The sequence below is a fragment of the Colius striatus genome, chromosome 5 (genome assembly GCF_028858725.1).
Source record: "Colius striatus isolate bColStr4 chromosome 5, bColStr4.1.hap1, whole genome shotgun sequence".
In the NCBI taxonomy this organism is placed as follows: Eukaryota; Metazoa; Chordata; class Aves; order Coliiformes; family Coliidae; genus Colius; species Colius striatus.
This window is the reverse complement of record NC_084763.1, coordinates 4,884,406-5,022,410: the sequence shown is the minus strand read 5'-3', so window position 1 is coordinate 5,022,410 and position 138,005 is coordinate 4,884,406. Positions and strand designations below refer to the sequence as shown.

The following is a 138,005-nucleotide window of genomic DNA, read 5'->3' as shown; positions in this document are numbered from 1 at the left end:
GCAGACTTGGTGCTGTGAGTCAAACTGCCTTGACAGGCCTGGGACACCTATGAGATGCGGTGCATCTGCAAAAATCCTTCACTTCCAAGTCAAAAGCCTCTCCTGACAGCCTGCACTTTTGTCCTCTTTGCCATACTCTGCAATGGAAGACTCCCAAGGATTTTCAGCACACCATCATCAATTTTTTATGCCAAGTTGGTATTTAGAATCTGTTATTGATGTGCAAGGTCTGATTGCTCAATGTCATACGAGCTTAAAAGCTTCAGGGGGATTTCTAGGCACTGGGCTGTGCAACAAACAGCTACTTCATGCAGACGGCTCCTCAGAGCAGAAGTGGTAAACCATTGAAAACCAGAATCCACATTTTCATTGTCTGCATTAGCAGCAAGGGTTTGGTTGCAATTTTCCCTTAAAACACTTCAGCCTCCATGAAGCATTTCAATGCTCTGAAGGCAACCAGTACCAAACTCGGTGAGGTCTGGGTTCAGCTGCAGCTGAGACAGGCCTTGCTGCTCTTTGCTGTGCTGCACCATGGCCCCTGCCCACACCTTGCCTCTCTCACAATTTGTGGCAGCTCATACTCTGCAGTTTCCTGGGTTTCTGCTAATTTTATCCATTACACTCCTTGAGGGATTCTTTGCACCAGTCAAGACTGAATGAGAGTCAACTGATGTCCCTTTAAGTTCCTCCACTGGACTTTCAGTCGATTGTAGCCTTCATTTAAAGTTACTACTTCTCTTTCAAAACCTCTGCAGCAGGAAACTGAGGACCAGCAACACTCAGTCCCTACTATTACAGGAGTAAACCAGCCTCTCATCATGGGATAAAACCTTTTCACCTGCCATAAATCAAGGATAGGCTCTTACAAGCCACAATTTAGACATCAAAATGCTCACACACACACACACTTGTTATATCTATCCAGTGAAGAGTATCTGGTTGTGCAAAAAGGTCAGGAAGCCTCTGGGTTTGGTAGAGGGGTTGGGTTTGGTAGTGGGATTGGGTTTCGTAGAGGGGTTTGGGGTTTTGAGGGGTGATGAGCTATCTTTGTGTCCTATTTTTGCATCGCAATCAACTTTTTTCCTGTTTGAGACTCACACTGACACAACATAAATCTTTTTCCCAGATGGGTTACAGCTTGAGGAACTAATGAAACCTGGAACCTCAAAGTTTTCTCAGCAGTTCACAGCTACATTTCATGGTCTACTTATAAACAGAATGGACAAGACACACATTTAGCCAAACTGCTTGCAGTGAGATACGTGGACATCAGTATCCCTTTTGGGTGCCACTGGGAAGCATTCATTCAAACATCACATCACAGTCACAAAATCATGGGATCTCTGTTAATTTTTAAGCCAATCATGGACATTTTGCACTCTTTTCCTTGACCTTTTGGGGTTTTTAACTTGTACAAACACCTTAGAAGTGCAGACAGTCCGAGCATCACACTGACCTAGGAAATGGCTCAGCGGTGAAAGCTCTTGCCTTCAACACTGGCCTCAGAAGGAATTGCTACCCACATGTTTCCTTTGGGTTTAGAACTTGCTGGGAGTGGATCAAAAGTCCTGGTCCAGGGTAGTCTGAAGTTTTCAGGCTGTATTTCACAGAGAAACTATAAACACGTTGGTTATGGGTAAAGTTCTGTCATTTCCATTTTGTCTCTGTCACCTTTGCGAGGTCCCTCCCCGAGATCTCGTAGGTAACAGAAAACCACTGTCCTAGCAGGGCACTCCATTGACAAAGAGGAGACATGTCCCATTCATCCAAGTCCCAAGTCTTTTAGACATCACTAAAAAAAACAAGGGGGAGTTTGCCACAGAACATGTCAGTTACCAGGTTTAGTCTGAATTCTAGAGGTTGCACTATCTCTACCCACTGCTGCTGTTACAGCTCCTAGCTGGTATCATTTTTCCTCTGGAGTACTGCCCAAACATGGTGTGGTGCTTTGCCAAAGGCTCCAAGGTGTGTAAACATACCATAACTGAAGCTAAAATTGAGAACAATTTATAACTATTAAAGGATGGCTTCTAACACTCATCATACATACAGCTTCTGTTGAAGCTGGTAATAACTCTGCTGCCATTGTTAATAAGAACTTCCTAATTTACTTGGTGGCTAATGTAAGAGTTCGGTTTTCAACACACACACACACACCCCTAAACCTCAAGACCTGGGTTTTGCGGTGTCAGTGCAAAAAAATATCCACCAACTGCTGCTGTATGTTTTTGTTTGTTAGGCTAATATTCAATACACAGATGTGAATAGTCAATATATTGCATTTGTCTTTCTTCTCCCTAAAAAAGCACTGAAAGTGAGTTCCCATTGGATGTGGGTTTGCTTGTGAAGAACAGTTTGCATTTACCAAATTTCCAGCTGTGATCCTTCAGTCAGTGGGAAGCAGCACATTAACTTTACCTTACTCGAGGCAGAGGTTAGTGAATAGCATAGAGAATGCAAGCCAGGACTATGGCACAGCTTTTTCACTACACAGGGGATATTATCCCCTTGCCAACTGCAGCTGGAACAGCCTCTTTTTTCCACCCCACTGAAATTCTGAGTCTCTGACAAGCTATATGCATTTGTCACTGCTCGCCATTCAGCCCAACAGTCCAGCTACATACAGGTCCACATGCCAGCATACTGCAGGCAACTGCAAGAAGCTCCATTTCTCCCACAAGAAGTTTGTAATTAACCCATAAATGTGACATTTGCTGAAATGAAACCCAGCAACACCATGACACAAAGAAAGAGCAGCACAGTTTGCAATGGCCATGATTTGCAGGGTGCATTCGAGGACGCTAGGAAGCTGAGGAAGCAGAAGAGCAGATGTCTACGTGTGTCTGCTGACAAGACAGTTCCCTCTAGTGCCAGACACACGTTCTCATTTCTGTGTGCAACTCCCTGTGTGCTTTACCAGCACAGTTCCTGACGTGCAAAAACTGCCTGAAACCCTGAGCTGCAGCCTCAGTTGTTCTGGGCCTCAACCAGGTAGAAAAAAAATAGAAGGAAACATTATGTTTGAGGCACCTGGAGCAAGTTTCATAAACTCCATCATCATAGAATGGTCAGGGTTGGAAGGGACCTTTAGAGATCATCTAGTCCAACCCCTCTACTAAAGCACATTGTCCACAGCCTTTTGAACTTGGCAACTGTCTAGCTACATAGACCCCCAACTTGGCCACAGCAGGAGCACATGGCAATGGGGAGCATTTCCCACTGGAAGGGCCTCAAACAATGATGCTAATGGTCTAAAAACACTCAGGAGTGGGGATTTGGGTAAGTGCTCAGAGGAATTGCTTTCTCAGCACTCACTGGGACCTCGAGGTACATAAGAAGGACCTTCACCAGCACATTTTCTTTGCCCTGGAAAGAAGATGTCTGGGGAGGCTCAAAGCTGGGTTTGTCTGTTTTGTGAGTGTGGCAGTATTAGGGCAGACTAAAATTTGACAAGGTCATAATTTGACCACCCTGAGTGGCTTGAGAGTCCCTTTCCAGAGAGTCTTTGCTTTATTGTAGCTTCTCTCCCCCTTGGAATTCTATCTTAGGAAATAGGTATCCTGGTACTGCTGCCAGCTGATTTTTTTCTAAGGGAAGCCTCATTTGAACTATTAAGACTCACCATCACTTGGTCTCATCTTCAGGTCCTTCTTCTTGATCCCATCGCTGGTCCTTGCTCTCCAAATCCTGCTCGTGGCTCAGGTTTCAAGAGGCTACAGCACAAGGAAAGGTCAAAATACAACACTGAATGCAAAGGCCAGAGTTTACAGATCAAGCCAGACTCTGAAAAGTCAACTGTAGGCAATGGCACACATCATTTTGCACAGAGATAACAGCACCTGAAGCCAAGTATTTCACCATAAGCTCTCACTATCCCTTTTGTCACCCTTGCTCATGCAGGACCCTCTGTCCTAAACACCGTCCATCATTTCTTCTGCCCATCCTCAGTGTCAATGCTTTCTTTGCATTTCCACCAGAAGGGGGCACGATGAAACTCCTATCAGAATAAAAAGTCACTGGCAGTACAGGAGGGCACCTCAGACTGGCAACTACAGTCACTGATGAACGAGCACAGAGCGTGAAAAATGCATTGATGGAAAGCGTGAAAGAAATCAGGCACTACCCTCTGCTGCTGGGGGAAACTGGTCTTTTCAGTATCTTTATTTATTTGCTTGTAATTAAGGACATGAGAGCCTCTAGATGTTAAAATAACTACAAGGGGTTTGTTTCACCACTGACTCCCAAAACACGCTGGAATATCTTGTGAGGCACAAAGGTGAGAGAGCTGTTCCAATGAAAACTTGGCTATCACACTTTTATTTCGGTGCTGAGTGGTTTCCCCTGCTACGAAATGTGAACTGAGTATTACATAAGTTGACTCTACTGCTTGTCTTGAAGAGGATCTGCAGTGAAACAGCTTTTACTGCGTGATGGCAGAGCACCTGTGTCTTAGCAAGCACAGAAAGAAAAGCAGTCATTTATGAGAACAAATATTGGTTCTTTCTCAGTCTTGATCCTCTGCAAACACTTTGGGTTTTCTAACTAGCTTCCTTTATGATTCAACTGCCATGTGAGAGACTTGGAAGATGTTTGTTTAGGATAAGGCCAGTCATTTAATAAGCTTTTTAAGACTACAGTGTTTGAGACTTGAGGGCACTATCACAAAGAAACAGAAACCAAAACCTTTACACCAAGATGCCACCATTGCAACAAACACCAAAACAACTGGCCTGAGGAATCATAGAATCACAGAATGGTAGGGGTTGGAAGGGACCTTTAGAGATCATCTAGTCCAACCCACCTGCAGAAGCAGGGTCACCTAGATCAGGTCACACAGGAACGTGTCCAGGTGGGTCTTGAAGCCCTCCAAGGAAGGAGCCTCCACACCCTCCCTGGGCAGCCTGTGCCAGGGCTCCCTCACCTCAACAGGGAAAGAGTTGTTCACCTCTCAACTGCTCCTCAGAGAAGAAACAGCTTGGAAACATTGATAGATCACTGAAGGAGACAGAGCAAGCTCCCCATTGTGTCGTTTCACGTGTAAGATGAATGCAACTCCCAGGATCATCAGTGATTTTCAGTAAAATCCAGCACACAAAATTACTGTTTAAGGTTTGAAGTTTCAGTTCTTGGGTTTTTTTCCTTAATGAGGACTTCTGAATCTAGCAGCTTGGCAAGCACTGCATATGGAAAGGAGGCAAATGGGGATCTTATTAATGTTACAAGTATCTAAATGGTGGGTGTCAGGAGGTTGGGATATCCCTTTTTTCTATTGTATCTAGTGACAGACCAAGGGGAAATGGGACGAAGCTGGAACACAAAAAAATTCATTTAAACATAAGGAAAACCTCTTTCCCTGTTTGAGTGAGGGAGCCCTGGCACAGGCTGCCCAGGGAGGGTGTGGAGGCTCCTACCTTGGAGGTCTTCAAGACCAACCTGGACATGTTCCTGTGTGACCTGATCTAGGTGACCCTGCTTCTGCAGGGGGGTTGGACTGGATGATCTCTAAAGGTCCCTTCCAAGCCCTACCATTCAGAGGATCACCAGTGGATACAAACAGCAGAACGCACAGGAGCTCGGCCGCTGAAAGAAGAAATCATGTGGGGAATTGCAACTCCACAGTGTTGAGCAAGGAAAACACACCTTGGCTTGTCAGTGCAGACAGCTATCTTAGCCAAAGGGAATCCATACACTCAAAAAGACTGAGTTAAACTCTGAGTGAATTACCAGGGACAACAGGTGTCTGAAGCTGGGAAATTCATTAACTTTTCCTTTGTAGCTCTCTGACGGGTTTCTACAGCTTTATTCATGCACAGGAAACATAGAATAAGTTGTAAATTACAAGGAAAGGAACTGCATAAGGAACAGGAGGCACAAAGACTTTGCTAATGAGCAAGGATGGGAACTACAGATGTGCAAAGTGTGACTCAGATTCGCTTGAATTGCCAGAGAAGAACTGCACAAGGCTTGATCACACAAGAAGGTGGCTGCGTGATGGAGAGGATGGTTTGTTGGGGAAGGTGATGGTTTGGCTGGCTGTGACTTTGGCAGCCTGGATCCTGCACTGATCCACATGGTCAGTCAAAATACTGGCTAGCTTTAAGTTCCATCACCTGCCTCTCTCCTGAGGTAGTCTCTTCTGGGTGAGGACTTCTCTAATAAACACTTCTGAATGGCCTGTTGATGGCCAGCACTGGTGTCAGAGGGAATGGCCAGTGCACTAGTGTATCAGCAGGGAGCATGTGACAGCCTAGCTACCTGGGTTAGATAAACCTCCATCTCCAGTCCTTCCTTGGGCAAGATGCTTATGCACCCTGTGAAGTGGCAAGTGTAAGGATAAGACTTTCTGTAAAAGGTGGGAGTGGCTGAAATCACTTTTTGGTGAGAAGCAACCTCATTGTTTGGGTTGTTCTTCTTTTTGCTTTTGTTAAGTTCCCTTCTGTTGGTTTTAATGAGCCCCACCAGCCCTGTTTCCCAGGGTTTATCTCCTCCTAGTCAAGCTAATCAGGTCTGGTCCATTTCTCTGCACTCTGGTGATTTATTTGGGTCAGTGCCACATATCTGATACCATCTGATACAGAGGTAAGACTTCTTTCTTCTCCCCTTTCCCTGACAACCTGCAAGTTTTACAACCACATCCTCTGTATCTCACTGAGATACCTTCTGCCTTTCCCTTTAACCTCGCTGTCTCCTGCCATCACCCCTTTTGTTAGCCTCTGCCAGGTTCTTCTTCTCCAAGGTGGAGCTGAAAAGACATGCTGACAAGTTAGAAGGAGACCTCAGAGCTCCCCTACTACAGATTACAGTTGTACTTAGTCCATTTCACTCTTTTTTCTCTCCGAGCCATTGCAGGACCTTCACTCACAACACCATTTCATCCATTTTCTGCATCATCTCACTTGCTCAGAGATATCTTTTTTCTTTCTTTGTCTTCTCTGCAGTTCTCCTTTCAGGCTCTGCCAGAGACTCTTTTCATTGTCAGGCCATCAGAAAGCACTTTAGGGTTCATTGTCATCTCGGTTTTCATGAACTGGCAGATTTCTTTCTTCTTCTGCTTCACTTTTTGGAGTTGATACATCCAAAGTTGTCCTTGTCTGTAGCCACAACTATCGTTCTCTTTTTGTGGCTGAGCATTCCTCTTTCTGCAGCCATGCTCTTGCTCAGCCTCCTTACAAATCTGCTGAAGCAGCTTGAAATGCATCGGGAACGCAGAGGAAATGCTCCACTCCTCCTGTGGCAGCAGCCCAGCTTTCCACACGACGCAGTGAGCAGGTACAAAAAGCTCCTTAGGAAGCATCTCCTGCTTGAAAGCCTTCCAAAGAAGGACTGGGCAAAAGGCAATATACCAGAGAGGTCCTCTCTTTGGGCCAGTGCCATATGAATCGTGCTCAACTGGCACTCATAAGGTTGCAGACTTGGACTCTGCTAATGGTATCACTGAAAGATCAGCATGTCTGAAGTGTGGCATGTGAGCTAAAGACAGCTCAACAGACCTCCAAAGGTAGCTAATGATAGGAAATTATCTCTTAACCAAGAAAGGTTCTTTCAGGGTGGAAGAAATATTGTATCTGGATTCAATTCTCTTCACTACTTCATCTGGAAATCAAGACAAATCACCACTGGGGACACAGAAAAGAAATCGTTTGAATGAATGGGACAAGACAAACATGCAGAAACGTGTAGTTTGTGGCAAAAACATTACAGCCAGAAGTAGAAAAAGAACAATTCCTACCATTTTTTTCCTGAAATGCAGGTGCTGAAGAAAGATTTTCATGTCACTGTTATTGTGGGTGAGGAGCTGAACTAGTGCAACATGTTGAAGAAGAGATTAACGAGGCCCTTGCACAGACAGAAGGGCAGCGGGAGGAACAGCTTCTAGTTTCTGTGAGCTGAGCTGATGAAACTGCTACCATAGTGTTGCCTGTTCATCTGCTGTTCACAAATTTAAAGGACCACTAGTGAACTGAAAAGAAGATGTACATCATCTGCACAATAACCTGCACTGGAGGAACGTCTCCCCGTGACAGATCTAATCATCTCCATGGATGCAGCTTGCAAAAGATGACCAAGAAGCTACTTCTCCTTCATCTTTTTTTATCCTGGTGAAATGTGAAACCAATAGATGCCACATCTCATGCTGTCTTCACATCAAGCCTTTCTGGAAGAAACACTTGAGCCAAATATAAGTCATGGGGCAGGGTAACAATGTCCGAGGCACGTGGGAGAGCAGCAAATAGCACAGCTGGACAAAGCTGTACCTATGTGCACATTAACACCAGACGTTGAACTAGAACATATCATCTCTCTTGGACTTAAATATAAGGTTCTTCCTACCCTCCTTACCACCTCCTGGAGCTTTCTTGTTTCTGTTTTTCATTGTTTCTCTTCAGTCTCTCCTGCTATCAAGCAAGCAGCCTCCCCTGTTGAGAGATGGCTTTTACTTCTGCTTGGCTGCCCTTTGCTGGGACATGGAGAAAACAGCACTTGCCAGCTGCTAGCACAGTTGTTCTGCTGATGGGACTCAAAACCATCCCACATTTGACTCACATATATCTTCTGTGCTCTCTTCTCCCTTCCCAGGATCCCCCAAAGGACAGACAGGGTCCACTGCATCCTTTGAGAAACGCGCAGCAGCTGCTGAGCTTTCTGCTGTGACAAGAACCACGGTAAACCTCAGCACCCTCTGCCCTTACACCACACTCATGTGCACATCCTACCTGTTCGCTGATGTTTTGGCCACTCTTACTACTTGTGTCAGTGGTAGGAGGTAGATTTGCTGCAGATAAAACTTAGAAGACATCGAGCAAAAAGGTGGCAGGAATTAACGTGCCTTCATTTCTTTTCTTAGCAAGATAAATAGGAGTGAGAAAGGACAAACAACAATGAATAAAAAGGAGCCTTCCCTACACTAAATCTATCCATCTCTCTTCTACAATTACATAGTATATCTTGCAGAATTAGTTACCTGGCAGATAGGGACTAGAAACACACCTCCCACGCACCTACCAAGTGCTTTCCTCCTGTCTGTGTCTTACAGATGAACCTTTGATTATTTTTTCCTGAGATTAAGATGCATTTTACAAGCCAGAAGAAAGAATGAGGTTTCTGTTAAATAACAGCAGCTTATTGATACCTGTTTTAATGATTTCAGGGGAAGATGAAGCTGTTTTAACTCAGCAATGACACCGTGAGTGGAAACTTGTGTTTCCTTACACGCTATAAGAAGCGTTAATTTGATGTCTGAGTTTATTTCTGATGAGCACTGAGAAGCACTTGTGATACAATCTGCAAGGAAGTACCAAGCTTCCGTTAAGAGACACAGCTACCTAGTGACATCTGCTTTTTGCAGCTGCTGGATATCGCTGTGTAGGCAGCACCTCCCTGGCACAGCTACCTGGTGAGAAGCAAGCGGTTCTGCATCCTTAGAGCAAAGAAGCTTCTTCACATCATCTCAGAAAACATTAAAAAAGAGGAGAGAAAAAGGTAAAATTCACAAAATGCAGCTGCTGAAAAGTTGTGTCTCGTGTGTGACTGGAGTGCTTCTTCATTTACCTCTTGTGCTGCTCAGGTAGTTTTAAAGGCAGTTTGAACAACTCCTTCTGCATCAGCAGACGTGGGTTTATGTGTGTTCTGTAAGCATGTGTGTTCAGTTGGAAATATATCAGTATATTATGCTAAACCTAGATTAGATTCAGGTGTTCCTCTGTGACCTGATCTAGGTGACCCTACTTCTGCAGGGGGGTTGGACTGGATGATCTCTAAAGGTCCCTTCCAACCCCTGCCATTCTATGATTCTATGTCTAAGGTGCAGTTGCAAAGCTGTCATCTCTAGCCCATTGTTCTCAGTTTTGCCCCAGTGACTTGTAATTCGGATTAAGTTCCTCTCTGTGTGTAATGGATCAGAACTGTAGGCTGGAGAGGTGGCATGAGTGGGGCTACACATAGCAGGAGTCAGGATAATGACAGTCAATGCTCATTGTGATGGAGCAACAAGAGAAATTAAGCAATGACATTCACTTTTCTTCTGCTTTCTGTTCATAAAAATAAAGGCAAAGGGGAAGGATATAACTCAGGCTTAGAAAAATTCTGGTGTGTTTCAAACAATAACACTTGCTGTGAACGATGTGAATCACAGAATGGTAGGGGTTGGAAGGGACCTTTAGAGATGATCTAGCCCAATGCCCCTGCAGAAGCAGGTCAACCTAGATCAGGTCATACAGGAACGTGTCCAGGTGGGCACACAATAATACAGCAGCCATGTGATTTGCACTGTGTCCAACTTATTTACCTGGAAGCATCATCACTTAAAACTCAGTTTCTATCAGAAAAGAAGGTGCACAGGAGAATGACAAATTCCTGTTACTCATTTAGCCACCAAAGGCAGCACTTGCTGAAAGCTCAGGTCAGCTTTCAGTAAGCGTAGCTTCATTAGAAAGAGTCGTCAGATGCATTTTTCTTACTGTCTGGATGTTTGCATGGTTGGAAAGGTGGGTGAAATCCTGCAGTGCTACCAACAGTGGCTGTGCTCTTTGCGTTGCTGCAGACGGGATCGATCCCTCTCTGCTTTGACATTGGCGGTCCGCATCTTTCCTTCCTCTTTGCTTTCCCCTCTGCCATTTGAACAGCGTGCTGGACATCCAAGTTGCACAAAGGCTGAGCCCACACAGGTTGAGGACAGCACATTTTGCACGTGTGCACATGCATCCCATCAATGCTTAAACAAGGGTTTGAGAATCTGGACGGAGAAGTGCAGTGAGCTGCCAGTCACTCATGGCCGGCCACCCATGGTCTGTGGGGTAACCACACAGTCTTCACAAGCTGAAAGTCACTGACATTTTTATCTTCTCTCTTTCTCAGGAACTGGGAGAAAAAAACCAACATGAGTTCTTCAAATACAGAGTCCTTTGAAGCTGAGAATGTAACAGCATACGACTACTACGACAGTTATGACTATGGCCCGAGACCGTGCAGTAAGGAAAGCGTCAGGAGGTTTGCAGCCTCCTTCCTACCTGTTCTGTATACCCTCGTGTTCCTGGTGGGGCTCATGGGAAACATTCTGGTCATTGTGGTCCTCTTCAAATACAAGAGGCTGAAGAGCATGACTGATGTGTACCTGCTAAACCTTGCCATCTCAGATTTGCTCTTTGTTTTATCCTTGCCGTTCTGGTCTTATTTCACAATAGACCAATGGGTTTTTGGAACTCTCTGGTGTAAAATCATCTCGTGGATCTACCTGGTGGGGTTTTACAGCGGGATATTCTTCATTATGCTCATGAGCATAGACAGATACCTGGCAATTGTTCGTGCAGTGTTTTCCTTGAAAGCAAGGACCACCTTCCGTGGCTTGATTACCAGCCTCGTTGTATGGCTGGTGGCTCTTTCGGCCTCAGTCCCAGAGCTGGTATTCAGAGAATCTGTTGATGAACGCAACTATACCACCTGCAAGCTCAGATATACAGGCAACTTCACCACCTGGAAACTTTTTGCCACTTTGGAAATCAACGTTTTAGGGCTCCTAATCCCTTTTATAATTATGGCGTTTTGCTACTCCATGATCATTAAAACGTTAGTTCAGTGTAGAAACGAGAAGAAGAACAAGGCTGTGAAGATGATCTTTGTTGTCATGATCCTGTTTTTCTTCTTTTGGACTCCTTACAACATTGTTATTTTCTTACAACTGCTGGAAGTTATGGGCATCATTGGCAACTGCCAGCTGAGCAGGAACCTGGATTACGCTTTCCAGGTAACAGAAATCCTCGGCCTTTTCCACTGTTGCCTCAATCCAGTCATCTACTTCTTCATGGGGGAAAAATTCAAGAAGTATCTGAAGATGCTGTTTAAGAACTGGCCGTTACCTGGAGATATTTGCAAGTGGTGTGGAGTTCACATGGCTTACCACAGCGAATCTACCAGCTCCTTCCACACACAGTCGACGGGGGATCAAGATGCTCTGTGAGACGTTTCAGACCAGGCATCGAACTCTCCAGCGAGCAAACTGACAGCAGCAGGAGCTTGGAAAAGCTAAGCAGATGCACATGCATTTAAGAATAAGCTACTGCCAGATAATTACTTACTTCAGCTTTGATTTCTGCCCCTAGATTTCATGAACGTTATACAGAAGGTGTCGTAGATGTGAGAACGTGGTGGATGGACAGGCAAGTTCCACCCGGTGCGGTCACGAACCACTGCCCAGGTGTAACAGCAGCCTCAGCTCTCTGCAAAGCACTGTGCCACGCTGCCTCCTCTTCACCAGCACCAAGACAGAGGTCAGCCTGTATGGAGGGGCAGAGGAGACACAGCTGCTTCTCATCAGCACCTGCACTTGGAAAATACATTCATTTATTCAAGAAGGATAGTTACTACCATCTTTTTTTGTTCTACGGTTGACTTCATTCTGACTCTCAGCAAGCTATTAATAGTACCTACCATTGTTAAATGTTTCACCCTGGGGAGAGGATAAAGCCTGTGCCATTAACAAAAAGGACACAAAAATGTATTCTTTAGGTGCACAAAGACTCAAAGCAAACGCATTACGTTGGGTTATAGGCATGTTCTCTCCAAGTTGCCGTGTATGACTATGTGTAGGTGTATCTATAGGTACTTTGAATCACTTTGATCACTGTAATTCAGCAATTCTGTATTCTAATTAACTTAGAAAATGTTTATAATATTTTTGAATAAAAGTGTTTAAAATAAGCCCTGATTTTCCAAGCACATGTTGGATAAATTTGAAGCACCTTGGTTAAAAGTCTGTCTTTTGAAGTGAGTGTTCTTTGTTCCAAAAGTACCAAAACTCAGGGTTGGACTGCATGATCTCTAAAGGTTCCATCCAACCCTACCATTCTATGATAAAACAGAGACTGTATAGACACAGCCTGTCATAACTTAGAAGCCACCCAAGGAATCCTAGCACTTGATAACAGAAGAATGCCAAGAGTGGGATGCCCCAGTAGCCACTTGTACATCTACATGATATTAATCAGAGACCTGGAACAGGAAGGGAAAGCTCTTCCTGCCATGCTTAGCTTTTAACAGGGGTGTTGGACTAGATCATCTCTTGAGGCCCCTTCCAACATTTAAGATTCTGTGACTCTGTGATTCAGTAATCTTTAAAAGAGGCAAAAAGTCAGTAATGTAGCAGCAAAGTAAGAGTGGAAAATCCATACTGGAAGGTACCTCTGGTATGTCTTTCTGTTGGACAACAACCATCCAGCAGGAAGATCTTAGTTTTCCTTAGGCTGTCAATACCAAAGCACGTGGCTCAGCATTCAGGTGTGGCTGCAAAGAGCAGAAAGGGCTGGATAAGAAATGGAGAAATACTGTAGTGCCTTTGTTCTCACCACCCTAAATGGGGGTTGGATTAGATGATCTCTAAAGGTCCCTTCCAAGCCTTACCATTCTATAATAAACAAGAACGTGAGTGGAAGCTCAACCTCCTTGTCACCTCTCTTGTGTTACAAGACTGAAACTAAAAAGCAGCCCACTGAAATGCTCGTGCACACATGCATCCATCACAGTTCATTTTGGGAATGCATTGGCAGTTTGCTGAAGCTGACAAGCAAGTTTCTGCTTTAATGCAGAGAATTTACTGTACTCCTTCCCTGTAAGAGTGAGGGAGCCCTGGCCCAGGCTGCCCAGGGAGGGTGTGGAGGCTTCTTCTCTGGAGGTTTCCAAACCCACCTGGACACATTTCTGTGCCCCCTGATGGATGGGAACCTGCATCAACAGGGGGCTGGGCTGGATGAGCTCTGCAGGGCCCTTCCAACCCTCACCACTCTGTGATTCTGTAATGAGAACAGCTGTGGAAGACATTACTTGTGGTAAGATAGCATCTTCCTGCCCAAGACAGACCATGAATTCATACTGCTCAGAACCGTACAAGCCACTGGGTAATTCACTTGGGAAGAACTGATTAAGCCATCCACTACCTGTTTTGAAGGGGAAGAGGAGACAAACTGCAAAGTGCCAGGTGCTTCAAAGTCTCATAGATGTCACAGAACCCAGTAACACATCCCTCTCAAGCCAGCAGTGCACACTGTCCCCACAGACGTGACGCTGATGGCACAGGCACCGTGAATTGCTGAGCTATTTATCAGTCAAGTGCAGAGAGCAACCTGCCAGACAGCCAGACAGCACGTGGCACTTATCTTCCTCTTGACCTGATAAATGGGACCTTTTGAGAAATCTTGCATTCCAGACCAGGGGAAGCATTTACTGTGCTGGCCTGGCAAAAACAGCAGCCAGCAAGCAAAGAGCAAGCCATAGGCTCTTGATGATAGTGAGGGAAGAGAAGTCTGGGGCTAAGAGGGGTGTTGAGGAATGGCTGCTCCAGCTCTGGGCAGACAGGCTGTGGGCAGGAGGAGAGGTCTGATGGGCAGCCATGCAGCATTGCTGCCAATGGAGTGAGTGGAAAGCCCCTCTTCCACATGAAACCCAGAGCTGCTTCACACCACACGTGTCTTTCCTGCAGAGGGTGCTTGGTGCAGCCAGAGTTCCCCCCAGGTGAACATTGTCCCTGTTTCTCTGCCCAAATAAATTCTCCACTCGTCCCAGCAACACTCATGGTGACTCAGTGTGTGTGCTGGATGTGCAACCGAGCTGAAAGCTGAAAGCTCTCAGTGGATTTGCTGAACTGGGTGCAAGGGAGAGCTCATCTTTAAGTGATGGGCTCAGGAATCCAGGTCCTGGGACTAGAGGTCATCAGACTTAGGTGGCTTGCTCCTCTGTCACCTGGAACAAGCACTCCCCCATGCACTGAGCAATAATGGATGACGCTGCTCCTCTTTTGCGTGAAAGGCTTTGAAATGTGCTGCTGAGAAAGGACATGATGATAGTATTAACACAGACAAAAGCAAAGCAGAGATTTTTCAAAATGTCAGTTGACCAAAGGTGTCATTTTAGCTGAACAAGAGTTTCCAAGCAACAGATGATGGTAGGTACAGACCTGTTGAAGCATGACAGACAGTGGATAGACATTTGAGTGGAGCAAAGCTGACTCATTCTTCTACTCATATTTTTACATCAGGGTTCCCCAGAAGGCCAGCCTGAATCCCTTCGTCATTTGTGCTAATGAGGAGAAAAAGGAGCTGAATTTTATTAATTATAAAGAATGATCAAAAGGTAAAAACAAGCTGGTTGGTTTGTTTTCATACAATAGGCCACCACAGTCACACCTAACTAAAGCAAATCACACCCTTACCTTTTAGTCTGAAAGATGGCTTCGTTGCTTTTAATTGTGCAGAAGCATCAGGGTCAGCAGCCTCCTCCCAAACTGCTCCTCTCAGTCTGAAAGCCAGCAAGGAATTGCTATTCTCCTTCCTTCTCCTGCCACTGTCCCAGCCCCAGCTCTGCACACTCGGTCTGAAGGAAAAGACATTTCAACAGGCACTACAGTGCTCCTCTCTTACCAGGATATTTCCAGTGTAAAGCTGCCAGCAGGGATCTACAGTCACACATTTTCCTCAAGGAGCTCTTAATGGTTTTCAGTTTTATCCAATATCTCTTTCAACACAGGCAGAGAGCAACCTCATCAACTCCCATGTCTGGCCTGGATGATCTCTAGAGGTCCCATCCAACTTCTACCACTCTGATTTAATAAGGTCAGTGAAAATGATCATTAAAAAGGTGCTTAAGGCAATGCCTACAGAGAGCTCAAGAGGACTTTGTAGCTCCAAGAAGGAAAGAAGCTTTTAAAGTGGAGACTGGAAACAGGCAATAATTTGCAGAGCTGGTAAAACCACACCAAAGTGATGTAGTGCTGGTTGTATCTGCAGTCACCTTACTGTGACACAGCAATAATGAATTCAGATGCCACTGGTAGTCATGGAGAAGTCATTCCTAAAGGAGCAGGCATTAGCAATGAGGAGATGCCAAGTCAGGTGCTTCCAGGATGATTTTGTTTTTCACAGTCGTGGAGCAGCAACATCCACCAGAAGAATCAACAAAGTCCCATCCTGTGGGATAGTCACTGAGTCAAAGACACTTCTCACAGAAATGAGGCTCAAAAGTGAAAAAGCCCTTTGTTCCAGACCACCAAAACAAAGTCCTGACACATCTTCTTGATGGAGCACGGACATGACTGGCCAATGCTGCTCTTCTCTTTCCCTTGGCAAGTTTGTTCTTCCACCTACCCCTCATGTGCTCACCTCAAAAGACAACTCAGACCACACTCAGGCTTTTGTCTTATTTCTAACCCTCCTTGGAACTCTGAAATGGTAGCATGCATATGATATCTCTACTGAAATGAGTAATTAAAGCCTTCTCTTCTGCATCCTTGCCCACTTGACCTTATTTTTAAAAGCTACTGTCTTACAGCAAAGAAACCTGATGCACAGAGCAAAAGCTCAGACATTACGAGCACAACGAATGTTTCTGACAGAATCTCAGGGCTCTCCTTGGAGAGGACTCACATTTCAGCTTGGTGAGGGGAACTCCAGGAAAGAGCCACCCACACACTGTACCTTTTCTGGTAACCAAATCTGAGATGGCCCTGCCAGGAAAGTCCCTGTCTGGATCCAGGTTCTGAGAGGAGGACCAAAGGTTAATATGAAGGGTTATCTGGAGGTAAGTGAATGAAGGTGATCAGCTCCCATGGTTTAAGCCCAGCTGGCAACAAAGCACTGTGAGCACTCCCTCTCTTTTTCTCCCCTGAGGTGGGATGGGGAAGAGAAAATATAACAAAAGGCCTGTGGGTTGAGACAGGACAGGAAGGGATCCCTCACCAGCTAACATCATCTCTAATAAAAGGCGTCCTGTGTTGGCACAAAGGGTGTAGTCTGCCTTGAAACACCAGAAAGCAACGATTCTTGTTTCATAGAATCATAGAACAGTAGGGGTTGGAAGGGACCTTTAGAGCTCATCCAGTCCAACCCCCCTGCAGAAGCAGGTCCCACCTAGATCAGGTCACACAGGAACGTGTCCAGGCAGGTCTTGAAGACCTCCAAGGAAGGAGCCTCCACACCCTCCCTGGGCAGCCTGTGCCAGGGCTCCCTCACTGAAACACTGAAAGAGTTTTTTCTTATGTTTAAGTGGAACTTTTTGTGTTCCAGCTTCATCCCATCACCCCTTGTCCTGTTACTCTCTACTACAGAAAAAAGTGCTGCCCCAACCTCCTGACACCCACCCTTTAGATATTTGTAAATGTTAATAAGATCCCCCCTCAGTCTCCTCCAGACTAAACAGCCCCAGGTCCCGCAGCCTTTCCTCATATGAAAGATGTTCCAGTCCCCTGATCATCTTGGTGGCCCTGCACTGGCCTCTCTCCAGCAGTTCCCTTTCTCTCTTGAGCTGAGGAGCCCTGAACCGGACACAGGACTCCAGATGAGGCCTCACCAGGGCAGAGTAGAGATGGAGAACAACCTCCCTTGACCTGCTGCCCACACTCTTCTTGATGCATCAAGGAGTGTCCAAAAGGTTAAATAAAACACATCATCCTCTGTGTAAATGCAGCCCCCATATACTGATCAATGCAGTGTTCTCTTTTAGTTTATGTGCCGGAGAAGTATTTATTTATGTCAAGTCATCTTGGATGGTTTAACGTTCCTCTGGGTTCTAGTTTCTTGTTTCAAAATGAGTTAACAACATGCACTCAGTACAGGTCACTCAGTAACCACACACTGCAAGTTTTTGTGCTCTCAGGCGTTGCCAAAGAAAAACTACTCAGGCACTAGGAATTCTTTTGCAATACAAAGATGTTTGTATCCTTGCTTTTCCTTTTAACAACTGCAACCATCAGGAATTTGACCTGCAAGAATGTGATGTGTTTCCACAGATAGGAAACCCTCATAAAAGGTACTTTTGATGCTGTTAGTGACCTGTGAGGCAACACTGAGTGAAGATGGACATTACCAGACCCTGTGCCTAAAAGAACAGCATTTTCTGAGAAGCCCCAAGCAGTCAAGTTTAGGAAGAGACTTTTGTACCTGGGACAGTGGTTGGAACATCCCTGCATATTTGTTTCTTTTGCACAGGGACTTTGCATTCCTACATGGAAATATTGTGGTTTGGGCAGGTAGATCTAAGAGTCCCTCCCTGACATTTAACCTGTCGCCATCCCACACAAATAGAAAGAGCAGTACGAGCTAGTAGTGACACAAAAGTATCTCAATCAAAGTGAAGCATGACCACAACACATCTCTGTACTTGCTCATAAATGGTAAACTGAAATTTGACCACAAGACCGTGACCGCAGACTGAGTGACTTGCCTTTTCCGCCACCAGAGCATGTGGGAAAGGTGTAAAAAGCACTTTAAGAAAGAGAAGGATGATTTTTCCTGTCGATTATGCCCTTTGTTGCTCATTCACAAACATCAGGGATGGAAAGAAAACAAGGCTGGTTGACTGCAAGAAACAACGTTGTCTGCGAGCCCTGCAGACAAACAGTGCTGAGAAGCTGCAGAGCACGGGTCTGCCCTCGCTGCCACAAGAGCTTGTTTATGCTTTCTACAGGAGTGAAAGCCATAGCACCAGGTGTCACACAGAAACCTGCAACGCTACACAGAAGGGGTGGGAGAGTTTGCAAAAGGAAAGAAAAAGGAAGTTTGGATTTAGGCTGTGTTCTCCTCAGTTCTGCTTCACCAACCCATCCTTGCATAACGCAGACCCGCACTTGCTTCCTTTCCTCAGAAATACTAGGGAACCCCCAAAATCCCCCATGGGGAGGCTGGCTCCCATCTGCTCCAGCTCTGGCTTTTCTCATGAATGTATATGCCACAACCTCCTCTCCCACAGTCACGTGGAGTAACACACATTCCTTCCCTCGCCAGTTTAAGCTGATGATCACCACGTGCAGCAGTCACACAAGGAGGATGCCTGGCTTCTGACTACAGCAGCAAAACATTCTGCTTTTGAAATCAACCCCATGCACCAGGACAGGCTGGGGATTGACCTGCTGGAGAGCAGCTCTGCAGAGAGAGACCTGGGAGTGCTGGTTGATAATAAACTGAACGTGAGTCAGCAATGTGCCCTCGTGGCCAAGAAGCCAATGGCAGCCTGGGATGCATCAAGAAGAGTGTGGGCAGCAGGTCAAGGGAGGTTCTGCTCCCTATCTCTACTCTGCCCTGGTGAGGCCTCATCTGGAGTCCTGTGTCCAGTTCTGGGCTCCTCAGCTCCAGAGGGACAGGGAAGTGCTGGAGAGAGGCCAGTGCAGGGCCACCAAGATGATCAGGGGACTGGAGCATCTTTCATACGAGGAAAGGCTGCGGGAACTGGGGCTGTTTAGTCTGGAGAAGAGGAGACTGAGGAGGATCTCATGAATATTTACAAATATCTCCATGGTGGGTGTCAGGAGGTTGGGGCAGCACTTTTTTTCTGTTGTATCCAGTGACAGGACAAGGGGTGATGGACACAAGCTGGAATACAAAAAGTTGCATTTAAACATAAGGAAAAACTATTTCAGTGTTTCAGTGAGGGAGCCCTGGCACAGGCTGCCCAGGGAGGGTGTGGAGGCTCCTTCTCTAGAGGTCTTCAAAACCCACCTGGACTTGTTCCTGTGCAACCTGATCCAGGTGGACCTGCTTCTGCAGGGAGGTTGGACTGGATGATCTCTAAAGGTCCCTTCCAACCCCTACCATTCTGTGATTCTGTTTCATTATTTCTGCCTTGAATTCTTTTAAAAATTGGATGCTGATGAGAGAATGGGGGGAAATCATTTCAAAAGTCCTCCAGTAATCAGAAATTGTAGGAAGAACTCATGGGTTTGTCTTATTTAACACAGTACTTTTTGGTGACAACTTTAGAGGAATAAACCCACCGCACTGTTCAATCAGTAGCAATGGTCACACACCCTTATGAATGGGCCAGAACTAAGAAAAAAAGTAGCATTTGAAGCCAAATTTCAGTAAGGTGATGAATATTACTGTAGAAACCACCCAGAAAAAAGGGTTTTTTTCCTGTTGGGTTGCCTTTTTTAAAAGAAACCTGCTGACTTTGTTCATGAGAATTTACCCAGAAAATGAACTGTTGTTGCTTCTACAAAGTAAAAGCGACGGCGTTTTATAGACTCTGTCACAGGCACAGGATCTCAAGGGCTGGAAGGGACCCTGAAAGCTCATCCAGTGCAACCCCCCTGCCAGAGCAGGGCCACCCAGAGTAGGTCACACAGGAACTCGTCCAGCTGGGTTGGAATGTCTCCAGAGAAGGAGACTCCACAGCCCATCTGGGCAGCCCCTGCCAGTGCTCCCTCACCTCAACAGGGAAGAAGTTTTTCCTTGTGTTGCTTTGGCAAATGGGACTATGTGAAGAAATTCTAAATGATCCAACATCAAATTAGCATTTATGAAAGCTCAGCTCTGAAGTGATGCCAATTAGTGTCAGAGACTGAGAAAGTGAGGTCAGCACCAGGTGTCCAAGGTTCTACAGAATGTTTCTTGGTCTTATTTGGGGATTTTTATTTTTCAGAAAAAGCCATCCAGGGAAGGGTTTGTACAGGTGCAGAGCAACTACTAACTGTGTCCTGATCAGAAAAGAAAGCTCATCCTTTCTGTAAGGTGATTCACAATGAAGACCTCAGTCATAATATATGACGTGTCTGAACGTGGCCTGGATTTTGGGGTGGGCACACCACCAATTCATGGACTGTCCTGCCAACACAAACCACAGGGTATGTGTAGGCTTCCAGGTTCCTGGAAAAATGTAAAAAGAGCTCTAAAAAAAATGTCAACTACTTGTACAGAAACAGGTGTGCAAAAGTTATGGATAAAACTAACAATGGAGCTATCAAAAGCTAAGAATGGAGCAAGTGGGTAGCCAGTATTAACGTTCATGTTAGTGACACCTTCTGCCAAGTCTGCCAAGCTTTCAAGATCTGAGACCACAAGAACACATGATGTTACTGTTTTGTCAAAAGTAAAACAAGACACAGTGAGTGGGGGAAAATAAATCAATGAGATCCTTCCCAGCAAAAGCCATGTCTACCTAGTCAGGGGCTGGCAGCACAAGCTAGATGAGCAGTACATGAGATTTATCCAGACCCATCAGAGAGGAGAAATGCCCTTTGCTTCAAAGGGCATTTCTCCTCTGTGAGAGCAACTGCAGAGAGACCCACACACACAAACCACAGCGCACAGGGGCAGAATACAACTGAATCTGGTCATGTGCCTGCAGACAGTGGCTGTGTTTAGGAAATAACCCCGTGCTTTATTACCTGCAGCTTACTAGACAGCTTCCACTGCCTCCATCTTGGGCTGCAGACTTAAACCAGGCAGAAGTAGCCCAACTGTGTCCATCACTACGTATTGATCAGAGCAGACATGCCCTAGACTGTAGCACTCTTATCCTTTACTTCTCCTTAAAGAGAAAAGCACTGTTAAGGTTCTGCTTTCCACCTTGTCAGGGATCTCAGTCAATTCAACTTTTGCATCTGCTATGCAGAAATCAAGACTCTGCCCTCCTTTGTAGAACAAGGCATTGTTATTACAATGAAACAAAGCATTTATTACAGGCACAAAAATCTGTGTATTCCATTGCTAGATTACTTGTCTTGTCTCAAGACACCAAGGACCATGCACACACTTTTACTCACGGCCCAAAAAGTTTCATCCCCACCCACAGAAGATGAAAACAACTTCAGCATGAGTTATTCTAAGGAAAAAAAAACCCTAACACCACCAACCCCAAACTCCTTTGGTTTGAGCAATTTCTCCCTAGCATTTCTCAGTCAACAGGTGATTGTTGTCCTGAATCATGAAGGTTTGCAGACAAAACCCCTACCCCTTTATAGATTTGCTTGCCTGCTTTCCTTCACACTGATGTCTTCCATCACCAGTGGGTTTCACCAATTTGCATAAACATGCTAAAACAGGTAGGAGGGAAAAAAAACCCCAAGTACTTTGTAAGAACAGGAATATTCTTTCCAAGCCAAACCAGCATCACATTTTAACACCAAAAGGCATATAGAGCCTGACAACAAGTTAACAATCCCCAAATCAAAACACACTATGAAGCACAGATCAAAGTTGATGAGAAAGAGGTGATGTTTTAAATAATCTCAAGTGGTGCACATCAGTGTTACGCTGCAGGCTGTGAGCTTTAGAGGTCAAGGGGTTTTCTATTTGCAAACTGAGTCACGATGAGGAAGCAGGTGAATCACCCAAGTGTCTTCTACTGAAAAGTTTAAAAGGTACTGAAATTCCAGCTCAACTCAGTAGGAGAATAAAGATTTCACCTCAAAGCTTCAGATGCTGAAGCTCAGAAAGAGATGATCAGGTATCAAAGGAGGATACAGTGTTAGAGGGACCTTAGTCACACTCAGCACCATTATTCTTATATGAGAAAAGCCACTTTTATTAAGTGAGAAAAAGAAAACACAATAATAAGAAGCCTGTGAGATAAAAGCATTCTCATGTGCTGCACCAAAGGGGCAGACCCTTAGCAAACTCATTACATACAGAAAAGAAACAGTAGGAAGCTCTGAATGTTCTTTCACCCACCTTGCAGAACAAGTGCAACAGCATGGTTTTATTTCTGAAGAAGGCACTCGCTCACCATAAACCACAGTGAAACCAAACCAGCCATCATCTAACCTTATTGTTTTGTGAACAACAGAAAATATGTGATGCATATCAAGAACTCTCAGAAAAAGGATTGCTTCTACCTTGAATAGCAAAGATCAAATAGCAAACAAGTCAGTGATATAAGCAGTTGGGGAGCAAGTACCAGCAGAGCCGTGAGTGTTCACCACCTTGCCAATGAGGTGGATTTTTGTTAGGGTTTGGATATATTTTCCCCACCCTGCACATCCAGCTGAGGAAGTTGAATCTTCACCCCAGTTCACCTCCTTTCTGTCAAGTAAAGCTTTCCACTTGTACCTATGAAGATCTGAAAATTACAGAGCTCGGCACCATTCACCTTTGGCAGTTGAGCCTGGAGCTGCTGGTGGTGAAGGATTGTCTTTCCCCTCTCCACTGCTGGCCTGCTTGGGTTTGAAAAAAGAAACTAAACAAAACCAACAAACAGCCCACTATTCACCTGACACATCATCATCCTCTTTCCTCTGTCTTAGGCTACTCATCCAGATCATGTTTTGTAACACTGAATATTCTCTTTTGGTTTTATTCCCATAGTGCCTGAACACCCTGTTTCAGCACCTTGCACTGTACCTACAGGAACAGGAGAAACAAGCCTCATGCAAGTCAAACATCCTACTGCTGTAATCTCGTTTCAGTATCTCTGAACAGATTGTGTTGTTCAGATTGGGGGTTTTTAAAAAGCAGCCTTTTGGGCTATTTCAGCATTGCCAGCTTTTCCTCTTGCATCTGAATTACTGATACCTTCAGGTCAAGTTCTCTGTTTCCAAGAATGAGTGAACAAGCTTGATTTTGGAGTGGTATTGAGGTGTGGTGTGTTCCTTCCTTCCCAATAAAAGACATGGAGCTCAAATTTTGGCTCATCACTCTAGAACACCAACTCTCTTGGTGTCACGAGAGTCAAAGTTTGAAAGGATCTGGAGAGGTTCTAGGGTTTTTTTAACACCTCTGAAGCCTGTAAGTCAAAGCAAACAGACCTGGGAGGTTGGACTTGAAAGAGTGAAAAAATAACCCAACCCCAAACTGTCTCAACAGACACCAACCAGCAGCTATTTTCTGCTGTTTTAGCACAAGCTGGGTGGACTCGCTGCTTTAAATAGTCACGTCTGCGAGCGTCTCTTTTTGGCTGCATTCAAAAGACTCAACATCGTTTTAACTTGGGCTTTTGAAGCAGAGACTGCTCTGGATCAAAGGGCCAAAAGAGCAACATTGGCAGGCACAGTAGCACAAGTCACTGCTTTTGACAGAACTTTGCAGGAAACCATGCTAACCCCTCTCATGTTCAGTACCAGCTTCTCAGGTTCTACCGGATCTACCTATTCAGTACTGCAAACCACATCCTAAAACCAACAAGAAAGAGTCAGAAAGCTTGAAAGATGATATGTAAAGTGTATATTGGCAGGATCCAGACCCATCTCTCAGAGGCTGAAGTCTACTGGGAAGCCTCGCTGGTAGTGCAGTGTTTCAACAAGCACTGAGAGGGATGTCATTAACGTTTATGAGTATAGAAATGGTGGGTGTCGGGAGGCTGGGGCCACACGTCTTTCTGTTGTATATGGTGACAGGACAAGGGGTGGACACAAGCTGGAACACAAAAAGTTGCATTTAAACATAAGGAAAAACGATTTCCCTGCTGAGGTGAGGGAGCCCTGGCACAGGCTGCCCAGGGAGGGTGTGGAGGCTCCTTCTTGAGAGGTTTCAAAACCCACCTGGACACGTTCCTGTGTGACCTGATCTAGGTGGGAGCTGCTTTGGCAGGGGGTTTGGACTGGATGATCTCTAAAGGTCCCTTTCAACTCCTACCATTCTGTGTTTCTATGAAATGATATGTAACATGGAGGAGGGTACGAAAAGAGAGCAAACTCCTGCACAGCTCTCCTTATCCCACAGGGGCCTGCTGTGGAAACAGCAACTGACATTCTCACTAAACAGGTGAAAGGTTCAGACAGTTCAAAGCAACAGACAGGGCAGGAGAAAAGTTAAGAGTAAGCTATGAGTTTATTTTCCTCTGTCTATACTTCAGAAGATCCCTTCACCTGTAGTGAAGGAACATATCCAGATCCTGCAACCATCACACACAATCATTCACCTTCTAAGGCAAGTGCTTAGGAGAGTGCTGTTGTTGAAATCCACAACCAGGGGAGACATCTGGCTAAATCTAGAGACCCACAGAATATTCACTCTCTGCACCTACCAAGATTTGTGAGGCTTGCAAAAAGGAACCTGTGAATGGGAGCAAGGAGAAAGCCATAAATAAGCAAGCTGGAAGCAAAGACAAGCTCAACCAGCTTGCAAATTAATCATGGATATGTGGAAGTACTGGAGATGAACTCCACTTCAGACCACCACAGACACACTGAAAGACCTTTTTGGTTTTGAATTTCTCTACATATAGGGCTTCCCTAGTGTGAGAGGAAAAACCAGCAAGACTTAGAGGAATGAAACAGGAAACAGAAGAATAGTTTCTTAGCTATAGCATTAGAGAGGTGACCCTCAGTTGTTCTGCTCACATCTGTGCTCTGGCCCACAACCCCAGAAAACACTGAAGATGCTCTGTTAATATTAGTATAGAAGCATGAGCCTTATAAAAGCACCAAGGGAAAAAAAAAGCATACACTTACAATGAATAAGGAAACAACAAATCCTTCCAAACCACGGATACTGGCTGCATTTACCTACTGGATTTACACCAGTATTCAACAGATCCTGTTAGAGTTTCAAACTCAATTCACAAATCCATTATGAAGGGGGTTTTTTTAGCTTTCCTTGCCTACCAAAAGAAGAGGCTAAACTACAGTCATGCAGCTGTAAGCACATTACTGAAGTGCAAGACAGAGATCTTATCATGATGCTTGCACAGAGTCTGCTCTGAACACATGCTGGGTGGATTCATGAGCAAGGCTGTGCTTCTCATCACTAGAGTTAAAAAGTGAGACCCTTCCTAAGATCCTGACCTTGGAGTCCAATATATACTTGGCTCCTGAGGGACAGCTATATGTGCTAAAGCCCAAACCAGGAATTCTTAAACACATCCCCATTTACCTTGGCCATAAAGAGCAGATATCCTGCTGAAAGAGGATTGCATTACTAAGGGCCTGAAACAAGCCCTGCTTTTGTGAAACCTCCTCTTGTAGGTAGCACACACATTGAAGACTCCCCACCCAAAGCTGGAGGCTCTGCTTCACTACTCCCATCTTTGGAAACACAACAACCGACAGAAAATGTCTTCTGAGAAGAGGTTCTTTAAACAGACACACTTTATTCAGCAAAAGCATGCCCAAAGATCCCTGTGACATCTTTTTCCAGTGCTTTTCCATTCAAACCTTTGCATCAAGTCCCAAGGTCTTTTTTTTTTTTGCCCAGTTTTGTCTTCTCATTGAAGAAGCATGAAAGGAGACATCATTCCTCTCCAGCTTCCAGTCCCTTTCCTCATGTGATCTTCCAGGCAGGACCTCAAGGATGTCTATGATGCCTTGAAGCTCTAGCCTGCAAGACAGCTTTCTTGCAACTCAGGAGCTGCTGAAGGATTTTGGACCAGGTCATTAAGGATCTGGTCATCCCTTCACATCCTTGCTGGGTCTTTCTTCTCTGTGTTGCTCTGCACCTCTGCAGGTTTCCATAACTTCCAGTCCATCAGGGAGGTAAGAAAATAACAGAGAGGGCACAAAATGGTCTCAGAGCACAAAGCCATGCTTTGTGGAAGCTGAAAGTGACAACTGGTTTACATACACTAATGAAGATTTCAGTCAGCTGCTGACAAGTTTCTTGACAATCAATACTAGAATAGCTTGCCTGGGGAAGACTGGGGCCCCCAGCACAAGAAATTTTGAAGAACAAGGTTGAACAAACACACTGGGAATACTTTAGATACAGATGGTGTTGGCTTAAGGTAGAGAGGCATAGAGGCTAGATTCCTCTTGGATTTTCTCTTAAAATGGTGCTTGCAGTCTGGAAAAAGATGTGTACAAGAACAGATTAAAAGGAAAATGTGGGGACTGTACATTAACCAACCATTAGTTCCTTTGGGAAAACATGTTAGAGTGTTCTGAAGCAAAAAAGGGAAGATGATGACTGACCGCAAAGCCACGTAACAAAAGCATTCTCAACTAGTTTCCTGCTGGTGCAGACAAGGGCCAGTATATTACCAAGCTGCTGTTGGAGGCTCAGGTTAGGATCTCTCAGCATTGTGAGCTCTTTGCTCAAATATGGATGGATTTCCAGGAAAAACATCTTAGGAAAAAGCATCAGAATATCCATTTTACTCATATGGAGATGCTGCTGTCCTGTGACTTCAATATATCTGAAATAAGAATACAAGAGGACTGCAGCAGTCCAGTTGGCCACCTGATTATATCAAAGGAATTAAGTCCATTTGAGGAGAGCAGATTCTTTCCCCTGTTAGCAGGTCTCCTCCTCAGCCTGGACAGTACAGCACACTGTTAAGACACAAGATTCTTCTTCTGTACTTGCCAGTTCTGAACACCTGACACATGTTTGTCAGGAGATAGTGTTTGCTGTCCAGGCAAGGTGATTATCCTTGGAGTCAGACTCCTGTAAACATTCAAACTGTGCAAACAAATGGATATTGCATCCAAAAACTGGAAAAGAAAATGTTAAGCACTGTGAAGCCCCCAAAGAGATGAGAGAGAGGGAGAGCTGTCTGTACAGGAGAATTACAAAGGGCATGGGGAGACTAAAGGGGCACCAACAAGGTCAAGTCTCAGCCTTGTGATTCAAGAGCTAGGAAATTCTGATCAACACTTAGGAAGACAGTTGTATTACAAACCTAAGGGAAAGAGCAGCCTTGCACACACAGGTTAAGAAAGAGAGTTCAGTGAAACAGTGCACACTATTCACAAGCTCCTGTTCACCTACTTGCTCATTCATCCCAAGTAATCACATTTAAAGGGCATCATTGATGCAATGGATTGCAGTATAAACTCACACACCTCACTGCAGTGCTGTGGAAAAAAATCAGTGCTAAGCTGAACCCCTACAGCTACACTTGAGATATTTCTAATGGCATCCCCCTACAGAACAGCAAAGATCACACCTACCTTCCAGATGGGACCAGGGTAAAACCTCCACTTCTTACAGCCCCATTGCAAATATCAGGTCTGCACTGCTCTGCTGAAACTAGAGAACACTGTGCCTGGTATTCAGCTGCTGTGCCAGCAAAACACTTGCAAATTCCCAAAGACAGGCAGTGAGGAGGATCTGAGGAGCCACAGTTTTAGCATTAGCAGCATTCCTTCTTGCTATACCTTCGGGAGGCAGCTGGTTCCACCAGACAGACCATCCCGTGGTGCTTCAGCATCTGGAATAGATCACACAGCTACACCACAGATACTACAAAGGGGTCTGACAAAGTTTTCACACCATGCCCTTCAAATAAACAGAAAACTAGGCCCACCAGTGACCTGAGCACTGGGTGTAGGTGAGATAGGTAACTCCTCACAGTCCCTCTCTCCCTGTGCATTGCTCAGTCTCAGAAGGTTTGATTCTGATTTCATTTTTACCCCTGGACATGGCTGGCAGAACTACATTTGAGGAGGGGTTAAAATATCTAACCTGTTGGAGACTGCAAAGGAGCAAATGACAAGCTGTGCCATGTTGCATCACATACTCAGTCCCAGGAGGACTGCACATCAAGGCTGGGATACCCAGGGTAAGTGCCAGCCATGTAGCAGTGTGGGTACAGTGCCTCAGTGCGTGGCACAGGGCAGAACACCCTGCTACAGCACCTACAGACACAGCCTTGGGTGAAGCAGCAGCAAGCGACAACAGGCTCTTCTTGGTAGTGCTGTACTCTGAAAGCCTTTTGTGTCAGAGACCTCCCTTCTGCATGTCACACCACACTGCTTGGCAACCTCTGGCAGTGTTTGCCTGTAGGTAGGCCAGGCTTAGGAATTAGGGCCCCAACTTTCAGCTCCTTTCTGTAGACAAGAGATCACTTCACTGAAAGCAGTACATGGGCAGGTGTGTTAATGAAGCTACCTAGAACCCTACTTGAAAAAGTTTAGGCCTGTTTTTGACATGTTGTTCCTGTTATTCTTACACCCAATCAGATGCACGTTTGTCATCCTTGATGCAAAGCCTTTCTGCTTGTAATATTACACAGGGTTATGGCCAAAAAAAGGTGAAGGCTCGTGGATTACACAAGTACCATGCAAAAACAGAAGTTGGAATTCAAGCCAGGAGTTCCACTCTCCTCCCAGCACTAACTGTCAGAAAATTAATACTCCTGGCTGTTCTAAAGCACGGGACTTTCCTAAGAATGACACCTGAACAGTACTGTCATTCTGCACACTTCAAGTCCCAAACCCCACAACTGCTATGAAACTAATTCTGTTCCATTCCTTACTTTCAAGGCATGGATCTGAAGCAATGAATACTTCATAATAAACATCTTGCAGAGCATGTTGCAGGGTCTGCACAGGGATGGTGCTAAGGGAAAAAAAAGAGATCTGAGGTGAGAGCAGACCATGTTATTTGAAGAATGAAGTGGATCTGATCATGAACACAGCCTCCAGTCATTAGACTTTGCATTTGAGGGGAGAATTTCAGAGTAGAAGTTCTCTGGCTCAGGTGAACCACATGTGTCTGGCTGGAAAGCCCAAACAGATGTCAAAGCATGTAAGAGATACAGATGCTCAATGTGTGTGGTGCTCCTTTTCACTCTTCTCCAATAACAGCATCAGTCCCCATCAGCTGAGGAGAAATGGTCAGGTTTTTCATCAGCCATCTCAGAAAAGGGTGGCAGCTCTGGGATCCACACAGCCCATTGGGGGTCGGACTGGATGATCTCTAAAGGTCCCTTCCAACCCCTACCATTCTATGATTCTATGATTGCATTACTGCTACTCTGCTTTGCTTTACTTTGCACATATCTTCATAACAGAAAAACAAATGAGACATCAACAAGAGTAACTCCTTGCCCACAGAGGCTTTACAGCCTCATTTCTCCCTTTACACTGTAACTGCTCATAACTCTTACTCCTCCTTTTTCCTTCTCAAACACACAGAGGAAAGATTTCATCTTTAAAGAACCACTTTAATAACACCAAACAAAAATCAAAGGAAAATAAACCCCACAGATAATGAAAGTTCTTGATTCCATCATCGTGTTTAAATCTCACCAAGGAGTTTGCATAACTGTCATCAAACCCATAAGAATCAAAAAGACTCTGCCTGCTGCGGAAAGCCAGCTTTACTGACAGAGATTGTGCATCTTTGCAGATATCAGGCACTTACAAAGACCATCAGTTTACTGGACCAAAACAGAAGGTATCAATTAATGACAGAGAATTAAGATTCTTTAAGTTAAAGCTTCAGAAAATAAGATAAAAGGATCAATTAAAGGAAAAATGGCTCATTTTAAGACTACATTATGCAAGCAGGTTAATCAGAGGGTCCAACCAAAATAGCCTCAATTTTTACACACATCCTTTTGCTTATGAATTTACTTGAAGTCCTCAGAGGTAGCAGAAGGGAAGCAGTAAATCAGCCTTTGAAGAGGGAACAGATGTAGACTACAAGGCTCCTCTCCATGCTACAGCTGCTTGGACCAGCTTACATTTGAGGGCTCTCTTATAGAGTTCTTCTCACTGCTCCCATAAGAAACTAAAGCAAATTTTTCCATGGTCACTTGCATAGAGGTGAAAAAAAAGAGGTGCACTCAACACTGATAGTAAACTCATTCAGACTAAAGTGATATTGATACTAACCAGGTGAAAAAAAAATCATCTTGAAGTGTCCAGGCTATCGGCAGCTCTGACCTACCAGTCCCTGTGAGCAAAACCAGTAAGGCAGCAGGACCACACACCTCTCCAGGCTCCTCTCCAGTTGCAAAGAAAGAAAAGTGTATGAGGGTTCCTGTAATGTAAGCAGTCTACAAGGGCTACATATGAATGTTGTCTTCCAGCTGAGTTTGATTTCGCAATCCAAGGCAAACTCTGAGGCTTCAGCTTTTATTTTTTAGAGGGAATTTATGTATTTTAAAGTCTTTGAAGAATTTAAGAAGTTACACCAGGCAAATGATTTACTGATTAACACTGAGTCTTTAAAAAAGAGAAGTCTGGCTCAAGAGAAAGGGAAGCAAAGAGTGTGTGGGGGGGAAGGTAAGGAAACACTGAAATCATTATAGATGGTTCAGCCATAAGTCTCTAACAAAGAGTTGGGGGTCATAACGTTCATGCTGTGTGGTTGCATTGATAATGGCTTCATCTACAAATTCTATCTGGCATGCCTGGGTGCTGCAAGGAGAATGCTCCAGCTCCAACACTGTTATGTTGTTTGGTATTGATGAAACAAGAATATTCCTTGGAACAAAAAGGGTCAACTGAGGACCACGGGCTGGCCAGTAGCGACCGAGATTAAAGCCATTGATCCAAATTTGCCCCTGTTAAAAGAAAGAGAGAGAACAACAATGACATTTTAATAACTTGACAGAGATCAAACAATGAAATAGCTTTAAGCACAACACTCTTCACACAGTAACTGAATTTCCTCCATCTTTCAGTGTGATGGAACACATGGATAGAAAATCTGTTCAAGTGAATGCAAGTTACAGGCAAAAGAAACTCAATTCCCTGATGAGTTAATAAAGCCATTGTTAATATCTAAAAAGAAAGTGGTCAGATGCTGCAGTAATTCCAAATATGACAACCCTTAGGAAGACAGACCTGCAGGTTCCTGGCACTGAATTTTGGACCAAGCTAAAGACCAAGGCAAACCTGAAAACTGTATTTGCTTGAAGCTAATTAAAAGGAGAAAGAAGTCACAAAAGAAACAAGAAGATCTCAAAAGAAAAAAAGTAGATCCCAATTCTGTTGTGGTTCTTTGAACAAGTGTAAGGCCACACTACACCTCAGTGGTCCCTTCCTCGTGCATAATTGCATGAAACTGTTACAGCTTGTCCAGGCACAGAGAATTCAGACGTGTATTGTGTCTGTAACAGCTTATTCAACAAAAGAGCTTGAGAAAATAGGCTGCAGCTGTTTTGTTGTAGTTACCTACAACCATTAAAATCTTTGGGAGGTCTGCTAGCATTGATGTAAGTTCAACTAAATTGTTTTTAACTTGGCCTACAATCTCTTTAAATCATTTTTAATGGAGGTGGCCAGAAGTCCTAATTCAAAACATTGTTCTAACGTTAAAAACACCTTAAGTTCAAGAGAAAAAACAAAACCAGGCAAGGGTTAAAAAGGGAAGAAAAAAGGCTATTTATACATCTCAAAATATACACAAAGACAGCTTTTTCCAGTAGGCTGTACATTGGTGACCTGCAGAATGTTTAGGAAAACTGTAAAAGCTCTCCTACTGAGTTGAGCTGAATCTCAGTTTATTAAGCAACACAGAAGGGAGGCTAATATAGCTGATGTTGCAACCTTATCTAGATGAACCTGCTTCTGCAGGGCTGTTGGACTACATGATCTCTGAAAGTCCCTTCCAACCCCTACCATTCTGTGATTCTATGATTTGGATAAAACATTTAACTCCTAACTCCTCCTGAGTGTACTTTCCCTACATGTCAGAAAAGAGTTCAGTGTACAAAAACAAAAGAGCTGGGAACGGATCATTGCATCTGGATTTTCCCCTCTTGCTTTGCCCTTTGGTAATCATAATATAGAAGGAAAACAAAGCAACTCATGGCACTGATAAAAATAATACAACAGTCTGAGCCAGTGGAAAATAAGGGCTTGTATTGCACTCAGTCAATTGTCTGGATGGCTGAAATCAGAAAAACTTTTCAAGACTTACAGAAGCACAACCCAGTGAGTATTGCTGGTCAGGCTCTTGTGGAGGTGCTTTTCTTGTGTTTTCAAGCCATATGAAAACAAATTTTGTGTAACTCAAGAGCCATATTCTAAGGAGCTGGTATGTTTGCAAGTACAGGTGACTCCTCTCAGCTCTGTTTCCACTTCCGTGGTGCAAGATCCTATTTGCACAGTTCTGCCAAGGTGTTAAAACTTCAACCTCAAACTTTTGGTTTTGGAAAAAAAAAAATCAAGTTTATCATGCTCTGTGGCTTGTTTGTGCTGTGTTACAAGGGAAGAGATATTTATTCAAGCTTTGAATCATTCTTTTAATTCAATATTTGGCTTCTGTAGCAGTTTTATAAGAAAACACGGCATTAATGCAACGTTCTCTGACACGAGATGGATTAGTGAATGCACCCACTAGACAAGAGGCTCCCTACTACAGAGAGTGACTGCAACCCTGTGGGAAGGAGTTATCCACTGCATCTGAGTTGTAATGCAGGAGGTATGATTAGAGAAGTCTCTGATTCTAACCTTAATTGGTCTTTGGTTGTAATTCACTTTTGCAGAAAGCTATTAATTTAGTCAACTCCAAACTGTCCTTACTAACACTGCAGTTTCTAAAGACTGCACACTCAGGGAATTTCTATGCCCTAAACCAGCAAATCACAACACTAAACACACTACTACTAACTACCCCCTAGACAAAATAGAGGGGATCTCTATCTTCAGTGACAAGATCTCCTCCAGCAGGGTCAGCAGCTGCAACCCATGATTCCACAGAAATTAAGAAAAGTACTGATTCCAAATCCTCTTTTCTCTTGTTGAGAGGAAAAAAAAGAGTCTGACAAACCTAAGCATGCATTCAGGAGTATGTGTGCTTAAAGGCATCACACTTCCCCAAGTGCAGGTGGAGAAAGTTTTATTAATAGTGATGGGTTTGAAAATGAGGAAGGCAAGGAAGCTTCAGCATAGGTCATGACTGTTAGTGCTGCACCCTACCCTTCCAGGCTGCCCAGCATGCCATATTCCTTGTCTTAATATGCAAAGGCAGGCCTATTACTAGAACTGTCTGTCTTCTTGGTGAGTGTCATTCTCACAGTTTTCCAGATACTCAGGTGAGTGTTAACTCTTCTCCACACCTTGGAATCAGCAATTTATACAGCGCCACTCAAGGAATTAAGGCCCAGATACAGTGGGACCTGAGTGGAATTTACACTCTTCAAGGCTGTTGCTCATTGGTAAAGTTACCTGGAAGTCTTAGTTTTCACACCCAGCATCACTCCAACCTTATGACTCCTGGACTTAGGTCCAATCCCTACTCAACAGCCTTACTTACAGATCATCTGGGATCTCTTCACCTTGACTGCTTTAAAGGCTACACAAGCTACGTAAAAGAGGCTTCTATAGATCAGAGGAAAATACTTCCATCAATGCTTAAGAACTCTTGGACTCATCTGCCATTTCAAAGATGAGTTTGCCAAGAGGCAGGTCATCATGCATCCTGAAGATTTACTATCCATGGGGTCATAACATTTACTGCAGAAGTCTCAGGTTCCAGTTCCTGTGCAAAGAGCTATTTCTGGACTGTATTTAGTGGGTGTAAGATAGACATGCACATATATAAGAACAGGGACGAAGTCACACTTCCTCATCCAAGCTCTGTGTCACCACACTAAGTGCCTGCAACACATCAGTCTTCTGCATATTGGGAAATGCTTTAACCACTACAATACTGCAGATAGAACTCCTTTTCCTGCTCTATTTTAATAGCAGTAAATTAACTGTTTCAGAACAGAACCCTTTTTCTAACACTACCACAGATACTTGTTGAACAAATATGGTGTTTGGGATTTCTTTTGATGCTCCCTTTTTACTCCAATGTCATATATCTTTTGAATATATGTTTCCCTTGACTTAATGGTGTATCTCCATATTTACTTAAACCAAGGAATTCATTTCCTAGTTGTTTAAATACATTTGAGACACTCCACCACTACAGTCACACTCTGCCAATCCAAGAGAGATGGACTTTGATTGTCCATACAAGCTTTAGTAGCTTCCTGAGTGGGCTTCAAGTTTTTATAGCAAAATGCTGTACCTTTGTCCAGCCAGGGAACTTGACATAGGTGTCTTGAGGCAAGTCTGGAATCCCTCCAGGAATTGATAGTGTACCAGTGTAAAAAGCAGGTGCTTCATAAGTCGGTGGATTGTCCGTGGATGCCTTTGGTCCATCAAGGTGGCCATTAATGTCCCGGTTCACTGCTCCATCAATGTCTAGAGGAAAGATTTCCCACTCGACAAGTATATCTTGATCTAGAGTTAAATTTGAAACTAGACCCTAGGAAGAGAAAAAAACAACCCATGACACAAAATATAACATAATTAGCTTATTGAAATAGTTATTAAAATTGTTTGGCTGCAACTATAAATCAGTCAGGAATAAAAACTGAATCAAAGTACTTGTAACAGCTGCCAATCTGTGCAAGAAAAAAAAAGGAAGCATGTGGTCTGCACTCAGTTGTAAGCTTTAAGAATGGTTTCATTTATTCTCTGTCAAAGATCTGTTCCTCTTCCAAGTTTTGAGCTTTCACCGATGCCCAAGTTTTTTCCCCCTAAAACTTTCTTTTCCTGTAACTGTGAAAATCTCTGTTTTGCTTTAAAATTAACATGATTCCAAAAACTGGGGCTTAATAAAGAGCAGAAAAAGCATTAAATATTCTAACTCTGAGATACCATCAAGAGATTTGGTAACACTGAGTCACTAACCAAAGACATTAACCTGCACAGTAGCAGAGAAAGCAGCATTTACTTCCTACAAATCTATAGATAACATACAGTATCACAAAACCAAGGCACATGCCTTGTGACCCTGATTCAGTGAAATGCTTCAAGCTTATGGTCACTTGCAAGGCCACAGGGTCTCTCTTCCCTTCTGTGGAACCATGTAGTTAGCACAATAGAGTACCGGCACAATGAATGCAAACACAGTGTGAGGTCATGACTTGGGAAGGGTGAAAGGAATGTTGTTACCCCTGCACACATCCTAATTGTGTCACAGCAATAGTTTCTAAGGTGGTGTTTCAGTGCAAGGGGCTGATATTAAACTAATGCTGCAGGATCCATATAATAGCTTGAGTAGACCCTGCACAGAAGCTGGTTTTCAGTGCAACTTAAGTTCTGTTGCAAACATCACATGTCAAACAAGCACAGCCACATTTTCTATGGCCTTTTCTATGTTGTGTGTCTGTTCTGATGTCTAATAAGCATTGCGCTCACTCCACAAGCCTCATCATCGGTACAAGCACTAACTGGTTTTCTCTACTCAGACACCCACTTTGAAAGGACAGGAACTTACCTTCCTTATATCAAAACAACATATCTGCATGAAGTGGCAAAAGCTTCTCTAGACAATCTAGACTATAACCTGCAATGAACTGAACAGCACGAGGGAGAGATTCCATGGGAAGAAGCAATGCACGTATTCCTAAGCTCCCTGGGAAAGGCTGCCTCTTCTTCACAAAAGGATCTTGCTTTTAGAGGATTATTTTCACAATGCACTTGTCTATTAAACTTGCTTTCACTCTTAAATCTTTAAAAGGTTGAAGCCTGGTGTAAGTGTGAATCTCAGCTGAACCACAGCAACACTGAGCACCTCTAATTCAACCTCTAAACCTCTGTTCTGATACCCTAATTTAGCACTAAGCACACAGGTTTCCCTATCACCTAGGTTGGTATGAAATAAATGCAACATTTCCAGCGCCTCAAAGGTAAAACACTGGGTAACTGGCTGCTCTCTCTTGCCTCTCAGTAAAGGCAAGGTACCTCGATGAGACAGTATGAACAGAGTTGGCACTGCTGCTACCCACTGAACTTATATGCCACAGGCATAGCTATGCCTCAGTTGATGACACTTTTAATTCAGAGGCTCTCAAACATCCTGCAAGTTCTGATTTTCAAAACTGCACGAGTTCCAAAGTGTAAGGTGAGAAAATCACTTTTGGATATGGTGAAAGCCTGCAGGCTTCCAGCTTAGCAAATGCTGAGTTACATTGTTTTGCCTTGAGATAGCATCTTAGCCTAACTGCAGATACACCTAGAAATCCTCACCACATTAGATAACAGGACAATTAGATTCCTTTAAACCAAGCCTCAGCTTCAATTCTTCTATGCTGCCCTATTTTAATCAATATCTCCTTCTTCAGCAGTACAAACAGGCCCATCCTACTCATGGCAACAATGCACAGGTGTGAGAATGGGAGTTTCTGCCTACTGCTGATCTTGCCAGCCTCTTCCTGGACTGTGCCTTATGACTGAGCTAGATTCTCTGACAGGCCCAAACTTGACCACAGTTTGCTGTTCCATCAAGTAGGCTAGCTCAAGATGAATCCACACTTGGGTTTACTTTTTTTCCCCCTACTTGCAGCCTCAGAAATCCTACTTTCTCACAGCATATGTGCCTCTGACAACTAAATGGAGCTGTTCAGGCACAAGTCTTCGCTGTGATGTTTGTATTTCTCCTGCTCTTACAGCCAAACTAACCAAGAAACACTTTGGACAAGCCTTAATTCTGCTTTGTGACACCTACTGCAGGCAGAATTTAGATGGAGGAAACAGGAGATTCTAATTTACCTGGCATCCCCCTGGCACCAAAAGGCACCACAATCACCAGACAGATGTTAATCCAGACAGTCATTGCAACATTCAACAATTAATCCAAAAGAACACTGCTAAATCAACTTAGGCCAAGTCAAATCTAGCAGTTTGGGGTTTGCAAATCTCCTTTTAATTTGTAATTAAAAGCTTTGTAATTGCTTCATGGGTATTTGTGGCTCAGTAATACAAAAAACCTAAGGTATGCTGTGGCACTGAACACAGCACCAACAAGAGAGGTCTCTACAAGCCTCCTCTCCTTAGCAAACATCACAGCACTGGGCATCCTATAAAGTCTAAACCCAGCAGTTTCCTTTCTGCCCCCACCCTTCCCACTGTTAGATTAGTGGCACTTCCACTGCATTGGGTTTACACAGCAAGGTTTTGGTAGCTGAAGGACTGCAGGGGTGGCTTTTGTGAGAAGACAGTAGGAGCTGACACTGTGACCCTGGTACCACCCCAATGATAACATATTTGTGAAAGAGTTAAAAAAACCCAAATCAAACAGAGAGGAGTGAGAAAGATGGGAGAGAAACAGCCCTGCAGACACACAGGTCAGTGAAGGAGGGAGAGGAGGTGCTCCAGGCACAGGGGCAGAGATTCCCCTGCAGCCTGTGGTCACACCTGGGTAGATCAGATGTCCACCCTGCAGTTAGTGGAGAACTTCATGCCAGAGCACGTGGATCCACTCTGAAAGAAGCTGTAGTCTGTAGAAAGCCCACACCAGAGCAGGTTTGCTGTCAGGACTTGTGACCCAGTGAAGGATCCACACTGGAGCAGTCTGTTTCTGAAGGACTGCACCCTGGGAAGGGACCCACGCTGAAGTGGTTTGTGAAGAACTGCAGCCCACAGAAAGGGCCAACATTGGAGTAATTTGTGAAGGACTTCAGGCCATGGGTGAGGCCTCACACTGGAGCATGGAAGTAGTGCAAGGAAGAAGGAGCAGGTAAGATGAAGTGTTACCAACCGATCATATCTCCCCTGTTCCTTTGTGCTGCTTGTGAGGAGGAGGCAGAAAAATTCAAAGTAAGGCTGAGCCTGGGAAAAAGGGAGGAGGGGGAGGAAGGTGTTTTGAAGATTTTATTTCTCATTATCCTATTCTTTAATTGGCAATAAATTTATTTTCCCAAGTCAAGTCTGTTTTACCCATGATGGTAATTCCTGAGTGATCTCCCTGCCTTTATTTCCACCCATAAACCCTTTGTCATATTTGTTCCCCCTTCCTATTGATAGAGAAGCGATAGAGCGGATGGGTGGGCAGCCAAGGGCAACCCACCACAGCCAGTCATAAGGGGAAGTAACAGTCCCAGAAGCATTCTAAATCTTTCTGATAAATATCTCTAACACCTGATCAGTCCAAACCTGAGCTGCAATTTTGCACAGTGAAGTGCTTGTGAGACAGCCTTTACTACCCACGCTGAAAATGCTGCAAGGAGTACGTGGCTCTGAAGTTCAATGGGACATGGAGAGATGTACAAAAGCATACACATACACACAAACACAAGCCCAGGATTCACAAGCCTTAAACAACCAAGATCTGGAGCAATTTTCAGTCCATTTTTGGAGTTTGCCCAAACAGCTTTGCACATTTTGAAGTGTTAGCTCCCGGCACAACTCAACCCGAAAGTCTTGTGGGCGACACTTTGGTTGACAATGTAAGTGAACCAGCAAAAGAGACCTCTAAAAGATAGCTGTCGGTTTTAAATTCCACCTTGGTTTTGGTGACTGAAAAAGCTCAGATGAAAACTTGAGAGCAGTTGCATTTTTGAGGTAAAGTTACAGCTGTGGAATCCTCATCTTTTTTTCTCTTTCTAACCCACTACTTTCTAACTTGTGGAAAAGAGGAAAAGCCACCACAATCCAGTAAGTCAATTGATCTTACTTACCTTAAAATCATTATTGTATCTACCAAAGTTGACTCTGCCCATATTCTCTACCAAGATGTCCAGGTTTGCTCCAGCCTTCCCAGTTATATTTATAGTCAGTGATTTGTCCCTTTCGAGGACTCCTTGAGGAACCTATATGAATTACATCATGAGGAAGAAAGCAAGAACCATTGAAAACCAGAACTCTGGTTCTCATTCTCTCTTCAACTTGCATGAAAGAAAGAGCATGAAGGAAACCTCCTCTTGCATGCACAAGACACATAAACACAGAAGCTGCTGTGTAAGTATTCACACTACAGGACATGAACTGGATGTGCAGCATTTGTCTAACTGACACCATCTCTCTTCAATTAACTCAATCAGCTGTTAGTATCCTAGTTGGGTTTAACGCACCCAATTCACAGAAAGCAAGTTCTTAAATTTAGTCTAGAGACTAAAAAGCTTTTGGCAATATGAAGTGATTAAAAGAGGCTTCATCTTACAGCCACGCTCACATCAATATTTACTGTTCTTTGTTCCCACTACTTGAGGAAAGAAGAGCTTGAGCTGGACACAGAGGTGAGGACAGACAGCACAGGTTAAAGATTAATTAAAAAACAAGCTATCAAAGTCTGTGACCAGATATTCATTCTCATTAGGCAAGAATAAAACCCTGCTTAAGGGAAGAAAGTTCACATCCTGTACAATAAACTCATATTTTTTTAAAACCTGTGGTCAGAAGCAAGTTTCATAAACTAAGACACAGGCTGAGGCTTCGATTTCCCTCCCCACCCACAAAGGAAAAAGAAGAATTTAACAAGCTAAGCTTTTTTAGTTCATCTATGGAAACACTGTAACAAGGCATCAAGTATAGACACATCCATATATACATAGATATAGGTAAAATGTAGTTTCATAAAATATATGTAAGCCCTTCTAGGTATTTGGTTGTTTGGGGTTACTTTTCACTTAAGTCATGAATCTGTATCTACATTCAAATATGTCAAAATAAAAGGAATCAATTCCATTTCCTTTAGAAATAAGTCACATTTTCTGAATTACAAATATGAACGTTTAACATGAACACTTCCTTATTTCCCTCATGTGATTAAATAAGATGATCTAGTAAATATGGTTTAGTAAACTAAGAGAAAGGAGGAAAAAAAAAGGAAAAAAGCAGACTGTATCCATGGCTTCTGTGAAGGCCACTCCTGGCAGAAATGAACATCAGCAAGCAATGTTTACCCCATCCACAGAGACGTAGGCACGATCATGGACTCCATTCAAAGGTGAAGACAGTTGTGCTGGCTTTGTACAGTTCTTTGGAAGCGTAGTTCTGTACAGCACAAACCCAAAATACTAAGAAAAGAAAAGAAAGGGAAAAAAAAACCCAAATTGACAAATGAACCAAGTCATTCCATAGCTTCAATTCAGGTCATGCATTAGATCTATCCCACATTCCTGCCTACATGCTCTGATTGAAATGTTAACTTCCATCCTCTTCAGATAGCATTTACCACAGATCCCACTTTCAGATCAGAGTTCATTTTGACCATTAAGCAGTGCTTGTTAATTCCTCAGAGTTTCCATTATTACATGTTTCATCAGAACTTTTATGTAACTTTTAAAGCTTGGGTCTTGGCTATGAACGTATTTCCTCAATAAAAAACAAAGCAGTTAGTGACTGACAGTATTCCTTCTTCATTAAAACCAATTAAGAGATGGCTGGAAAATCCCTTGATAACTGAGTTTATAAGATAACTGGACACATTCCTGTGTGACCTGATCTAGGTGGACCTGTTTTAGCAGAGGGGTTGGACTAGATGATCTCTTAAAGGTCCCTTCCAACCCCTACCACTCTGTGATAACTTGTCACTCAGTGCCTATAGATAATATCAACTTGATGGCTATCCATTTATTTTTTAACTACCTGATTTACATCAGGAACGTTTCAGAATCTTTTTTCATTCATTTCTCCATCAGAAAAGAAAGATTAACACCCCTCCCCAATCACTAGATTTGTTCTCATCACAAGGTGAAACAAATTAAAGACAAGAAAAAAAATCACCATCTCTTTCACTCAGTAGCCACAAACCCATTTATCTTCTAGGCCTGGATTAGAACATAGCCCTGGCAGGAAGAAGTGAAAGTAAACCATTTTCATTCTGCTAGAAGTATTATATTTGCATTACATTTGCAACAAGGTGGCCAGAATAGGCCATATTAAAGATATGCCAGGAAGCTCTGCTGACTGCTCCCTTCTCTCAGGAGTTTTCCTAAGCAGGGTGCTAAGGTCAGAGGATGAGAGGGAAAAGCCTACTAGGAATTACATCCAGCCATAACATACTACCTGTAGCTTCTCTCATACCTGTGTATTAATGGCTTGGAAAGGAAAAATCTAAGCTTTGAATCCCTACTTGACTAATGCTATATCCCAGGCATCTGCTGAACCAGTTACTTTCTCCCCCAGCATCACATTCTCTCCAAGTAGTTTATTTTAGCTGTAGGTAATTAGCACCCATGCTCCAGTCTCTGCTATATTTGCACAGAAGTGATCCAGGAGCCATGTAACCTTAATAGAAAGATTGAGTCTCTCAGCAGCAAGGGAAAGATCTTTTATAGGGAAGGAAACATCACAGGGCAACTGATGCAGACTCTGACAGAGAGGGAACACAGGAGAGAATGGGGATCAGTAGAAACCACAGGAAAATGAAGAAAAAGGAATTTTTCCTGTCTCAATCAGGAGGGTTAATGACCTTGACAGTGGGCTGCAACAACTCCAAGAGATTCCCAAAGGCTTCTCTCACTGCATTCTCTTGCCTCACTTTTACATGTAGTAAAAAGAACTACAGATAAGTGGGAAGCCCATATAAATACCAAACAGATTGCATTCCCCAGTCTCCAGGACCCCTAAGATGTATGGGAAAACAGTGTCTCAGCCACTGTGTTCATTCTAATAGCACGTGGGGAGAGGCAAAGGAAAAACAGAATAAGGAAAAATAACAGCAAAGACAGATAGGAAAAAAAGTCTCTTAAGAACCTGAAAAACAATGCAAAAATCCTGGGCACCCTTAGAATCCTACTGCTTCTGTGCTGAGATAAGGGATAAGACACTGGACATATGAAGAGTAACATCACAGAGGGTTGTTCAAATAAACTTTACATGATTACAGCAAAGTGCCTACTGAAGGAATCCTCACCTGCTTTAGCTGAACAAAGGTGAGTGGGTAAGTGCTTTTCACTGGGCCAGCAGACGACAGCCTGTCAAGAATCTCCACCACAGTACCCACCTGCAGCAGAGAAAAAGCAGATCAGGGTATGAAGGTCAATAAATTTCAATCCAAACTGAACAGCTTGCATATCCAGCCACCTACTTAATGTCTCACAGAAGTTCTATAAACAATATATTACCTAAATTTTGCTCAATTATACTTACAAATGTCACTAGTTTCCAGTGAGTTACTCTGGAATCCTTGTGAGCTAAGTAGGGATAAAATTTGGTTCCATCAAGTTATCTGAGATTAATTTATCCTATTTAGTCTTAATTGACTTTAGAAAACTCAAGGCTGTAATTCAGTCACCTGGGACTGATTTCAGTGAGATTGAGAGCAAGGTTGAGGCTAGTCACATGTGTAAGTACTTTGCTGAAGGAGGACTTACATGTGTACAATTCAATCGCTTTTTGTTGCCATCTGCAATTTCCTTTTGCAATTACAGAGTTTTCTTCTCATCTGCAATTCTATCTCAAAGTCCAATATCAATTTGATGTTAGTCAAGATGCACAGTATATGCCTCATGTCTTACAAGCTCAAAAAAAGTTCATTGCACTCATTTTTCGTGCATGACATGAATCTGTTTTGCCAGGACTTTCAGTCTTCAGTAGTAACTGCACATCAGTCACTTAAAATGTTTCTCAAATGCAGATTTGCTTGAGAAAAAAAAAGGGGTTTAAAAAATATTAGGCATTTAAAATGGTGTCAAACTGTGTTCCATAAGAGCATTCACAGCAGTACAAACTTCTGAGGCTTCAATAACAGAATATGAGCGAGTCTTCGAGCCTGCAATGTGTCTGTGTGGCTGTGCAGGCTTGAGAGAGGGTGGTAGGTTTTGGTCACCTCATGGAGAGCCCCAAGGAATTCTTGGTCACAAGAAAATGCCTGCCCCAGCACTGCAACCTGCAGACTGGTAGCTTCTGGAAATGTTATCACTTCTTGGGATGTGGAGAGCTCAAGCAATAGCAAGTAGCAGGCAACCCCGACTTGAGTTGGAGATGGAAGGGAGTTAAGCAAAGAGGATGCTGACTGTAGGTGATACCATTCCTACTGGAGTTCTTTTGTTTCTTTATTTTCATGCTTGATCTTACACTTTGGTTTTGAAGACCTTACTCTGGAGGATAAAAAAGTGTTGCTCTTTTGTGTTTCTACTCATCTGTTGGTTCACAGGTGGAGTTTGTAAAAGTTCTTGGCAATATTTATGACTTCTAAACTTAGCGTTAAGTTTCTGTTGTAACACTGACTGTCCACAAAGCAGCAGTCAACAGGAACTCACAGTAAGAGCAGATCTTGTCTGGGGTTATTTTTGTATGTACCACTGAAGAGTGAAAAGCTGAACAAAAATAATCCCTACAGGTTTCAAAGAAACAAGCTTCTGCCAGCCCAGTCTGTAAGTGAATCACATGCGGTTGATCCGTGTTCAGAACTGAAGCCCCCTTGGTAGCAGGAACTTTAAAAGGTCAAACAGGCACATGTACAAGCTGCTAATACCCAGTTCAGCAAGGCACAGAGCAGCACCTCAAACCTGGCACTTCAGACCTGCCATCTAGATTCCTTAAACTGCTTGGTGGAGGGTCAAACGGCTCCTCTCAAAAAAAGCAAGAAGTGTAGAAGGTGAGAAAGTTCAGGAACAGGCCCCCGCAGTGTGATGGACAGGTCAAAGCTGTGAGGTCTGATCAAGTTTAGTCACTTGACTCCTTTGTAAGACAGCTGTCTGGGCCAGACACTCTGCAGCATTTCTTTCTTGAAGGCATGAAAGTTCATTTTTCTAGGGAAACTGGACATTCCTATCCATGAGAAGAGTCAAACTATGCTCCCAAATGCTGGCAACCTATGACAGCAGCCAGAGTGGTAGGTGTACTGATAATGGTAAGTAATTAGTCACTACCAAACATAAACCAGTTCAGTGTAACCTCATATGGCAACCCTTGTCCTAAAAGGTCTGAAGATACCCACAGGTTGCTGAAAATGATATAGATCTGTTTCAGTATCATTGGTGAATCACTTCTATTAAAAAGGTATTTCTGCCCACCACTTGAGTGAGATGACTTGGAAAAATCCTTATTGCTACCCAATCTTGCCACACTTCAGCTGCCTAACAGATCAGACACGTCACTGACTGGAAAGGTGTCTGACAAGTGACAATTACAGAGTATCAAATCAAACCATTATGAATGCAGTATTCAGTACACCAACTGCAGCAATCAAAACAACTTGTCTGTGCCCAGAAGAACGGATATAGCCAAGTGCATACCTCTTGTCTCTTTCATCCTCTGCTTAATCCATCCTCTACACTCACTGCAGGAACCTAGTTCTCAACTGTAGTTTACAGAAAAGTAGCACTGGCCCTAAGATAGATGATGGTGCTATGGACAAATCACAGCTACTCATGTCCTGACCAAGTTACCCACTGTTGTCAGGATATAACAAGGCCAGGTTCTGCATGTTTTGCCCCTCAGCAGGAAACTTAATTTCTCTCATCAGCTACAGATGTTCACAAATCTTCTAAGAAACTTTATCAATAAGACTTCAAAATTTATGGAAAGTGTTCAGTATTGAAAAAATTAAAACCTGGAAGTATTAAAAAGATACATATATCCTACCTGCTGCTCCTGCTTCAGAAGCATCACCAGCTACAAAGCTGCTCTTTGCTCCTACATCTCATGCTGACCCTCCCACAGCTACACTACTCAGAAATAGGTTAACTTAGACAACTGTGGTTCTCTTGTGTTAATAATATACTCCTTTCAGTTTAGTAAAACTTCAGGCACATACTGCACATTGTAAAAATTCATTTTTTCTATCCAGAGAGCACACCTTTTCCTCATTTTTCCACTATGCTTCCCAACTTCTAAGCTCTGCTCCCTCCTTCCTCAAAGTTTCCTGTCAAGGTTTTCCCCTTTGTTTTGTATGTTCTCTAGAGACTGTCATGACAGCCTCACAAAGAGTTTTTGCACAGAAGCAAACAAGCAGCATCGCAGACAGATGCACAGTGTATTACAAGTGGTTAATTTACCTGCTGCAAGCGAACCTTCCCGTATGCAAATTTGGGGGTTGATGGAGGGATGAGGCCTTCAGGCAATTGCTTGTACTAGAAAAGGAAGGAAGAAACACATGAAATAAAAACAAACATGCTTTAACTGAGTTCTCACTTTCTACTTCACAACTTAGAAAAGTAAGGACTCTGGCTGTAAGTAGATAATCTTACTGTGCTGAAGGCTTACAGCTGTATCTAGTGTAAGATGCAGGGGGTTTTAAGAAAAGAGAAAAAGACTTGACCATGGAGAGAAACAATTTTTAATAACTAATCAACTGGAGTTAGCATTAAAAAGCACGTTGAACAACCAACCTGCCATAGAATCAGTGCCCGTGGAGCCCTCCTGTGGCTAGAGCTTGCATTTCTGCCTTCTACAGCCCTCTTTCCTGCAGGCAGCTGGAGTTAAATCTATCCAGGTCTGTAAGGCAGGATTTCCACCTGATCTTTCCATAGCAGCACTTCCATATGGGAAGTATTAGGCTCTTGTCTTTCATTTCAGTGTTACTATACTCCACCACCACTTGCTAACCCATTACTGCCTGGGCTGGTTTCTTTGAGAAGCAGCCCTTGAGACTGCAGCCTCCTCCACAGCTCCATGAACCCATCAGGTTCCATCATTAGCTTCCCTCTGGTCCTGGTCTAAGCAACTGCCCAATCAATCACAGGGAAACATGACAAGGAAACACTTTAACTGCTGGGCTGTTTCTGTTTACTTCCTGCCCTACATCTCTAGGAAGAACCAATACACAGAGAAGCAGTGAAGTGTCCACCACTTTCCTGGACACCTTTTAGGAACAAGTCTAGATATACCCTAACCATCTCCTTTCTGAGCCTACAATTCTCTTTTCTTCTTGCCATCATCCCCTTTCCTCCATTCCTGTCTCTTGTAATGCCAAACCTTCCCATCTGTTCTTTCACTTTTTTCCTCTCTGCATTTGAAAACAATCAAATCAAGATACTATAGCTTAAAGAAAAACTCTATTCCCCCAAGAAAAGGACATTTCAGCCCAAACAGTGAAGAACAGAAAATGCTGTCAGCAATTAAAAGAAGCTGTAGACTGAAACCCTTCTTCTTCATTACATATATTAGCTGAAGGAAGTGAAGGAAGACTGTAACATGTTAGCTGTGCTGCTACAAGGCAAACAGATTGAACACTATCATTAGTTATAGGCAACTTCATTTTCCTTCATAAGATCCAGCTCAAACTGCAACTGAGTATATAGGCTGTTATGGGTTTAGAACCCACAGCACAGACAGGAAAACTTCACTGAGATCCAGTGGATATGAAAGGTAAGAGATAAACCACAATAACAAAAAAAAAGCTGTCCCATGACCCAACACACCTTAGGTTATACCCAATGCCAGATCTTATCAGGGCTCTCAACTGCACTACAACACTACCTACATTTCAGATAGGGATCTGGCCTTGAAGAAAACAACTGAAAAACAGGAAGTTTGGGAATTTCTCTGGTGATAAAGGCTGTATCAAGACAGGAGGGTTTCCCTTGAAAGGTTATCAAAATTCTCCCATCAATAGAAAGCTTAGAGACAATGGAGAAAATTAACAAAATGATCCTTAGCAGGCCTTCCACAAAGGTACAAAGGCATGCTCAACCCTGGGGAAAGTGTCATACCCTTTTGGGAGATCTACTTCTCTTCCTGTCAAAAAAAGTATCAGTTCTAGCAAATAATGATGTTGCTGGCACTCAACAGGACAGCAAGTACAAGTCTGAGCCTTGTACATGCCTAAGGCTGGTTTTAAGCCTCATCTGAATAGCCTCCAATGCAAGGCTATTAAAGTAAGATACAGGTTCCATGTTTTATTTCCATCTCCAGTTTGCAGAGGTACTGTGCACTTTTACAGCAAGGCAAAGCTGGTCTCACACAAACTTGTTCTCACAAACACCCAGACCCACAACCTGAAGCTTCTTCTACAGACAGCCAAAGCCATAAGCTGCTGGGCATGTCAGGCTGACATTGAGTGATGAGCCTCAGCTGACTGCGTGACTGATTGATGCTGCAAGGGAAAAGCTCTGTTCAGTACTCCAGACAAACCCTTCTTTGCTCCCTTTGTGCCAGCACTGGCTGTCATCTGACTGAGTGAGCCGATTCAGCTTTTAACTGTCTTTGAGTTGGAAGAAAACAAACACAGCAAAAAGCAGAGCTGAATCATTTCTATGTCAGACTGGCATCTGCATCCCCTCCTCTGAAAGGAAGGGGGGAACAACTGGGACAAAAAGGATAGCCAGGGAGGCAGATCCCTTTTGTAACAACAAGCAGTACAGTTGGGCCTTATCACCTTGTTCCTACTTCCTTTACCTGCAGTATATTCAAAAGTAACTTACACCAACACGAGAGCAAGACAGTATGCAGTAGAAGAACCATTCTAAATACATTCTGGGGACACTCACCATACCAATGACTTCCCTCAAGGCAAAATATTTTTCTGTCAGATCTCCCGCTTCGCTCAGTGGAGCATCATAGTCATAACTAGTGGGCTGTGGCATATAGGGCATATTAGCACCTAAGGGAGGAAAAGAAAAGGCAAAAAAACAATAGAAACAGTGGGAGAGTTGGGTTTTTCCCCCACTAAAGGTATCAACTTTCACAGTTCTTTCCAATGGCAGCCAGACTCTGCTACATTTTGATATTCAGTGTAGGCCTTGGTATTTGGGATCTGGTGTAGGGAAACTGTTGCTAATGGAAGACAAGACCCTTCTGAGCTCCCACTGCTCTGTTATGGAGTACCCAGAAATATTCTGAACAAGTTTATCCACGTTTCAACTGTTCCACAGGACTGAGTGAAGCAGAAGTAGCCTTTGAAAAGATAGATACCATAGAGGTATGGTGCAGCCTGCTGGCAACAGAGAGAGAACACGTCATGTGAAAGCAGGCATGGTTTATCCTTTCACAGGCTACATCCCTATCCAATTCATAAACAGCTTCTCTACATCATTACACCCTTAGTATCATCTATATAATTTCTTACCATTCCAATAGGCAAAGTTAGTCCCACCTATAAACATGTACCTAAAAAGGGAAAAGGAAAAGTCATCCACTTAAATCAGGTTTTGCTGAATTGGGAAAAAGATATTCTCCCCCTAAGTGAACCTCTACTGAGCACAGACTTACAGGTTAACGTTAGCACCACGGGCCAGGATTTCATTCAGTGTTTTAGCTATGGTTTGTGCAGGCACAACAGAATGACGGTGCCCCCAGTGATCCAACCATCCAGTGTAAAACTCAGAATTAACCTGAAAGGAGGAAGGGCGAAAGAGGAAGGGAAAACAAGAAGAGGGAACAAGAACAGAATGCAATGTGATTTAAGGTTACTAACTGTAAGAGGGAAGGGGAAAAAAAAAAGACGCCTTGACTCATTTGAGCCATTCTGAAACTACTATAAATACAGCACAGTATACACCAAGACACAAAGTACATACCAACTCAGTCCTTTACACAGCAGACTGTTGGTCAAAGAAATTAAAGGGTTGGTTCACTAACTTGATAGGGACACTTTAAAAACAATTACTTAAGTGCCAAAGGGGGCAGATTTCCATAGAACCTGTCCACATGAACACCTTTCAGATGTTTGGTATTCAAATGAATGATAGGACCAATACACTCTCTGCAGAATACCATTTATATAGACAAGATGGAATGAAAAAGAAAGCTTTCAAATACTCAAACTGTGTTCTAAATTTCACAGCACAGAGATAACCCTGTACCCTCAACGGGCCTTCTGTCTATCAAAACGGTTTCCAGTGATCTCACACTCCATTATAGCTGTGTAAAACCTCTAGGGTTGCTGAAAACAGGAAGCAACTTCTAACCTGCCCTTTTAATTTTGCTTTTAACTTCTACCCACACACACATCTCATTAGCTCATCTAATCATAGTGATGTTTCCACTGCTTTGTAAACATTTGTCTGAGCAAGGAAACGAGATAAAAGTGTATTTGCAGAAGAGGAGTTAATGTGCATTTGACAAACACTGAAGCTCCTCTATTCAGTTTTTATGACTTTGGAAATTATGTCTTTGGAAAGATGTCCCTAAAACCATCCAACACGCTGGTCTCAACTCCCCTCTCACTGCACAACTAGGAGTGAGGCAAGACAAGACGTACCAAAGGGCCTGTGGGTTCACTGCCCCTCTGAGCCAAGAATGCTGCTGTGACATTGCCACCTATAAGCAGACAAAAATAAAACTGAGTTGCTTTATCCATGACTTTTTCATCCTTCATTTTACTAATATAAGTGTCTTATCTCCTTTTCAACATCCAGTCAAAATTCAGACAAGAAAATTACTTCAGCAACACAGGAATCAATACTTCTGATTCCAGTGTTTGAGCTGCAGAACTTATTTCAAATACATCCATCCATCCATGTATGCATGCTTGCATGTATGGCTTTGTCTTTGAGATACACCTTCTGAAAATCCACCTTCTCTCAGGAATGACATCCTGGCACCAAAATGCCTAAGATGTGTCAGAACTGCTACTCGGTCATTGAAAAGTAGAGGTTTGGGGTTGCAACACCGAGTCTATGGGGAAAACAGAAGCCAGGCTATCTCTAAAGAAGAGTTTCACTTCTGATCACGTCTCATGGCTCAAGCCACAGGGATTGGAAATTACTTCCCTAAGTAGCTCACCATCTCATGAATGACACACATGAAGGTATTCACAATCTCAGTCTACTTGTAAGAGAACAGATTCCTGCTAAGCACACGTCTTTGGAGACAAAAAACAAAGAAAAACACCACACACACACAAAAGAAATAGTTATCTTGGAGTTTGTTTCTTGTGTCTTAAAGTCTGTTCTGTCAAGTCCGTGCAGTACATAAACATTTACATCACTAACTCTCCTACCAAAAGGCACTTTCTGAATACACTATGGCTGCTCAGCCTTTCTTCAGGCCTACATCCCAGCAAAACTGTGGGAGCATGCACATTTCTAATCATGATCTTCAGCGGCATTAAGAAGAAATTAACTATAAATGCTGGATTCTGGGACAGGCAGAGGACATTAAAAACAAAGCAAGCAAACCACCACTACAACAAAAATCACCAATGTAAAAAATGATATTAAAAATGAAATCAATGGAATCAAGACCAACTATTACTGCTGCTTTTTAAAAGATATACACTATGAGCAGTGTAAATTGTTTCTTTGTGATTTCATGCTGCAAGGAAGTGATTTTTGCATGTTTAAGAGTACAGTAAATATACACAGACACATATTATCCTATTTAAACCAAGCAGCCAGGTTTGTCACACAGACAATCAACTTGTCCTTGACACAAACACACCAGAACTTTTTGGTAACAAACAGCAATCTCTAACCTGGGGCAAAGTCCACTGTTGCATAAAGACCCTGTAGAGCTCCACATTTCAAGTGAAACTGGCTTGCACCATCAGTTGTGAACAGCACCACCTCATCCCCAAGGTGCTGTCGGAAGAGTTTCAGAAGGGAACGCAGATAGTCATAGTCACAAGCGAAGTAGCTCCCATACTCGTTCTCTACCTGCAGAGTAAAAGCAAGTCAGTAAAGCAGTAGAAAATTTGTCTGCATCTGATACCAAAACAGAAAAACTCAAATCCAACCCTTTCCTTCGTTTGATGGCAATGCTGAAAAATGTCATTTCCACTCCAGAGGAGTCTTCTCCTTCTTCTTCTAGGCAATCATTCCTCTCACCTGTATCTTACAGTGGAGCAATTATTGTGTGGAGGTAATTTTCCTACAAAATCAACCTCCACATAAGAAATCTCTACCCTAGCTACTTAGCAACAGTGAACAAGATCCACTCTCAATTAAAACTGGAGAGTTGTGACCCACCTCCCAAATAGAACAATAAAACCATAGAACAGATTGCAACATGATGAAAACTGCAGCAAAACTGCATTTCCAGGACACAGACACTGACAAAGGGCTCACATGAACAGCAGAGCTCTACAATGGACTCAAAGGACTGAGAGAAGGACAATGCTGCTATTACTGAGAGCTACACATCTTGACCCTTTCCCAAGAGGATGCACTTTCAAGCTCCAGATCCAACACCTGAAGGTAATTTCTGAAAATCTTGTTATAAGCCTCTTATTTCTGCCAAGGGATAATTTTCCCAGAGCCTTTGCTCAATAGACATAATACACTGTTCAAGAAAATTATCTTGGGCATACTACAAGAGTCTCCTAAAATTAAAACGAAAGCTTTTGTTATAGTCAAATACTAAGAATGTGGAACTATCACCACGGCACATGTAGGAGGAGTTTAAGAGAGAGCTGCTCTCCATGAACACACAACATTGGATCCTGAAACATTTACAGCTTGAGTGAGATGTTAAGGACTCAAAACCCTATACTCAAAATTTTGGCCACAAGTTTGAAGCTTACTCCATACTGGCTTTGCTTCTATCTGCAGGTTATCTTCATTCCCCTTTTGCCTGTCAGAGGGTTTCAGGCAATTGTAATGTATTTCAGCTTTATGTTAGAACTGGCATGAAACTTGGATGTAAAAGGCTCCACAAGTTTCCTTTATTGTTTCCTATAGTTGTGGGAAACAACTTAGGCAGAGCAGATGAGTGCTCTCTGAATTCTGGAAACAGTGCATTTGTTTTTCTAGGATAAGAGATTTCACCAGAATCTTTCAGCTACCTGAAACTATTAAGAAACTTCTGAGACATGACCACCCAGCTCCCATGGAGTTTCTCTAAGTGCAGGATAAGCATTCATACTACTTGGGTTCATTTAACTTTCAGGAAGTTACCTGCACCATGATGACTGGACCTCCGTTTTGATACAGGTGAGGCCTCATCTTTGGCAAAAGCACACCCATCCATTTCTCTACTGCTGCCAGATAATCTGTGATACACAAAGTATAAATGTTTCACAACTTTTTTTGCCTCTTTTCTAGTTTTTGCTTTAGATTATATATGGGTAGTTTTTACCTGCTGTTCTCTATATATATAAAGTATAATAGAACAGCATTTAATGAACTGATGTTTCTTGTACATTTATGTCAGCTCCCAGCACAGTTTACTAAAAAACAAAACATTTCAATTCTGATGAACTTCAAGAATTACCAGAGAGACTTCAATATGTTTTACACAGGTTTTCCTAATCCATTGATTAGGAAACAAATTTGAATGTTGCTATGTCTATAATTTTTTTCAACAGATAATTTACCCCACAGTGAGGAGAACTGAAGTCAGATATGAGGTGTAACTTTGTCCCCTAGTACACACTCTAATAACCACATTCATCTCATCCCTCCGTGTTTGGTCCATCACCAGGTGGCACATAAGAATGCTGTAACTGGTTAGGTGCACACTGACCAGTCAGGAAGCATCCCCATGATGAGTGGCCAGTTGGCTGTTGCAAAACCAAAAATAGTCAAAGTAGCCCAGCTGTCTTTTCAACAATGGTGACAGGGGTTTCTCTCTAGGCACCAGTTTTCATGAAACTTGTTAATACTTTGGAACTTTCTACCTTACTTTGTCTTAAGTACTTCTTGAATGCACACTTCAGTTTAAAGTACTGAAGATTTTACTGACAAGATAATTCAGATTTCAGCTTAAATTATCTACTAATGGCCTCAAACAGCAAGTCACTTTGCTCCTAAAGTGCATTTTTGCTAATCCTTCTTGATGTCTCTACCTGAATCAGAAGATCTGAGAACAATAGATGTCTTCTCCAACAGCCAGGCAGGAAGACCTCCCTGTGAAAAGAAAGGGCATCACTTCAGTGACCATTTTTAGGAAATGTAAGAGGAATGTACCCTTTTATCAAAACATATACTGAGACATGAAGACTGATTTTCTACAAGTAATAATTCCCAATGAAAAAGCAAAGTAACCTTGTGTTGTAGGACATTTAGGATGCATGGGTTTTAACATGCTAAAGCAAGAGTCTTGTCCAAGGACACATTGAGTATGGTTGTCTGCTTTAAGACAGAAATATTTCCATTGGATTTCTCATTGAAATGAGATAACTGTTTACAAAAGGCAGTACCATGTCCCACTCTGCACAGATGTAAGGTCCAGCTCTCAGGATAACCAGCAAACCAGTGTCGTTAGCAAGCTGCAGGAAAGACTCTAGATCTCTGTCACCAGAAAAATCATACACGCCTGGCTGGGGTTCATGGTAGTTCCACGGCACATACCTATAAAGAGAGAAGACCACCTTCCATGAGGAAACTGAGACTAAACCAGAGCTCTGAATAACTACTGTTTGCCCTACACACCCCCATAGATTTGTAATGCTGAACTGATCTTCAGATCAGTAAAATACAAAAATAACCCTAGGGCTTTTCTTCTGTGAGGTACTTCATATGGCAGAAGGTATTAATATGGAAATACAGCTTAGGACTTTGCAGTATGTCTGCAGGAGTGCACATCAATGCAGGAACTGTTTTTCAGTAGTGCCATTTTGAAACCATGATGTCTGCTCCAAAATGTAAATAGTTAACAACTCAGCTGCCAGCTGTATAGTAGTGGGAGGTCTGAAGGGATGAAAACCACTCACATAGGAGGTGGTCAACGAGCTTGCCCAAAACAGCACATGACCCCTTATGAATGGATCACCCAGCTTGCACAGGGAACTCCAACAAGGCTAACAGGTTGATGCTGCTGCCACAACAAAGAACTTAAAAATGTCTGGGCCTCAAACAGTATTGCATCTAGGTCCTAAAAGTTTTAATTGGCCAGCAGCAATACAGGCTCTGGAAAAACAGCATGGAAACAACAGTTAAGAGGATGCTAAGGTGACCAAGAGCCTGGAAAAGTACAACTTAATTTCAACCAAGTAATAAAGCTGCGAAACAAGCAGGTAAGTATTTGAAAGAACATCTCTCTCCTACTTCCAGGACTTAGGAAACCACAACCTCACCTCAGAACATCTCACAGAAGATGAATAAACAAAACCACATTTGTTTGCCAGACAACAAAGAAACATGTTATCTACTGTTATGCACAGTGCTGTAGCTTATGTCCCGTGCTTGACAACCACGAGAGCTTTTGCATGGTGCAATACTAAGTGGCTGTCACAGCTTGGACAGGCATTAAAAGTAGTGCAGCCTGAGTAAGGATTCAAGAGAATGGGGAAGCTCATTCTCCATGCATTTCCTTTTTTGGCACCCGGGTTTGTTATCCCTCTAAGACAACTGTTGCCACTGTTCCAGAATGAACAAGTTTCAGCAAAATCTGTAAAACCGAAACTGTGGTTAGTTAAGCAAAGACATTCTCAAGCAACACTTTTCTTACTGTCTGGGTTTGTTCTAGAGTTAATTTCGTAAGAACTACTCAAGAGGGAAAAGAAAGTGCAGAAAACACTGCTTTCAATAAGCAAGAAAAACTGGAACCGTCCCGTGAATGCGTTACTGAAATAGCCACACTCAGACATACATGCACATAAGCATCAAATTAAAACATGATACTCTTGCATCGTTAGTCAATATTATAGCCTCACAAATGTCAAAATCTGAAGCTTCTGTTTGAAAACATAAAGCTTAAAATTGGTATGCCAGGATTAAGTTAAAGCAATGCACTCAGGCATCAAGATGCAGCTTTTTCCCCTCTCTATGTAGTGTATTTTATTTCTTTACCAACCTGCTCTAATTGCTTCTGAAGCACACAATTACCTCACTTGGAGAACAAGCTAAAAGTGCATTTAATGAATATACAAACCAAATGGAAATGCATTCAATGTTAACTTAGTTTTGTGCAGTGTTTTGATTTCAAGCAGATGAGCAAGCCGGTTGCTGACATTTAAGATCAAAGTAGATAAACTAGAATATTTAACAGAAACAAATTAAATGACCAGCCTACCTCAAAGAAGCCAATACTTAGAGTATCATAGTGTGCTTCCACATACCACTACCCAGGTTACCACTGCAGAATCATTTCAGTTTGCTCTAAGCCATAAACACCTAGGTTAGTTTCAAAATTACTGCTTAGAAATACAGAATTCTTTCAAGTTACACATATGTGACTATGGATTTGTCAAGGTCATCTAAACCTGACTTCATTTGTTCAAGGGAAAATTTGCCTAAAGGATTAGAGAAAAGAAAGAAAGGTGATGTTTTCCTCTTGTCTTAGCAAAGCTTTTGGTACTTTGCAGTATGACATCCACATAAGCTAACAAGAAAGAAAACAGAGACTAGTTGGTCTCTAGAACGAAATTTAGCCCCACAAGAACAACCCACAGTTTGCTGAAAAGGCAATGGGATATTTTGAAGAGTATCCTAAGTCTCTTTGGCAAATCTAACTAAGCCCAAAGCTTTATTGACAGCACACATGGCAAATGAGGAGCAGTTGAAGTGAACGTGATCAGGATTCTAAATGCTCTTAATTAACAAGGAACACGGTCCAATAGCAACAAGGAATTAAGAGATACCACTTTTTAATTCTTTCTTGCATAGGAAATGGCAAAAAGTACAAAAAGAGGAAGAAGACATATGGAAGTGGTATTAGGAGGAAAAGGGTCTGCAGGTTCCACTGAAAAGTATCATCTGATTATGAATCACCAATATGACACTGCAATAAGAGATAAAGCTCTTTCTGGGAGGAATTAACAGGCATGTTGATGTAGCAACTCATTCACTGAAAAACATAGCACTTTGCACTAATTAAAGGTAACTAGATATTACCTCTGTAACAGTTAAATGCATTCTAGCTGTAATGTAACTACACCTTGTAACCTGTTAGTGAAGAAAATATCATCAGAGTTTTAATGAACTTCTAGAAACAAGTCTAAAGGTCTAAATGTGCTTAATGGTGTCTAAGGTGACACCAAAAGGTTTTCTCCAACTCCCTTAATTTGAGATGAAAGAAGGCAGAAAAATTCTTCTAGAAATGGTTTTAATGTATGTCTCATGCTTCCCTATAAGGCCAGGAAAAAGCAGATTTTAGTGGAGAAGAATGGAAGAAAGTGAAGGAAAAAAACGTGTGAGATGCTTTCACAGAAAATGAATCATGATATAAATGTATTTTAAACTCTGGTCTAAATACTGTTACTAATACACTTTAATGCTCTAATATACTTTGTGCAGTTAGCAATGGGCTCAAGTGAAATCATTTTACTTTGTTATTATTGCCAAGTATAATTGCTATATAGCATTGTACAGATTTATAATCTGTTTGTTAATACTGTACTAGTGCTTTAGCTACACAATAATGCATTTGTAAAGGAATGGCACATACCTTTTTCAAAACTGAAATGCCACATTTCTTCTGCATTTGAGTAATAGCATTTACAATTACATACATACAATTTCTAAGCCTTACCCTATAACCTTCCTTTTCTTTAAGCCACAGGTTTTCCCTCCTATTCCAGAGAGATGTCAACAGGCACGCCACACACACAAACTTTAGGCACATTAATAAACAGGATCATGCTCTCTGTAATACCAGGGTGGTGGGTTTTTCTTAACAGTGTAAAATTAAATAGTATTAATTGTATCAATTTCATAAATAACATGCACTTTATACATGCTAATTAAATCACACATGTATGAGTCCTAAAAAAAGAGTAAATTGTGCTTGTTTTTTTAATTAATAGACATTCTAAACAGCAGCACTTTCTTAAGAAAGAGTTTCTACAAGTGTACAGTTTCCTGCTCACTAGACAACAAATACAGTAAAAGAAAGAAAGTGCTCAGCATCCTTTCCCTGAGCCCGTATGAGAACTGCCCATTCTCCGAGGAATCTTCTCCACTGATCTGGAAATCCTGTAAAGTATTTAGCTCCATCTAGTGGTTAATGGTTTATCTCCTCCATGCCAGCACACCCAAAACAAACCACTTTCAGTCCTTTCCAGATAGTCCTTTTTGATAGTAGCCGTTTCTAGCTGGCAGACCCTTGTGTGACCAGATGCCTTTGCGTGCTACTGCTGAGATGGGGAGTGGATCTCTTAGGTATGTCTCCATCATCTTCTGGGATGTCACATCAACCAAAACATCAATTTTCAACCTGCTATTTGGAACATTTAGGCCTTGATACATTAGGCTTTAATGTAAGATCACATTTTTCCATCACCCATTTTCTCCTATTCTGTTACTGCTTAAGATGTTTCCAGGTTCAGATGGTCATACACATATACTGACTTCACCCAGATGAGCTCCTGACTGATTAGCTGAATGAAAATGAAGCTGCAGAGAACAGGAAGGAGAGCAGGTCTAGCTTGCTTTGACCACAAGGTGTTCAGGACGATAATCCTGTAATAAAAGGATCCTATTTCCCTTGAAGTGGAAAGCCTCACTGGGAGTGCCTTGGAAAGAACAAAGAAGGTTCCTATATTTCAAATTACATCAAGACCTTTCCCCGTTTCATGGGGAAAAAAAAACAGCAAAATCACAGACTTCAGACATGACCCCAGGGCTAGGAGTTCAACTACCACATTCTGCCTGGTTTGGCAATGCTGCTGCCCATTCCAGAACAACTTCACCTCAGTCCCTTGCCAATAGCTCTACTGATCCAGGAAAGAGTTGGCAGTAAAAGAGACAACAAAACCACAAGTATCTAGAGCAATTTCCATTTTTATCAGAACCACACAAAATTGCAGCAGAATTGTTTGGAGCAATGTGAAAAGTTTCCTGTAGTGATGCAGCATTGTATGAATTTCATAAATATTCTAAACCTTCTAAAATGGAAACACTCTAAATTCACATCTTCTAAATTGAGACACTCCTGGTGAGATAGCTTTAAATATTACTTCAATCTTTGCCAATAATTTCCATTCAGGGCAATACAACCTAGGCTGGATTAAAAGGTTATTGTCACCTCTCACCTTGTCTGCCTTTTGAGCAGAGATTACAATACCCTTGGCAGAGGTCATAAAACTGTTTCATAGTTGTTAAATTTGGTTCACAGTCCAGTAATTTATTTTAGGGTCATATTTGCACCCTGGGTTGTGAAGCAAGAGGCGTTTCCTATCAGCAGGGAAACAGATTGTTAACCTGCCCAGTTGTCCCAGTCCATGCTGTGAGAGGTCATCCTGTGCCACCCTTCACTTCTCCAGAGCTTTCTCACTTGTTACTTAAAAATTAATACACCAAGCAACAATTCTACTTCTCATACATCCCCTCAGGACTACAAATCACTTTGAAAGCCCACAGCTACTTACGTCTGAATAGCATCAAGTCCTGCCATCTTCATCTTCAACAAGCGATCCTTCCAGTAATACTGGGGCACCCGTGAGTAGTGAATGCTGCCCGAGATGTAACGGAAGGGCCTCCCATCCTTGACAAAGCAGTTGCAGTCATAATCAATCCCAAAACTTCTCTGGGGTATATTCTATGGAAAAGGGGAAAAAACCCAAACCACAATATAAACTTTTTCTGCCATGGAAGACATGGAGAACAGTCTAAACATCTGTAGGTTGTCCACAACAGAGGTACAAGGGTGTTAAAATAACTAATGGTGAATGATGGTGAAACTGTTTACACAGCTCCACCCTCAAGGGACAGGGCAGACACCTCTAGCAGAGAAATAAGACTTTCTTAAAACAAAACCAATGAAAACAAGGTATTAATTATTGAAGTCATCATTGAACCGGTTACCATTTACAAGGCCTGCTTTTAAAGCTGTGACAGTCACCCATAAATCACCTGACACAGCACTCTTATGGGAGCAAGGAGCGGGAGGAAACTTCCAGAGTACTTGCTCTGATTCACTTAATTTATTGCCTATTGCAAACACCTTTCCCTTCATGATCAATTACTCCACATTCTTTTTATTGTTCATGCATGACTCTACCCATTGCGTCACAGTTCTGCTTGGCTCTATCAATATTGTATACTCATGGCTGTGAACACAGAGCAGGCTCAAATTCCCTGCATGTCCCTAGAAGACAGAGTAGTGGGTCTGCTAATTTGGGAAGTAGATTCAGCAAACTAATTGCACAACGTTTAGGATGCCAGTTCACTCACACCACATCATACTAATGCCCAGCTGAAAATTCAGACCCTGACTTGGCAATGGTATAATGTTGCATCTCACGTGCTCAGGATATACATAGAAAAGGGAAGGTCTAAAGAACATATCTTTTCTTAAATCAAGACAGAACTTGTTTTGCAACCTTTATGGTCTTTCACCATTTTATAATGTGCATGTCCCTCAATACAGGAAAAGAGTCACAGCTTCAGCACATGAAACTATTAAGAGTGGCCAGAATCTCCCATTCTCCAGATTTACAAAACAAGGGTTTTTCTCCTTATTTGGAAAGCAAACAAATGTGGATACAAATCCTCAATGAACACCTCCACCTGTGACGATTTCAAGCATCTCTTAGACAATTCAAACATAGAACACCCCTTTCTCTACCTCAAAGCTTAAGCATCAAAACTGAGAACCACAAACCACTCATTTTCTGCTGCTTCTCCCCAAAAAAACCCACTCTTAGTATTCTCTCTCTGCCCTTGCAGTGATCCTTTTCATCACATCCTCATCTCTTTAGCCTCTGCTTCTTCCCCCTGGGAGGCATTAGGCAAATGTAACAGCAGCATTACCTTTCTCACTTTCCACCATGCCTCACTTCATGGTGTGAGTGTAAGATTTCCCAAAACTACTCACATTTGTTGTCAGTAGCTTTTGGTTGATAAACAGAATTAGTGTGTTAAAACTATTCAGCATGACCTGCTATGATAAATATTGGTACAAAATAAAGGGACGTTAGAGGACTTTTTTTTGATAAGCAAATAAAGGTTTATTTAATCCCAACATTGAATGCATTTGTTATATCACAATTTACATCTTTTGAAATCCACTCTATACTGATTATATAATAAATACAACATTCACCAACTGATGACACTATTCCATGCCGGTATTATTGTGACAGCAATTAATTCCCCCCACACAATGAACTGGCCTTTTATAGGAAGAAATAGATCTATATTCATTTTATTAAGTTCTCCAGATTAAATATCTTCACACACACACACAAATGATTTACAAAAATATCCCAAAAATTACAAAATAAGCAGCATAGCAATTTTTTTTCCACCTGGAATACTGAACACAAGTCTGCATCATACACATTCAAGTATAACTGGAAAAAAAAACATAGAAAAAGCCTTGAAAGACAATTAGGGATTGCTGTCTTAGAATTTAGAAAAGGTTAGTTCCTTCTACCATTAAAAAGAAAGCTGATACAGGACATTTTCCACTCATAGTTGGAAAAAAACAAACCCAAAAAGGCAAAACGTGAAAAGGCTTCAAAGTGCTTTGGCACAGAAAGAAAACATCTTAACTGGTAACTAATCATCAAGCAAACAAGCTTTCAGAGGGAGAGACTTGAAAATGCAAAAGAACTAAATTAGGAGGACTCAAACTTATGAAATTATAATAGGACCACTCCTTAAAGGATGTGTATCTGCTGCTGAAAGGATACACAAAAGATCTTCCAAGAGGGGGCATGTACAAAGTAATGAAGTCATCCATGGGACAGAGGGACCACTTCAGCTAAGTTTCTGCACACAGTGGGACAGAATGAGAAGACTAATAAAAATAGCTGGGAAAAAAAAAAAAAGGAAAGTAGCAACTCACTGGGAAAATAATGTCATTTAAAACCACTCCCACAAAAGCCTCCTGATGGGGAAATTTGATTAAGAATTAGTCATCTTAACATAGTAATAACCTTCAGTATAACCAGTTAAGCCTTCCTAGACCACTGGCCTAGAAGGAATACTCTGCACTACTAAACCCAGAACACAGGTTTTTAACTGAAGGCATTTTTATAAGTAAACAGAGAATTAGAGGCTATCAAGATTCTCTCTACCTAAGACCATTTGACACTACACCATGGATCAGAAAAAAAACCTCATGAGGATCCCATGAGGGCAGTGGGAAATGTTTGATATACATGGAAACTTTAGGATACTCAAGCATTAAGAAACGTTTGAAAAAGGATAGCTGCTGCTGCTAAACAGAAATTATCTAGTCTGGGAAGCAGAGAGCCCAGCTGGTCAGGTGTTCAGTTTCCAGGCTAAAAAAAGGACTGACTTCTGAACTCTCCAATCTTCCAGTGCACGTGACACATTTACAGTATCTCTCAGTATTCCTCTTGACTGAAAACCAAAGACATTTGTGCAGAGGAACGGGATACAAAAGCAGCTTAGCAGTTAGAAACTCTGCTGGAGGTGGTGCTGAAGGGAGTGGAACTTCAAAACTTCACTGGCTACGTGGGTCTGACTGAGAGGAACCTAAGTACTGGTGGGAAGAAAGGCAGAGGCTAAGGAAACCCTGTGGCTACAGCTGCAGCAGCAGGATTCCCAGCCTTTTACTGTTTGTGGCACTGCACACTCCAACAGTAAGGTGGGAGCGGAGAGGAAGATGTACACAAGTCTCATCAGTCTGGACAATAAATGCACTTTAATTTACATCCTGGCTTTCTTACATGAACACAAAGATAAGGAAGCAAAAACGTTTTTATTAGTATTTCTTAATACCTCAAATTTCCCAAAATGATATTGTGTTAAGACCTTCTAGGAAAGACAGAGAGGAAATTCTCCATCCCTCATCATCCTGTAGCAGTTACTCTGCTCTGTGCCTATCAGACAACCAGGACATTGATATGCAAATGCTGTTCAGGAAAGCCACCTAGTGCAGAGTTTGATCTTCTTAAAAAAGGACACCATTTACTTGAAATATTAAAACCTTAGAAGTTCAAGCTTAACTTATTTGCATTGTTTTCAAAGAGCATCTCCTTACTCTTGTGAGAGAAAAAAAAAAAACAGACAGGAAAATAAGCATAAACAAAAAAATAGAGAATCAAGAGAAAAGAGACTGAGTATTTCAGCTTTGGATCTTGTGCTTTACGTTAGGAGGTATTGCATATGCCCAGAGAGCAACAGAAGTTACATTACTTATGACTTTTCTTTCTCATTTGCTTTTATTAGAGCAGTTTTCAGTAAGAAATTACTAGATGCCCAGTTATTCTATGTAAAATGCCTGCAGAAAGAGGGATACTTTAATCCTTTGATATCAATCTATAAGGCTTTTTAACTGGAAAGAAATGAACTCGGGGAGCTGATGCCTGGCAACTTACTGTACTGGTAAGCAGCACAGACTAGAAGCTCCAGTGCATGCTGCATGCAGCTAGCAGGGTGAAGATACCCAGCCTCAATAAAAATACCCAAACTATTCCCTTTCTATAACATTTCTAGCATAAGGCTTCTTGAGTTTACACATTCAGACACTTTGCAGTCCCTTCTGCAAAACGTGCATGAGTGATTTCACTGCAAGGGATCAGAGCTTTATCTGTCTGAGATAAGGCAGCTGCCTGATGGATAATAAACAGTGGAACACGAAGGAGCTGCAGGACACATATTACTAAACATGCACAGGACACACACTAGCTCTATGACATCAGTGTTGTCTTTAAATGCAGAACCTCAGTAATAATGAGCTCAAAGAACCGATTTCTTCAGTATCTTAACATGCTCCACATTTGCTCCACAGGCCAAAGATATTGTTAGTGTTTTCTGCTCAAATTTAACAGAGCCATCTGAAATCAAGTCCAAATCATCTTTTCTGGCTTCCCTGAAAAACAGATTTGCTTTCAGAGCAGAACAGCGAATATACTGACCAAAAAGGATGGCAGAAGTCTGTTAACTGGAAAACTCCTCAAGGAGAACGTAGAATGATCTCTGTTATTTCAGCTCTGCTACCCAGCCTCATGGGTATTCCAAAGTACATCGTCCCTGGGCTAACATAGACAAAGGTGTTCTGCCCAACTTTGTACAAGCCAACAAAGAATGGATTCAGCAAATAAGCTCCAGCGTTCAGGGGGAAGATCTGCCCTCCGTGAGTATGGCCAGAGAGAATTAAATTGATGTCTGGCCTCTCCTGAAGGGCCCACTTAGCAGCAACGGGCTGATGAGCTAACAGCACTATTGCATGCTCACTGCTACAATCTCTGAGAGCTTTTTTTAAATCCATGCCATGCCCTGAGTAGCGCAATACATCTGCTTCAATATCATCAACACCAGCCAGGCAGAACCAGTCATCAGTGCTCTTTGGTGAGACTATCTTCACATTCTCATTATGGAGTGGCTGAATATTAAAAGATTTTAACAGCTCAAACCAGTTGCTAACATCTGATGTGTAGTACTCGTGGTTTCCTGTGACAAAGTAAGTCCCCAAAGGGGAGTTAAGTTCTCCAAGAGGCTCCACAGCAGGTCGTATGATGTCTACCTCAGAGTCAGTAAGGTCCCCAACAATCACAGTGATATCTGGTTTTAAAGCCTTAACCATTCTCACAATCATGGCAAGCTTGGTCTTCCCAACTGTGGGCCCCAGGTGGATATCTGAAAGCAACACCACTTTCAGATTATTCATTGTTGAGGGCAGTTTGTGAACTGGAACCTCCACTGAGTTCACCATAGGAGGCTGGGAAGCATTTAACAACCCGACAACAGTCAGCACAATTGTCAGCATGACTGCCAAAACTGGTTTCATCGCCATTCTGTTCTTGTTGCCAGTGCCTGCCTTAGCACTTCTCCCAGCCAATAACTTGTAAGCCTGCTCTACCGAGCCTAGAGTGAAGAGGAAGAAGATAAGAATGATATAAGCCCCAAGGCAAGTGTAGGCAGCTAAAGAAAAGAAATAAGGCTCTTCTGCCACGAGAAATAGCAACGTAAAGAAGCTTGAATGAGCCAAAGCTAGAAACATGAACACAGCTATTTTCCACGGCATGAAACAGAAGGAGCTGGCAGCTGAAGACCTGGAGAACGTGGTCACTGTGCTTTTCCAAACATGAAGAGATCCTATCAACATGAGTGCATTAGCAAACAGTGCCATCTGCAGCCTTAGAAGCCATCGCCGCATCCTGAGATCGAGCTTTTCTGCCACATAACTCCGCGACAGCATCGTGGAGAAGAAAACCACTCCTGCAGCCACTGCAGCCTTTGCTTCAAGGGGCAGTTGCTTGAAGGAGATCATCTTTGCTTCCTGACCGCTCCTTTCTGTCTGCAGAGTCTCCAGTAGGCAATAATGGGGTTATGAAGGGATGCCTTGGATCAACGAAGCCTGCAACCAGGAACCAGTATCAGCCGTTTTAACATATGACATACATTCCCTTTTTTCCCAGACTGCCACAAAGGAGTGTTACTCTGCACATACCACCCAAGACAGTGGGTCACACAGAAACACTGTTATAAAACCAGATTAAGTCCAACAACCAAAAACACTGGATTCTGGCAATGCCCATCCAGGCTCCCTGCCTTCTTCCCCCAGTGACTCCTCCTCCCCCCCATTTTTTCTTGTATACACTCTTTCTTCATTAAGACTTCCTTATAACAGATGGCAATAGATCACAACCATGATGCAATGAGTGCTGAAAACCATTATTATAGTATTTGCAAACAATCATTATGCTATTTGTAAACCCTGTTATCTATTGTGGGACTAAGCTGCTTCCGCTGTTAGCACATGTGTTTTCTGTTCTTCCCGAGCAGCTGGCTCCATCTCAAAACCAGGTGTCACCCTACAGCACTCTTATGAATGCAAGAGGTTCTGCTAACACATGCAACAGCAGCAGTGAAATGTCCACTGGAAGAGCTATCAGATGCAACCATGACCCCAGAAACTGCAGGTGATGTATTGGCAGGTATCCTTTCCTCTCCTTGTGAATAAGACTTCACCCAAGCCCTCAAAAATCAGCAGGACCAGTGAAATTTACACTGTGTTTTGCTACTCGCTTCCTGGTCACTTTCCCTATGCCTACAGCTCACAAAGACTCAACACCTATTTCAGCATATCCTAGTCAAGCAGGTTGCAATTAAGTTGAAACAGAGTTAAAACGCCACACACTGGGCTCCTTTAGAAGCAGAGGGAGTACTTCAGTCTGTTACAATTCTGCTCCCAAATGGAAAATAAGTAAGCAAGAATCAGTTATGTTTGAATCACACCGGAATTCTTTGCTTGGCTGCCCTTTGCTCAGAGTTCATAGTGTTTTTACTAGTGGCCAGCTTGCACATTTCTATTCAAAAGTAATCTCCTCTTCTAAGACAGATGAAAAAAAAAAAAGTTTGGATAGTCTTTCATAACATACAACAGGGACCAAGCCTGAGATAAACTACCTTATTTAAAGCCATGCAGTGGCACATACTTCCAAAACACTTCCCATCTCTCAAGTCCATACTTAGAGTAAAAGCAAGCAAACATTACAGCCAAAAATATCTCAGAACTAGGGCACAAAAGCAGCCCTGTGGGGCTCTGCAGTGAGCTTGAGCCCAGGAGCCTACAAACCTTTGCCGGGTTGCTCCTCTGCAGCATACATTTTCCCAAGCTAATTTAAAAGACCACTAGCACCTCTGTGATGATAGGATCCTGATATATTGTGAGGACTAGGCTGAGTTTTAAAAAGCCCCCTTCCCTCATTGCTTAGTCAGAGAGGTGTGGGTTGACAGAAAAATCGTGCTCAGCAGCCTCAGTTCCTCAAGCCTCCTCAGCTGTTATAAAATTATTAGCAAAAAACGATGCTATTTTATACACATGCCTCTACAGAAAATAAACAAAGCAAGGAAGATAAGAGCACAAGAAATGCCCTACTGACTGGAGTCCACAGTTCTTCTAGATACTAGGCCACATTCTGTCTGGACAACAGCAATAAGAAATGCAGTTTAAAGAAATACCATGACCTTGGCCGTTGCCTGTGGCCCGCTGCTCTCATACTTCCCCAGCTGACAAAGCTGTTACGTTAGGGGATGTGAGAAGGCAAATACCTGCCTAGTCATTTTTGGATATTGTTTATGGACCTGATGTATTTTAACTCAGCTGATCTTTTTTTTAGAATCTGTTAAATATTGTCTGCTTTCACAGCCTCCTGTAGCAGCAAATCCTGATGGTCACTATTTTTGTATGTAGTTTCTCTGCTTTAATGTAACCTATTAAACAAGTGTCCCTCTTCTAATACCACAAAATTTTGCGAGTATTGGTTCTATTCCTTGTACCCACTCACCTTCAGACTTTTGCCTCAGACATAAGCCTCAAAGACCATACTTAGACTCATCCACTCCTCCCTTGCATCACTCAATTAGCAACATAAAGGTAACACTGACATTCTGCTTCAAATTCAATGCAAAAACAACAAGACACAGCTCCCACGGGAACTGTGAAGATGAAAGACTTGCCCAGGCCCCTGGCTAGGCAGTGATATGGTGTGCCACTGCACGAAGCAGCAACTAGAATGGATGCTGAACCCAGGCAGAACAGGAAAAACTCCTCTCCGGCACCGCAGGAGGAGCACGTTTTCCCATGGGCTCTGCTAATGGAATGTCGGTAGCCGGTAACTGCGACTCGGTTCACCCCCGAGGTGCTTAATGAGGTGCTTGTAATAGGTGATCTCTCGGAGCAGCGTCCAAAAGGCGGGGGCGGTACCGCCGGCAGCACCGTGCCGGGCCGAGGTGCAGCCGGACAGCCGCCCCGGCGGTCTCCTCGCGAAGGCGGCCGCCTGGCTCACGGGCCGGGGTGCGGGGACGGGCAGCGGCAGCCCTGCCTCACCGCACGGCTGCGAGGGTGAGGGCCCAGCACGGCGGCCGTGGGCCTGCTCTGGAGAACGAGCCGCCTCCCGCGCCGCACCTGCCCCAGCGGCTCCCCCTCGGCCCAGCACCCGCGGCGCCAGGGGTAACACCGCCCACGAACTGCAAATCGCTAATCAATTAAAAACGGACCACTGTTAATCGCTTTCCTCCGGGGCCCCCCGCGCCCCTGACTGCTCGGGGCCGCCCCCAACGGCCCCGGGGCCGCCTCAGCGCAGCCTCCCCGGCGCCGCCGCGGAGCGGGAGCCTTTAGGGAAGCGGGAGGCGAGGGGACTCACCGCCGCCCGGAGGATGGCCGCCAAGCCGGCCAGCGGGAGCAGGAGCCGCAGCATGACGGAGGGCAGCCGGCAGGCAGGAGGAAGCAGCGGCGGAGAATGCGCTTCCCCAGCCCCCGTCTCCTGACCCGGCTTCCTGCACAGCCCCGCCTCGCCAAGGCCCGCCCCGCTCCTGCCCGGGAAACCGCCGGGCGCGGGGCGGGTACGGCCGCTTCCCGCCGCCACCCGTCAGTGCCTGCCCGCCACCTCCTGCCCTCGCCCCACGCTGCCCCCCACGATACCACACGCTCCAGCCGGCCGTAGTCCGAGGGCAAAATAAGAGGCGGCGAATGGCCCTACAGTCATTGCCACCCCTTGTAGGGCAAGCGAGGAAGGGAGGGGGGGAAAAAAAAAGAGCAACATGGAAAGGTGCAGATGCAAAAGGAGTGTCTCCACCCTGACAGTAACCGGGCCTGCCGCTCAGCTTCCAACTGCTGACACCTTAAAAACAGCGTTGCTCCACATTCTCCCACGCCCTGGCCCCGCTGCCCCCATCACCGACTTGCCCCCACGGCCGCGCACACCCTCCCCGGGGCGGAACCGGACCGCCTTCTCCCGCCCCGGTCCCTCCCCCGGCCCCTCCCCTCCGCAGCCCGGGCTCCGGCTCTGGCTCCGGCGTTCTCGTCTCCCCGCGGCTGCGACGTGGTGTCCGGGCGGCCGCGCACCATGTGGCTGGCGCTGGCGGCGCTGCTGGCGGCGGCGGCCGAGGCCGAGGCGCAGTACGAGCGCTACAGCTTCCGCAGCTTCCCGCGGGACGAGCTCATGCCGCTCGAGTCCGCCTACCGCTACGGCCTGGACCAGTACAGCACCGAGAACTGGCCCGAGAGCGTCAACTACCTGGAGGTCAGCATGCGGCTCTACCGCCTGCTGCGGGACAGCGAGGCCTTCTGCCACCGCAACTGCAGCACCGCCGGGCAGCCCCCCGCCACCACCGCCGCTGCCGCCGGCCCTGCCAGCGGGGGAGAGCTGGCCGAGCTGCGCATCCTGGCCGGGGTGCTGCGCCGGGCCCAGTGCCTGCGCCGCTGCAAGCAGGGGCTGCCCGCCTTCCGACAGGCCCAGCCCGGCCGGGAGCTGCTCGAGGAGTTCCAGCGCCGTGAGCCCTACAAGTACCTGCAGTTTGCCTACTTCAAGGTGAGGCCTGGCCCTTCATCCCCCTTCCCGTCCCGTCTCTCTGCACTGCCCTGGCTCGGCTCCCAGATGGGCTCGGCTCACCGGAGTCTCGCCTCATCCTGTGTGAGGATCTCTCCTCATCCTCCAGCCAAGCCAAGCATGCCTGTCAGTGTCACAGTTGAGGGGGGCAGCCAGCCATGTCCCTGCACAGCCTTGATGGATGCAGGTGCTTCATGCACCCAGTGCTGGAAAAGCCTGCTGTCACGCCGACATCTTGCCTGGTTCTCGGGACAGGTTCCCCTGGATCGTGGCGTCATTCCCCATCAATTCCTCCGTACCAGCCGAGCCAACTATTGCCATGCGCCTTGCCTCCATTTATCCTTTTCTATGGCCAAGCCCTTCAGTCCCTGCCCTCCCAGACTGCCTGTGCTGCCCATCATCATCTTCTCCCTGGCAAGTCTTTCAGCCCCTTCCTCCCACCTTACTGGTATAACCCACAGCGGGGACCAGCAAGTATCTTGTCTTACTTCCTACTTGCCCACATAGTAACATCCAGCATCACCAGTTTTTCCACACCTCATCCAGCACGTCCTCTCAGTTGGCTCCTCCAGTTCTTTCTGGACCTCCAGCCACTGGACCCTGCCTCCTTGTCCTGTAGTGGTGTCATTCATACCCCTGCCTCTCTCGTCTTTCCATCCACCTTACTGTCTTCTAGCCTTCTCCAAAACATCACCTTCAATGTCGCCACTATGCTATTGCAAGCGCTCTTCACTGCTTCCTCTCCTGCAGTGTATCCTCATCTTCCTCACTTGCTGTCTTCTGCTACAGGTTTTTCAAGTGCAGCAGCCCCCGGCCTGTGACTCACAGATAGCCTGATGCCTTCAAAACTCCAGGTTTTTTATAGCCATGAGAAGGAATGAAGCAAAAATTGACTGCTGAAGTGTGATGCTAAAGCTGGCCCTGCAATGGTGTTTACTTTTTGCTCCTGGGCTAGCCAAGACTGTGGACACACACCTCTTTTAACTGATTTCATCCTGTTTTTCTAGCTTCTAGTCATCCTTCTGTCCATATTCTAATTTGATGATTCTTCCTTTTCACCTTCATCTTCTGTTCTATAAATCAAGGTCGTTCATACTGTCTCCTCAGATGTTGCAATTACTTGCATTTCAAGTAAAGGGAACACCTGTGGGGATATAAACAAGGTGAATTCTCTGGTTAAATTGTGTTCTCTTTTAGGGATACATTCCCAGCATATCCCAGGATATATTACATAGAGTTGTATGCTTGTACATTTCAAATTGCTGCTTCAGAACACGTCTTCTAAACTGTTGCCATGTCTTGTTTGTAGGAGTGCTCTTTTCTCCTGAAAACATTCAGTGGGTTTCCCAAATGACACAAACAGATGCAGGGAAATGTGTTGTCATGAAACAGGAACAGTCTCCACGTTCCCAGCATCACACCAGCATAATTCTCTGTGTTTAAATCCATCCCTAAGACTATACAGAGGAACTTAACTTCATACCTGAGCACCTCTGCACACACACAGAACAGAAGGTATCAAAGAGGGGATATTTCTTCTGAGTAAAAGAGTAGGCAGGCACGCCTCACATTCTCAAAGCCATATAGGGATACACAAATGACATCACCACAAATGTTTCCATTTCTTGCCTTACTTTAACTGTTCATTCGCCCCCTGTGGTACGTACAAAGTTTGCAATGTATGGATCACAGCAGAAATCATTCCTGCTTACTCTTTCTGCTACAGTTAAGTAACTTGTGAGTAGGAATGTGAGAGGGAAATTGGAGAAGCCCCTCCATCTCCCTTTAAACTGCTTTTCAATCACATTTGCAGTACATTTGAGCAGTGCAGTTTGATGCTTTTGCCTTTAGTGTCAATTGTTTTGTGTTCTTTTACTAGATTGTAGTCCAGCTGGGAGCTCTTACAACTCACTTGAGGAGGATAGGTTTTCTAAAGATACAAATTGCTTAGTACAAAGAACTTTTTTCCTGGCTGGTGGTTTCCTGAAGAGAGGAATGTTGCTTCCCCCACCCCCCCCCAACGTAGGAGGAAGGCAGAGGGAAATGCTGAATGCCGTTTTTTAGAGTGACTGTGTGTTTATTCGGGTGGGTTCAAGAGTGAAATTTTGCCACGTCGTAGATCGTGGGAGTAGATGTTTCTGTGCTGCTTGTTCCTCTGGAGGGAGCTTTCATGTAGCCACTGAGTTGGCTTAGGAATGTGCTTCTACGAAACCTTTTCTTTGTGTTTTTGAGGGGGGAAAATTGAAAGTGAGAGTGAATTGTGGACTAAGCAAAACTGAGACTTGTCAGCCTACCGACAAACAGGGTTAAAACATAAAGCACAAAAAGCTCCCAGGCGTTTGTCGAAAGTGCAGCAGAGATTCCTCTTTGTGTTTGGCTCTCTGAGCTCACTGGAAGCACATAGTTTTGGGACAGCCAGGAAAGGCAACTGGCAGAGTTCCAGAGCTGGGACACTTATAGCAGCACAGCAGCAAGAGCTCATCTTAGGGTTGAAGCTTTTCTTTGGTGTGGTCATCTCTCAAGTTGCTTTCTGAAATGAAATGGATGCAAACGGGGGTGCCTGTGCATAAATGTTTGTGATTCTTGCTTATGGTTTTACACATGCACTTCCACAAACTTTCAGATGCAAGGTAGAATCATCTACACATCAATACACTGAATGAGTTCATAAAGAACTTGGCTTACAAGGGAAAAGGTTTTAACATTTCAGAGACTTTTACTTTCTCATTCTTCCTAAATATGTTTATATATCCTGTATAGTTTATTAAAATAGGTGCATGTGTCCATAAAATATAAGTGCATGCACACAGGAGTACACATGTATTTGCCACATGCAGTTGTAAATGAGGAACACATACTTCACAAAGGATCCCTGATGAGGTTTAAAGTCAGTTTAAAAACAGAGACAGGAAATCGCATGGTATGTTAGGACACAATTGTTGAGCAAGTCCATGCTGTTTGCTCTAACTTCCTAACACCATCAGGAGGATGTATTATTGTAATACTCTCTTCTGTGCTGCTAGGCACATACACATCATGTAAACATGGTGAGTATGTTGACCCAGTAGCCACAGATTAACATCTCTAATTTCTGTGGTTAATCCCATGTAGGAGCAACTGTATCATCTTGTTCTTTGTCCCCATGTCAGAGGAGGGAGAAGGGAAAAAAAAGGTCTTTATTACTTAGAATCATCATCTATGCTATCTGCAACAGTAATGGACTTTTAAATTTAAAAGAAGTGTCCACAATGAGGCAGCTAGGAGTAAAACAGAAGGATTGTATCAGTTTTACTGTTCCATTGTACTGCTGAGCCTGTGGTTTCAGTAGAAGTAAGTTTGGGAATATAGAGGCTGCAGGAAAGTTCAGTGACAAAACTGGGAAACTTTGAACTGTTTTTTTTTAGGGGTTTCTTTGTAATTAACCTTTTTTTCCCTTCTTCCTCCTCTCCCTATCCTTGTTTAGGCTAATAATCTTCCAAAAGCTATTGCAGCAGCTCACACGTTTCTTCTGAAGCATCCAGATGATGAAATGATGCAAAGAAATATGGCCTACTATAAGACCATACCTGATGCTGAGGACCATATTAAAGACTTGGAGACAAAACCTTATGAGGTATGCTTTTCATTCAGAGTCTGGTCTTTTGGAACTGTCCTGTTACTCCTCTTACTGTGTGAGGTTTGAGGATCTGATATGCTGGTGTGTTCTCAGTTCTTACTCCACTATCTCTCTTTTGCCTTTCTGATGCTTTCATTGATTCTTACCTCTCAGTGTTCCATACATGAGTCACAGTAAATCCTAGATAGTGGCATACCCAAAAGCTGCTACATGCAGATGATCACTGGAGTTAAGTGGGTACACAAGAGTTATTCAATTGCATGAGTGCTATAGTGGCACAGCTTAAAATAATGAGGACATTTGGTGTTAAGGTGTTTGATGACACTGAAAATCTCTGTCAAGACCTGTGCTTTAGACTCACACCATTTCCTTTGCCCAGCAGGCTTTTCTATTGATCTGAAATGGAGTTACCTACTTTGCTTTCTAGGAAATACCTGGGAAAATCCATTACCCATCTGTATTTCTTGTTCTTCCATGACTTGGATAACAGTTTATACAGTAATCCAGAAATGCAGAGGCATCATTTGCTGTATTTGAATTTACACTCAGCTTTCCACAGATCAGTTACTGCTGGTTTTCATTCCTGCCAATATTTCAGAATCTCTTTGTCAGGGCTGTGAGAGCATACAATGGTGACAACTGGAGAACGTCTATCTCGGACATGGAACTGGCTCTTCCCGATTTCTTCAAAGCCTATGACGATTGTGTAGCAGCCTGTGAAGGCTCCCGAGAGATCAAAGATTTTAAAGACTTCTATCTTTCCATTGCAGGTGAGTGGTTAAGAAGCTGTAGGGAAAGATGTCTCAAAAATGCATTTCACTTTATCTCTGGAATTGACCACCAACATCGTGTCCCTTAGTTTGCGGTGCAAAATGCACGTGGTGTCCTCTGCTCAGTTTGGGTCAATGTGAGTTTATAGGATTCACTGCAAACTGCTTGGTTCCTGGTTTACTCTTTTTTTTAATCCCAGTAACATGAGGACTGTCAGAAAATCACAATGGAGAGTTCTTACATTAACATGGACATTTAAGTGTGTGTCAGTAAAATAGACACGTAAGTGATAACAATACTCCATCCAGCTAAAAACAGTTTTCCAGATGGGTCTCCATTATTTCAATATCAGTTTGACTACTTTTGAGATTAGCCTGCCTTCAAAATCTGCTTTGTGGCTTGTATATGTCTGATGATATGTATTTCCTTTCTCATCAATATGACAAGTTTCCATTGCATCTTTACTACAGTAGAGTTTTACTAGCAATTTGGTTTTTCCTTGGTGTGTGGCTTAAAGAAAACATCCATTGCTTTGCAAAGGAAAAAGGACACCACCTCTTTTTTTAATGCTGTGAAAGTGGCACATACACATTTCCTATGCTCTTTGATAGCAAAAGAAACAAATCCTTTCTCCATTTTCATTAAAAACACAAAGAATGCAACAGGATTTTGAAGTTGCTGGAAGGAAAACCGTCCTAACTTTTTGTCCCAAAGCCATGAGATGTGTTGGTGAGGGGAAACTTGTGACACCCAGGAAGTACAAGAGCAGCTTCACAATTTATTAAGATGTGGAACTGGTATTCCCTAGTACAGCTGACATGGAACATCTATGGTAGGCTGTTTCTCAAGCCTTGCTTTACTCTTTGGCAAAGCATACATATGTCTAGGACAGCAGAGCAGGAGTGAAGGTCAAACCACAGGTGGCAAAGCATGAAACACAACCCTTCTTCCCCAGTGGGTCAGAGCCCATACATCAGGATAACCTCCAAGCCACTGTAAAGAGTTCGTTGTCCACACTCAGCTGTGATTGCTGTCATCCTTCCTCCTCCTCCAAGGACAGAAAGGACAATTCCAGCAGTAGTAGTAAGGAGGAAAGGTAGGACTACCACATGATGCCATCACAGCCACGTGCTTTCATTCTTGAGACAAGAAAATGCACATTTACTTGCACTGCCTGGGCTGAGCTATGCTGGTGTGTATTTCTTCCTGAGCAGTGAGCTATGCCTGGAAGCCAGCTGTCCTCATTGTGTGGGGTCACTTCACTGAGGTACCTGCATCTCTGGCTTTAAGTGCCAGCTGGAAGTGAACACTACTGTGTCTGGAGCCTCCACTGCTCTTGTAAAAGATGGGTCTGGTAATTTCATTTTGCCAGGTATTTCTAGTTATCCTCAGTGTTCTTCACACTAGGAGTTGTCAGAGATAAAAACAGGGGAAGGAGCCTTTGCTGCTCTTTTGTGTTGGTCAGAGACTGGCTGCACAAGCTTAGATTACTTGCTTTGACCTGCCAAATGTGGCTTACAGGAAAACTAAGGCTTTAAAATATTCCTGTTTAGTGTTGTTGTCTAATATGATGTATCCTGAAAATGTTTGAGATTCTTTGATGGAGCTTTGTCTCAGAATGGATTTTATTGAACATGAGATCACCTCTCGTCCTATGCCCCTGTAGCAAGCTTTTGTAGACCTGGTGAGCTTGCAAACATTCCTGTCTGAAAGTTGTTCTGTAGTGAGCAGCATACTCTTTGTCTTTCTTCTGTTTCAGAACAGAAACATTTAATGAAATCACAAAGACTCTCAAAATTAAGGGAAAAAAGAGAGTGCTGCTAAGTTCATAGTTGGGAAATAATGTGGTACTTCTTAACAGACTCTAAAACCTACCACCAGAGACTGCCTGTAGGTGTCAGTGACACCTAACTGCTTAGCTCTCTGCAATTGCAGCTGTGATACATTCCAAGTCCAAACCACACTGTTTTTTTACAGGAGGGCTGAGTACCAATACCTGATTTGTACTTCAGATGGAGTTGTTGATGCTCAGTGTTTCCAAGCAGCAAGATCCAGATGCACAGGACCCAGGAGAGCATCATAAGGCCAAATTTTAATGGGGAGCTAATGGCAAGGGTTGTAACAATTCCCTGTGCACTAGCCTGTGTTATTTTCTTCCTTCTAGATCATTATATTGAAGTCCTTGCATGCAAAGTGCAGTGTGAGAGTAATCTGACACCCATTATAGGAGGCTTTGTTGTTGAGAAGTTTGTGGCTACCATGTACCACTACTTGCAGTTTGCTTATTATAAATGTAAGTAGTGATATTATAAATGTAAGTAGTGACTTATTGTGCTTAATAACATTGGGGTGATATAAGATAGCTTCCATTCATTACCTTTTCCTTCTAATTGTAAGGCTTTAGAATGTAAATAGTGGCCTCTAGAATCTGCATTTTAACCTGTTCTGGGACAGAAATTCTGAGCCTCCTGGCATCTTTTTTGTCTCCCAGTGTAACTGTAGTTAACAGATATGGGAGATAAGCATTGTATATAGAGTCTGTGCTCATAAAAGGTGCCATGACAAAATAAATTGCTCAACATAAGGGCTGGATTCTGTCAGTTCTAGTGCAAAGAGGGAAGTGGGTTAAATTTTGCCCCAGTGGGGATCACCAGGCTGTGTGCTGATACCTCACTGGTGCTGGGATACCTGGGAGGGATATTTGGCTGGGATTTTCAAAGAAAACCAGAGATAAATCCCCATTTTTCAGTCATGGCCTTACCTATTTCAGAACACACAAATAGCATCTCCTTCCTGAGAAGCTTTTTATTCTTTGCAGCTTGTGACAGGGTAGAAAATAGGTTGTGTTTCCATCTGAGATAGTGAGAGCTTAGATAATAGTAGGATTTTGTTCATTTATTTACCTTATCTGTATTTTAATTTTGGTCTATGTTTATTAATTAGTGAATGACATGAAGAATGCAGCATCTTGTGCTGCTAGTTACCTTCTGTTTGACCAGAAAGATGAAGTAATGAAACAGAACATGGTCTATTATCAGTACCACAAAGACAAATGGGGGCTTAAAGAAGAGGATTTTCAGCCCAGATCGGTAGGTGAATTACTTTAAAACACCTTCCAGATATATTCACATATTTCCTTGAAACTCAGAGGGTCAGAGTTTGTGAATTATCTCTGGGTCTGGTTGGGAAAATGAGGGCTAAACACATACTGTTTTATTAAAACTATATAGATATTTGTACATAGAGGTGTACTGTGTGATGTAGACAGTGAATGTCAAATACACTGTAATAAGATGGAATATGATATGATGACATGTAAGTTCATGCTGGTACTTGTCTGGCACTTGTGCATGTTTATATCTTTATCTACTTTGATAAATAAAGCAGCTGGCCCCTGAAATCTCCTGATGAAAAGATCACAGCGATGACATTCAGGATTTTGTCAATCAGTTATTATTTGCCATCACACAGCTGCCCACCTGCTTGCTGTGTCAGGTTCTGTGGGCATTGGGATGTGTCCAGATACAACCACCACAATAAAGTGACATAAACTCGCTTTCCAGTCCCTCTGTTTAGAATATATTTGGATGAATGAGGATGGTAAAAAGGCTCAGGACCATATTCCATCTAACAATCTCAGTTAGAGTGCTTGCTACAAAGAACTCCCAGTAAGCACCAGTCTGTGCAGCAATGGTCTGGCTTTGAGAAATGACCCTAAAACTCGAGTTTCTACAGTGGTCTTAAGTTTCCATGTCCAGGCAAAATGTATATATGAAGGCATCTTTGCAGTTGCCCTTTCTGTGTTGCTTCTTCAGATACCTCAGTCCCCAAGACGTGTGTTAGCCCTGCAGCCTTTGATTCTTAATGCCACGTTAAAGTCAGCACATCCGTGCAGTGCTTGGTTGACCGCCTTTCTCTGCAGCAGCACTGCAGAGCAGCTCATGTGTGTACCTTACAGGCTGCACTGATTTGATGATTACACTTTCCTGCCTCTCAGGCCAGCCAGCTCAAGTCAAAAATACCACTCCATTTAAGTGGGTTGTATTTGTGGACAACTGTTATGTGCAGCACAGCCACACGCTGGGAACTCCCACCCGCCCTACAAGGCCAGAAGGCAGCGAAAAGGAATGTGTTTTGGTTCTTTCAGGCAGCTGCAGCGAGTGTGAGCTTGCAGAGGACAGGGATCACTTCTTTGTCACTGCTTTTGGGAACAGCGCTGTGCTCTGTAGCTGTACTGGAGACAATGTTTGATGGCAGTGGGAGCGAGGGGTAGCAACAGTATAGAATTGCAAACCGCAGACGGGTTTGGCGTACGTGTGCAGAGAGGACAGAACAAGGGCCCTACACATTACCTCTGAATGTTTCATTGATAACTTCTCAGGAGCTGGAGACTACAGATAATTTGATTTTTAAATATGAAATATGAAATGCACACAGCTGTATTTTTCTTGCGCTTTGATCCATGCAGCTATGAACAGAAGTTGCTTGCTGTCCTAATTGCTTGCCATGAAAACCATAGTGCCTCTGGTTTATTTTCAGAAAGTGGTAACAGGGTGACAGCAGCAATTAGCTCTGACACTAAAGCTTTGTGAAAGAGGAACTCTCCTGTTTTCCTCCCCCCAAAAAAGAGTTAAACGGAATCATCAAAGCAGATTACTGTTGTTATTCACAAATGTGAGAGTAGGTGACTGAGCTAAACCCTGCTGTCTGGGCAAACAGCCAGAGAAGTGAGGAGGGACAGGTGGGCCACTGTGCAGAACATCCCTCATCCAGACTCAGGCCTGGATGGTGAGTCATTATCATGCAAAATAGCTCGGTGTCTCTTTTTCCCAGAACTGCCTGCCACCGCAGGCCAGCACACAGGGAGACAGAGGCTTTCTGGGGTCCAAAGCCCACTGGAATGCAGGCACAGGCTGCTGCTCAGCTCTGGCAGTCTCATTCCTTATTCTCAGCCTTGCCAATGCTTTGAAACATGAGAAAGAGGGGAGAGTGCTTTGTTCTTCTCATACCAATGGAGCCTGTGCTTAGAAAGAGCCACAGAAGACATTGGATTTGTTGCTTGCTCTTCTGCCATTTCCTTTCTCAAACGTTAGAACCTCCCCTTGAGATCTAACCTTTTACTAAGCCTATGTCTGACTTCACTGGAGTAGTTTCAGGTGACATGTGATGATGCTCCCCTGTCTTACTTCCCTAAAGTAACAGAGAAATGTTGGGTTTTGACAGGAGGCAGTTCGATACCACAACATAACCACGCTGCAGTTGGAAATGTATGACTTTGCAAAGGAGCATCTGATGGATGATGATGAGGTGAGTTGTCTAGAAAGGAAATCATGGTCAAAACAACAGCAGTCATGTTTCAGTAAAGATGATACATAGGTGGAATTCCAGGATTTAGCCAATGTGGAAAAATCTTGTAGCTGTGACCAATTTATCCTACATCTGTCTTTATTAAAATGGAATATAAGAAACAAACTCTTAGGAACAGCTCATACCATTTATGAAAATACAGACAACATTCACACGAAGGTAAATATGCACTGAGCCCGCAGGAAAAGCAAATGCACTTTGCAGGTTGTAACACCAGGGGGCAGAGACGTCGCATCTGTATTTAAACCCAACGTTTTCTTGGGTTTTCTTTTGCTGAAGCGTTGTTTAAATTCGATTTGAAGATCCCTATAATTTTATCCAGAAGTAACCACCTAAACGATCATTTTTTGTCAAAAGGAAATCTTGTTATCTGCCATTTTTGTTTCTGCACAGTGACATTTCGGTCACCCAATCTTGCTTCTTAAATGGTTAGAATTCATGGCCAAATAACACATAATGACTACTATTAGACTGGAAATATGTAAAGTGGGGGGTTTTTGTGCAAGGAAAATGGCTAAATTGTTGAAAGGGCATTGCTTTGTCTCCCACAGCTGAAATTAAAGTATAAATCATGGAGGCTTTGGATTGCCTTTTGTTTTCCTTTGTTTTCAGAACCTTTCATTTAAAGGTTTAAAAGATCTTCAAATGATGGAATAGTTTGTTGCTGGCATAGCTGTGTTCAGTTACAGCATGGGACAGGGTACTTGTAATGAGCTGAGCACTGATGAGGTCTTTTTTAGTTAGATGGTTAGATGGTTTATGTTAAAAAACATGAAATCACCTTTGCAGTTTGTATGTTGTCCAGCACATTGGGAGAGAGAGCATTTTATAGTGGAGAACTAATAACATACCTGTGCTGCCTTCAGTGTGCCAGTGACCTGAAAACAACTCTATGCATAAAATCCCATTGCAAGGTTACCAGACTTTAAGGCAGCTTTCTGTTGTGATGAAACTCTGTGAAAGACAATATAATAAGGTGGCTGTAAGGTTAAGCTTAGTTGAGGACTGGCCTGTATGGATTTTCATCAAGGTGTGAAATACTTGAGCACTTTTTCATATTCCCTGTTGGTTTGTGCTTTGCCCATAATGTTTTCTTACATTAGGCATGAACTTCATTTGTAATTTCTTTCTTTCTTGCCTATCTGCTGCTCCAAAACACAGGGATGAGTAATTAAGGGAGGAGAGGAGCAGTCTGTTGGGAGGGCTTTCCCCATATGTTGTTACAAGAAGGGATTATTGAAACAATCTTGAGCCTCAAGCACTGTGTATGGAATAAACAAGCATTCCTTTGCTGTCGTTCATTCCTGTAGCCCATTTCACCAGGGCAGTTATCAATGACCTTGCAATCTGCAGGAGGGAAGGACAGTGGAAACGTCAAGTAAACTTTTAGGGGAGGCATCAAGGAAGTCCCATTACAGTGGATTGTATGTTTGGGTTAAAAAACCTGAAATTACTGGGCCTGGTCATGCCACAGATATCCCTACTCCACACTCTCACCGTATTAGGAAGGTAACATTCTCCTTTCCCAGGGAAAAGCTGAAGTGAAGGGATTCTGTGCGCTCCTTTACCAGGGCTGAAGAACTTGGGAGGGATGGAAGCTGTCCACACCTCCGGCTTGGCTCTGTCTTTTGGTAGTGAACTCATAACTCCCTGGCTAGCAGAACTTGTCTTTGGCTGCAGGAGCCTCCCAAGGAGCCCAGACAGTGCAGGATTAGCACAAAGGTGAAATGGCTACCTTGCAGTTTCTGCTATATGGGGCAGGACCTGGTAGTGCAAGTGGAATTTGATTTTTAATATTTCTCCTGGCACAGCTAGAAAAGTTTATTCTGTGGGAATGCTGAAAGCTGATGAAAAACCCAGATAAGGTGTTACAGTAAAAGCTTTATTAAAAACTGTTAAGGATGGAGGCAACCTCTCTTTTTAGTGTACTCTGTTTATTTGAACCATGTGCTTCTTGGGCCACAGGCCATACTTTTTGTGAGTTTTCTATGGTCCATGTTTGCTGTCAGGGAAGCTGCTGGTGGGCCAAAGAGCCCATAAAATGCTCTGCAGAAAAAAAATCATTCACTTGAGTGAAGCAAAAGGATTGGTGTGGCAAAATGATCTTTTCCTATATGAATAGGTCATTCCCAAGTGGAGAATTTCACTTCATTCAAGCTTCTCAGTGCTCCTGCATCCCAGATCATCCATGTGTCTTTTAAAATCCCATTAGCAAAACGAGTGAGAACATGTGGCCTCTTCCAATAATACATTGCAGCAATTGCAAAGGCTGGAACGTGCAGTAATGGTTTTTGCATATGTCAGTACAAGAAATAACTGTCCTGTTCATGTTACTTTATTAATGTTTTTCCACAAGGAAATGAAAATCTCTTAATTCAAACATTTAACACAGTGGAAATGACAGAATATTAGCACCAACTAGCTACAAATTATTTTGTCTTGAAAGTAATTATTATTCAATATCCTTAGAGTTTCCCACAATGAAGTTGGAAGAACATTACACAGTGTTGTCATCTACGTTGGCCATGGATAGTCAAGCCTTTTGATTTCTCTTCAGAGGTGTAATGCATAAAGGCTACAATACATACAGCACAGATTTAAACAGCAAACTGAAATGCCATCAGAAGCTAATGTAGAATATCACTTCAGCACTACACCAATTGTATGAGACATGTTTCTGGCCCATCAAATCCATGCTCTTGTTTGTGTGTGTGTGTGTGTATATATATATATATGTATGTGTGTGTGTCCATTTGTATAGTAGCTGAAATTCAAGTGATCCATTCTTAAGTGTGCTGCAAAGGAAAGTAAGTGTTAAACTAATGTGACTGATGGAAAGTGAACATATGGAACAGCATCAAAGCACGAGACCCCAGTGGACTACTGGTAGCAAAGAATAATCTGAATTCAGCCTCTTTTTCTGTTCAGGAATTGCTAACAACATACTTTCAGCTTTATTAACTCACTGTTTCTTGCACTTGTTCAACTGATTTATACAAGCGTGCTCATAAGGGCAAGCTGTAACTGCAGACCTGTAAACCCTGCCTTGCCTGTGACTTCAGGCCAACACAGCTACAACAGAGAGCTGGTGGCAGCTGTTTCAGAGAGAGGTGGCAGCTATTTGGCATTGTTACAGGCCCTGCTCAACATACACTTCTTTAAAGAAAACAGAAAAGGAGGTATTTTTTCACCATCATTTCCTAGCAGAGACACTGCCCATGGGCCTGGCTTTCCAGAAGCTTCCTGCTTTCCCCTCTTGCCTGTTTACCATTGGATGTGTGTCTTTGTCAAAGGTGTTACTCTTGCCCCCAGGCTGCAGGTACTGACATTAGGAGGACTTTTTATCTGCCCAGATTTTGTTAAGCTCTGTGTGCAGTGTTGTAAGTTGCTCTGAAACTGGGTTGACTCGTGTTTTATAGGCATGTGGAGAAGAAGGCACATGTATTGGGTCACTGTAAAAGGCTATTCTAGTCTCCCATGCTATGTGGGAAGAAGACAGTTAAATGTTCAGGATACATCATTAAAAAATGAAGTGGAGTAGTTAACATACATGTAAAGAACAACTAAGCTCCTTTAATATTGGAGGGAAAACTGAAAGCATGTGACAGTGGGTCACACTGTGAACTGAAAAAAAGTATCTGAAAAATAAACAAGTTAAGGGCCAAATAATTTTTCTGCACAAAGAACTGAGGGGTTTTTTTCTCCCCCTGCTAGAATGTGAGGAATGTCCAGCCTGGTCTGTACTGCTTGTGGAGGATCTGGGAGGGCTTTGAGGTGGTTACACTGAACTCTCTCATGTTTTAACTGAAGGTTACATCAAAGAGCTTTTTCTTGGTCCAAGGCTGAATGAACCTTTCAGTCTGAGCCACTCATTGACACATGTCTTACCATGTCTTCCCCCCCAAAATATGGCAAGGGGGCTGTGTGATGTGTCAATGTGCACTTGCAGCCTCTGTCAGGCCCACAGAGCAAGTATCCTCCACAGTCATCCATATCAAAACCTTTGGTTTTGGTCTTGCTTTAACAAAATCTGCTGCTTTTCATAACCTCAAAAGAGGCTGTTACAGGATAGTTGTTCATTAGCTACAGGGCAGCCCAGACCTCTCCTCACAGAGGCCACCTCTGCTACCCTAATCTTGGCACCTACACCCAATACAGAATCACAATAAGGGAATCAAATATGTTACTCTCACTGTTGATCAAGTTTCAAGGCTTTGAACTCTAGCAAAATCTGTATTGTTGCTGTATTTTTGCTGTGAAAGACAGTGGGAGGGACATTTTGTGGGATAAATATTTTCCTTCTAGGTTATAGATCATAAGGAAACACAGATCCAGCCAATTCTTGCTCTGTGTGTTGTCTCTTAAGGCTCAGCTTGTTTGATAAGTTAGGATAGAGGCTCTTTCTCATTTATTCACTGATAATCATGCATGAAAGTGTGTCCATAATATTTTTCTGTAGGTCTGAATTCATTCTAGAACACTGTTATCTTAATACTCCCTGTTAACTGCCCCAAAGAACAGGCTACCCCACTGCAGTGCATATGGAGTCCCTACAGCAAAGGCCATCAGCAGATCAGCATGGAAAGTATGGGTTATTGCAAGAAAGCTGTTTTCTTCCCCCAGCTTTCCCAGTCCACACTGAGAAAAGACACAGCAGATTGCAGGTGGAAGCAAGGACCCATGAATGATTAATCTTTGCTACACAGAAGGCCAGGCTGTCTTTACAACCAACAGCAAAGCATCTGGGTCTGTCAGTGAGCAGAACAAGTGCTGGTGCTTGCTACTATGTTTAAATGGACCATCAGTCTCAAGTGGGCCATGTATTGGTGGGTTGTCCTCATTGCTGTTTATTTTAATAGCTGGCCAGGAGCCTCCACAGATGCTTCTTGTGCAAGGTGGTGGTTTGTGTGTTTGGATGCAGCATTGAATATTGCATAAGGAAGGGCCAGCAACAATCCATCACCCAATATTTCCCTTAATCTTGGACTTTCATCTTGCAATAAGAAGTGAGGAATTCTGCATTTTTGTCCTTTTATCCGTTTTTATCCTTTGTTTCTTATAATCCACCTACTCACATACTCCCTGTAAAGCCTTGAACTACTTACTGTGGTACAAAACTTGTTGCTTCTGTTTGTGCCTTGTTTCAGTTGTTAATCTAAGACAAGGGTGCTGAATTTGCATATCTGACAGATAATTGGAGGCTCCAGTCGATCAGATCAACTCCCCTGGTTTTTCCTACTATTCACACCAGTCTGGGAGCATTCCCCTGCTGCTGTTCAATATCATGCTTCCCATATTTCAGGCTATACCTGTCCCATCTTTCCCCATTGCTTTCAAACTTCACAATACTGATTTACTAGCTACCAGCCAGACAGCTACATCACACTTTGGGCCATATATTGTAATGAAATGTGTTGTAATAGATCAACTCTGATTTACATCAGCACCATGTCTGAGCAGCTTATTTATGTAACCTGCATTAGAACTGGCTGTCTGTTGTCCCCTCTAGTAGCTGACATTAGAAGGAATTAGGGGTTTGCATCTGATTTTGTGTAAAAATTGAAGTCCTACCTATTCAGGCAGGTAAGAGCCAAAGAGCATTGTAGATAACAGGGGGAATTCTGTCACACTGAATGCTTAAATCGAATCAGAGAATCATTTCAGGCTCCAGATCTGCAGGCCAGCATGAAATCATTAGTTTTCAGCAGTGGGCAGGAGGCTTTTTCCCTGGAATGAACACCTGTGAAGTATCTGCTGACTTCAGGCATGCAAAATGCCTGATGCAGTGTCAAATGACTGCTGATGGGGCAAGGAGGGTGATCAGTCTGGTAGTGTGACATTGTGATGTGCTCTTCTGAGGCAGCATCATCACCTTTTCATTGGGCTGCCAGCCACACTGTGGACACCTTGCACATGCTTTACCTTCTGACTGTGAATGCCCCAGCAAAAATATTTTAACTGCAGGTTTTATTTGTCTTTACTTTGGAAAATAACCAACAACCAGGCAATTACTCAGTTGCATTGCAGCATCATTTTCTGTATTTCTGTATGAAAGGATTTGCCTATTTTGACTCTACATAAAAGCCCACTTAGAGTTGTTCATTAAATTTACCCTTTTCCTTGATTGGTTATTTGTTACTTTTACACCTTACATGACTTTCATTGATTGGTCCCTTATTACACAAGTTATTCATATATATTTCCAAATCACTTGGCCAACTAGCTGATTTAAGCTACGGATTATTTGATGCTCTGGATCAGAATGTTACCTGTTGCTCAGGACCAGAAAGTTACAGGGATTCAGGACAGTGAACAGCCATATAATGGTTAATATAACAAACTCTTTTCCTCTGAAGCAATCACTCCCAACATTGTTCTTAGATGTTTTGTGGCTTGCAGGTGCATGGATTTAAACAATTTCCTTCGTTATCCCTCTTGTTTGCGTTGTGCCTGATTTCGCATGCCCGTTCTTCTCTTTGGGAGCAGCTTCACCAAGGAGGCCTGGTTTTGCTCAGTTATAGTATGAATTGAATTGCAATATAGTTGAATTGGATAAGGTACAATATTGAAATCCCCATGTCTTCCTTGTATTTAATTCTGGGTCATCCAGTCACCTTTTACCTGACGTCCCAGACTGTTACCTTTTGAAGAGTGTCTTTGCAGGCAAACAGAGGAGAGGAATCCTTTCCAATATCTGTTATTCTCTCATTAAACTATGATCCTGTGTTCTGAAAGAATCAGTCTGAGTTATATCTGGAACCTTGTAGCAAACACCTGTAATCTCAGTCTTGTAGCTCTGTCCAGAGTTAATGGGACCTGCCTGTCTGTAGTCCTTCAAGAGACACCTAAATTCCTGTGCTCACAGTTTCAGGAGTTGTGCTGTAAATCTGGACCTCAAGTCCTCTGGTTCTGTATCTTGCAGCTGCCTTCATACTTGGCCCTAGTGGCATTTGTGAAGTGGAATTGAATTCCTTGCACAATTGCACTCCTCAGGCAATCAAAATACTTCTAACAAAGGAAAACGTGCAGAAATGTCAAATCTCTGGTTTTCAATTGCCAGATTTCCTGCAACCAGGAACTCAAACAGGGAATATGACAGCACTGTCATTTTTTTCTTGTGTGTTTATTGAATTGGACACTTGGATGTTTTGCACCAATTCAAAGCAAAAGAAATTGCCATCCTTCAGGACTGGCTGCAACCACTTCATAGTGAATGCTCAGCAGTCTTTTGAGGTGGAGCTGTGAAACAGGGAACAAGAGCAGGATCATTTCAGCCACTTTTCCTCACGCTTCTCTCTTTACTTGCCTGGTTCTCATTATTTTTCTCCTTGCTAATCACACTGCTGAAAAATTGTTGGTATTTTTAATTGCCATATCCATCATATGATTCTTGTATTCAAAGCAGACAGAAATTCTCCATTTCCTCCTGTTATTTTCAGTGACAGAGGCTTTAATGCCCTTTCCTCACCAGAACAGAAAACAGGAGAATTCTGAGCCTCAGACTGCATGTGTCTGGAAGGTGCTGTCTTCCTAAGGAGTACCTTTCTAGAGAAAAATGTGCATTTCATAGGCTCGTTGTGCTAGCTCCTGTATGAAGGATGTTAAAAATATTTAGACACCTATTACAACAGTTTGTGTTTTGATTAAAATAGCCAAAGTTTCCCACTGATTTTGCAGTACAGGGTTAATCTGTATCTGTTAAATTTAATACTTTCTAGGGTGAAGTTGTGGAATTCCTTGATGACCTGCTAGAAGTGGAGGAGAAGAAGGAATCCTCGTGAGGGAAATCACCCAAGAGTATTTTACAGAAGTGAAGACTCACCATTTCTCCTTACTATTGTTTTTGGTCACCTGTAGTTCCAGTTAGATATACCTCAAAGTTGCTCCTTTAAACTCCACGTTTTGTTACAAGATCCACTCCTGAAGGGTCCCTTCCATGCTGCACTGACACTTCCATGAGCATGGCTTTTCACTCTGCATTTGCAGAACTGGTGCACATGGGTTTTCCTTTTGAGCTTTCTTTCCTTTACACAAACACAACCAAACAGACTGTATTTTCTGGGTTAACACTAAGGTTAAATTATAGCAGTAGAGCTAAATTCCAAAGAACTTTTGTCAGACTATGAGCCACAGAAGACATAACAGTTCCTCTGGACTTTGAGCTATGTAATGTATTATTTATATATCTCTTTTTTTTTATTATGATGATGAATAAAGGGATACAGAATCTCAGAAAGATGTTAAGATACATTTAAGTAGCTGAAGTGGGATGATTTCCCAACCCCTACCATTCTTTGATTCTGTGATAACAGAGCGAACTAGTGAGCTTGTAAAACTTGCTTTAAGAATCCTGTAAGCAGTGTTCATCCTCCGTAAAAACTCAGTTCACTTCCATGATGTGAAGCTGAGGTCATTTATAACTGAATAATAAAGAATTCCTTCTTCCTCCCAATTCTTACTCCTTCTGTTGAAACAACTTGTGGTTCCTGTATGAGGTGGGGTCAAGTCTTGTATAGAATAGTGATGATCAGTGTGTTTGGCATTCTGTTCTGCAGAAGCAGTTTGCATGTCTTTTTCAGTCTGGTGAGACTATCTGCATAGTTTTCATCCAAAAGTAAGTACAGGTGGAGACTGAAGCATTTTTAAATGGATGAGTTCCTGTGTGCCCTAACTCTAGGTGGTCCTGCTCTGGCAGGGGGTTGGACTGGATGAGCTTTCAAGGTCTCTTCCAACCCTTAAGGTTCTGTGACTCTGTGAACAATGATGTGAATTCCTGACATTTAGATGTCAGAGTCCATTACAGAAGTACTTTGAAGGCTCAAAAATGACTGTTCAAGAGATGAGTAGTGAAATAGCACACAGTACTACTGAAGAGCAGAAATCCCATTGACCTCAGAGGAGGATCCAGGTTTTCATCCTTTGCTTTCCTCTTTCATTTTTAAGGATCAAGTCCTGCAAGTGGTTTAATCCCATTTTACATCAAGAGGAGCCAAGAGCATTTGGTACTTTTATGACAGAGCTTTAATTCATCTACATGGAAATGAATTCCAAAACCAAAACCTGCTTTATGTTTTTAAAAGGCAAAGTGATCTATGCTGCCTTGATGACTTGTTGCTGCTAACAAAACATTTTAAAACGTTGAAGCTGTGTGCAAAAGATACTTGGAAGATCGAATTGGGGGGTTTTTAGCTTTAATAGAAATCACAACTGATCACCAGAAGTTGGTGGGCAGGTTGTTTTATTCTCATAATTAATCTATCAAGAGCTTTTGACCTATTTACCCAGCTGCACTTGTGGTAATGAGACCAGAATTCAGCTTGCTGTATGCCTGGAACAGTCAGAGGGTGCATCAGATTCCCTTGGGCTTGTTGTTCCACACAATATTAGCACTCCAGGTGCTGTAATTTCACATTAGAATTTAACTGTTCTTTTCAAACCTACAAGTAGTTGATTGGAAACCGTCACTTGCTTTCCCATGGAATGCATGTATTGTGCAATGCAGCTGGGGTAGCTTCTGCAGCTTGTCTCTAGTTTTCTTTTGCCAGAAGTGTTCATATGCTCAGGTGAGAGGTTACTGCTCCGGAGGCCTCTTTTCTCCTTCTGTTTTCCAGCCTGGAAAGGACAACTCCAGACTTCCTCCTGAGGAACTTGGCCATTGATGTGAAGATCATATATCCAAGTAACTTCGTCTTTGATACTCTAGGTTTTGAATCCAGCAGCTGTGCCATTAAAAGGCTTGGAGATGGATGGATCCATCTACATTGCCTTTGTTTTACCAGATTTCTAGTTTATTTTCTTCTTACCACCACGTACCAACCTGACTCAGGGACTGTGCCAAGCACCAGCTACCCTCTGGCTATCAGTTTCTGTGGTGCTTTAGTTCTTGTGTGCTGTCTGTAGGTACTACAGTGCAAAACCTTTAAAGACTTCCCAAAAAGAGGTGCCTATAATTCAAGTTCCTGGGCCTGAGGTCTTCCCTGTCATCTTGTGTGGAAATACCATGTGTGCATTCAGATTTTGCCTGCTGCTGAAGCAGGTAGCATAGACTACAGTAGGCATGAAATGACAGAAAATCCGTTCCAGGATCTCTTTGGTTTGCCACCCAGAGTTATTTCTTTCCTATTAAGGAACTCCCTTCCCCTCTCCAGCACTAACTGCTATAATCTTTGTTTAAAGAACAAAGCATGTGGTAAAATATTGTAATATTTTCATTCCCCCAGTAAAACACTGAGCACCACAGTTAACCTGTTTTGTGTCTCATTTGACTTCAGTGAGTTATGCTGGGGATACATTTACTGCCTATGAACCCTAATTTTTTCCTCTTCATCAAGCAGTTATTCAACCCTTGCAAATCTCTCAGGTATTATCAATTTGCTGTGATGAAGGTTTCCTTAGCAGATCTCTTTTCATGTTCAATCATTTCCCCAGCAGTCAACCTTACAGCTAAAATCCCCTGCCATTGTACCTTCACAGGTGGGGATTTCCTGGTTTGACTGGATGTACATTAGACAATGATTGATTTTTCTTAAGCCTGCAGTAACTCTGATGTCCTTTACCATTTCATTTAACTTGAGGAGGCAACTGATCTTCTTGTGGCCTCCTGAAATGGCACTGTGATCCCTTTTTCATTTTGTTCAAGTGTCTGTGGATTTTTTCTGCCTTCATTTCCACTGCCTATGCTCCCAAGCCAGTTCAGTCTTAATAAGTGCTCAAACCCATGTTCCTGTCTAATGAGAAATAGCTCCTCTTCCAGTTCTACAGTATTTATTGTGGCTTTTTTCAGCATTCCCAGGTTCTTTGAGCTGATTTTTCTTTTGCTGCTGCTGTTGTTAAATGCCAACATTTACATGTGACTGCAATAAATTCGTGTCTTTTCTTCCACTTCTCTGATCCTGCCAACTCTTCTTGGGAGGCTGTGGGAATATGATTCTTGCCTCCCATCTGCCACCCCAAATCCTTACAGTTGTGGACTGTCTGCCTCAGATGTTAGCAGCTTCTGCCTAACCTGATGGGATATTTAGATTCTGTCTCCTTTTTTATCACAAGGTTCATACAGTACCATGGGTCTGCTGACCCTGGAGAGGAAATTTCTCTAGACCTCAGTGGTAGTGTTACTTGTCATAGAGCTGTACAGTTATGCTTCTTAATAATTGCTCACATTTCTAGTGAGAAAGGTGCCTATTTGGGTAGCTACTCATGGCCTCTGATCTGTTGCTGCCCACAAGCAAGTCCAATAATTCTGAGCATATCTTCCAGTCACCACTTAGAGGTGAATGCTGAAGTCCGTCTTCACGGACATGAGTCCTTTGCTTGATCTCATCTTGGATGGGCACCTGCTTGATGGAGGATTGCTTGAGAGCTGAAGACTAAACTGAGTCACAAACACTGGTGCACTGCAGAGGATGTTTGGTTATGTGAAAAACATGACTGCTGGCTGTCAGTCTTAGCTAAGAACCAAACCTTGGGCAAGGGAAAAGACTCACAGGTTGGAAATCAGTCAGTTGGAAATCTGACAGACTGTGCTAAGTATGTCATCTTTGGCAAATTAATATCAGCTCTTACTGATAGTAGTTCTTAAGGCATTACCAGCTTCTTGCTAATTCACCCTCATAATTCAGGACATGTTCCTATGTGAGCTGATCTAGGTGGACCTGCTTCTGCAGGGGGGTTGGACTGGATGATCTCTAAAGGTCCCTACCAACCCCTATCATTCTATGATAATTAGCAGTATTCATTACAAAAAGAAGGATGATATTGATTTTTCTCCTCATAGTTTAACTCTGCTCCCATAAAACAGCATCTCAGGCTCCACACCTCTGTGTCTCAGCAATTCTGATAGCCAATGAAGTCAACTGTGAAAACCAAACACTTTCAGAGCTATCATTTCTGACAGGTTCAGTGGGAAGTCAAATGTCCTGCTGGACCCTTTTGTATTCTGCAAGCAGACCTTCGTTATGTCTTCATTATGCCTTCGTTTGGCTCCTCAGCTCAAGAGGGACAGGGAACTGCTGGAGAGAGTCAAGCACAGGGCCACCAAGATGATCAGGGGACTGGAACATCTTTCATACGAGGAAAGGCTGTGGGAACTGGGGCTGTTCAGTCTGGAGAAGAGGAGACTGAGGGGGGATCTCATTAACATTTATAAATATCTAAAGGGTGGGTGTCAGGAGGTTGGGGCAGCACTTTTTTCTGTGCTATCTAGCAACAGGACAAGGGGTGATGGGATGAAGCTGGAACACAAAAAGTTCAATTGAAACATAAGAAAAAACTATTTCACTGTGAGAGTGACAGAACCCTGGCACAGGCTGCCCAGGGGAGTTGTGGAGGCTCCTTCCTTGGGGTCTTCAACACCTGCCTGGACACGTTCTTATGCAACCTGATCTAGGTGAACCTGCTTCTGCAGGGGGGTTGGACTGGATGATCTCTAAAGGTCCCTTCCAACCCCTACCATTCTATGATTCTATGTCTGTTAACAAGGCATGAGCCAAAAGCAAATTCAAATTGCACCATTTTCCAGATTCCTGCTTTGGAATGCTGAAATAAGAACCCAAAAGTTAGTTGGATGCTGTTCTCAGTTGACCCAGAAAACCCATCTAACCAAGGAGGTTCCATTTCTTCCTGTTTCCCAGAGTAAGTCCAAGGTGGAATTAAAGGTGAGTCTCCTCAAAACCAGCTATTTTCCTCAAAATCCAATAGCATGTCCTGCTTTGCAAAGCTTTTTCTCAATAGGCTGTTGCCATTAATACCCACCACGTATTTTCACATCCTTTACAGCGAGTCATTGGTCTGTATTGATAATGACAAAAATCCTTCAACTTCTAGAGAGCCTTCATGAAAAATGGCACACGGATTTTACAGTCCTGCAAACGGAGCTGTGATTAGACAAAGATTTGTTGGATTATAAAAGTACAAGTGTTTATTATGGCTGGGACTGAGAATAAACAGTTGCCTGCGTATGCCAGCTACTATGGAAATATGTTTTTGAGTTTTAATGTGAGCTTGTGAACCAAAGCTACTTCAGTTAAAACAAAATCAATACTTAAACTGTGGGGAGAAGTGGTCGGTGCCAGAGAAAACATTCCCAGTTAATAATGTTTGAACATAGAGCTGTGATGCAGTTTGTAGCAAGGCAGTGAGAAAAAACCCACAAGTAATCCTTCATTGCAGCTGTCTGAAGTTTTGGTTGTCTGCCATGCTTGAAACAGCACCTTCTTTTTTTCTGGTGACTCAAGACCTGAATGACCTAGTGTGGGGAGTTTAAGCTGCACACACAAAAAAAGAAGTGAAGTAAGAAATAGCCAAAGTAAGTTGGGTTGCACAACCCAGCAAGTCAGGGGTTTGGATCCAAAGTCTTCTGCAGCACCTAGGAAAAAAATACATTCAAATAAATAGATACCTTTTATTTCTTTATTTTTGGCAAGGAAATATTCAGCAGTGTAGGCACCCATCTCTCCTCCTTCCCCTCTTCTCTCTCCTCAGAGTCCTGATGATGTGTGGAGACTCAATTCTGTGGAGAGGTCTGGATTTTAAAGTTTGTAAATGTTAACCTCTTCTGTAGGGAAAAAGAAAAAGCTTTCAAAGTTTCCTCTGCTTATTTTTAACTTCTTCCCGTTGATGTATCTCGTGGGTAACTCTTTCAGGCAGCACAAAGCACCAGATGTGCTCTTCCCTTAGATTAATTCTTCTGTGATTTAATGAAACTTGTTTCATTTCAGGTGGGAATATGAGAGCCAGGGGCATAGCTCTATGGGACTACTAATTTTAAAGACAAAACATGTCGCTTTCTGCCTTTGCTCCATCCTCACTAACTACTCCCACTATCTCTTCTCACTATCACTTACCTGAAAAGGGATTAAACATTGAAGTATTATCCTGAGCTGATGGTAACACTGTAGTTTGACAAGACCTTACAACTATCTAATCATTTCTAGATACGACTGATTGTTTAAATGCTCATTCATAACTACATTTTCTATGTCATAGAATCATAGAATGGTGGGGTTGGAAGGGACCTTTAGAGATCATCCAGTCCAACGCCCCTGCAGAAGCAGGTTCATCTAGATCAGGTCACATAGGAACATGTCCAGGGGAGTCTTGAAGACCTCCAGAGAAGGAGCTTCCACACCCTCCCTGGGCAGCCTGTGCCAGGGCTCCCTCACCTCAAGAGGGAAAGAGTTTTTTCTTATGTTTCAATTGAACTTTTTGTGTTCCAACCTCTTCCCATTTCCCCTTGTCCTGTTGCTAGATACCATAGAAAATGTGCTGCCCCAACCTCGTGACACCCACCATTTATATGGTTATAAATATGAATGAGATCCCCCTCAGTCTCCTCCAGAACAGCCCCAGGTGCCGCAGCCTTTCCTCATGAGGAAGATGTTCCAGTCCCCTGATCATCTTGGTGGCCCTGCACTGGCCTCTCTCCAGCACTTCCCTGTCCCTCTGGAGCTGGGGAGCACAGAACTGGAGAGGGATTGTTATATTTTTGCATTAAACTTATGGGGTAAAAAACAATAGTAAATTGAAGAAAAAAGCCTGTGCTGGCTTCAGTGCCCGTGGTAACAAATCCTCAACATTAAGAGCTTTTGAGGCACAGCAACGAGGCACCACAGCGCAGCGAACGCTGTGTTGTCTTCTAGCTAGCAAATGCAAGGACAAGCACAGAAACTGAGGCTATTTCAGCCTCACAACACTTAAAATCCATGATCCCCCTGCTTCTGTAGAAAAGGGAGGAAAGGCTTTTTGGTTGCAAGGGCTGCAACCCCCAGTGTTACACCCTGCAGTGTCACTTCCCAGCCTGCCTGACAGCGGATGTTCACAGGGCTCTGCCCAGACCCAGCAGCACGGGATCTGTAGGAGCTGAGGGCACAGTTAATAAGTAGTTAACAAAGGAAAGGAGGGGAAAGAGAGGGATTTAACATCAGTGAGGTGATTCTGGCCAGCCTATTGGAGTATGTGGCTTCACTGGAAGAGTATGATGCATGAGTTGGATCAGAGAGTGACAGATCTAACTCTTAATGACTTGATGTCACCATAACAAAAACCACCCCCAATATTTCCCCCTTTCTTTTTTCCTCTCCTAATTTGACCCCACAGCTGGTACTTTCAGCTCTTAATTCCCTTAATATGTAACTCATCCCCTCCTGTATTTTGGCTTTATCATCTTCAGATTTCATATTTACTGTGCCACAATCATTGTTTGCCACCTTGGGTCTTGGGTTAGCAGTTTCACATACAAAAGGAGGTCTGAGTCAAATGTGCCATTCATGGGTTGTTTATCCCCATGTTTGTTAGTTTTCCCACACTCCCTGAATCGTTCTGCTGAAGTGATAACCGTGAGCACAGGCAGATGCACTCCCTGAAGCAGAACCAGGAGAGCAGCCTAAGCTAAACACTTTTCAGCTATTTGATTGTTAATATCAAAGTGTCTTCTACAAGAATTACCCGTGTGTCAGACCCATCTTTTCTCCATATGGGCAAGCTGGGTGATTTGCACAAGAACACACACAAGCAGCTTCCTTTCCTTGTTTTTTTCCTGTAACTTGATTTTTATTTAAATACCTCCAAAGCATTATGTTAATGTACCTTTCCCTCTGGTTCATGAATAACAAGTATTTCTAGGTCTCAAATAAGATCCCTGTACAGTTGGTGTTTGTAACTACGAGTCTCCTTTTCACATGTTCAGTTCCTGAGCCGAGTAGCATTGACTTTTCATTTCCAATGATGCTACACAGAGCTGCAACATGTAACTTGCACTCTTCAGTTAAACAGTATTTTAATGGATGTTCCTGTGTTTATTTTTCAGCATGTTCCCATGAGATTACAGATGCTATGCTATGGTTGTGTTAGCAGTCTCTGTAAAGTTCCTTAGTGCGAGATCCATTGGGTTGGGTTTGGTTTTATAAATGGCACTGCAGAGAAAAATAGTTTACAACAGAAATGCCAGGTTATTTCCTAGTTTAGAATGCATTAAAAGCATAAAGTCATGCATACCTCAGAGAACACAATATTTACACATCTGTACAGTTTCTGCCCTTATTCTTTTACTGCGGCTCTCGTATTCAACTCCTACCACTCTGAGCTCAGGTTCTCCAAGGTAATGTATAAGCCATCCTCTAAAAATGGTTTGTTTTCCTTCCCAGCACTGAGGTTGATGGCTGTATGATGGGCCCGACTCTGCGCTGCATTCCGTACAGCCTGCCTTCTGTGGAGGCAGGGATGGTGACCACCGCGACTCCAGGCAGAACGGGGGAAGGGGTGAGCTCCACCCAGTCGCCTTCTCTTACTCCAGTATTTTGATGTGTTGAGCTACTGGTGTATGTTGGCTAAGGCTGTACAACAGAGTGGCAGATGAATTTAGCTCTGACTGGCGGGTTATTCACAGTTACCAGTCTTTCTCTTGTTCACTCAGGAAGTTAAGGAAGAGCTATGACCGAACTAACGTTGAGAGATCCTAGAAAACACCCTCCCCTCTCTCCCTGCCTCTTTTCAGAACTGTTGGAAACAGAACACGCTCTCAGAAAAGCCCCTGTGTTTTTACACCAACACCCAATCTAAAGTGTTTAGGTTTCATCAACTGGATGCAATTTCTTTCTTTCCCAGGTTTGCTTCCTCTTTAAAACCACAATAAGCAGCATTCAAAATGGATACCCGTCTCCCATAGCCAAATGTCCACCACAGACACCCCTCCAGCTGATCGAAGAGCAGAATGGTGAAAATCAGTCCTTCCACAGCGTTCCTGTGGCAGAAGAATGATCCATGGCTTCTGTTACCCAACGGTACCGCTGGCTGTGAATTAAAACTCAGTATCTTGGTCAGTCAGTGTCGTGCTCAGAAAAGCAGCCGACTTTATAGAGCGTTCCCCTGCAAAGTGCTTCATCACTGTTTGGCTCTGTGAGAAGAGGCTATTCATCATAACACCTGGAATCAAAGTGCTCTGACTCCTCTCCTGTTGGTATTGAAGGACGAACGGCACACACAGTGGTTGGTGTCTGAGTTGCAGGGAGACATCACGGTTTCTATAAGATTAGTAGAAGAATGGCACTTCTTCACCGAGGCCAAAAGGACACCTTCCAGAAAGATAACGTCAGGATCCAACGCTTGTGCCTTGTTAAATCCACGGCGTTGAAGAAAAGGACCTTAGTAACCATTGCAGTACTGTCCAGTCAAGGAGCTTGTTCTTTTTAAGACACGTCAGGTAGTAATTTGTTACTGTGCTTTATCCTGACCAGCTTGGGCAGGTTCTCAGAAAGGAACAAACACCAAAGGAAAACATCCTCCTCCCCTCCTTCTTTCCCTCTTCCACCAAGAATAGACCAAGAAGGCGTGACCAGCCCTGCCGTTACATTACAACCAGGTAACATGGAAATTAATCAATTAATTCATTATTAATAGCAAAATGTAAAAGCTGAACAAACTGTAGGTGTACTACCAAGCACACTGTGTCCTGCTGCCCTCTCCAGAAAGACCCTTGTGACAAACACCTGCAGGTTCTGTAGCTCTCAGAGGTTGGACGCCCTCAGCTGCAGTTTCCAAAGGATGAAATCTGTTGTGTCTTCTACGTTCTGTTAGCATTCTGGAGTGGGGTTTTTTTGTGCTGCTGGATTGTAGCATCCATGAGTCGTGTCATCCTTCTAGCGTCAATACAAGGTTTTTTTGTTCTTCTGATTGCTAGTGTCTCTGCCAAACCCAAAGCCCTTGGTTAGACCTTCTGCATCTCGATGTGCTGGTGGTGGTAGTGGTGGTAGCAATGGTGCCTAGGCTGACACCTCCCGTTGAGTTTATAGACAGAATTTTTCTGCTGGCGTTTTTTGAAGAACCACACAGCCAGCACAGCTGCAACCAGTAACAAGCAGAGGAGAATCACAATTACTGCTATGATGGCACCTTTGCTGGCCTTGGGACAGCCCTCTCCCTCACACGGCTCAGGAGTGGGGACGGGCTTTTCTCCAAGGCCCTGGGTGAGATTTTCTTGCTCAGTTAATTCCTGGGATGACGTGTCAGTGATGATCTCTGGAGCTGGGGCAGTGGTTGCTGCTTGTTCTGGGGAGGCGGTGGTTTCTTTTGGTTCAGCATAGGGAGTGTGATCAGAAGGGCTGACCAGCACAGAGCTTTCTGACGTGGATGTTTTTAAGCTGGTTGCGTCAAACGCTATCGTTGTACCAGGCTCCTGGGTCATCGTTTCCAGAGATGTAGTTGGGTGGTCCCAAGCAGCGTCATCATAACCCTTGCTTGTGCTGAAGTTCTCCAGATCACTCACCGATGGGAGTGGTGCCAGCGTCTCTTTGGCCCCTTCATCTTCCATCCTCGTCGTCGCTGCCACGACCTGGGTTAAACCTTCCTCTGGAGCTGGGCTACCGTTGCCTGGTTTTCTCACTTCCACGTGATTCGGTTGGTCAGTCGTGAGGATGAGGTCATCCTCTGTTCCCATGGAGCCATCAACTTTATCCCCTTCCTCTTCATCATCCTCCACCACTTCTTGTGTGACCGGGTAGCCGTCTAACCACGACTCGTCAGTGATGGCAACCGCGTCTATCTCTGCCTTTGTATCGTTAGTTGTGAGAATGGGCCCGATGGGGAAATCCTCACTGTCATAAAACATTTTGGCACCAGGTTCATTGTAGGCTGTCTTGGTTCCGATGTAGTTGTCACCTTCAGCAAACTGTGCTTTGGTGTAATCGTCTGTGTCTTTCTCCGATTCAGGCTCACTGAAAGCCTCTGATGGAAACCAAAACAGGTTTTTTTGGCTTAGGAGTGACACAGGGGACTCAGTTGGTGCCCTGCTTCCTTTTTCAGAGGTGTCCATGTCCTGAGTAACACCTTTGCTACCTCCAATTCTTCCTTCCTCTGAACTTTTGCTGATGGAAAGCTGTTCTTGCTCCTGCTCAGTTTCCTCTTTGCCATTGACGCGCTCGTTCTCAACCATCGGTATCGATCTGTCGTCAGGGAAGTTATCTTCATAGTCAATGTGTGCCTCGGTTTCATCTAGAAACATTAAGAAAAACCCACAAAAGCCAACATTTAGTTTCTCTAGAAGAGCACTGTGTTCATTTGTTACAGGAAGATAAGAAGAAAAGTACAACGAGGGGTGATTTTTAGGCGGTTGTTTTCCGTTCGGTGTTACTGTTGATTTGCAAAGGAGATGGTGCACCACAAGCTGATGGTTGGTATTAAGGGGTTTTTACAGACATCAGGTTAAGTGTCAGTGCTAATTGCTAATATCTAATCTTTCCAGATTGAAAAACATCTAAAAGTGACTGCCTGGAATTAGAGAACTTCTTCCAAGTGCTTATTGTTTCCTCCAACCTTTCCTCTCCCTAAAATCACTCTTTTTGCTAGACTTGAGGAAAAATTTTCATTGCATTTAAGCAAGAAATGGGTGTAGAGAGTAATGTAGAGCAAAAAGTAATCAATTACTAATTGGACTTGAAAAAAACCCTCAAGCAACGATGAGTTTTATAGTTTTATGAGTTTCCTCCCCTTTGAGATAGATGATTTTAAAGGGTTTTTAATCCATGTACTACATTGTACTTCAATGGCCTTGGTGTTGCAAGGATACACCACCTGGGCCCATGTGAGCTGAACGGGATGGCTCATTCCACGGGAGCTCTACAGAGCTGTCTGAGGAAGACCCCCACCACCAAAGATGACACTGAGTTCTGCTCGTCTTCATCTGAAGAAAGCAAGATGCACCCCTGACCGCAAGGACAGAACACTCCAACACTTAAAGCCTAGATATCAAGATGATACTATCTGTAACCAACTCTCAGGCTTCCAATTTTAAGACACTACGTGTTAACAAGAAGAAAGGAAAAGAAACCCCAACCAATAAACCCAAACCAAACTGGCCAAAAAAATACCTGAGTGGGTTTGTCTCCAAACCTGAGTTTGATTCAGATACACTGCTCATGCCCCTACCACTCACAGCAAGCTAGACTGGACTCAAAGCATGGAACTCAGTGTTGGAATTTGAATGAAATAGTGCATTATAATTTATATTTCTTCCACTCTTCTAAAACCTTAGCTCAATGAAAAATTTTCCTAACTAGGCAGGGTGGCTGATTTTCAGCTCACACAAGTTTTACTCCATAGAAAGTTGATGTAATTGCTGAGATTTATGCTGGCACTAAAAGTCCTAGAAAATAGTGCCTTGGGATATGGAAAATCAAACAAACTGAGTCCTGGTGAGAATTCTTCTGCTTGAGAGTGTTTAGTCTTTCATGCAGACAGCGAAGCAACAGACCTGGCGTGACACGGGAAGCAAGAAATTAGTGGGAGAAGCTGTGTCACAAATCAAAGCATTTATAAAGCTTTATCTTTATTTGCCCTTTTTACACTTAACCAACTTTGGATCACGTTCTCATGTGGGGCCCCAACTCAATTTGTGAATGAGTCACATTCTCCCTGGAGGCTGCTTCCCAGACTTCTGGCTGAGCCATATTTGGTCTACTCTTAAGAAAGATTAGAAACATTGTCAAACCAGCCTGACCAAAAGCACTCAGTGGTGATACAGCTCACACCAACTTACTCTTTGCCAGAAGAGCTTAAGCCAGGTGCCAGAACAGAATGAGTATTAGCAAAAGGTATTTTTCTTGGGTTAGCATCCAGGTCTACCAGAAACCAAAGCAGCTGCTCTGAGGAAACCTAAATGTGAGATGTAGCCCATGGAGAGCTAATACCTCTGTGAAAGGCATCATGCTGGAGGCTGGGTGAACAGCAGGCCCTCTCATCTCATAGCAAGGGTGTAAGGTGAACACTGCACACAGGGCCAACGATGGACCTCTCTCTCTCCTGCTGCTCCTACTGTCCTCATCTGCTTGTATAATTCTCTAGATCCTCTCTTGTCCTCTCCAAAGCAGGGAAGAACTTCCATCTGGTGCAAAGACCACTTAACAGACAGGGGAGTGCACCCCTCAGGACCGAAAGCTTCCTGGTAAGACGCTCACTTTTGAAATTCATCATAAAATCTTTCCCAACAGTGTTTCAGACTGTTGTTAATCAGCAGAGGGTACTTCTGAACAGCAAAGCATTTTAGCAACGTATTTATGGAGCTCTGTGTGGCACTGGCCATGGCTATGTAGCATTGCAATAGTCTCACTTTGTCCCTTGTCTCACTTTCACTGAAGGATTTTTCTCCCTGGTGTTGTCTCTGCGTGGAAACGGGGCCTCAAGCTGTTTTGTCTGCTTACCATCCAGCCTCCTGCTAAGAGCTGAGCTCAGGCATGCCTGCTTCAGTGAAGTCCAGTGTGTCTCAAGACAGCCTCTAGGTGTCTGCTGGATGAGCTGGAGCACTGTTAAGTGAGAACTCGCCATTTACCAACTGTGGTGGTCGCTGCTTTCTGTTTTGAGGTGGGTCATCACACGAGTCTGCCTTCACCTGTGTGCCTGCTGTGCCTCTATTCCTGCCACTCTCTCACTTCTCACACTGCAGGAATCCAGCTGAGGATGGTACATGGATTTTTGCTTTATGGTGCTCTAGTGCACACACATACACCCATGAACAAAAACGTATGCTTGTGCTGTTCCCTCCAGATCTATTCTCTAGTTAGCAATACGAATGGGCAGCGAGTACTCATCCTGTTGACCAGTATGGATCATTGCTGAATGCTTAACAAGCAGTAACAGGCTTTCTGTAGCATTTGAAGCTCTTCCCCTTTAGTGCCTCTCCTGCCATGTACTTGCAGCCCTTCAGAGGAAAGTCCTACGAAAGCGTGTCAGGAAAGAGACAAGTCCTCAGTCTATCAGAGCAGATTAAGGGTTTGTTGAACCATCCACCAAGCCTCCATCAAACCTGCTGTCTTTGGGCCTGATCCTGCATATATAGAAATGAATTGGTGCTTTCTTAATGCTCAGCTGAGTGAAGAAAAAGCCCATTGTAGCCTAAAGAGAGCCTGAGATTGGAGCTGGTTATGCGCTGCTCGTCACGGCATAAGGGAGTCTTGTTCCTTCTGACAATCAGATTGTGGCCTAAGTTGTAAAGCTGCTATAATGTGTTTTCCTACACAGTCTCCTGTATTTTTACAGTTTATTGCAAAGACTATCACCATAACTAATGTTAGCCTATGGGATGCCAAAATGAAAGCAACTATTGAGCTCCCCAAGCATCAAAGGAAATACAGACCCCCTGACTCTGAGGCTTTGATTTATATGATCCTGAATCGACTTACACAGCAATAATACTCTATTCTTTCTTCTGGGCCTCAGACCTTCAAATGGGGCTTGGACTTAGAGTTTAGTGAGTTTGTGTTGCCATGACAATCTTTAAAGTCAGCGGTGAGCTTGATTTTCCAGGAACAGATTGCACAACTTTTTTGCGCTTCCCTTTGCTCACCTCCTCAGCATTTTCTTGAGCCTTTCTGGCTCCCTGAATTTTAGTCTGGGTACTGAAGAGCAACAACCCAAGTAGGTTCAGCTACACCTCTTCTCCAAAATAGTTGTAACTTTTATTTATAGATATTTTAGAAGCAGATAGAAACTGATTTTATCGTGGTTGCATCTTCCTTCCTACCCCGGCAGGTCTGGATTTAAGAAGAGCCAGCACTGTAATTAATTAGTCCAAGACCAAAATCTTTCTATATTTGGTCATTGTTAGGTCTTGCCCCGACCCTCCCCTGACAGACAGAAGGATCAGTGAGTTTGATTCACTGTCTGAGGGATTACTGAGGCTGAAAGAAACATTTTCCAGCAACAGATGCTGGAAATGGCAAACGACCAAAGACGTGAAGCTCAATTAAAAGGTAAAACCCTTTTAATTTACCCTTGTCTTTTCTGGGAAGCATTCAGTCCTCAAGAGCTTCCTTCAACTTTTGATCCTAATGTGAAAAAAAAAAAGAAGTGACCAAACATAGAGACAGGCAGAAACAAAGAGCCTGGTTTTCCACACAGGATCGGTTTAATTTTTCTTCTAGATAGCATATTGGCATCCGAGCTCTATTTTGAGTGTTGCTATTTTGGACAACCATAAAATGCACTGCATATTTTGTGGATGTATTTTTGGAGCACAGGAAATTGAAACTTGATTCTACATAGACCATCATCATAAACATTTCTCCTGCATAAGAACATCTTTATTCTAAGAATCTCAAAGTAGTTACAGCAAATCTTAACAAGCCGGCATCTGTCTTCAAGGGTGGGAAAGGAAAGGAGAAGACAGGCCAATTTGCTGAAGATCAGTCAGATCACAGCTACAGCATCTCTAAGAATTATCCTTTTGAGTTGGATCAGGCACACAAACACACTTCTCTCAAGTCAACCAGAGAATTAGACAGAAATTGCATTGCCTTTTGCATTTGCAACAGCTACAAGCAGGAAGATGATCTTCATTGTAGCAGAAAGCCTGCTAATATAAATAAATAACCCATCATAATCTTTCAAACTGATTTGATTTGGCAGAACCAGTTCATACCAGATCGATACTTCACATTAATCCAACACAAGCTTTCAGTGACAGACCTGGAAAGAGAACCAAAGTTTGTCATAGAAATTGTTTTGACGGCCACGAATGTATTTTGTCGCTGATTTTGTCTGTCTGCCACAGCTCTCCCTTTGCACCCTCAGAAGGTAAAAAGAAAAAGAATCATAGAATCACAGAATGGTAGGGGTTGGAAGGGACCTTTAGAGATCATCCAGTCCAACCCCCCCCTGCAGAAGCAGGGTCACCTAGATCAGGGGGCACAGGAACGTGTCCAAGTGGGTCTTGAAGACCCCCAAGGAAAGAGCCTACACACCCTCCCTGGCAGCCTGTGCCAGGGCTCCCTCACCTCTCAGTGAAATAGATTTTCCTTGTGTTTAAATGGAAATTTTGTGTTCCAGCTTCATCCCATTATCCCTTGTCCTGTTGCTAGATACCACAGAAAAAAAGTCCCAACCTCGTGACACCCAGCATTGAGATATTTGTAAATGTTAATAAGATCCCCTCTCAGTCTCCTCTTTTCTAGACTAAAGTCTAGTTGGAAAAATAGTTGGAAAAACTCAAAGCAGACAGAGGAAAAGGATAAATGTGTGGCATTCTTCTTAGCCAGTTTAAGGGCAGAGATGTGACATCATTTCCCAGCCATCTAATCTGTCTTTGCTTTGAGGAAACCAACTCTTGAGGAGACAACCTAATGCCATGCATCCCTGACCTGCCCCCCATTCCTTTACCTCAAGTTATTAGGGATGATGCTTCTCATATTGAACCTATGGTTCAACTGGGGGAAAACCCCTAAACAAACATCATTTAGCAATTGCTAATCATTTAGCAAACACCATTTAGCTCTGTGCCTGCAGGTCAGCCACAGCATGTCATGCACACATCTGCTTTCAGACCTTACCACAATGCCAGTCTTCAGGTGGTGTTCTGTGAAATAAATGTGTTTTCTCCACAGAAGTAGGAAAAATAATGGACTGCAGATACCATCTAATTCCCTGTTCTCTGCCTAAAGTTGCTTGGTTGGGTTGAATATCCCAGTGTCTTCAGCTAGGACACAGCATCTTTTCATGATGAGAAATTGCAGGATGCACTAACTAGGCAGAGCCACTTGTTTTTTTTCCTTAGCAAGCATCTTGGTTATAAATTACAGTCCATCACCTGGTGTGTACAATATCCATAAAAGCCATTTGTAATGTACTGTTTTCTTAACCTCCAACATCCTTTGCTGTATCCAGAACCCACTTAATATAACCCCAAAGTTATTTGGTTCAGTTGTGCCCATGGCCAGGGTTTGACATGTATTTTGTGTATTGATGCACCATGGATATATATCCTTGGTTTAATGTATGAGTTTGCCAGCTGTATGGTTGTACACTTACATCCTGGCTGCCAGAGTGGACTGCATCTCTCCTAACTGGGTCGAAACAGAGAGGAAAGATGATCACAAAGCTACTTCAAACAACACTGAAGTGCGATATAGTTCTTTGTGTTTGCTCTGAGCAATCAACTGGGGATGTAAGACAGGCTCAATGCTTTTACATGCACAAGAGAAAAACCCAATTACTGCTGTTGTCTGATATTCTGCTTGGACAGCTGAGCATCATAATGTGGCAGTTAGCAAGCAGGATGGTAATATACAGCTGTAACATCTGCTAATCTCAGAAAGCTTTATGAAGCTGGATAAATGTTGTCTCTCTGTCATGGACAAGGTAGAGTAAGCAGCAGAGAGTAGGATAGTGACTTGCCCTTGCTCTCAGAGACAATGCAAGGTGTAACAACAAGCCTTACAGCTTTTTATCCTCTGATGGGTGCTTTCTCCCCATGGACCCATTGTGTTGGTGAAAGATCACTGGGACCACTTCACACTTCCAGTTGCTCACCCAGCTCAGATGCAGAAGGAGAGACCCTTATTATCATCTTACCAGCCTCTAAACATAGCTTTTCAATGTTCATTGAAGTGGCTTCATGACCATCTTTCCAGTCAGCCAGTTAGGACAGAAATGGCTCACTCTGACAATAGGGATGGAAATTCTCCATTAAGTCTCATCTTTAACCTTCATGATAGGGATCTTACTGTCTTGCCTCAAAGTGAAAAAGCAGTGTGTGTGTGTGTGTGTGTGTGTGCTGGCTTCTGGAGTGCTTAATAATGACCATAATCCTCTGATCCCAAAATATCTGTCAATTGGGAATCGCGTTTTCTTTTAATCATATCTCTTTTTTTAGGGGGTTCTTTTTCACTTGAGTTATTACTTCTCAAACAATGAACCCTAGTATCACACACTTCAGTCTTCCTGGAAAGCCTCTTTGCTTAAAGAATTACGACTCAGAGGGTTGCATGTGTAATTATTCATTGTACATGTATTTTCTAGCCCATGTCCTCAAAGTGTTTGACAAACGTTAATGAAAGGAAGCCCCCTCAGCATGAAGCATTTAAATAACTTTACAAAATCATAATCCACAACGTTACATCTGCTCCCAGGTTCCAGTGTTGATGTTTGTGATTTTACAGCCACACTTGCCTATTTCTTCTAAAAATATTTTCCTCTCCCCTGCGGCCGTGTGAAAAGGCTCAGGCAAAACAGGGGAAATGAGACTATTCATACAGGGAAAACACTGAAACACACACAACTTCAATGGGCTGATTCTTTCCCTTCCTTCCTTTGGGGTAATGCACTTTTCTTTCTAGGTGTGATGAAGTTAGCATTTTCACTGAGCTCGGTGGAGGAGAGAGGAATACCAGTTTGGTGTGGATTATGAGAGATTCAGACCCACCAGCTTATCAGATGTAGATACTCTTTTTCCCCCTCCTCTGTCTCCAGGCTCCTCCTCCATTCCCTGCAGTGTTTTACTTAATCATCTGAACTGCTGCTTGCAAGAAGAGTTCTGGAAACTGAACTAGTTAGGAAGATACAGGGCTTTCAAGGGGGTTGGGGGTTTTCTTTGTATCTCTACATCTTTTGGATGGTTTTGAATGTCTGGTTCCCTTGTGCACAGGCAGGACTCGTTTCATACTAAGAGCAAGTTTGACCTTTTGTCATGATTATCCACTGCCTGGTGCTATATATTCATGAATAAAAATAACCCTTTGCAAGCCGCTGGGCATTAAGGAATAAATAAGTCCTGAAACAGATATGCTAACTGCAGCCCATATAGATAGCTCAGCTACCCAACAGCTGCCCATTCCTCTGCTTAAAATGTAACTGCTTTGCCAGAAATGTCATCTTTAAAGTCTGATATCTCTCTGTAAAACAAAAATAATCAAGTTATTTGGTAGAAACATCCACTTTCGTTCCTTCTAATGGAGTAAATATCTGGATAGCTGCTGTTGTGTTAATGAGATCCCCCCTCAGCCTTCTCCAGACTAAACAGCCCCAGGTCCCGCAGCCTTTCCTCATAAGGAAGATGCTCCAGTCCCCTGATCATCTTGGTGTCCTTGCCCTGGCCTCTCTTCAGCAGTCCCCTGTCCCTCTTGAGCTGGTGAGTACCACCATGGCATCTTGTCTTTTCTGTAAGGAGGATGCTATCTCAAAGGCCTCAGTGCTGCAGCATCATATGAAGACATAAGGCTGGTGATAAAGCCATGGGCAGCCTCAGCGGGTCTACGTTAGGGAAAGATGCTGTTTGTGTGCAGGCCACGCTCAGCACATGCCTACAAAAAGACACTGGCTTTTCTCTGTAGTTGCTCTGGGTTCACAAAGGTGAGATGAAGCACCAAGTTTTCATTCAGTAACCTGCTCTGTAGCAGCTTCTGTGGCTTCGTGTGAAAACAAACACAGCAGAAGACACACAGAACCTGCATTGTACCCTCTGCCTGGTAAACAATGTCTGTGGCTGGACATGGCTTCTGAACTCTGAACAAAATACCTCTGCTATTTCTTGTCATATCTGTAGTCATCCCTTTCCTTGAGTAAACGAGGTTAAGTAGTTTGACAAGTTACAAACCACATGGAATAACAGAATGAGCACATACAAGATTATAAACGGCTGATTTGCAGCAGGGAGCTGGTTCTGATAGCAAATACACAGGTGAAGGAGCTTTCCAGAGGTTATTTACCAGGAATTCAAAGCTATGCTGTGTACTAGAGAAAAAGGGTATTAGGGGTCAAAGAGGGAAGGTGGTGGACTGGGAGGCAGGAGCCGGATGGTAACGCTGGGATAAGACTGAGTGAATCCCTGAAATGGAGTGAGTGGATAGGGGGGAAAAAAGGCATAACAAACTCTGATTTCTCATTTTGAGTGGCTCCTACTACCCAGAAAGCAGCTTTGTGCTCATACAAGTGTGAATAAATTATCATCTGCTGTGGTTTACTGGAGATTTCCATCAATGGCATTGTCCAAGCCCTCTTGGGCCAGCTAAGTCATTGATGCTGTAGTCACCAAGACCTTCCCCGGGACTGCACGTGCCCAGGAGACAGCCCTGTGAGGCTGAAACCATCTGTGTTGGGCTGATGGGATGCTGCAGCCTCCTGAGGGCTGCTGCTGGAGGGGTGCTGGCTGAGCTTACCTTTGACACAGGCCTGAACCTGCCCGTACCACTCCCCGCAGCTGTCGCACAGCAGCGTGAACGCCGTCTCCTTGTTGCCCATGACGTAGCCCTGGGCACAGATGTACAGCAGCTCGTCCCCCATTTCAAAGCCGGTGTGGCCATGTAGGATGGTGTTGGGGAAGGATGGGGGGTCCCCACAGGGCTTGTCTGAAAGGAGAAGAAAAAGAGGTTGTAGAGACCTTGCAATAAATAGTCTTTTAACACAGTGCTAACAGCAGAGCTAAAAGTTACCCTGAGGACACGCTTACACACATCCCCAGAGCTCTCACAGCTGCTCTGGTTCACACCCTTATCCGCCTTCATAACTATTTCCAGCTGTAATTGGGAAGGTATGTATTGGGCTGTAACTGTGGTGTGTAATGATGATGCACCTCATAGAATCATAGAATGGTAGGGGTTGGAAGGGACCTTTAGAGATCATCCAGTCCAACCCCCCTGCAGAAGCAGGGTCACCTAGATCAGGTTGCATAGGAACATGTCCAGGCGGGTCTTGAAGACCTCCAAGGAAGGAGCCTCCACAACCCCTCTGGGCAGCCTGTGCCAGGGCTCCCTCACTGAAACACTGAAAGAGTTTTTTCTTATGTTTAAGTAGAACTGTTTGTGTTCCAGCTTCATCCCATCACCCCTTGTCCTGTTGCTGGCTACTATAGAAAAGAGGGATGTCCCAACCTCCTGACATCCACCCTTTAGATATTTATAAATGTTAATAAGATCCCCCCTCAGTCTCCTCTTCTCCAGACTAAACAGCCCCAGGTCCCACAGCCTTTCCTCATAAGGAAGATGTCCCAGTCCCCTGATCATCTTGGTGGCCCTGCGCTGGACTCTCTTCAGCACTTCCCTGTTCCTCTTGAGCTGAGGAGCCCAGAACTGGGCACAGGACTCCAGATGAGGCCTCAGCAGGGCAGAGTAGACCTGCTGGCCACACTCTTCTTGATGCATCCATCTAGAGGAGCTTTGCTTCCAACAAGCCAGCCCAGGATGTCAAGCTACAGCTGTCCACTCTGCCTGTTTCTACAAAGGCTAACAAAGACTTGGGTAGGCTGGGATTGGACAGCAAAAGGTTGGACAGAGTCATCTGCAGGAAAGCTTATGAAATTGTATGGTGAGGGAGCCCTGGCACAGGCTGCCCAGGGAGGGTGTGGAGGCTCCTTCCTTGGAGGTCTTCAAGACCCGCCTGGACCAAGTTCCTGTGTGACCTGATCTAGGTGACCCTGCTTCTGCAGGGGGGTTGGGCCAGATGATCTCTAAAGATCCCTTCCAACCCCTACCATTCTGTGATTCTATGAAATTGTTTAAGTCTAGCACTTTAATGCCTACTACCCAGCAGCAAGCAGGCAGAGGCTGAGCAATGGCTCAGTCCACGTTCACAGAAAGAAAAGGTCTGGGTGGATGCCAGTTGTGTTTCAGACTCTCCCTAATCTTACAGTCTATCTCAAAATAAGAAGTTTCCTCCCAGATACTCAATTCCCTCTATTTTAGATTAGGCACACCCTAAAACAAACAGTGGCTTGTGCTCTTCAGCTTAACAATACCCAGGTGTAACACAGCTCTGCTCACTGTGGAAATCTGAAGAGCTACATTTATCAGGATACAAAAGCTATCGAGATGTTTGATACTATTTCTGATGGAAGCACTAAAAGCCAGGAAGCAAAAATTACTATAAACAAAACAGATCCGAGTTTTCTGTTGCATGAAAGAATGCAAAGTGGAGGCAGACAGACAACCACCTACACTAGTGTAAACTGAGTCTAAATTCTCTTCTCCAGGTTTGAACAGTCTTGGTTATTGCTACCAAGATCTTCGAACTTGTAGGCATTGTGGTTTCTCTTTTCTCAAAGTCTTCCTCTCTCAGAACTTCTCTGATGTTCCCTTTTTCCTCCACTTTTTTTTACAGTCCCTTTGGGAAGAGACATCCCTTGGTTACAGGAGAAAAAACCCCACAATCAAACAAAAGCCCTATAATGCAAGAAGAAAGCCAGTGAACAGAGTGCAGTGTTGGTACAAAGAAACACTTCTCTGGTCTGCAAATCTGGGAGGTTCTTTTCCAGTGGTTCTAGAGCCTTGATTGACTGTGGGAGAAAAAAAACCCCAACTGTTTCACTTGCCAAAGTAACTGAAGATTCAGATTTTGTCCTGATACAGAACAAGCAAAACCGAAAGGGCTAATAGGGAATAGCTCAGGAGTTCTGGTAATTACATGGGATAAGGGAAACGTAGCGCCAGGTCTGTGCTCTGTTATTGACCTCTCCTGCTGAAACAGTTGGTTGTGGTACAAAAACCTAATTAATTAGTTGGCTAAGCAAAGGTTATAATCCTTGAAAACACTTTTGCTTGGAAGCTGGAAAAGTGACCTCCAGGACTACACTCAGAAGGAGCAACATCTGGAGAGAGCACCCTCGCTACTTTGGTAGAGCTGACTTTTAGGACAGCATCAGCACAAGACCTTACAAACATTTCCCGGGACACCTGATCACGTCCTGACTTTTCAATGGGCAATAGTTCTGATAGAAAAAGCTTTATTTCCTATTTCTGCAAGAGCTGACTTTCCTGCCTTTGCCCCAGGGACATTCAGCAAGGTCCTTGTGAGTGCTGGCTGCAGCCGTTCCCATCCTCTACCCACTTCTGACCCAGCCGGAGGTAAATACATGCTGACTTAGAAATATGATGTACTTCTGTTGCCAGTCATTTGCCTTGTAGTGACCCTGTGATAAACACCCACTGACATCAGGCTCTTGGGAATTGCCTGGTAGACCTGGCTAATCACTTCTCAAGCGGGTGCGCTGGAAAACATCTGCCACTAATTTAAGGGCCACGCTACCAAAGTCAAAGCTTTGAGGTCTATTCTCTGTACTGTACACATACATATATGCTGTCTAACACCTTCAGAAGTTAGTGGGAGTTATGCATACACACACACTGACAGGAAAAAACCACAGCCCCAAGCTTCTGAGGTTGCACAAAGCTCGGTTTATGTGCAGTCTTACGGAGGCTTGGCATCTGAGGAAGTGAGGAGCAGTTAGCAGCTAATGCCTTTCCTGGGAACTGGTTGGATGAATAGAGACTGATGTGGATGAAAGCAATGAGAAAATATTTTATTGCCTCATAAGAAGGCCACAGACCCCTGCATTTCATGTGCTTTATTTATGTAACTACTTCCATTGCTACAAACGGGAGCTGTGTATCTGCTCTGAGGGGAGCATTTGTCCCAAGACTGTATGGGACAGTTGTATTTCAGAGGGTATTCTTATCTACAAAGCCATGCTGCTTAATCCTGTGGCCAGAGGAAGAGGAAAAGTAACACTCATATTAGTTAAATACTGCAAGCACATCCAAAAAGCACATTATAACCTTGCAGGAAAGAAGAAAGCCAAAGGGAGCTTTACTGTAAGATTTGGCAACAGATTTGTTAACGGAGAATTATGAGATCCTGAGGGAGAGATCTGGCTGATGTGTGAACACAAAGGAAAGCAGAGATTCTGAAGATGTTCATGGATGAAAAGTGTATGGGGAACTTTTGACTGTCTCATATGAAACTTTGTAAGGTCATGTCTTTGCTGCAGAGCATACTGAGTGACAGCATAGACAAGCTGTACCCTGCAAAGACATCCTCAGGTTCCCACATCCATCTCGCTGCTGTCCTCTCCTGTGTAAGGCACACGGGATTTTTACAGGTTGCAGCATCTTATGGCTCCTCATCCTGCTGCAGTCTCAGTTGCCATGGCAATTCCTGCTCAGCCTTTTGCCCAACCTCTTCTTTCTGGTACACATACTGGCACAGCAGCTCATCAAACCGAGCCACTTCTAGGGACGGGCTTCAGGTTTGTGTCAGCAGCCCTTGCAGCAGGGGCTGGCAAAGCGTGTGCTTGTTTGGAACAACAGCCTGTCTTCAGGGCTGGCACTCAGGCCATATTCCTGCCTGAGAGGAGGCAGATCTGGGCCACGAAGCGTGACAGAGGGTGTGTTGGCAGCAGCTTGTCATGGGGAGGAACAGCAGTGCTCTTTGTTAAGGAGACCACAGGGTTTGCCTGTAGCGGTGACGCTGGTAGATGGGGACTGGACTCCTCCAGTGCTGACCTCTCCATCTGGAGCACTGCTTTTCCTTTCATCTCTCCTCCCATAAACCAGCATATTTTCTTAGTGTTTGCTAAAAAAAATGAGCCCAATGCATGCTTCCCAGTAGAAGAGCCTGATGTCCTTGATGCCTGGGCCCCACTCTCCTCTGCCTGCTCGCATGCACCATCACATCTCAAACCTGGAAACGTGGACATCATGAGCCTTCCTGAGTTTGCCACATATTGCCAATGGAGTCAAACAGCTAACAGGGCTCCATGCAACGACAGCTGACCTCCAGTAAGCAAGGATGCTTGGGGTGACACAGTAAGGCAGCTCAGCACAGATATAAGGCAGTGCTGGATACACAGAAGATCCTCATGCCAGCAGTAATTTGGCACATCCTATCTCCTAGAGGGAAAATCACCTCCACAGTCAATAAAGAACAAGGGTAGAAATCAAGAATAAGTGGCAAAGCAAAGATGTAAGTGCTGAGCATGGCTATGTTAGGGCTACTGATGACTCTGGTTACAGACCTCTTAGGGCCTCGGTAACTACTTCTACAAGAAACTGAAGATGCCTGTTGTTAACTGTCAGTTACCACATTCTGTCATCTTGGCTTTTAGGAATTATGGCCTCTCTGAAGAGCAACTTTAACTCCAAACCATGTGTAGAGAGGAGTTTGTGGCAGGTCATTTCTGGAAAGGAGTTGACACAAGTCACTTTAAGAACACAGCACCCCTCCTCCAAATCCAGATTCCTCCAGAAGCATCTTCTTGATTTAAGCTACAAGCATCCCATCAGTTTGTAAAGGGGTTTTTTTTTTAGATGTCCTGATAAGACACTGTGTACAGCAAGGATGGCTTAAGACCAATGCAACAAATCCCTTCAGCATGCAAAGATGCAGGCTTCAGCTCCCATGCCACCTTGGCAGGACTGGGAATCCATAGAAATCTATCTACTATTGCTACTTGTACCATGCCCTGAAAGCTGACACGAAGCGTCCTCTTTGATGTAAAACATCCCTTGTTACAAGCACCCAATTCAGTGGAGTTTTCCCAGGGGACACCACTGGAACTTAGAGGATGTCATCTTGCCATTAAGAAGTTGGAAAATGCAACCCTTAATGCTCAGCCCTGTGAAAGATGAGTATGGGGATGTTTGGTTTATTTCCTGGTTGCACAGATACTAGAACATATGGAATTTTTCTTCTTGGATAAAAACACTTGAGTGCAAATTGAGTGCAAAGAACCAAAACTCAGTCATGGCCAACGTTAGTTGCTGCTTGTAAGCTGCCAATGTTAGGATGCCAATACATCTTTCATCAGACAGGCCTTGTAAGAATGTATTAGCTCCAATAGGAACCTATATTTAAGAACCTCAGGAGGTTCAACAAGGACAAGTGCAGAGTCCTGCAGCTGGGAGGGAACAACCCCATGCACCAGCACAGGCTGGGGGTCGAACTGCTGAAGAGCAGCTCTGCAGAGAGAGACCTGGGAGTGCTGGGTGATAATAAGCTAAATACAAGCCAGCAATGTGCCCTCGTGGCCAAGAAGGCCAATGGCAGCCTGGGATGCATCAAGAAGAGTGTGGGCAGCAGGTCAAGGGAGGTTCTGCTCCCTCTCTACTCTGCCCTGGTGAGGCCTCATCTGGAGTCCTGTGTCCAGTTCTGGGCTCCTCAGCTCAAGAGGGACAGGGAACTGCTGGAGAGAGGCCAGTGCAGGGCCACCAAGATGACCAGGGGACTGGAGCATCTTCCTTATGAGGAAAAGGGTAATGAGATGAAGCAGGAACACAAAAAGTTCTACTTAAACATAAGAAAAAACTCTTTCAGTGTTTCAGTGAGGGAGCCCTGGCACAGGCTGCCCAGAGGGCTTGTGGAGGCTCCTTCCTTGGAAGTCTTCAAGACCCACCTGGACACGTTCCTGTGTGACCTGATCTAGGTGACCCTGCTTCTGCAGGGGGGTTGGACTGGATCATCTCTAAAGGTCCCTTTCAACCCCTACCATTCTGTGATTCTATGATTCTAAATAATGCCACCAGGTAGCTGGAAATTCACTGTCAGCTCTATGTAAAGCTCTGGAAAAGAAAGCTGTAGCAAAGGGAAAACATTGCAAAGCTTGACATCTCCAGCATGACAAAAAGAAATGGTTCAAGTACTGCATAAAGCAAATTGCAGTTTGATATATTAAAGTGGATTTAAGGTCTTTTCTTTAAAGAACACACTGATTTCTTGTTTTTTTTCCTTCCTGCTGCAAAAGGCAAACTGAAATATGTACATAAGCCACGAAGCTTTGATGGGTGTCTGGAGCCAGCAGTCATGTTTAAGTTTGATTTGCATTTATGCCCTACACTATACAAGTTGCTGCCTGTTTGCTTTTCCTATGGTGGCAGCAAATCAAAGCCTTATGGAATAGAGATCTTCCTTGTTGCCTGTAAATATCAGTGGGTCACCAAAACAAAGAAGCAGTGAAACTTGGGAGATCTTTCCTTTGTTGCATTTAAAACAAACCCCTCCAAGAAACAGAACTGAGAGGATTGTATCTGCATGAAATCAAATGCTGTGGGGGTCCTACTGAAAATAAGAAAGGGGGGAGGAATGCAGCTTGCTGGTTTTCTTGCTTTGTGTCTTTTATATATTGAGGCATTTTCTTATGAGCTTTGCTAGAGAGCACATACACCCAGTCTGTGGGCTGGCTCTGACCTGTGTGTGATACTCCATTTGCAGAAAAGGCAGATTCTCATCTATTTTTAGGTCATTTTTTTTGCACTCGGGGCGAAAAGAGAGAAACTTTCTGATCTCAGCAGATTCTGAGCTGGTACAGAGCTGTCCTCCTGCCTCTAATGGCTGCATAAAACATGTGTTTATGAGAAACTGAGAAGACACATTTCTCTGTAGTGTGAAAACTGCTGCTACACTCACAGCACTCATAAAACGTTATGGCTACATCTTTCCCTGTCAAACACAACCCTTAGTACCCATTCCCTGTAAAACACAGCTCTTGATGTCAAAGACTGTTGTGATTCTTTTGTGTGTACAAAACAAAATCCCTCTCAGAAGCACAAAACCAGGAAAGGTATCTCTCTCTTTGGGGTTTTTGATTGCAAAAGGCTGATGCTGTAAGCACACCCAGAGCTTTTTGCTGGCGTCTAACTGCTGCCCTGGCTGTTGAGGCACGCTGAGGTGAAGGCTTAAGCAACTCATCTGAGCTCATTTGTGTGCCAAACATTGACTGAGCAAAGATTAATTATAAATCAAGCCCTACAAAAGGGAGTTTCGTGATGGTTTGTGCTAGAAGTTTGATGGTGGTTCAAGATGCCCTTTGCACAACCCTACAAACTGGAAATGGAGTTGTGAAGAGTTGCTCCTGTCAACTTGGTTTCTGAAGGCTGATGGGGGACTGATGGGGTTGGACTAGATGATCTCTAAAGGTCTCTTCCAACCCCTACCACTCTATGATTCTGTGATGTGACTGTTCCCCCTGTCCATCCTCAACCTGCCAGTCTGTCTGAGCCTTTGGCTGATCTCTGCCAAACGTGACAGAGAAGGAAAGCTGCTGGATGTCTGTTCCTTTTGGTACCACGAGTTTAAAAGAGGAAAGATCCAAAGCCAGGTGTGTTTTTCCTTTGGATGAGCATAAGTAGGACTCAACTCTTGCCAGAGTGGTGCTGGCCAGATGATCAGCAGTGCACAGGGGTGGATAAACCAACGTACTCATACCTCTATATGGGTGTCCACACGACAGCACGTACATCCCCCCACCCAGCAAGGCCTGCCTGGAGCTGGCAAGTTGCTGAGAGTGCTCTGAAGGAGGGGAGATGGTGAGTAAAAAGTGAGGATAAGAAATACTGGAGTAAGAACCAGATTAACTACATGTGGGGCTGCAGACTGCTGGTTGGATGAAGGTGGAATAAATGAAAGGTCTTGTGGTTCTTGTGTCTGGGGACATTGGTCTCTGTGTAAGAAAGCTGGGCAAAACAACTTGCTGCTTGTATTTAACTTCAGCACACAGGTCTTAATGATAATGTATTACTGTGTTGGAATTGTATGAGTTAAAAGCAATGTTCACTACAACTAAGAAACAATTCATTAACCATGGCTTAGAGGTTTAGTTTCTAGGTACCTGCACAAACCCAGCAGAAACATGCTGTGTCTGAGGCTGTGGTGCAGCACTTGCTGCTGCTTCTTACTGAGCACTTCTTTCCCAAAAGTGAAGGTGTCATCCCTGAGGTGTAGGATGTTCTTTCATCAGCCAACTGCTCTGTGCCGGCTTGTGTGTTACTGTGTGTTCCACTTGCACCTTAAGGCTGTTTCTGCTTTCATACCAAACACAAACCAGGCTGTGCCACACCACCTCAGCCTTTCAGTTCAAACTTTGGCTCTGCATCCAAAACTTCTTATATAATCAAAGAAGAGGAGGCCTTATAGTCATCCAGAAATGCCTCTGTATGTAAGGACTGTTTGCAGGGTACATTGGCATGATCATTCCATTCTGTCACCAGGAAACTCCCTGCCTTGGACCAAACAAGTTGTTCACAACCTATCTCTTCTTTGCAAACAGTCCCAACTCTCCCCCAAATTTTAGCTATGCAGTTTCTGACTCCTATGTATTACTCCTTTCCAACCAGCACTGCCAGACTCTGTTCTTATCTTCACCTCTACTGCCCCTTTACCATGAGTTGTAACCAAATGCAAAAGGCAAACACGGTCCCTTCCCTGAGATCTGGCATCTACGTGTAAGCTCAGACGCAGCAGGTTGACATGCACAGGGGAGCACAAGGGCACAATGGAACAATAGTGGCCAGAGCAATGATTTCAACATCCCCCAGCTGTCCCACCCACTGCAAGGTTTTTCTGGAGGGGGGGATGATGACAAAAGAGAGATTTGAAGGAAGACAATGAGAGAGTTTAGCAGATGTTTACAGGGAGCTGCTCCTATATGTGAGGAGCAGCATGGAAGAAAGCACAAAGGTGCTTGTGTGACAACATGAGCAACTGGGTGACGGGGCTGGCATCGCTCACAGCAGCACGGAGCCTGGAGTTGATATCATGAGGCTTACTGCAGAGGATGCTCAGTCAAACTCTGTCATTTTTGAATGATTGGTTGCAACTCAAACATGCACCACCTCTGCCACGTTTCACTTCGCTACCCCTGCTGCCACCGAGTGTTTATCAAATTGCCCTCCTGCCTTGTGAACTTGCTCTTCCTTACTGTTTCTCAGCAAGTGCAATCTGCTTGCCCCTGCTTTTCTTAGAAACGAAACAGAAAACTTTACTATGGACACCAACAATGTGTTTCAGGGGCTCCCAAACTTCTTTACACAATCCTGCCTATCAGTAACAATTTCCTTTTCACCTTAAAAATCCATCTTTGCTTGTGGGTTCTGGCATTTGAATATCAAAACGTTTAAGCATCAACCCAGATTGGAAACAGTTTGGTTTTCAGGATCGTCTGTGATCTATCAGGGTCCTCAACAGGCTGGTCTATGCTTCTCAACAAATAAACCCCCCTCCAAACAACCCAGAAATGAAACAGAGGCAATGAAGTTACATGCAAACAAATGTCATGTGCTGATAGATATGCACCAGCGTGCTGGTTTGCAGCTGGAAGCAGCTGGCTGAGTTACATTCAGTTGCAGTCCTGACTATGGGAGATGCTTCAGGCACCTCAGTTATACTGGTACCAGATGTATCCTTTTCCACAAAGCATGTTCTTGCAAACACCAAAATTAGTATTATTAGTGGTGTTTGAGCCCTCTAAACTGCAGCAAAGACAAGAGATGGTGCAATTTCTTTCGTGCACCCGATGTCTTTGCAGCAGCTGCCTCACTTAGCAGGCATTTAAAGATTTATTCACTAACATTCCCTCTTTGCCTCTCAGCAGGAGAAAAACTGAAGGCAGAACTTTTAGTGTTGCAAGACAGCGAAGACTGTGCATTATTTCAATAGCATATCAGTGCTGACCTTCATCCTTTACACAAAAAGCATCATATTGGTCATTCACAAAGGGACCGGTTTCAATTCTAACATCAATGGCTTTCCCGCTCTGCTGTTTGCTGCCCGTCTTTCTGCATATAATTGTCCTAAAATAAAGAAGAGGGAGAAAAAAACAATAGTCAGAAATCTTCTGGAGTTGTACATGCAGGTGGAGATCTTTCATCACAGTAGTCAGGCTTTAGCCTTAGCTTAACTGTTTCATAAGGCATCAGTGTGGGAAGATCTATGAGAAAAAGCCAAGGGATGACTTGAAGTAAGTAAAAAGAAACATTTGCTGCAGATCAGTTCAAGGTGTAGGAAGCAATAAAGAGTGTTTGTCTTATTGTATCCCATAACACTTCTAAACATCAGACCAAGTCCCACAGGATTTAAGGCTCTCCCGTTCCAGCAATACAGATTCACACCAATGGCACCTGGATAAAAACAAAACCAAAAACTCAAGAGTTGGTCTGGAAGGTGAAAAATCATTAGCATTTTGCATTAGAACACCACTAAGGCTGCATATTTCACTCCTTAAAAGCTAAGGCAGGCAAGCTCTGAAGATTCATCCTGTGCTGCTGCAAGAAAAGCTGCTGCTTCTCTAACAGCAGTTCCACACCTCTGAGTAAACTCTGTGTCTTCTGCTTGGTGCTCAGCGGTACCTAATCCATCCTCTTGCCCTCCATAGGCTTCAACTAAGGTAATAAATCTCTGTTTGGTGTTAAACTCTCCAGATGATTAATCTGAAGGAAGAGATTGCTAATTATCTTCCCTCTCAGCTGTACTGGCTGCTTAAAGCTAACAAACAGACAGTTTGTTGAGGAAAACGCTGGTTTTACTGTTACACTGAAGGTTCCAAAGGCTGGGAAAGCAAATTCAGCCCCACTTTTTGCAGCTGGATGTTAATGGGGTGGGGTTTGGATTTGTGGACAGCAGGTTTTTAGGAGTGTTGCTTGGTCAGCTGTTCTAGGAGGAGCAAGACAAAAATGCTTCCTACAGGGGAGGGAATCCTTCCAGGGGAGGAAACTTGCCATTTTCTATTCTGCAATGGTTAAACTCATTTTGCTGTCAGCCCCACACTCAATTTGGGGAATAAAACACATATTGAGTAACTAACTGCCCATTCATTCAGCATGGAAAAGATTCAGTGGAAACCCAGTGTTTGATCATGCACTTCAATGCCATAAAGCAATTGATTCACACAAATGGGCTGAATGACCATCATACAGACCATCTTCATTCTGACACACAATAGCTTAGGAGCAGTTAAATATGCAACTTTAACATTCTTTTAATCTAAACTAAAGCAGTATAAAACAGGCCAGATGTACCAGAATGGTTCCTACCACACTTCTGCTCTGGAAAATAGCAGGATTTCATTCCCTGCTGAAAGCCCCTGAATGATTTCAAATCAAATATGTTTCTTTTGTAAGGAAAACATCCCTTCTTTTGGGGTGTGTTCTATCACTTGAAGGACAATATTGCTTTAATGCATTTAAAATCCAAGCCTCTGCAGCCAGTAACCAGGCACATGGACAGAAGTGACTTGGTCAGCCAAAGTGAGTTGAGATGACTGGGAGAAACAGGCCATCAACTAGAAAATGTTTGTTTGAGTTCACATAGTCCACTAGGTTTTACAAAGCCAAAGTGAGTGAAACTTATGCCTCCCTTCAAACAACCTTAATCTTTCCAATAGTCACTCACTCAGGTACTTGGGTCAGTTATGCTTTGCAACACCAAGCAGATAGACACTGACATGTCTTTAAAAATCATAGAGTCACAGAATGGTAGGGGTTGGAGAGGACCTTTAGAGATCATCTAGTCCAACCCCCCCTGCAGAAGCAGGGTACACCTAGACCTGCTGTGTGCCTCCTGTCTGTAATTGTGTGCTTAAAACTTCAGACTCCCTAAAAAACACTGAAACATGAAGATTTTTGCCACATTCCTTTTTATTCCTTAACAGAATTCCTGATACTTGGAAGCCACTTGTGAAAAGTCTCATCTCGAATTTTCTCACTTCTCATTCCAGTTCCTAGCCAGGATATTTTGCTTCTGCCCAAAGCACTGTAATTTCTTTATCATTTCTTCAGTAGGCTCAAAAAAATACACCTGTGGGTGACACATCCTTGTTATACTCAGGTCATGTCCAAAACCTGGCTGCCATGGAAGACTGTGGATTTGAAGAGCAAGTTTTTCTTAATGTCATTTTTCTTTCAAGTATTGGACAATAAATCACAAGTTTGTAGCTGATGGAATATATTGATTAGTTGATCAAATGTAACAGCATTTCTTAATGCTGTCCAATGAGACCAAACTCACAAAGGTGTCTCTTGCAAATGGTTTTAATACTGTACATAAAGAAAGGCTTTAAATGACATTATGATATTTTAAATGACTTTGCTCTTCCTGTCTTTTTTTCCCTACAACAAACTAGATCCCGGTTCATCTTCTGCTTAGGACTTTAAATTGGACTTTTCTCATATCAAAATTGGTCTGATTACAACTGCAAACATTCTGCAGGTAAATCTGAGATTAAATAAAGCATGTCTTGTACACATATAACAAATAGAAGAAGAAGAGAAGAAAATCTGTTTCATCTCTCTCATTCCTCCTTCACTGTCAGTAGATTCCTACCACAAGCTCAGTCCTGCAAGCTTTAAACATCTTCAGGAAGATGCTCTTACCACTGCTGAATGGAGCTTCAGGATTGCTCAGCATTTCTCAGATCACTCCTGCAATGTCTTTGCATAGAAATGGTCTCTCTGCAGCCGGTAGGACTTGAGGTATGACTAAAGATATACAATAGTAATCTTTTCTCTGAGCTCTTGAGGGTGGGTATAAGTTTCCCTAAATGAGGGAAAAGGATGAGGTTCAACAAGGACAAGTGCAGAGTCCTGCATCTGGGAAGGAACAACCCCATGCACCAGGACAGGCTGGGGGTGACCTGCTGGAGAGCAGCTCTGCAGAGAGAGACCTGGGAGTGCTGGTTGATAATAAACTGACCATGAGCCAGCAATGTGCCCTCGTGGCCAAGAAGCCAATGGCAGCCTGGGGTGCATCAAGAAGAGTGTGGGCAGCAGGTCAAGGGAGGTTCCTCTCCCCCTCTGCTCTGCCCTGGTGAGGCCTCATCTGGAGTCCTGTGTCCAGTTCTGGGCTCCTCAGCTCAAGAGGGACAGGGAAGTGCTGGAGAGAGGCCAGTGCAGGGACAGCAAGGTGATCAGGGGACTGGAACATCTTTCATACGAGGAAAGGCTGTGGGACCTGGGGCTGTTTAGTCTGGAGAAGAGGAGACTGAGGGGGGATCTCATTAACATTATAAATATCTAAATGCTGGGTGGCAGGAGGTTAGAGGAGTACTTTTTTCTGTGGTATCTAGCAACAGGAGAAGGGGTGATGGGATAAACTTGGAACCCAAAAAGTTCCATTTAAACATAAGGAAAAACTGTTTCAGTGTTTCAGTGAGGGAGCCCTGGCACAGGCTGCCCAGGGAGGGTGTGGAGGCTCCTTCCTTGGAGGTCTTCAAGACCCTCCTGGACATGTTCCTATGTGACCTGATCTAGGTGGAACACAGGTAGACTTTTGTCTCAGTTCTAAAAGGTAGATTTTGATGCTTTTGATACCTTTTTCATTTGAGGACCAAAACAAAACCCATCGTGTCAGAATTCAGTGTGTTTGAAAACGTCTCCAACAGCAGCATTGCCATGCTGAAACAAACAGAAAACCATACACTTTCCTTCCACTTTCCAGCACCAGGTTGTGGAAATGGGTCTCCTGGTTCATTTCTTTGTTTTTTTGGGTTTGTTCCACTGCATCATGGTTGAGAGAATGCCACGAACTTCATACATCTTTTTAGGGCTATATCCACCTACCCAGGCATTTAGAAGAACGCAGTCATGCAGGGAGCTTTCATTCTATTTATTGCTACCTTCATGTTATAAATGAACTTAACCAGACTTGCTTATTACTCATCTTAGCATACATTGTAATCTGATGTTTGGAGCAGTGTCAAGCACGATTTGGTACCTTGGGTTTAAGAACCAGGTGCAGTTCTATTTTTCCTTCTAAGGACATAGAATCACAGAATGGTGGGGTTGGAAGGGACCTTTAGAGATCACCTAGTCCAACTCCCCTGCAGAAGCAATGCAAGCAGACATGCTCAGAAGAAACATACTGAGTTCAGACCACATCACTCATATTAATGCTCTATATTGAATACACATCTGCTAGAAGCATCCCTGCATCCTTGAAAATTCCTTTTCCATGGCCAAAAGCATAACATTCAGTCCCACATACACCACTACAGATCATGTGAGTAACATACACTGTCAGTAAGGTAAAGATATCATTGGGAAAGGAGGGGTTTTAGTGGTGCTGACAGCAGCTCCTGCTCTCTGATGGAAAATGGGAGGTGCCTGATGGTGTTTCATTTGGTTCCTTGACAAGTCAAGCCAAAAAACTACAGAAAATCTTCTCACTGCTACCCAGGCTAGAAGGACAACATCTTCACCTCTTCTCTCAAGTGAGGAAACAACAGACCACAGCGAGGCTGCACTACATTGAACCTCATCTTAATTCCTGCTGCACAGTAAGATTCATCCAGCTAGGAACAATTAACAATCCTTCCTCTGGACCTGCCCCAAAAGTAAGATCAGAGATTGGCCAAGCTGATCGTTGCTTTCCATGCCATGACTCACATATTGCATTTATACAAGGAGAAAACCCGAGACATAGCACGGTACAGCATGAACCAGACCTCCTAAAAGCCTTCCACTTGCTCTTGCATGAATTTTTTTAGTCTATTATGTAACCAATGAGTAATTGGTGTATTTTGCACTTGTCCTAATTCTTCTGTTCAGAGAAGGAGACAGTAGAAAAGCTGGCAGGGGTAGTATTTATTTTATGGTGTGTCATAATATGTCATTATGCAGCGTGTATCATTCAATATCTCATAATTACATCTTCAAGCTGTAGTAATTATACCTGATTTTATGTATTGTATACATGTGTGGATAAGAAATAACTATAGCTATAAAATAAACACTTTATACTTATATATAAAGTGTAAATATTGTTTATAGTGGTATCCACTGGTAATTCTAAGGTAACTACTTAGCAATTTTGCAGTACTTTAAGTAAGCCCCTCTTAAAACATATGGAGTGAACAGCTGAGTTTATCTGACACAGCGTGATCCATCAGCACAGAAACCAGTAGGTGGGACTGGGATGTTCTGTAGCCGCTGCTTTATCTGCCAGATGATTGTAAAGCTGTGTAACCTTAGTCCATAAATTCACTGAACTGAGTCAGAGCGGTCTCAACGACATTTATTCATAGTATGAGGAACTGTGGAAGTCTGGTTCGTAGTATAACACAACAAACCTTCATTAGAGATGCTAAAACTCCATCACTTTTCTTAGTCAAGATACACCTTGAACATCTTGTGCTATTTGTTCTTCGTGGCTCAGCTTTACCACTTGTGTTTCAGCAACTAGGTGAGGGAGAAAAACGACCCCTCATGAGTCTGGGAGCCAAACTAGAAGGTTTGTAGTCTTAGTCTTTCCCTTCTATAGTTTGGGAAACTGCAGATTATAAACCTGTCTCTGATGAGGAATAAAAACCCATAAATGACATGTTCATGATTACCAAAGGGAAGAAAACTTCCCTGGAAAGTCCTGAAGGGGAGCACAGGTGAGCTTTGGAAAGTCCATTGACTGGCAACTACAGAGGCTCATTTCAGCTGGATGTGACCCAAAGAAAGCAGCTGCCAAGTGTGACATGAAGACATTCCACCAGCAATACTGCCACTGCAAATGGCAAAAGGAGGTCTTACCATGGCACAACCACTATCCTTTAGATCCTTACAAATACACCAAAATGCAGCCTTTTGTGCTTAAAATTGTACATAGGGCTACTGAAATAGTAAGGGCTCTGTTCCTTAAATAAACATAGCCCATTCATGCAGATTTTTTAGGCTGTAACCTGGTATGAAAAGGTTTTAATACAGCCATTTGACTCTAATATCACTATGGACATATAACTTGAGCATTCTTGGTAGAGGAGAATTGTGTTGCTTCCTGGCCTGGATTAGTTGGGTGCCCAAAGACATGTCAAGTGTCATTAGAAAGCTGGGTTTACCCAATTTTATTTTAACTCATGGCTTTCGTGACAGATTGGTTAACAAAGGGGGTTACAAACCCACAAACACACTCGCTGAATGCTTATTAATTTACAAAGAAGCTCAGTTCTCGGACAAAAGACTTACAGACAGGGCAGAAGATGACAGAGATTTGGGGGGGGACAGGGCAAAATACGTGAAAATTAGCAAATCAGCCTAATTGGAATTAATTGGCAAGTTAAAACCCTGGTATTGGTTGCTCCTGTGCATCTGCTAAGAGTGAGCACACTCTTGCTAGGCTAAACAAACTGATTAATCACCTCTGATAAGAAACTGATTACCTTTAATCACTTCTGATAAGAGAAGTGGGCTGGTCTTAATATAAATTCATCCTTGCTGAGGCTGGATGCTAAGAATTCTGTTGCCCTACTGCAGCTGGTGCCTCACCAGGGTCTTATTTAAGCCCTTCAGCATTGTTTTTTCACCTCTTCTCTCCTGGAAGAGCTCCTGGGTGCATTTTAGGAAGACTCTACTTCATTTTCTTGCAACTTTTATGTGAGTTATTTTGTTTTATGACAAACCTGCTGCTGTTTTGTGTTCTGTGGCTACACCCAGCTCTTTCTCCTTTGGCTGTAGCAATGACTTCTCACTGTCTTGCATTAGCTAATTTCACCAGCATATCATAGGATGGTAGGGGTTGGAAGGGACCTTTAGAGATCATCTAGTCCAACTCCCCTGCAGAAGCAGGTTCACCTAGATCAGGCTGCCTAACTTTTTGTACCAAAGTTTGCTAAAGTTTTGCTGAAGCCCTGAAAGTTAAAGATCTAATCTATAAGGGAGTCAGTTATGAGACCCAGGTAACTAAATGGCTGCTCTGAGGACTGTGATAGTTTAGCAGATGGTGTTTTGGGGGCTTGTCCTAGAAGATACAGTGAGGAAAAAGAAAAGGCATTTTCTTTTGTTGGATGCTTCTCCTGGAAAAGTACATTTTCTAGGAAGCTCTTCAATTGTTGGGCTGTTTGTTTTACAAGAATAGTGGCTGTCATACTTTGCCCAAGCTGTCTTCACAGGTTGTGCAAGAAATGATTTGCACTCCCCAACAAAGCTGATGCAAAGTAGCTCATGTTCAAATTGCCCAGTGATACCACTCCTTGGAGTCAACTGGCCATGCCTGTACATTAAATTCAAGTCTCTTGCCTCCTCTTCATGTAGAAATCCTTATTCCTGAAATACAATTACTTTAGGTTTCTTTTCCCTGTATGAGACTTTGAGATGTTTGATGAGACACAAGGAGACAAAGTGATTCTGTGATCAATTAGCAGAGCAAGGCTCCACTTGTGGGCTGTGAGACTAGAGTTGAAGTGACATGAAGGCATTTCAGAGAGCAAGATCTCCTCACGTGCTTTCATAAACAGCTGTAACATTCTGAATTGGGCTATGTCCTATCAGCTATGTCTGGATTCTTCTCTTGAAGGGAATTAATTGACCTGCCTTGTTCACGTTTCTGGGAGCAAATTCCCATGCATTATCATGAGCACAGCCTTGGAACAAAGCAGAGAGCTTGTCAAACTGGCATATCACTGTGAGTGCTTCTCTGCAAATGAGCAAGTGGGCTTGTTTTGACCTCTACACCTGGACAGATTTGCCAGGACCCACAAGTCCGAGGGTTTACACACACAGATGAGAGGACTGGCAAGAGTTAGCAGCTGACTCTTATTTAATTCCTTGGTTATTGGGAAGTTTTTCCTTTCCTTAGTAATGTGCCACCCTGCTGTCAGGTGCTGGGCAAGTCCCATGATACAAGCAGAAAAAGAAGTAGGTAGTCTTCTGAAATGTCATTTCTGAGTCTTATTATTGCATTTCCCACTGGTGTCATCTGCAGTGAGGGCCCTGTTGTGTTTGACACTGTAGAAGCATTCAACAGAGTCAGTGCAAAACCCAAAGAGCTAACAAAAGGAAGGAAAAATAGGGATGAAGTAATTTTCCTAGCAGCAAACATTTGGTCTGTGGTCAGCCAAGAAAAGAACCCCAGTCTTCTGACTCTTACAGCAAGACTTATTCTAGCTGACTGTGCTTGCTTGCTCCAGAGTTATTCACCCTGAAATAAATCCTCCAGGGACAGGGTAGGAACCAGCCCAGGGCCAGTTCATGTGAAGGAGCAGGTTGGCAGCCCTGCAGGAGCTCTGCTATAGAATAGAAAGTCTATGCAGAGCTTAAAAACCCTTACAGAAGGGATGCATGGCTTCATTCTCTTGTAGATGAGATAGGGAATAGGACAGCTTCAGCTGTCAGTCCTAGGAGAGTGATAGAAAGGAGTAAACTTGCTCTGAATGTCTCCATACAAGCTGCTGAGGATGTTTACAATTTGTGAAATGAATAGTTGCTTCCTAATACATTTGGTTTGATCACAACCAAAAATGTCATGCTCACTTTCCAAATTTAACCCCCCTCCAAAGAAACTCCCAGAAGACCCTACAGAACACCCTGCCCAGCTCTGGAGGGCTCGATATAAGGTTTTCTAGTGTAACATCTGAATTCAAAAGGTGGCCCTGAGAGAGGGCTCTGCCATTTTTGCTTCATCTAGATCCTGGCAGGTCGCTTGGTGGTTTTACTGACTCACTTGTCTGACATGCAAATAAGTCACAAGAGTGTCATTTTCAGGATAAAGAGCTATTAGGGCTCGTCTGACAATTGAGACCTGCCTAACCACATTTCACTTCCTGAAATCTAACAATGTGTAATGCTTTAGGAGCTACACATGACAGGGCTGATGTGAAATGTGTAGATGGTTTGCTGCTGGAAGGAGTTACCCCTTACTCTGTTATCCCTATCTGTCAGTATCTCTTCTCTAAGAAGTTCCCAGGCTCTGGGATCTGCCAGTCGCTTGCCTGTGCTAACAGCTGTGAATTGGGCTGGTCTGAACACACCAAGACTTGGGGATCCATGAGGATGAATTACATGAGGTGTGCCCAGAAAAAGTCTTTTTCCCTACTTCTGTAACCTTCCAGGCATACTGTGAAACCTGCTTTCCCCTCTCTGTCTTAAATCAGCTGAGTGTGGATTAAGGTTTTCCTATTTACCAGTTATCCTTTACCCTTGCTGTCGTGTTTCCACTCACCAAGTAAATGCCCAAAGTCTTGAATAGATAACTGTGGATATTTCTTTTTAATTAAAGAACCAATTAATTAAAATATTGAGTGTCTTCTTAGTAGCTTTTCCATCCCTTTCATCATTCATGGGCCTCTTTTTGACAGTCTTTTAGTACCTTTCTTAAGAAAGGCTAACAGTAATCCATATGGTATTGCAAAGGAGGCTGTGTCACACTGATCTATATGTGTGTGGAGATATATATGTGTGTATTTTTCATCTTCTCCATCCCATTCTATAAGCAGTTTAGCAACTTGTCCAGCTTGAATAACTTCATCTCATTTGCATACCTTGCACCTGACTGCTCATTTCCTGATGTGTCCCCACCATGTCCTTTCTCATAAGTAGTTTGGAGACTTCTGCATTAAGGACAGGTTCACTGGAGGAAAGGAGTACAGAAAGTAGGAAGGCATTAAAAATCTTCCTCTCCTTCCCTTTGATTTGTACATCCTCACATCATCATGGTGTGATGTGTACAATACCATCACTGCATCCAGGTTTGATATGGAAGATGTTCAGAGATAGGTCCCCAACTGGTCCATTAATAGATGTAGCTCCAGTACCTGCACTTGTTAGTTATCTGTCAGGACTAACTAGTGGTATAGTAGATAAAAAGGGACAGTTTCTTCTGCTACTCATGATTCATTCCTTGCTTCCATAATATAGAGGCTGTGTAAAAGAACCTACACAGCAACTTTGCCATGCATTTCTCAGACATGGATAGTTCTCCTGGCTCTTCAGCCTGCATGGCACCTCAGCAACTGGCTTACAGACCCCTGCCTTATATCCTGAGAGAATTATGGATTATCTTTTCCTTAATGACCAAAAGTACATATAAATGCATTTTCAAACAATCTTTCACCCAGAAAAGGAAACAAGAATCATCAGAACCATCTGCTTTTGCTTGAAGTTATTTCAACATCTACCTTGCATTGATAGCAGTACTTTTCTGTCCTGTGGGAACTTTATCACCAAAAATACATGAACACCAATGCTTACTTAAAGAACTGATAACTGTCACAAAATGCAGGAATGCACTAAAGCTTGGGAACTTGGAAGCAGTTTCTTGAAGCTTTGGGAGCACTCATGAAGGCTGACTTTAGCCTCCTGAAACTATGATCAACAGAGGGAAGCAGTTCCCAGGACACTTGCACCTTCCTGTCTTGAACTGGTCTCTGTGGAGGATGTGATGCTTCCAGGAGAGGCTGTGGCAGGCCAGGACACCTTGAAGCTCTGTTATGTGAGGCAAAGATCAGCCTAGTGTCATGTTGAGTCACCTGAGCTACCCCAACTAATATAATTCAGCACATTGAGTGCTGTAGCAGCTCCTTGGTGAGCTATCTCAACAAACTCTCTGCCACATGTGCTTTACTGTGTCTAAGCACATCTTGTCATAACTATTTGAACATGCTTCTTCTCTGTTCAGACATGCATAAATACCCAGGCCAGATAGGTGGCTTCCATGAAGCACTCAGTTTGCTGAGCTGCTTCTGGAGCAGAGTATCACAGAGTCAGCAGGAGCACTGACAATGACTCCAGCACTGTGTCCTCAGCCTGCAAAGCTCCTTCAGGGCTCAGCACCTCACTACAGGCCAAGAGAAAAGGAACTGCAATGACATCATACAGAAGGGAAGAGGGAGGGGAAATCAGATATGTGGTCTGAGGCTGATAAATATCTGTGCCCCTGCAGTGTTAGCTGTATAAAATCAGTTTTGTGGGGAGAGTGGCACATTTAGCTACATATCACAGCTCTGTGGCCCATGCTTTTGTGCAATATTCTTAGTGAAAGAGGGAAACTTGCTTGACAGCTGCCACTCATACTTCTCAGGAAAGGTTATGCTGTTGTCCTTACCCAGTGGAGCCACCAGCGAGCCATCCTGTGGTGCAGCCAGCAAAAGAACAGTCCAGAATAGCCCTCTTCAGTTCTTCAGCAGTTGCTAAGCGAGCACTCAGGTCAACACAAGCTTTCTCAGCTTCAGCTAAATCCAGACTCTGAGAGTTGTTCTTGGACTCGAGTGCAAACACTTTCCCTGCAGCACCAAGAAAGGACATGTCACTCATTGTGGTATTGTACTCAGTACATGCTCAACAAAAATATGGCAAAGTAACACCAAATAAAGTCATCTGGGCCCACTGCAGTGCCACATCTGGACCTGTGCAAGGCTTTTACTAAGGTGGTTTTAATGAGCACCTTTCCTCTTGGAATGAGTAATTTTATCAACATGGGAAGTAGCTTTGTCTTAGCTTTTCTTTTAGTTTTGCTCATCAACAGAAGAGCAAGAAGTGCTAAGCTCTATTCATTCCTAGCCCACCTTGCCTCTGTAGGTCTGTGCTTAAGATGTGGAGCTAGAAAGCACAACACTCTCCCTTATGCACATGCATAGTCCAAGTCAGAACATCTCCTGATCTAGATGAACCTGCTTCTGCAGGGGCGTTGGACTGGATGATCTCTAAAAGTCCCTTCCAACCCCTACCATTCTATGGAAGGAAGCACAAATCTAAGAGCCAGCATTTTAACCAAGTCCTCCATGACAGAAAGACCTAAAAACAAGATCATCTAATTCTATGGCAACTTTTGCCTAAGTGCCAGTGCAAAGCCACTTTGTTTTCATATCTTTCTGGAAAGACAGACAGATTTTGGTGGGTTTTTTTCTTAATGGAAGGCTTTTTTGAATGAGCATGAGAACATCTTTAGTACCACAATTCCCTGTGTTATTTTAAGTTAGAGTTCAGTTTATTTTCATGCATCTATCACTGTGAAAGCTGTAAGGGTGAAAGTTAGAGGTTTTGGCAACTGGGAAGAGGGCAGTTGGGGTTTTGGCAGTGAAGCTTGAGAAGTTGCTGAGTTATGGAATAAACACATTAGCTGGATGTGTCCAGAAAAAGAAATAAACAAATGAGACAGTTTGCAGCACTGACATTTGAGTTGCTGTAAGTATCTTCTTTCTAAAGATAACATCCCTCGGGATACCTTCTACATTTCAAAGGTGCAGATTGAGGTTGCTTGCAGGTGCACAAAGACAACTTTTAGGCACTGTTCATTCAGTTCATCTTAAGCACTGCTCATTCTGTCTTATTTCAAAAGTAGATTAGTGGTGGTGGTTATACAAATCCATAGCTTGCAGCACATAGCAGGTGTTTATTCACTACGTAGCTTCTCATTCACAGGACATACTGACCAATATCAGGAATCCCTCAGCCTGGTTCTGCACCAAGTGCCACCCCTTCTGCCTGTTATTTCAACAGACTGATAAATCTGAATCTAATCCTAAACACTGGGAACTGATAGGAGGTAGGTGTGTACCTGACAGCTTACTGTTCTCACCTCTGTGCAGTTTAACCCACTGGAAGAATCACAGTCCTTACGGCTAAAAAAACAATGTCAGGATTGGGGTGCATCATTAAAGATGTAGAGGGCAAGTTTATGTAGTGTGAGAGTTCAATCACAAATGTTAGTCTGACATGGCAGCAAACCTTATTTTCCAGCTATTAGTATTTCAATTAGAAGGCTTAAAGAAAGGGAAATCATTAAGAATTGCATTTCATCTAGATATAATTAGAAGAAATTAAGCTTATAATTGTTAGGGGAGTTTATCTGGCCAAGACTGAGGTAGAGAGCTTTCCTTAGCTGCTGTTAAGTGTTTGTTTGTACCCAAGACAAATCATCTTTTTGCTAGAAACTATGAAGATGCTGGTTCAAAACAGTGTCTTATACTTCAAAAAGGTATCTAGGATGTTCAAATTACACAGGTAAATGGGTTTTAGGGTAAGCTATAGGACTTACTGGTCAGGAAAATTACAGTGAACTGCCTTATAGGAAATTCTGGTTAGCCAGAAGTGGAGAAAAGAGTCTGACCTGCTTACCAGACCAACCTGGGAATCTTCTACAAAGTTTTAGAAGCTCTAAAGATCTCCTCTCTTTTTGCTTGACTTCTAACTTAGAAAATACAAGAGTAAGTATGGTTCAGTAATCAGACACTTGACTAATGGAATAGCTGGATCCCTGGTACCCTGAACTGTGTCATATCACTGAGAGGGGAAAAAAGCACAGGACATGTGCTAGTATGGCAACTGGAAAAATACAAAAGTACATCAAAACAGGGAATCCCCTTCAATAAATAAGACAACAACACTGATATTGAACACTGCACCTTACAGTGGCATGGCTGACAAGCTTGAGATAATAACCTAATGAACTTGCCTCATTTCTTTATCACAAAAGCAGTCTCATTTCCAAGCTTGGGATCTGCTTAAATGTTCCTAAAATGGTTTATCACTGCAAGTTGTGATGACAATTGTTTTAAAAAGGAAGTTTTGTCTCACATACTGGATGATATCACAGTCAGAAGCTCAAGTGGCATCCCCTTTCTCTCTAGAACATTATGACATCATGGAGTAGTTGAAATGAGTTCTTTCTCTGAAATAGCATCAAGAAATGTATGGTCATCCTCTTTTAAATATGAGCCTGTTCTGTACTTCCATAAGGCAACAGATGAAAGATCATAGAGTCATAGAATGGTAGGGTTGGAAGGGACCTTTAGAGATCATCCAGTCCAACCCCCCTGCAGAAGCAGGTTCACCTAGATCAGGTCACACAGGAACATGTCCAGGTGGGTCTTGAAGACCTCCAAGGAATGTCTTTGTGTTTATCTCATGTCTTTGTGTTTATCTGTGTGAGGAATGTAGTATGATTTCAGCTGTAGTACCTTTGAACAGTCACCATGTTTGAGCTCCCTCTCTACTCTCTCCCTTCACTTCTGCCCCATAACATTTGTTTCCCATGTTGTGATAATGGGACAACTGGTGTGGAAATTTATTCCAACAACTCTACACACTTTTCTGAAGACTTTTTAAACAAAGCCAGTCCCTTTGGTTTCAAGATTTAGCTAAAAACCCACGCAAAGTAGTCTTTCTCAGGAGGCTTAATGCACACCTTGGGTTTAGCAGGCTCAGAATGAAATATGTCCATGTCACAGCAAGTTTCTTCAGGTTCCCCTTTGAAACCAGTGAAAAAAGTTTTAACTTGAATGGTAAGACATAAATGATCAGACATAATTCTCCCAAATGTTATGGAACAGCTGGATTCATAGTTCTGAAGAACACAGCTGAAAGCAAAGTGAGTCTTTCTTCCTCTGCCTTCATCTGATTGCTATTAGTAGAGAATATTGATTTTGATATAGTGATATAACATCTACTGTTTGGTGCTGTTTGGCACTAGGACTTTATAAACAAACAATAGCTGAACATAGCTCTTCTTAAGAGTACCCCAGTCCATTCTGATTGATTTTTATCACCTTGTTTAATTCCTGCACAAATAGACTGTGGGTTTGCCCCAGTTATTCCACCATCAAGGCCAAAATTTTGTGGTTGAGCTAGACTATGTTTTTTTCAAAAGGCATCCAGTCACGACTCAACGACTCCAAGTAATGGAGAATTTACAGCACACTTTACAGTAAACTGTTCCAATGGCTCATTACTCTCATTCCACCTTATTTCCAGTTCAAAATTTTGCCAAATTCAGCTTCTAACCACTGGACCTTGTGATTTTGAGGCTGAAGAACTGTCTACAGTCAGATATATGGAAGCACAAGAAAGGGACTCTTCAGAAAGCAAGCTAGTCCAAAACCTGTTTCTCCATACTGTTAGGACTCTCAGTGGAATTAGCAGAATGTTCCTGCTTACCAAGACAGAGTTTAGCTAATTGAATCTAATACAGTACCAGATAAAACAAGATCTTCTGGGGTGTACAAGCACGGTTCAAAGTTGAAGGACAAACACAAAGCTGCAAAGTCCAGTAGACTTTGAAATAACAGTGACTCTCACAAAGACTGTGAAATGGAAGCACTTGAAAAGGGATGCCCAGTGTGCTTAATCTCATGGCATGATATTTACCAGTTCAAAGGATAAAATCTCATCAGTTTCAACCAAATCAGTGTGGTAAAAGTCGTGCAAATGTGGAGTCTAATTGTTTTTTATTGCAATGTTTAAAACTTCCAATTGAGGTAAAAGAGAGCAGAGGAAGGGAAGGTCACTTCTGTCCTTCAAGAGCAATTTCATCTCCATTTCGATGGCTGTGTGTAACAATGGCCTTGATTGTAATAGGAAGGGTGGAGGATTCCATAAAACCATACAATTACAGACAGAGATTTGGGCAATTACCAGTTCTGCACAGTTCTCTACATTCATGACTGTGGAGTTTATTTCTGTGAGAAACTAAAGTGAATGATGATTTAAATCAAACTGCTTAAAATATTACATCAACAGCAAAATGGGGGGGGGGGGGGGGTCTCCTTTGAGTTCCTCCTCAGCTAAATTCAGTTTGAGTGTAAATTTTAACTGTACCACATGCTTTAGGATCAAGTAGTTGGAGTTGTTTATGCATTTGTTTATGCAACATGCAAGAATGTAAGTTGTTTTGGAAGTTGCAGCCTGAAATGCTTAGACACCTGCTGCTCAAATGAAGTGCCTAGAGAGAGTAGAAGAGGAAAAGCATACTATTGACTTTAGGAGACAGAAGAAAAGGTGTAAAGCAAGCCAAAGGAATGAGTATAGTAGAGCTTTTTCCTACCTTTAACATCAGATCTATCTGGTCCTAGGTCAGAAGTCTGTATCTCAGGTCCTCACCTAACTGTGCCTAGCTCTCTGAATTCAAGATCCTTCCCCTTGCAACCTCTGCAGCCACTAACCATCTAATTGACTTGACCCATAGGCCTTCCATGTAACTCAAATTCAGCCAACAGACCCACTCCACTGTGGAACCATTAGTAAAGGACTGCAACTTGGCATGTATTTTTCAAATCTAAAATGTCTTAGTAAGGTAGATTAATCACCACCATTCTCTCCTGGCATGCTCTGTCTCAGAGCAAGTGCTCTGCAGAAAACTATGGTTCATATCTATGGATAACTCAGCAGCTGTGAAAAGACAAAAAGGGGAGTCAAAGAAAGCAGAGGTGGCTCCTGTGCTGGATACATGAAGCTGCATCCTTGTTCTCCTATTCCAGTGCAAATGCCAAGTAATCTGCCTGATAACTGAGACCATGATAGCTTGTGTTATTCTCCTGCAACTGCACCAACAGTAGTTGTCAGTATCAGTGTGTCAGAGCAGGAGCCAGCCCTTGAGGAGCCTTCTCTCCATCTGACCCCAAACTCAACAGCTATGAGCAAGCACGTTGCAGTCGTTAAAGGAAAAATAAGCTGCAAAGTGAGACAAAGACATCTTTCATTTCAGCATTTACCTTGGTGTTTCTGGGGTCTCTCTGCACCACAGCTATATGTGCTGTGGTAAATACTGCTCAGAAGAGATCAATTAACCGCCAAGGCTTTACACCTTCACCAGATACTGATGGTCTCCAGTTCTGCTGCTTGCTCTCTGCTATTATTTGTGTGTGAGAGAATAAAGTGAAAGTCTTCCTTAGGGAAATACATTGAAACTAGTTTCTGAGGTTTGCCTGCAACAGGGGCCAGTCTGAATTTCACAGGCTTTTTACAAGGTGGATTCAAAATCCCTTCAGCGGTTTGCAAAACAGTCAGCTCCTTTCAGTTAAGAACAACACACACACACACCCCTATTTGTCACCCAGAAAGGTCCTTTGGCACTGAAGTGACATTTGCACATATTAGAGAGTAGCACAATTGTATTCTCACCTACAATTTACACAAATAAGAAGAGGATTTTCTGTCTGGATCAGGCCAGAAGCTGTTATAAAAGAAAGCATTAATCCTCTTTCATACTCTCAGATCTTAAATACATAAGCCTGTGTGCAGTGGTAAACTTTGAAGCTCACATAAAGTGTTTTCTTCTGTATCAACATATACCAGACAGTTTACAGGACAGGGTTAATGTTGTTGGCTTGAATACTAAGAGAACGCACTGAAAAGCATCTTAATAAAGGACCTGAACATTTTTCACAGTGATACTTTGAAGTTCAATAAAAATGGAAGCTACACTATTGCAATAATGCTCTCCAACTACAGCATAGCCTAGATTTGCTTTATCAACCCTTATATTTGCTTTACCATGTGTGAAGTAGATTCGACAACCTGCTGAAGGGCAGCTAAAATCAGTCATGAACTCTGCCTGAAAATTCTCTCCAACGTGGTTTCTTTCCCCTTTCTCTTTTAGAGAATGTATGTTTGGGAATCAAGAAGATGCCACTAATTCTATAAGAAATAATACAAACTGGGAGATGGTCTTGAAAAGAGGATTATTCAGATAAAGTGTCCTTAGCAAGGGAAATTAATGATTCCCGTCCTATCCCCTTATTCTTAAGGTATGTGGAGAACCTTCTTTCATGGGTATGCATTTTTTCCTCCTCATTTCAGAGAGATTTTGCCAGGGAAAAAGTATTCCCTAAAATCAGAATTGCAACCGAGTGCAGTTGCCTGCCACATTTCCTTTATTCTTAATGAAAAGTAGTTTTCTTCACATTTACAAAGGTTCTGTTGTATAAATGGTGTTTCACACAAAGTGGTAGAAACATACAGACAAGATTCATTTTCTCCCTTTCCTTTGCCATGTCCTTTTCATCAGCTGAAAGAAATTTAGATTAAAGAGGAAAAAATACTCTGAAAACAAAAAGAAGAGGGTTTTTTACTGCCCTGTAATGTTTAAGAGCCGTTCTCTGGAACAGTGCAGCAAGCATCAATGGTAAAGGATTAGTGTATCAAAATAAAACCACCCTGAGATCAGGCATAAATCTATCACAGCTGGGGAAGTGGAAAAATGTGGCCATTCAGCATTGCTCTCTCCCAGGAAAAGACACCTTCTTTTCATAAACAAATGGTGGTTTGCTAAGGTAAATTGGTCATGATTACCACAGGCTTAATCAGTAAAAAGGCAACAGGCTACAGGAAACTTCCAAGGGACTCAGCTGTTGGGGATTATCCTCAGTGAGTTAAAAAGCCCCATCACAGAGTAGCTGGTAGCTGGTGCTTCAGCTAAATTCGTGTCCTGATCACACCCCATCTGAAGTGCAGATGAAGCTCGTGTGCAGAAAGGCAAGCAGTCATGTTCAGAGTGTGTGGTACTGAACAGAAAAGGTTACAAAAACCCCTTGGATTTCTTGTCTTCCCTCCCTCAAGTACCTGCCTGTATAATTCAGCATTGGAGGGTATCTGATGTGGCCAGATGGGGAAGTTCTGCAGGGAAAAGATGCTTTTCATTATAAGGAGAGCTCTCTTAAAATATAGCTGAGCCTTCTTATTCGTGTTCTTGTTTTATTATTCTTATTTCCCCTGGAAAACTTCACAGTCCTGTCATTTTGTTGTAATGCAATAACCTTAGCCCTCTGGGATCTTATTTCCTTTCTCTGCTGAACCCCAGGATATTTGTAGAGCCTCAAAAACCTCCGAATCAGACATTTCCTAACCCAAACTGGGGCGTGTATTTCAGCTTCTTATTACAACAACAACAAAAAAAAGTTGTTGGCTGGTTGATGTGGGGTTGTTTCTTTTTTCAATAACACATTTCAACATCCAGCTCTCATTGCAGCAGTAGCAACCCAGCACCAAACTGAATGAGGGACTCACCATCAGCCTGGACAGAGATGATCTGAAGGATGAAGAAGACAGATTCCACACCCTGGAGAAAGTTGAGAGAGACTCTCTGAGAGCCTGAAGCCATTGCCCTGCTTGCAAAGCCCTCAGCCACAGGAGGTTGGCAGCTGAGGCTTTTCCTCTCTCCTCCTCTGCACTTTCTCAGCGGGGTCTGCAGTGATGATTTGGAGGAGTGCTTTCCCTCAGCACGATCCTGCGTCCTGGGTTTGCACTGAAAGGCGGGAGGGGTGGAAAAAGAAAGAGGGAGGGAGAGAGGAATCCTTGGCTTGGCTTGGAGTGAAGGGGAGGGGAGGGAGGGGGGGGGGGGGGGTGTGTAGGGGGGGAGATGTCCAGACAGCTGGGGTTGGGGAGAGGCTTTATCCAGCCCAGTCTGCAGGGCAGTGCATGCAGCGAGCTGGTGTGAAAAGTCACATCACCCTGTCGGTAAATACCTTCTGGATCACGGTGGAAGGAACATAAAAGCCAGGAGGGAGAGCAAAGAGGGGGGGAAGGACAAGCAAGGAGCAGAAGAAGTCCGTGGCTGAGAGAAGGGCAGCTAGGTAGCTGGCGCTGGTACACGGTGAGTTTGTGGGCTTAGCTTTGCAGCTCTGGAGGGAAGGGCTCAGATGTGGGGAGGGTTTTTCTCTCTGCAACACTGATTTCTCTCTGATTTCTGTCTGCAATCAGGCAGCAGCACACTGCTGAGGGTTGCAGGTCAGCAGCTACTGCAGCAAGAGCGATGGTCTTCAGGTAAGGGCTGAGGAAAGGTGACTAATGGCATGGACTCTGGTGGCTGAGCCAAGTTTGGGATTGGGATGGGTTAATCCTCCTGGTTTAGATCCCGAGTTCGAGACAGCCATGAGGAGCTGAAGGCAGAAGCAGGAGTCCATCAGCTGGTCTCTGTCAGTTCTGGTCCAGATGAACAGTGCTGGCCAGGTTGGAATGCTCTGAAAGCAGATGATGAAAGGAGTTTGCAGCTCCCACCAGCACTTAGAGCACTGACATCTGTCCCTTATTCTCATTTGTCCTATATTTGTCCCAACTCAAAAGAAACGACCACAATAAGAGGAAACATACTGATGATGATGCCAGGATTTATTTCACTAAATATACAAAGAGAATAGTTTTGTGTTGCTGTTGGAACCGAGCGGGGCCTAGAAATGTTGTTTTCATATTCCCCATCCTATTTTGCTTGGTTTTTTTCAGCTACTTAAATTTTTTTCCCCTTAGAAACTCAAAGCTGGGTAAAAATGCTCAGTCTGCTCTAAACTCTGAGCCATTGGGAACAGAAGTAAGGACTTGACCCTCCTCACTGCCCAATGTGGCAAGGTCCCGGTAGCAGTTGCAAGCATCTTCTGGTAGCAATGAATCTGCCTGATGTTAGTTTTGGTCTGGCTGAAATAACACGAGCTCAGGAACTTGTGTATATGTTATTCAAGGGAGCAAGTAGCATCATAATACTGGGAGCTTTGCAAATACCTCTGTTTGATGATTTCAGGAAGATAATGCTCTGATCCTGTTGACTTGTATGCCTCAATGCATGGCACGTGAATGTACATGCTAAAAGCTTTCACACAGGCACCTTGCCAGCCTGACCTTGGGAGGAACACCTCCAGAATTAGAAGGGTGGGCAGCTTCTTGCTCCCCTCCCTCCTTAACTTGGGATGGTTGGTGTCGTGTAACCTCATAATTGTACTTCATTTCAACAGAAATTGTGTGCTCTGTGCAACAGAAACCAATATATAGCGTGTCAGAAAATGAAACAGAAAGTCACAGCCACCTTTGTGCTTCTTTCCCTAGTGACAAATGGCATAAACTGCAGATTTAACCCTCTGATATGCCAATAGTTCTACTCCAGTTTTAAAAATTCAGTGGTGACACAAAGGTGAGAGAAGATGCTGAACCCACACACTCTCAGTGAGACAGCAAAGGGTAACTGAGTCAGGAATCACAGCAAGGTGCAGACAGGAACAATCTTGACACAACCACAACAATAGCTCCAGGTTTCCTTGACACTTGTCACAATGGCTTTGTTGGCCCTCTGCTGTCCTCGTGAGTTTGGTAAATTCAGTTGGAAGAAAGGACAAGTAGCTGCTGGATTTCCATCTAAAATTCCAAAGGCCTGCTGGATTAGCTTTGCTATAATTGGATCATTTCCTTGTGTTGATATATGTAAAGGCACGTTGCCCCTCTGGCTCCTCTCTTGGAAAATCTCAGCTTGTGCTTTTGAGGAGAACATCTTACTGATTTTCAAGAACTACAACAGACCACAGGATGTGTTCCTTTTTGAAGAACAGCTTGTGCAATGCCCTGTCTTCTTCTTGTCATCTCAGCTGCAAAGTAGATCTCTAAGTGTGGAAAGGTAAGCACAGTTACTGGTCATTAACACCTGGAAGGAAAGGACCTCCCTGCCAAACAGTTGTCCTTCTAGTCTAGTACTTCTATCAGTAAAAACCCCTGCTCAAAGGTAGCTTTCGAAAGTTTTACACAGAGCAGACTGGTTTTTGTAATGAAAGGATGTGAGCATCATTCTGCATCAAAATCAACATTAATCAGGCAAAAAAAACCCCACCTTTACGTTTTGGGATGGTTGGAAACAAAACCACAAAATGAGACCTGGAAGTGAAGATGGTCAGAAGCAGATGTAACCTTTGGCTGAGAACCTCTGGCATTTAGAGCATTACAGTAAGACATTGGTCAAACTATGTGGTGCATGATGTAAAATGCATTATTACACAACACAAAAGATGAATTGTACGTGCAGCTTTACACAACTCATGGATTGTGCCTTCCTTGGGAGGAGCAAATGTGCCAATGGTGATGTTTTATGGAACAGTGCTTCACTATTTGCACACTTTTACATAGCAAGACAGCTAAAAGCACTGGGCCATGTAGTATGCACATACACATAGGAACATACACACACATGGGCTTGAAGCACACAATAATGGTTGGGCATCTAGCACCTGAAAAACATCTCTCTATATATTTACATCTGGAATATGTCATTTGAGGCAGAGTGGATTTTTAATATTGAATAAAACACCTACAAGAAATAGAGGTGAACAAAGACACATTTGAAAAGGGGAAGGTGTGTATTTACAATAGAGATTATTGTATTTGGTCTCTTCATACCTGCTGCTAGGAATATTTGCTTTCTGCCACTAAAAATTTATATACTATAAACATTATAGACACAAAGGCTCCAATTCTGCAAATTCTAACACATGATCTTAAGCCTTTGCAAGATAAGGACCTAGGATCCTAAGGCCTTGAGCAAACAGACACTCTCAGAAACATCTCAAGCCAAGCTGGGCAGATGTTGGGTGGGTTTGTTAAAGTGCTGTAGCTGGCAAAGGAGCTGGTCTTTGAAGA

The 138,005-nt window shown here is 43.3% G+C and overlaps 5 protein-coding genes across 5 annotated transcripts; 2 read left to right on the top strand and 3 right to left on the bottom strand.

Annotated features, from left to right (window-relative positions):
• The first annotated feature begins 9,390 nt into the window (after positions 1-9,390).
• Positions 9,391-11,991, top strand: CCR4 (C-C motif chemokine receptor 4). Its single transcript, XM_010201595.2, has 2 exons — positions 9,391-9,480; positions 10,855-11,991. The coding sequence occupies exon 2, from the start codon at positions 10,877-10,879 to the stop codon at positions 11,951-11,953; it is 1,077 nt and encodes a 358-aa protein (XP_010199897.1). The 5' UTR covers positions 9,391-9,480; positions 10,855-10,876; the 3' UTR covers positions 11,954-11,991.
• A 17,562-nt stretch (positions 11,992-29,553) lies between these two features.
• Positions 29,554-67,037, bottom strand: GLB1 (galactosidase beta 1). The gene is made up of 16 exons (XM_061996949.1): positions 66,918-67,037; positions 58,221-58,390; positions 53,112-53,262; positions 52,758-52,818; positions 51,868-51,962; positions 50,448-50,628; positions 49,233-49,291; positions 48,242-48,363; positions 48,099-48,139; positions 47,521-47,633; positions 45,088-45,162; positions 42,000-42,089; positions 40,045-40,158; positions 38,821-38,952; positions 34,383-34,622; positions 29,554-30,921 (listed from the first exon to the last, which is right to left on the bottom strand). Exons 1-16 carry the CDS (start codon positions 66,969-66,971, stop codon positions 30,661-30,663), a joined length of 1,959 nt encoding a protein of 652 aa, XP_061852933.1. The 5' UTR covers positions 66,972-67,037; the 3' UTR covers positions 29,554-30,660.
• TMPPE (transmembrane protein with metallophosphoesterase domain) lies at positions 59,812-67,005 on the bottom strand. The gene is made up of 2 exons (XM_061996950.1): positions 66,918-67,005; positions 59,812-64,126 (listed from the first exon to the last, which is right to left on the bottom strand). The coding sequence occupies exon 2, from the start codon at positions 64,037-64,039 to the stop codon at positions 62,723-62,725; it is 1,317 nt and encodes a 438-aa protein (XP_061852934.1). The 5' UTR covers positions 64,040-64,126; positions 66,918-67,005; the 3' UTR covers positions 59,812-62,722.
• Positions 67,038-67,550: 513 nt separating the features above from the next.
• CRTAP (cartilage associated protein) lies at positions 67,551-86,308 on the top strand. The gene is made up of 7 exons (XM_010198853.2): positions 67,551-68,084; positions 71,566-71,715; positions 72,317-72,488; positions 74,654-74,782; positions 75,433-75,578; positions 77,713-77,796; positions 85,575-86,308. The coding sequence occupies exons 1-7, from the start codon at positions 67,620-67,622 to the stop codon at positions 85,635-85,637; spliced, it is 1,209 nt and encodes a 402-aa protein (XP_010197155.2). The 5' UTR covers positions 67,551-67,619; the 3' UTR covers positions 85,638-86,308.
• Positions 86,309-95,554: 9,246 nt separating this feature from the next.
• SUSD5 (sushi domain containing 5) lies at positions 95,555-134,718 on the bottom strand. Its single transcript, XM_061997445.1, has 5 exons — positions 134,625-134,718; positions 126,949-127,126; positions 115,825-115,943; positions 105,768-105,956; positions 95,555-96,837 (listed from the first exon to the last, which is right to left on the bottom strand). The coding sequence occupies exons 1-5, from the start codon at positions 134,716-134,718 to the stop codon at positions 95,555-95,557; spliced, it is 1,863 nt and encodes a 620-aa protein (XP_061853429.1).
• Between the last annotated feature and the right edge of the window lie 3,287 nt (positions 134,719-138,005).

Excerpts from the sequence above, each read along its gene's own strand:
- CCR4 (XM_010201595.2), top strand. The coding sequence starts at position 10,877 with ATGAGTTCTTCAAATACAGAGTCCTTTGAAGCTGAGAATGTAACAGCA.
- SUSD5 (XM_061997445.1), bottom strand. The coding sequence starts at position 134,718 with ATGGCTTCAGGCTCTCAGAGAGTCTCTCTCAACTTTCTCCAGGGTGTG. Across the intron at positions 127,127-134,624 it reads CATCTCTGTCCAGGCTGATG|GGAAAGTGTTTGCACTCGAG; the intron begins GTGAGTCCCTCA and ends TTGGTGCTGCAG. Across the intron at positions 96,838-105,767 it reads GGTTCAGGCCTGTGTCAAAG|ATGAAACCGAGGCACACATT; the intron begins GTAAGCTCAGCC and ends TAATGTTTCTAG.
- TMPPE (XM_061996950.1), bottom strand. The coding sequence starts at position 64,039 with ATGATCTCCTTCAAGCAACTGCCCCTTGAAGCAAAGGCTGCAGTGGCT.
- GLB1 (XM_061996949.1), bottom strand. The coding sequence starts at position 66,971 with ATGCTGCGGCTCCTGCTCCCGCTGGCCGGCTTGGCGGCCATCCTCCGG. Across the intron at positions 51,963-52,757 it reads TCTCAGATCTTCTGATTCAG|ATTATCTGGCAGCAGTAGAG; the intron begins GTAGAGACATCA and ends TGTGTATCACAG. Across the intron at positions 49,292-50,447 it reads AACAGTGGACTTTGCCCCAG|GTGGCAATGTCACAGCAGCA; the intron begins GTTAGAGATTGC and ends GTCTGCTTATAG.
- CRTAP (XM_010198853.2), top strand. The coding sequence starts at position 67,620 with ATGTGGCTGGCGCTGGCGGCGCTGCTGGCGGCGGCGGCCGAGGCCGAG. Across the intron at positions 75,579-77,712 it reads AGGATTTTCAGCCCAGATCG|GAGGCAGTTCGATACCACAA; the intron begins GTAGGTGAATTA and ends GGGTTTTGACAG. Across the intron at positions 77,797-85,574 it reads ATCTGATGGATGATGATGAG|GGTGAAGTTGTGGAATTCCT; the intron begins GTGAGTTGTCTA and ends AATACTTTCTAG.